Genomic DNA, 110136 nt, shown 5'->3' with positions numbered 1-110136 from the left:
GATGATCTAGTGTTGATTGGAGGACGTATTCGGGGCTTCTTACTCGGGTTAATGACATGACACTCAGAGAAAAGCTTGTCCAGATTACCATCAAAATACCTGAATAGATTGAAATAAAATAAGCTTTTAGATACGCTCTGCTATGAACCTTTTGGTTGACACTTGTCAGGAAGTTAAAAATGGCCAAGAATGTAATTCAGAATTTCTTACCTTTCCATGAGCTTTTCTTTATCCCAGTTGAAGTGACTGAGAAGAATGCGTGTTATTGTTGCAGGATTCTAAAGGAACAAGAAATAGTTTGTGAGAAACATTTTTGATTTTTACTTGCAACTTCTACTACCGGTAGTTTCAATGAGCTAGAGGGTCCAACGGTTGTAAGGGCTTTCAGGCCTTTTCAGCTTTTAAAGCCTGATTAAAGATAAGTATTGAATTAGGAAGGTAAAGGTAATATATTCTATGGCAGGACATTAAACTATTTTGCACATTAGAAATAGGGTTAGAAAACATAAGCAAGTTCTCATATTTGATCTTGCTGTTCACCCATGTACATCAGTGAATGGACATAAAAACAGCTGCCCATTACACTAAATACAACACAAAGCAACTACAGCTTTACAAGTTATCACAAAATTAAATCATCACAATCTAAGGCCATAATAATAGACAATATATTTAGAAAAGTTTGTATTCATTACAGCTATTCAATGAAGCACACTCAGGCATGTATTCCTTTCTTATAACCACAGTAGCTGTTAAAGATGACACAACTGAGACAGTTTTTATTTTTTAAATAAACAAAAAGTTTTAGTCTTTAGAAGTCTGTATGCATATTACACTGGATGAAGCCAAATGTGGCACTTATGTCCCACTGATGTGACAATTGTGATTTCTGATGACTCAAACTAATAAATACCCTACAAAATGGATTTAATCATCATGCTTGATCATATATACCCAGTCCCATTTGTGGCTTAATATAAGGACTTTCCGTCCAAATTGCAGTTAGAGAGCCATAGATGTATAAACACCTATAAAAGTACTGTTTTTGTAGATCTTTTGCCTGGGGGGAAATAAAATAAAAATACAATTTCTAGGTTACTGAAGCCTATACATTGATAGGAAAGTGGTTTAAGTTGGGTAAAGAAAGGATGCAAGGATTCACCCACCAGATGAATCCTTGCAAAATCACCTCCATATCTGATGGAATTATGTTGCTAAATGTGTTCTTACCCACCCAAGAACTATATCATTTTTAGGAGCCGTCCAGAAACACTTTACATTTCTTCCAAATAAAGTAATGCTAACTCACACCCTTGTCGGTAAATGGACCAGTCATGCTTTTGGCCATGTCACTCCCCACAAAGGCCTTTCAGAACCAGGGAAACCACTGGCTTACACCATCATTCTGAAAATACTTTGGAATTATAAAGCGTGTCAGGTTCAGAAACAGGTAGTATACACATAATTTGTTTGTTGTATTCTAAATGTGTAACAGGTATCTCACAAACTATCTGAAAATGTGGATGATGGTGTAACAGTAGCATAAAATGGACTATGTCCAGTGCCAAGGCTGTACAGTTTAGGGAAAGCACTAGGGATGATGAGGAACCTCTCTCCATGTACCTGTTAATACAAATATTTCTTATTATACTCCATTTACTATAGTTCAGGGATTAGAATAACTCTGTATTCTAATGTGAAATTACTGTAAGGTACTAAATTAGTGTTTAACCCAAGTTACAAACTGCTCTTTAAAAATGGGGAAAGCTATACCCTCAAACTACCCATATAACACATAATAATTAGTTGTTTGGAAAATATCTGTGAGATTTAGGAGACCACATGTATATGTTGCACATATGTGGCATCTCACTTGTCAAATATAAAGAAGTGAACAAAAATTAGTGTATTGTCTCCCTAGCCCAATGCCCATTTTACAATTTCAAAGAAAGTGGTCCAGGTTTGTACCAAATCCCACCTAACCCTGTAATGGACTGTTCATTGGCCCAGAAAAACAGCCCTGCTTGTATATCTCTACTTTGGTGCTCACCTTGGCGGAATAATAAAGTCAGGATACACCTTGAGATAACAAAAATCATAACATTGGAAAGGACTGACAACATATTTAGTATGTTCTGACTGTATTATGTACACCTAGCTAACACTAACACACCCTAAAACAGATATGCAAAACATACAACAATGATGATGGTATCGTTTATAAGGGCACTGATTCAATTTTACACTTCCTTTAGCTGTTATTCTTTGTGGTTCCACTGCAAAATGTTCTTCTAATTTATCTAACCACGTTGATATGAATGGGTTGGTCAAAAGATTAGTAGTACTTCTCAGTACCGATGACTAAAGTTGATGTAAACTTGACCACTATGAAGCCAATGCATGTTAATAAAGTACTGGCTTTTTGAAGCATATTCTACAAACGTCATATCAGAAGATCTATGTATGGATTAACTTTAAAGGCATTTGTTGGTGCTGCAAAACCCTGAAAATTTAATAATTAAACATAAACAATATTTAACGGGGATAAAAATCACCGTGTTACTCATTTTTGCTGTAGAAAAGAAACTGCCATGCGGCCGTAGGGTAGAAAAATAATATGTATCATTATTGGCCAATTTTAGTTTTTAGGCTTGTTTATATAGAAATCAACATAAAACTCCAACGCATTTTCTCAGATACCAAACTGGATGCTGAGTTATCAAGATCATTTTCCATTTTATTCTGAGCTCAAGTGAAGCTCTGTGAAAGGAAATGGAGGCCCAGGTTAACGCTAGCTTAAAGCGAAGAACTTCCCCCCGTTTCTTCATAAATTTCATTGAAAGCTATCGCAAAATTTAACTTTTTATGTTATTGGTAAAAAATGAAATTATCATAACCCGTTCTTTTACATAAGCGTAACTAAGCTAGCATCCCACTTGCTAACTTATCGCTGGCCAAGCCTTTGGGTCCAACGTTAAAATAACACTAAACGCAAGGTTTAGCTTTAGAAATGCAAAATTTCTGAAAACCCAAGTTTCAGTTAACATCTCAACGCACACTATCTGTCGTCTAGCAGGAGCTGGCACTCAACACCATCCTGGTCTAGAGCTTTTGCTGTAAGATGCTATGTAGCCAGCGAGCTAACATTAGCTTAGCAAGCGTTGCTGCCAACTTAGGGATGGGACTACTTCCTGGATGAAAAGTCCTAATGGAAATTTTTACCTTCACATATATAAGAAAAATTTTCATGTCTTCATTTTAACTACCAAGTTCCATAGTGCAATTATCTTATATATATGTAAGTTTAGTTTTCTATAAATCTCATCATTGTTCTCAAACTGTCAACTATAACAAGTATACTACTGGATGGCTAATGGTTTAGCTAATATCCACGGCCTGTTTTTACGCTAGGACCCCGATCTTTCCTGATGCTGTCATACCAAAATACCTACCTGGATGACCTCGTTGACCTCCCTAATACACTCGACCATATGCTGGAGGATCTGCTCGGCAGTCAAAACTTCGAAACGGTAGTCTTCCTCCTCTTCCTCGCCCGGGCCGTGGCCTCCTCCGCCAGTCTCACCGCACTCATCTCGCTCCCCGCCGGCCACCACGGGATCGACCAACTCCACCTCCCCGAGCTCCAGGGTGTCGTCGTCGGGTTCCTCTTCATTGCTGTCCTCGCTACATTCCTCCTCGTCTTCGTCGTATTCATAGTTATAACCCTCGTCTGAGTCCATTCCTAGCGCGGTTATCAGCAAGTGACAAGCACACCTAAAGGTCTATAGCGTATGAAACGTTGATCCGAGCCCGTTTTTCAGCTGCGGCGAAAATAACAACAAAACGTCGCCGCTGCTGCTAAGCCAACAAAGAGACACAGCGTCACCAACTGACGACTGCCTTACGTCAGACAAGCAGGGCAAGAACGGATGTAAAAACATTTAATATAACAAACTTTTGCTTTAACCTAAATGTTTATAAAAAAAAAACAACAACAACTAATTCAAATAAGTACGAATTTGGAAAATTTTCATTTATAATTGAAGAGTCACATCAAATGCAAACGGAAAATACTTTCGTTCTCATAAATGAAGGCTAGTAACAGAAAAAAGATATAACGTGAGTTGTTTATAATTTTAAGCAGTGATTGCATGTGTGTGTGTGTGTGTGTGTTTGTGTGTGTTTTATATACCAAAACAGAGTTATAATAGTTCGGTCTTTAAAAAAAAAATCTGTATTTTTTTTAATTATCATCATTTTTAACATTCTGTTGAATTACCTGTTGAATGAGTTTCGTGAGTGAGTTCGGTCATTTCCCTTTACTTTTCATTTAATACATTTCATTTAATAAATTGATTTGGCTATATAAATAAAATTGAATTGAATTGAATAAATGGATCGCTAAAATTAATTCGAGTAGTAGAGTACTTCTTAATTAAAGTTTACAATGACTTAAAATAACTTACGTTTACTTATATTTTAAAGGGATGCTTATATATATCCGGGTCAGATTCTGCGGTTCAGGCAGCACATTGCATGACACATTTGCAAACACTTTGTTAAGTCAGTTGTGTGAGTACGTCCCACTGTACATGCTGCCTTAAACCAGTCTTTTATATATTTATATATATATAAAAGACTATATATATATATACATATCAACTAAAACTGAAAGCATTTCCTGTAAATTTACAATTTATTTAAACTACAGCGACCTTGGTCCAGGTCTTACCAAATGAAATAATGTTTAAATAAAAATAATGTTTACTTATATTTTCCGGAAGACGAACTCGACTTATTAACTCGCTGCCGCAGTCATGTGATTGCATTCATCTAAGCACATGACAGGTATCGTTTTGACGGTGCAGTTCGCGCTAGTGAAGAGCGAGGGAAGTCATGTCTGTAGTAACGTCTGGACGATACACTTTTCCCAGCTATAATTTGGTGTTTTTTATTTTCCTCCAGCTTGGGCTGCACTCAGTTGAGGGAGTATGGCCTTTACCGCAATCTATTACCTCCTCACCGGAGCGATACCCTCTGAATCCCCAGGCTTTCTACTTTACTTACGGAAGTCAATCAGCTGCACAGGAGGGCTGCTCTGTTCTGGATGAAGCATTTAAGAGATACTTTTCTCTTATTTTTCCAGACTACTCATCTGGTAGGTTTTATAGTGAGGTGAAATTCTTAAAATGCAAAAACGAAGTAAGATTTAAAGTCTTGCTGAACTTGAACGTTGTAGTTGTTCAGTCAGACTGTTTAGATATTCGAAAAACATTAAGGATATGAAATAGCCTATAAAAACTAACTTTTTGTGAAAGTCTAATCTGGACACTATTAGTAGATGGTTTGGCATTATAACACGTTTAAAACATGATTGTAAACGCACAATAAACAGAGCAAAGTGCTCACGTGGCTTCAATGTTGTTTGTCATGCTGGCTTTTAAAACAGATCAATGGTCATTGTACAGACAACAGGTCATCAGTCAGCCAGCACGGGCATACCAACTGAAAATAACCTCACAATAACAATGGACGAGAGTAGCACAGCTTCGTTTTTGTCTTTTCAGAAACAAACACAAGAACCACAGCTCCTAGGGAACAAAAATCAGTGTGTAATGTGCTTAAAGTGCAAGTTTACTTCTGCAAATACTGTGGTAATGGTTTAATATTTATCACCACCAGGTTACGGTTTTCTGCGATTCAGTGTGGATAAACCATTTACTGTCCAAGTAAGTGTCGGCCGCGATGATTGCGACAGCTACCCAGATGAAGACTCTTCTGAGCAATGTAAGTACAACCCGCTGATGCCCATTGATTAGAGCAAGTAACACTGTTTTGTAATGAATTTAACCACCATAATACTATATAGAGATTGACAAAATATCATAATTTCTCCTGTTTGTGTTCCAGACACTCTGAGCGTCTCTGCTGGACAAGCATCTCTGAAGGCAGAAACTGTGTGGGGTGCTCTAAGAGGTGATTATAGCATATGTAAAATATATCTGAAGAGCATTGGTAATTAAACAAACATGTTAACCATCCCTAATTTCCTTCGGGATTAATAAAGTATTCTGATTCTGATTCTGATTCTTAAGCTGGCAAAGTATGTCAAAGCTTGATGAGTTGTAGCAGATTTCTTGTTCTACTACATATTCAGTAAGTAGCCTGTCAGGTTGTGCTATGTATTTCCAGTTTTGTTTAACTCATGTGACTCAACTGATACAACACTTCATGTGGCACACACAGACACCTTCTTTATAGTTTTACTCAGTAGAATTTCAAGTAGGCCTACTGCATGTGGATTATAAAGTAGGGAAATTCCAACATTTTGTCAACCTCATCTATCATGTATAACAAATTGCTGATTATGTACTGTACACCCTCTGTTTAAGCACAGGTCTGGAAACCTTCAGTCAGTTGGTTTATCAAGAGGATTTTGGCTCAGTAAGTCGCAGTTTTTCCTAATGCACAAACTAACAACAAGGCCTCTGGAGTAATCACGTTTCAAATATGTGCATAATTAATATTTTTCCCTTTTTTCTGTTTGTTTTTAATTTAGTATTATGTGAACAAGACTGAGATTAAAGACTTCCCCCGCTTTCAGTTCAGAGGGATTTTATTGGACACTTCACGTCATTATTTACCAGTGCAGGCCATTTTAAAAACCCTGGTAATAATCAGATGACACAATCGAAACTTCAGCCTTCTGTTTGAGTCACTGTATTTATTATAAGCTGTATTGACATACATGTTTTCTGTTAGGATGCGATGGCCTTCAGTAAGTTCAATGTGTTTCATTGGCACATTGTCGATGACCCCTCCTTCCCTTATCAGAGCCGCACCTTTCCGGACCTGTCTGCTAAGGTTTGTTGATATTCTTCCTTGAGGCACTTACGTAAGTCCTATCATATGATCCTCACTGTAACTATGCACATTCATTACAATTTGCCTTGCAAAAAATATCCTAATTTTCTAAGGTGTTCTTGGCTATTTTATCCCAGAAATCTAAGTAAGTTTAATGCATATAGACTCATGAGATAGGAAATGGCTGAAAAATAGCATCCACTCTGAACAGCGACTTCTGGCTCTTATTCAGGGGGCTTTCCATCCGATGACTCACATCTACACGCAGTCAGATGTAGGAAGGGTGATCTCATTTGCCAGAATGCGGGGAATAAGAGTCCTTCCTGAGTTTGATTCACCAGGCCACACTCAGTCTTGGGGAAAAGGTAAAAATTCAGTTAAACTCCCAACATCCAGTAAGTGACATTAACAATAAACAGTTTAGTCCAAATGATTTCAGCATTTTGATCTATAGAAGAAAAAGTACTTGGCATGATGTCCAGTTAAGGCTCAGTAGGAATAATTTCTGCCAAATCTGCAAGTCAAGACTATAAATGGCAATATAATATGTAGTGAAGGCTGACTTACTGCTTATGTGGTTACATCAGTGGAACAAATTGTCTGCTCTCGATAGAAAATGCAAAAAAATGTATTTGAAGGATATGACTGAGTCAAATTAATTATTTACAATTATTTCTCAGGCCAGTCTGACCTGTTGACTCCCTGCTACAGTGGGAGCAGCCCTTCTGGTACTTTTGGTCCTGTTAATCCAATATTGCCCTCCACGTACAAGTTCATGGCAACACTATTTAAGGAAGTGTCTTCGGTGTTTCCTGATTCCTATATCCACTTAGGAGGAGATGAGGTTAACTTTTCCTGCTGGTAGGTTAAAATGTAACTATCATTTACACGTCGGCTGATTGTTAACAATTTCGAATAAGTTTTTCTGATTTTTGATAATTAAATAAAAGAGAGTTTATGAAAATTTTACATAAACAATGAACACATTTTTTTTTTTTGTAGGAAATCCAACCCTGATGTCCGAGCATTCATGCTGAAAATGGGATTTGGAGCAGACTTCACCAAACTGGAAGCTTACTACATGGAGAAGTAGGTTGTAAAAGGGAAAATACAATGTAGAAGGTTCTGCAAAATACACCAACTGATGCATTCATGTGCTTATCTTTTTTTAGCATTGTGAACATCACTGTAGCTCTCAACAGAACATCCATTGTGTGGCAGGATGTTTTTGACTATCATGAACGAGTAAGTACGCCCCACCGAAACACTTATATTTCATGATATAAAAAATGTACATTTCCTGCGTTTGTGGTTTTTAGAGGATGTGGTTGGAAGGGCATGATGTTGATTTTAAACGGTAAACGGTAAACGGCCTGCATTTGTATAGCGCTTTTCTAGTCCCTAAGGACCCCAAAGTGCTTCACACTACATTCAGTCATTCACCCATTCACACACACATTCACACAAATTTAACAAGTACAAATTTGAAATTAAAAAAAAAAGTGAATTTCAATGAATTTTATAATATTTTACCAGGGCAGTACTATGCAAAAGCCACCCATAATTTATTTATATTCTGCTAAGAAGATAAGAAATAAGTGCAGTTCTGTATATAAATGTTCCTGCACTTAGGCAAGCTTTCTGGTAATTTCTTTAAGTAGTCTTCAGGAATAGTTCTCCAGATTTGAAGGACATTCAAAGCTCTTCATTTTTGTTGTCTCGCATTGGCAGTGTTTGTGGTCATTGTCAAGCTAAAAAATGAAGCTGTTGCCAATCAGACGCTTTACAGATGGTATTGCATGCTGGATCAAAATTCTTGCTAATCTTGCTGCTAATGACAAAGTGTCTAAAGATACAATGTAAAATTCTTTGCTAGTTCATCCCTTGGGTGTGTTTCTATGCATGAATAATTCATTGGTAAGTGTTAAATGGCCGAAAAGAAATCCTTGGGTACAAGGATTGGACTGAAATCGAGTGCTAAAGCAGCCAATGCCCAAAGAAAACCAGCCTGGAGAACTATTGTACAAGACAACCCCTGAAAAATTACAACAAAGTATTGCTCCTTGGAAGCAAAATATGAAGGAATGAGGAGTGGCTCAACATTTTTGCATAGTCCTGTGTCTTTACAGTTTTGTTCTTGGATTATTAATTATAGATATTTTAGAGTGTGTTCAAGTATCTACAGGATCCATGCATATTCTATAAAAATGCACCAGTTATTTTTGTAGTTGTTGTGACACTGTTGGCTCCGTTGCTATTAGCTCTGCAGATGAGTACAGGATGGAAATTGTCACATTAAAACAGAACTGGCTAATTGTGGAAAAAATAAAATCCTCTATTAAGAAGTTCTTCAGATACATTTGATACAAATGTAATTTTACACTCTGCAGGTTTAGTGGTTTGAGCCAACTAACCAGCAGTTTAAAACAGTTTGTTGACAACATCCATCTGTTCTGTTCTGATCTGATCTTTCACCATGGACTGTATGCAAACAATGGACGTGAGAGGTCTGAAAAAACACAGCCAATGCACAGTGCCTGAAATCGGCATTCTTTCTAGTGTCCTGAAGGGGGCGAGTCACTTGAGTGCAAAAAGAAAGCTTGTGTTTAGTTTCAGTTGCCAGTTTTAAGCCTTACTGATGCCCAACGTGATACTCGTTAAAACAGCAAGAGAGCAACAGTAAAGACACCTAGCTGTGTCCATTATTTATATACAGTCTATGTATATCATGCTTTCTGTTTATCTGTCTGAGAGCCCAAAGCCTTGTGTTACAGCACACTTCTCTATCAGTGGTGGAGGTATGGAGAGAGGGCTGTTACCTGTGTGAAGTACGCAGGGTGGTTAAAGCAGGGCTCAGGGTAATTCTAGCCTCTCCATGGTATCTGGACCAGCCCGGACCTACACACAACTGGGCCCGCTACTACACTGTGTGGCCCCTCGCCTTCAAGGGTCAGAATATGAAAACTGTGTGCTGTGCAGAGTTAAAGATTTTCAAGCTGCTGTGTGTGTGTGTGTGTGTGTGTTTGTTTGTCTGATATTAATCAACAGATAAAACATGGTTTTACGTAAAATATATATCTATGGATAGCTACAATTTGGGGACTATTTACATGGTGTACAAAGTGTTTATACCAGTTTATACATCAGTGTTACTAAGGCTGTTCTGTGTCCCAAGACTGTACCTGAAATCTTTTTTTTTTTCAGGTATGAACAAATAATAATAATAATATAACTTGGTGTGTAAAGAACTTGGACACAGCTACAGAGAGATGTGATTGTTGTGATGCTGCTTACTGCTGAACACACATATAAAAGTCCTGCTACTGCCAGCTGCTTTGCCAAAGCAAAAACCCAGCAATTGACTCTTTGTTTATCTGGGAGATAATCAAAGAGTTAAGCATATGCATAATGGTGTCTTACTAAGTATTCCAGATTTTTTTTATTTTTTAAAAAAAGGTCTTGAAAGCATAACCACATGCTTGCTCCTGACCTAATCTGCTGGTAGCCCATTAGAGATTCCACAGCTGCTTCCATCAGACAAGCTTAGCAGAAGAAAGTTACAGATACTGTTCATGTTTGGTTCTCCAAGCCATTTAAAAACCATTGTTTTTATACACAAAACTGCTGGAAATTCGAATTCAAATCAAATCAATTTTATTTATATAGCACTTTTAAAAACAACAACTGTTGACCAAAGTATTGTACAATAAAATAATCAGATAACATTTAAAAGGAAAGTAAAATAAAAGATAAGACAATAATAAGAATAAAAGAATGACAGACTCATACAGAATTAAAAGCCAAAGAGTAAAAATGGGTCTTTAAATGAGTTTTAAAAGTATCCAGTGTTGGAGAGGTCCTGATATGTAAAGGCAGTTTATTCCACAGTTTCGGAGCAGTCACAGAAAAAGCCCGATCTCCTCTGTGTTTTAATCTAGACCTAGGAACAACTAGAAGCATTTGGTCCGCAGACCTCATAGATCTCACTGGAGTATAGCAATTTAAAAGATCAGAAAGATATATAGGAGCTAGTTCGTGCAATGTTTTAAAAACAAGTGTCAAGATCTTAAAATCAATTCGAAAACTTACTGGCATCCAGTGTAGCGAGGTGAGTATAGGGGATATGTGCTCTCGCTTCTGCTTGCCAGTCAGTAGCCTTGCCGCGGCATTTTGAACCAGCTGTAGTCGGCCAATAAGTTGCTTACTCAAAGTCTCTGAAGCAGAGAAATGGCTTCACCTTTGCAAGTAAGCGGAGGTGAAAGAAGCTGGTCTTGATCACATTATTTATCTGTTTATCGAATGTTAAATTACTGTAAAAAATCACACCTAAATTCCTCACAAACTTTTTTTTTATAATTTTCTAAGGGGCCATGGTCATAATGGTCACTCAATTCAGCACAGTTTTCTTTATTGTCATTATATAAATATATGAAAAAACTCTTTAAGGGACAGAATGAGCAAGTTAACAGACTTTGTCTTAATTTTAGGTTATAAAAGCAAAGATAAATGTATCTTTGCAAGTACTGAGAAAGATGGGAAATTGTAAAAACATTATACAGATGTTGTTGAGGTTTTTCAAATAATGTCAAGGGAGATAACATGTTAAAAAGAATAAATGCAGCAGTTCAGTTTAACAATTCTCCGTGGACAGAGGCTGTATTGAGCACAGTTTGTTGGTAGTAATGTGAGGATAATATGCTGGTGAGATAATTCGTTTAACAGCCTAGACTGTATGCTTTGTCATCAGAGGCAGTTTTGGGATTCTGCAGAAGTTGAGCTTGATGCTTTCCCAGAAAGAAAAGAAAATTCTTGCCAACGTCTTTCACTTTCATCTTGTGCACATGCTTAGGAATAATGGCTCAAGGAAAGTTCAACCCTGGTTGCCAAATGTTGGCTACATGGGGATTGTCCAGACTGGGCATTTTTCCAGACATGAATGTGCACTAGATGAGTAACTTTGTGCTCTGGCTTGTGCTCTGAGGATTAGAAATTCTTTGAACTGTGGCTTTTTTAAAATATGTGACTTTTCTGAATGATAAAGTATTTAATACAAACATACTAATCAACTGGATTCAACATACAAAAAAAAAACTTGGGCAATATAACACACAAGGAGCAAGACAGTTGTTGTTGTTACCCTTCTCAGATTCCTAAGGACACAGTGCTGCACATCTGGAAGGGCCTCCCCGCTTCTTATGCGGCAGAACTCAGCGCTATCACCAAAGCTGGCTACAGGGTCCTGCTCGCTGCACCTTGGTACATCAACCACATTTCCTATGGCCAGGACTGGCGCAACTACTATACCGTGCAGCCTCTGAACTTTTCTGGTGTGTGTTGGCCAAGTAATATAACAAAATAATACAACCTTGCTCACTTATGTGCTGTCCATGGTGCTTCTCTGGTGGTGGGAGCTATCAGTAGAGATTTCTTATTAGTAAGACCCATTAAAACTCTGACTTGACAAGTTTGACTTGAAGTGGTGTGATAACATTGAACTGTAAATAGCCAATTCTAAAGTATAACATGTTATTCAAGAAAAAAAATCCACATCTTTTTCACAGGTACCGAGGAACAGAAGAAGCTGGTGATAGGGGGTGAAGTTTGCATGTGGGGGGAATATGTAGATGCCACTAATCTGACCCCACGTCTTTGGTAAGAGATTGAAAAGATCCCTGAAATGATCAAACTAGAGAACCTAAGTAGAATGTGCAGCCCATGAGATTAATCAAAATAATGACCGGATGAATCCAAAATCACAGGCCAAGGGCAAGTGCTGCCGCAGAGAGACTGTGGAGCGATGAGAAGCAGACCTCTGACGTGGACAAGGCGTTTCCTCGATTGCAGGACTTTCGTTGCGAACTCCTGAGGTACTTTAGCTTTTCTGATAACGCACATGGCATACCTCAACACATCGCCGCACTCTTTTTTTATGAGGTCTGCTTAATATACACCCATGCTTCTGTTTCACTTCGTTTGCAGGCGGGGTATCCAGGCAGAGCCTCTCTTTGTTGGACACTGCAAACACGAGTACCAAGGTGTTTGATTATAATGGACCGTGTGGCATTTTTGAGCATTTGAATCGATTAACTTCTGAGGTGTAACTGGAAGTAATTTAAAAAAAAATGGAATGAAATTTTCTCTGCTTTTAAGTCCAATATACACTTGTGCTTTCTCAGGGATTTTCCTCTTTGTATTGCGACTGCTGTTTTTTAATTTTACATTTGATTTGATACATTTATATCATGTAGTGATCATATGTAATAAATGTGAAAGTTTACCTACATTATATGAGATGATTACAAAATATACAAATCAGTTGTGTTTGAGTTTAAAAGGCACACGCCAGTATGATGTAGCTTGCTCTCTTTTCCATTCAAATGTAATACAATTATGATAAAGTCACATTGCTGTGTAAACTTTTATCAAAATTAAAATCCATCTGGATGTAGCATTTTTAGTGGGAGAAACTTTTTGTCTGAAAAACGCTACGTCCAGGTGAACAGAATCAACTTTGTGGGATTTCTATACCTGGATGATTGAGCATCAAGATGGTTTTTTAATTATTATTAGAATAATACCAGAGACAACAGTTTGTCTCAGGTATAGAACACATGATCGTCTCATCCTAGGCAACTGATTTAAACTTAGAACCCTATTTTATAACTAGATTAATGTTACAAATGAAACTAACTGCACACCACCCTCAGGAAGCAACCCAAAAAAGAAGACAAAATTCTGTGGAAGGAAGAGTTTCCTCCAAAACTTGCTGATATTGGACACAGACCCCTGCACATACTATCACTGTTTATTTAAAAAATAAACAGAAAAACCACCACCGTTTACTAGCCAATGAAAATAATCTCGGGTTTATTTGGAGGAATTATTAAAACAGCAACCCTTTTCCTAGGTTTGCCAACCATCCTGGAATAAACACTTAGCCACCTAACGGTGACTAAGTGCTTATTCCAAATGGGTGGACGTCTTATCCAGATGGGTGACCGTCTGTCTGTAAAGGTTGATTGGAAGTGAAGAGAGCAGAGTGAAAAGAAGTGTGCAGTGATGAATAGACACTTGGGAGGCTGTTGGGCCAGAAACCACAGATATGTAAGCACAAAGGTACAGAGGTGGGAGACACAAAGGGAATAATGTGTCACAGTGGTAAAATGCATAGACAGGTTCCTGTAGCAGCATAACTAGACAAAAGACACATGACTGTGTCTGGCCTAATTATAAAGCTTATAAAACAGATTATAAAACATCCTTTCAAAAGCATAAAGGCTGTCCCTTACCCAAGTCCAACACTATATAACAGACCAATCTGAGCAAAACAGTCCACCTGAGACCAGTTTACAACTTTCAGCTTTACTTTGATGCCATATAAAAAATAAAATTACCCATCATTCCACTTCTCCAATTCAGGCTACCACAGGGCAAGAGATAGTACACCCTGGACAGGTCACAAGTCTGTCGCACAGCTAACAGAGACAGACAGACAGCCTTTCACACGCAAATTCACACTATTATGAGCAATTTAGAATCACAAATTAACCTTAACTTTACATTTTTGGACTGTGGGAGGAAGCCAGAGTAGCTGGAAAGAACCCAGAAATAGAGAGACCATGCAAACTCAACAAAGAAACGCTTTGGTCAGATTTAAACCCAGGACCTTGCTGCGAAGCAACAATCCTAACAACTGTGCCACTGTGTTGCTACAAAAGCAGTGCAAAAATGCTGCAATGCCCTAAGATGCCATAAGAGAGTCTATATAAGGCTCAGAACATTGGTGCAGCACTGCTCTTGCACAAAGAGACACTTTCAATTCTCCCTGGCTGTTTGTGTTTTTACACAGAAATCCAGACTGCTTCTGAAGTAACAGTGGTCATGACCCTTATTATTGTAAGTGAACTGTAATGTGTAAGCCCATAAATGTTCCAGTGGGTCATACAGCAACTCTGATTCATCATTTGGTCTTACTTAGTTGGTTCACTTTTGTAACACAGTCTAGTGGTGTGTGTCTCCCTCTACAGACCACCTAGGGAATGACTATGTTAAAAAATAAAATAAAGGCATTGAACTATGTGAATGGCCCTGTTTTAAATCATTTTAGGATGCTGTTGTGAGTGTCAGTGTATATACATGACTTCTATCGGCTGCTTCCTTTTTATAAGTCTTTACTGTCATTGCAGTTTAACCTATTATTTTTGTGTGCTGGACTTTTACTTGAGCACTGTGGGCTTTGTTAAGTAAATCACTTATCCCTGGCTTATTTTGACATTTCTGGGAAATAGTCAACTGATCCAACCAAATAAGATTAATTTGTCAGCAGAAACACAGATTTCACAGTAGCTGTCAGCGAGCATCTGTTGAATAGAGTTGACTTTACTCTGATGTGGGCCAAGATAGCTGATTTTGTCATTGCGTGGATTAAAGCAGTGGTAGCAGATGGCAAGGAGGGCCAATCCCTATCCTTAGTGCTGACACCTCACTCCTTGTAATTCATCTGATTGGGGTGGAGTTGGGGGAGGGGGGTCCCCAGGAAATGCTGAACCAAACACAACAAAGCTTAAGCAAGCAAGCTCGGTTAACCTATCACTGGGGCCATTTAGAATCACACAGACATGCTGAGTTCTGTGTAATCAAAGCTTGTGCATATGTTAATATATGGGGAACAATATCATTAGCCTGTCAGGGTTAGGGTTAGTGTGCTTTATTTTCTATATATTTGAGGTGGTTAAGTTTAGATATAAGTTGGTACAAAACTGTAACTTATTACTATTTTGAACTTTAATTACTTTAATCTCGAAAAAGTTCAAGTTTAAATGAATAAAAATCCTAATCCAAATAAAGAATGGTCATTTATTTTATGATTTGGCAAATTTGAGGATCCTGTAGAGAACCACTATAACTTTAAAAGTTAATCTCACTCTTTGACAACTGCTGACATTCAAGGAGATTATATCAAAAAGCTGCTTAGATTGATGCAAAGACTTGTGAACTAGCATTCAAGGGCATCCTGCGAAGGACAATAAAATTATGCCTTCCTTGTTTTTTGCAGGGCACATAGTTTTTATGCAATGCACCTCACTACAATAATAAGTCTTTAATATGCACAAAATGTAGATATGCGATATAAGATAATGCCATTCCTGACCCTTAAATGAATGCAAGGCATTTGAAATGACCCATGCATTTGAGGGTTAAAGTAATGAGCAACTGATCTGTTTGATCTGCAAACAACAGAGCCAAGGTTTTACTGGTGACGCGTGTCCAATCACATGACCGGCGCTGTCCTCATAAATGTTTCCACTAAATACATAATCATCTAAACAGCTCATGGCAGCATGCTGCTAAAGATTGTGCCGTGTCTGCACAACAATCACAGGGCTGGGCAGGGAAGAAACGTGACAGTTATTCCTGGCAGATAAAAGACTCAAAGCAGGAGCTTGCTGATGGCTGCAGCATCTTAACTGTGCGGAAGAGAGTCAACCCCTCAAAAAACTGAGCTAAAAAGGACTTAACATGTGTAGTTCCTAGTGTTAAGAACAAAATAATCATCTCACCCTGACATGTGAGGAACACACGTGCTACAAAATCTGATGTGGGAGTCCAGGTTGCCATACTTAAATATGTATTTCTGACTTATGAATCTCCTCAGAGGTCGTTTTCACTGTAACTTTATACTGTCACCAAGTGTGAAGTGTAAATGCTAATGTGCTAAATTAAGGTGTCCAGAATGTATGGACTTTCAAAGCCTTATTTATTACATCAAATGCTACATTTGCCTTCACCAGCACAGAAAGTTGGGTGGATTTAAATAAAAGTGGGAAACAAAGAAAATAGCAGCAATAAAGGAGAACAAAATAAAAATATCAAAGAGAGTAATAGTGATGACAAATGAATAAAAATATCCATTCAGCCATCCATCCGGTCTCCCTGATGCATCCACCAGAGTGTGTGAATGCCAGGTTAAAAGTGCTTAAGTAATAAAAAAAAACCCCACTTGTATGGATGAGGCCTGTAGTAGGAAAACATCTGATATATAACTACCAATATAGTATAAAACAAGCGATTCACATACCACTCAGGAAGTCTCTGGTTTGTCATGAAAACTATTTTTAAAATATATTTTACTTATGCACTTATACTAAGCTCTTTCTAAATATTTCTTGTGTCTTTCAGTCATTGTCCAAACAGAGTCAGAGTTGAAGGTCACTGACACTCAAAAAGTTCCCACTTCATCACCACCAAAGAATCCAAACGAATCACCCCTCCTATCATATGAGCTTGATGCCATTTTTCATCAAGGACATCTGACAGCTCTTTCTGACCCAGGCAGTCACCTCCAACTTAATTTTGTTTGCCGGTACAACTTCCTTACCAGTCTTTCCCTTCTAATGTCCTGTCTCCCTCCCTTCAAACCCTGATGGGCAGCGTGGGCTCTTCTCCTGATTTTATTTTATTCTGGTTAGAATCAGTTTGAAAAAAGATTTTAAGAATTTTTTTTTTTTGCCTTTTGTAGAAAAAAGGTTTATTTAGTTGTTCATTCTCTCGTAAGCTGATGGTAACATAACTGACAAAAGGTTTTGTAATTATCATTTAGTCTTTTCATATAATTTCACAAGCTACCACAGCGTGTCAAACCTGTGAGTGTTATAGGTTCTGGGTTTACGTGGCCCCATGTGCACAACCATAATTTGAAGACGACCCATGCTTAATCCATTTATACACCAGTTTAGGGCAACAAAAAGAGCTCTGTTTTCAATGCTATGTTGGTCTCTTAAATTCAAGAGTGACTGACATTATATAATTCAGTCTATGGAGACTGTAGGAATCATTAGTATTAGTGTCTTTGTTATGGTGTTATATGTGGTCAGCTATATGCAATATTCAATACAGAAAATAGTGTGCAGATTTCTTTAGATTTTTGAGAGATGAGAATTTCCATAAAGCCATTCAAGGCAAGAAAGGATTAATTTGAGTTAATCTAGTTCAAATTTTCTTAAAAATAAGTTGCATCACTCAATTAGGCAGACGGGGGCTTCAGAGAAAAGCCACCATATGGCAGTAAATTGGAATTAAGGTTCAACCCTTTGCTGCTCTTTCAATCTTTGTGCTAATTCTTTTTCTTCTCATTATGCTCTTTCGTGACCCCTCACCCAGAAGGAGATCACATTTCATTGAAGGTTAAGCTCTTTTGCTAATTTGGGGTGGCTATCTTCTCTTGAGGTTGTAATGTCATTGACAGAGCCAATATGGCACAGAAGGAACATCTTAATTCTGGTATAAAACAAAGCAAAACAAGACAGTCTGCTGCTAATGAGCACTAATATAATAGTTTGCCTGTTGGCTGTTGCTAGCACGAAATTTGTCGAGTGCTGTAGAAACACTCAGTGCATCATGGGACACCCCCAGCAGCCTAGGCCTATTGCAGCATAACTAAGAGTGGATTCAGGATCACCTGTTCCAGCCCTGCTTTGTCAAAAAGGAATGTTTTAAGCCTAATCTTGGGTGACTGTCTCCCAAATTCAAACTGGGAGCTGGTTCCATAGAAGAGGGACCTGAAAGCTAAAGACTCTGCCTCCCATCCTACTTTTAAATATTCTAGGAACCACAACTAACAAAATAACCAGAGAGAGACAGAAAGAAGGAGCGAGAGAGGAAAGAGGAATGAATATACTTAGTGCCTGTAAGTGGTGTGACTGATTGATTTACCCTTATAGACGGTAAAGATTAAGAGGATGACAAATCAGCATTTGCTTACACAGCGCCCAGTGCTAATCTCCCTGTTTTCCTCCAGACGACTCAAGCTCTCACACTCATTCTGGAGAGAGAGAAAGAAAGAAGACGGCGAGTTGTATCTCCCTTGACCCCACCTTCATCAGATTTAAGCAGTACAAGAACATCAGCACTGTATCCAGATCACTCAACAAGGCTTATTCTTTAAGGAGCTTCCCTGAAGCTTTCTGTGAGGTAGTGTAAAGAAAAAACTTTTGATGAGCATGTTTTTGGGAAAATTGTGGCCAGTACTTTATCACAGAAAACAGTTCATGCAAAACAGGAAGTCATCTTATGTTTATATGTCTTTCAGTAAGGATGGAGGAGCAGATTTCAAAGATGAACATGTTTTCATCGGACACCTTGAAGGACTTCACGCAACAGAGCACAGACGGAGCTCAATCAGGTGAGCCAATACTTACAAATTACTACAAATGTGCAAGATTTTAGAAAGCTTAGATGATGATTGTTAAAGGCTTCTCAGTACAGCAGACTAGACTCATAATTAATGCTCACAAAGTTTTAAATACATAGATTTACACACAGAATCTGACACAAAGCTCAAAATGCGTAAAAGAGTGAGCTAATTTTACATCAGTCTGTAGTTAAAATAGCGTTGGTGCTCAAAAGAATCTGAAATTATTTTAAGTATTTCTACTATCTATTCTCTACAGAAAAAGGTCTGCGTAAATCGTTTGGCCAAGGCCTGCTTTGTAAAGTTTGCTCTGACTCAAGCAGTGGCAAACACTATGGCATCTTTGCCTGTAACGGCTGCAGCGGCTTCTTCAAGCGCAGTGTGAGGAGAAGACTCGTCTATAGGTGGGCAAGTGGCTCTGTGAAAGGCAGCTGTACATAACAGGAAAACAATCATATGACAATTAAGGAAGTGCATTTGAACTCCATCTGTGTCTTTATTTCATAGGTGTCAGGCTGGAAATGGCAGGTGCCCTGTTGACAAAGCGCATCGAAACCAGTGCCAAGCTTGTCGATTAAAGAAGTGCCTCCAGGCTGGCATGAACAAAGATGGTGAGAAACTCAGAAAAAGCAGACCTTGTAGATATTATCTGTGCGTATTGATATGAAATACCTAAAGCCTCACTGTGAGATGGTGTAGCTTTTCCTGTGCTTTGTTGTGGCAGCTGTGCAGAATGAGCGACAGCCTCGAAGCACAGCTCACGTCAGTCCGGACTCTATAAATGTCGAAACCAAAAAGGAGCACCTGGTCACCACGCAAGCGCTCAGCCCCTCTGACACCTACTCAGCAGTCATCTCCAGGCCTTTGGTCACGTCGTCAGCTCCAATTTCTGCCACAGTAAAACTTTGCAGCAACATAAGTAACAACCACCGCTTTATGGTCAGCCTGCTGACTGCAGAGACCTGTGCAAAACTGGAGCCAGAGGACGGTAAGATCAAATGAAAGAGGTAAAATAACTTGGAAGAAAGAGGTGTAAACCTATTTGTCTTGAAATGAGTAAAAATATTTTGAAAACAGACTTTTTGATTTGACTTTACGGTGTGGGATATTTGGATTGTAATGCCTATGTCTCTTTTTCTGCTACACAGTGGAGGAAAATATTGATGTGACAACAAATTCAGAGAGGGACCTCACTCCCTTCGACAGCCGTTTGTCCCCTTATACCTCCAGCTGTCCAGAGAATGTGTATGAGACATCGGCACGACTCCTCTTCATGTCAGTCAAGTGGGCAAAAAATCTGCCTGTGTTTGCTCACTTGCCATTTCGTGACCAGGTGAGGCCTGTAGACAGATATTTTTTCTTTGTGTATTTGCATCTTAAAATGTTTTTTTTTTTAACATATATGGATAGTGTGTGAGACTAATGAGATGCTCAACATTTCTGTGAAATCCTCAGGTGATTCTTCTTGAAGAAGCTTGGAGTGAGATGTTCCTCCTGTGTGCCATCCAGTGGTCTCTGCCCATGGACAGCTGTCCTCTTTTGTCTCTGCCAGACCTTTCTACCCCACAGCAAGCCAATATCAACCTTCTTACTGCTGACCTGCAGATCTTAGAAGAAGTCTTTAGTCGCTTTAAAGCCCTGACTGTTGACCCGACAGAATTTGCCTGTCTGAAGGCCATTGTGCTGTTTAAGCCAGGTAAGGAATCACTGATGCAGCGATGGTAGTCACTGATTTCTGGATCACCAAACCGATGTCTGCTGTTTGAATCTCCCACGCAGAGGTACGCAACCTTAAAGATCCAGAACAGGTGGAGAATCTGCAGGCCCAGTCACAGGTGCTGCTGGGTCAGCACATCCATTCAGTGTATCCCAACCAGGGTGCCAGGTAACTGCACTTTCTTTTCTAACAAAATACCACAAAATCTTCAAACATAATAACAGCTGGAGAATGTCAAATCTCTCCCCCCCACAGAAACATTTAGCTCGCACTCTTTTTGTTTTTGTCCAACAAGGTTTGGGAGATTAATTCTTCTGCTGCCTTCCCTCCGCTTTGTGAATTCAGAGAAGATCGCTAAGCTGTTCTTTCAGAGGACCATTGGCAGCACACCCATGGAGAAGCTGCTGTGTGACATGTTCAAAAACTAAGCACACGGAGGAAAACTTCCTGCAAGCTGTGTGACTGTGTAATTCATGCATTCTGCTGATGACTTCTTTCATGTTTAATGCAAAAAAGCCTTTATGACAAAAGATATTTTGACATATTACTGTTTGAAAAACACAGTCATGAATGGATCAGAGACATTTATGTGAAACTGTGCTTTTTTTCCTCAAGACAAAGGCAACTTCTGGTTATGGCATTCTATTAAAGCACATTTTTCTGTTAAGTTACAACCACAAAGTCGTCTTGTGAAGCTTACAGCTAGACTTAATCATTCAGCGTACTGAGTAACAAGCGAAATAACAGTACATGCCAGCAAACATGTTTTTAAATGTTTTAAATGTCTATAAATATGAAGTTGTATTGTCAAGTATAATGATTTCTGGGATTTTTTTTTTCTATTTGATTCAAATAGAGTAAATAAATAATGCAATAAACACTATAAAATATAGAATTCAGCATAAAAAGTATTCATCTTTTGAGAAGAACATGTATAACACATGTTTGAAACAGAAACCAAAGAGCTCTGATAGGTTTATCTTCCAACTGTTTTGTGACCATCATTTTCTTTGTTGAATTGTATTAAATGTATCAGGTTGTTCTAGATGGTCTGAAAAATATTAAAAGTATGACACAGAAAGAGAAAACCATATTTATACTGGGTAAAAGATAATTATATCCACAGGTGCAACAGCTCTGTGGTAGGCCACGTTTTGTACGAGAGCAAACAGAGCATCACATTCTCATGCATACATATCATATCATATATATGTATGCATATCATATCATACATTTGTTTAGAACACTACTTCAGATACATAATTTAAAAGTTGATTTGTACAAATGAGTAATATAGGGGTGAGGCAGTGCAGTATATTTGTTCATTTTTCTTATTATTATCATTATGTTAATATTGTGCATAGTACCTTCAAAATAAAAGAGATAACATTTAATTCATAAGGAAAATGTATAGTGCATAAAAATAGGCTTTGGGGTCAAGACAAAAAACTGTGACTCGAACATATAGTGGAGTACTTTTAATATGTCCATGTTACTTTAACAGATGGATTATAAACATGCAGTGTAATGCATCTACCCCCCCACCCCCATTTTTGCACATGTCGAGGAGCGTGTCAGGCTACATTTCAACCTTGAACCTAATGAGAGGAGGGGCTTCACCTACCTTTAGAATGTGAGGGACCCAAATTGCAGAAGACCTGCAAAATTGCAAAATGAATTTATTTAATTAATTATTTAATAATGTTTTTATTGAATATATGTTTTCACTTGTGGGTTTATCGGGATTGTCGCCCACAATCCAGAGGACGGCGCTAATGCGCGAAAAGGCTATTTGACAGCCTCCGTGGCAGAAGAGGAAGAAGCAGAGGCGTAGCAAAACAAAAACACGGAAGCGCATCAGGATAGTGAGCTAAAGTAAAAGTGTATGAAAACAAAGTTTTTGGCGCGCTGGCATTTGCACGGTGCCCGATAAACAGTATGAAGGTGCATTAATTAGGCGATAGCAATTATTTCAAATTACCAATGTTTAAAAACTCGTATCGCCTGCTCCCTCAAAGGGACTTCAGCACTCCGAGGACTCCTGGTCTGTTTGTGGACTCTAACAACTACCACAAAGGCCTTTCGTTTGACTACATCCCCAATGTTACTGAAAACGACTTCACAGGTAGGACACTAGTTAACACGAGCTGGTTTAGGGGGACATAATTTGTGGTTTAGGGTACGATTGTTATTCACTTCAAAGAGAAAGTAAGACAGACACTTAACTTCTTTTTCGTCAACATAAGTTATATCAAAATACACAAAGAATATAATGAAATGTCTCATATATTAGAGGTGGGAATCATCAGACAGCCCACGATATGACATTATCACAATACTTTAGTCATTTGTTCCTATATTTCATATACTTTAGCATACTAGCACACTTTGTACACTGCATAGCTCTGGTGCGAGTGACTTAACTTGACCATCAGTAATGAAAATAACCCCTTCTTGGGGTTTCTTCCCTTTTAGACACCTCCCAGGGATGGTTGTCGTGGATCTGCAACCTAGTTGTCATCTCCCTGGTCTACATCTGCACCTTTTTAACCTTTCCAATAACGGGATGGTTTGTACTGAAAGTAAGTTTGGCTTAAAATTGCACCCATAGCATCTCCACTCACTTGTTGAGAATAAACAATGTATTTTTTTTTTCCAATTCAGACTGTGCCAAACTACCAGAGGATAGTAGTGTTTCGTCTCGGTCGAATATGTCCTCCAAAGGGCCCTGGTATCGTCCTTGTGCTGCCTCTCATTGATCAGTGGCAGAAAGTAGATCTGCGCACCCGTGCTTTCAACATCCCCCCTTGCCAGGTAAACTGCCAGACATGCTATTATTGGTATAGCTGGCCTGTGGCATTTAAAAAGATAAATAAAAAGATGTTTCAGCATGTTTGTTAAACATGGTTTTGATAGTCTTTTGGATGAGACCCACTCTGCCCATATACATGTACAGTACATGATAATTAATAGCTAAAGAAGTGTTACATTATATCTTTTTATCCTTAAGCCACAGGAGAGGTTAGCATAGGATGAAATACATGATCTGTGTGCCGTTGTTTCCTGGTTTCTGATTGCATAAGATCAGCTGATTTTTCTGCTCTTGCCACACTGTAACACAACACTTTTGAATTCTGATACTGGTAAAACACATCTTATACGCATCATTTACCATTTAAAAATGTTTTAAAAGCAGTAACTTCAGTTCCATGAAATTTATTTTGTGTGTGCTGGAGATAATTTTTTCCTTCTCATATGGCTTAGCCTGTCATTCTTACCTTTAATACACTTAAAAAAAAGACAAAAACAATTCAAACTTCAAGTTGATGGCATAATTTATATTCAATTGAGCTTCAGATTTTTGCAAAGCCATTCCTCTTAGGAGCTGTGAATGTTATTTATTTAAGAGGAGATGCTTATGTACTAATTCGTTTGCCAGTTTGGCTTCATGTAAGTTCAGCTGTCAGTACACTGTGCTGTTATAGGTGACTACTCGGGATGGTGGTGTGTTGTCAGTGGGAGCAGACATCCAGTTCAGGATCTGGAACCCAGTCTTGTCAGTGGTGTCAGTCCAGGATCTCAATGCTTCCACCAGAATGACGGCACAGAAGGCTTTGACCCACAGCCTGGCCAAGAAGACCGTCAGGGAGATTCAAACTGAGAGAGTGAAATTAGGGGAATATCTTGGGGTGAGGACACGCTTTAGCTACTCTGTGCTGATTTCTTTTGCTGTATCAGTTCATGTTTACATTCATGCTTCATGTTTACAGATGGACATAAACGAGATGACTCGTCCTTGGGGGCTGGAGGTGGATAGAGTAGAGCTTACCCTTGGTTCTCTACTGAAAGCCCCAGAGGACAGCCCCTCTGCCCCCCTGATTATGCCCTCTGCACCTGGACTTGAAGGCCTCACTGGCCCCATTCAGCAGTTGGCCATGCACTTTCTGAGCCACGGTGCCACATCACGGCCTCAGCAGGGTAAGACAGAACACTTAAAAAATCTTCTTGCATCTTTTCCATAATTAGTGCTGTAATCTTCACCTCTTTCTTCAGAGGACAGCATAGCATTTACGGATGAGCTCAGCAGTGCTGCCGAGTCTGTCACTGCCACACCAGGTTGTGTTGAAGAGCTGCTCAGCAAAGTCAAGCTGCTCCTCTCTGAGTCTTTGGTCCGCCAGGTTGGGGCCTGTTATCAGTTTGACATCAGCTCAGGAGATGGACAACAGCGCCGTTACTATGTGGATCTGAGCCAAGGTGATAAATGTCATGATTATGGAATTTTTACTTGGCGCTAAATGTGTGTACGAAAACATAAAAAAAATGAAATCTGTCTATTTCTCTTTGTACTTTAGGTAGCGGTGCAGCTGGGGAAGGGTCCTTGTGTCGAGAACCAGATGTAACCCTGAATATGAGTGACTGTGACCTTCTGGACATGTTTCAGGGTGAACTGCGACCAATAGCTGCTTTTACAAGTGGCAGACTTAAAGTCCAGGGAGACATTAAAACAGCCATGAAGCTGGAAGAACTCATAAAGCTACTTAAGAAACATCAACTATAGTACATTTTAATTAATTTATTAAATCTTTAATTTTAACTATAAACTGTGTTTTTCATGTATGCTGTGACTGAATTTCTGTAATATTCTTATAATTTCTCACAAATTCCAAGTAAATGCTTGTTTACAAAGATAACGTGCTTTCTGAAGGTTATTTTATGCAACACTGTTTGAAACATGATTATAAAAAGAGCTGTGAAACTAGATAAAAGCTTCAGTAATGCGGCAGAGCTGTCATAATCAGTTCTTTGGTCTATTCTGTGAGGTTCAACTAGAAAGCCTTGATCAGGGCAGAAAGGGGGGCCGATTCTATAGACCAGCCTCTCGCCTCCCTTTTTGCACCAGGTGTCCTTGGCAGAGCCAGAGTAGTTGCTGAAGGTGGAGCAGAGTGAGCATTTTTTGTTGTTCAGATGGCCAAGTGGAGTGTTTGGCGTAGCCCTGTGACGCTGCCGCTGTGCTGGGCAGAGGAGCTTACAGCAACAGGTGTGCGCTGCAGCAGCAGCATGCCGGTGATCAGACAGGCATGCTCGGAAAGCAGCAGCGTCGTCAGGCCTTTCAATGAAGTTCCTGGACTGTGGAAGAATGGCTGGGCTAACTTGTACAATTTCTGGAAGTTGGATGGCTTCAGAAATCTTCACCGCCTCACGTTGCAGAACTTCAACACTTTTGGACCTATTTACAGGTAAAGGAGTCCAGGCTGTTTGATTCGTTCTACATAAAATGAAAAAATTACTGCACATGGCTGACCAAAACGTGATGGGTTTTAAGAAAACAAAAAAACAAACCTGTAACCTACAATTTCCAAGGTCAAATGTTCATCTCACAATTTCTTTTCTTGTTTTCTGTATGGCAGAGAAAAAATAGGTTCTTATGAAAGTGTAAATATCATCAACCCCGAGGATGCTGCCATCCTCTTCAAAGCAGAGGGCCATTATCCTAAAAGGCTGAAGGTTGAACCATGGACATCATACAGAGATTACAGAAATCGCAAATATGGAGTTCTTCTTAAGTACGTCCTGTTACTGTCCTCTTCCAACTCTTCCACTATTCAGACACTTTGACAAAACCAGTCTCTTCAGTAAGCATTACCAGTGTTAGCTAAATACTTTAAAATAATTACAAATCTGATTGTCACACAGGAATGGAGAAGACTGGAGATCAAACCGTGTGATTCTCAACAAGGAGGTGATTTCCTTGAAGATGCTGGAAAACTTTGTGCCTTTGCTGGATGAAGTGGGCCAGGATTTTGTGGCCAGAGTTCACAAGAAGATCAAGCGAACTGGCCAGAACAAGTGGACCACTGACCTCTCTCAAGAACTCTTTAAATATGCATTAGAATGTAAGACTAACATTTATTTAAAATATTCAATTCTAATTATTCCTGCCTTTTTTAAACTCAATCACACATCACTTGTTTCTATCTCATGTTTGTTTTGTCCAATATAGCGGTGAGCTCAGTGCTGTATGGTGAGCGTCTGGGTTTGATGCTGGACTACATTGACCCAGAAGCTCAGCATTTCATTGACTGCATCACCCTTATGTTCAAGACTACCTCGCCCATGCTGTACATACCTCCTGCTCTCTTGAAGCAGACTGGATCAAAGGTGTGGCGCGACCACGTGGAGGCCTGGGATGGCATATTCAACCACGGTGGGACACATAGGTTGAAAATTTAATTCTGAAATTTCAAAATACAGTTTTTGCTTTTACTGTGGTGCAATTTCTTGTTTCATTTCTGTCCTTTCCTTGCATCAGCGGACCGCTGTATCCAGAACATCTACAAGAAGCTACATCAGGATGCAGGCACTCCAAAGAAATACCCAGGAGTCCTGGCAAGCCTGCTCATGCTGGACAAGCTGTCCATTGAAGACATCAAAGCCAGTGTCACTGAACTGATGGCGGGTGGAGTAGATACAGTAAGGAGAAAAAAAAAAATTTAAGTATGAGGAACTGTGTGACTGTTATCCAGATTTTTAAGGCTGCTTCTGGTTGTGTTACAGACTTCTATAACGCTTCTGTGGACGTTGTATGAATTAGCCAGGCACCCCAACCTCCAGGAGGAGCTCAGGGCAGAGGTGGCTGCAGCTCGGGCCGAAAGTCAGGGAGACTTGCTGGAGATGCTGAAGCGGATCCCTTTGGTCAAAGGTGCTCTGAAGGAAACACTCAGGTGACTGAAACACATGTTCAAGACATTTAAGATAAGACCAGAAAAGATACACTTTATCAGAATGAACTTTTGCAATTCTCTTAGTTCATTAGTTTGTGTTTCTTTTATAAAAGTGGTTTTCTTTCTGTGTCTCAGGTTGCATCCGGTGGCAGTGAACTTGCAAAGATACATAGCAGAAGACATAATTATTCAAAACTATCACATCCCAGCTGGGGTAGGAGGCACAAAAACATATAAATGATGTATTTATATTTGAGTATTTGACCATTTTCATACAAACTGTCATGCATGTTGTTGTGTCTGTATATGTCTGTATGTGTATTCAGACTCTGGTCCAATTAGGGCTGTATGCTATGGGAAGACACCCCAAGGTGTTTTTTCGTCCGGAGCAGTATCAGCCCTCTCGCTGGCTGAGGACCGAGACCCACTACTTCAGAAGTCTGGGCTTCGGCTTTGGGCCCCGTCAGTGTTTAGGACGAAGAATAGCTGAAGCAGAGATGCAACTCTTTCTTATCCACGTAAGATATAAAGAAAATAATCAGCAGTATTTCCATATATATGTGGCACACTGACATCATACAAACTGTCTGTGCTACCTTTGCAGATTCTCGAGAACTTCAGAGTGGAGAAACAGCAACATGTGGAAGTAAAGAGCACCTTTGAGCTAATTCTCGTGCCAGACAAGCCCATAATATTGACTCTGAAACCTGTACAAGCAAGTCAGTAACATCGCGTTTGATGAAATTAACTGTAAACGGCTTCACAAAACTCCACAATATGAACAACAAATGAAAATCTTCCAACCTTAGAGTTGTAGGGAGAGCAAGAAAAACACAGGAAGGAAGGAAAGAGATACTGAGGTAAAAACCTCAGTTTTTACCTCAGTATCTCTATAGCTAGACAACAAAGTAATGATACATATTGTAGATTGCTTAGTGAAAAATGTGATTACTAAGGGACATGTACTATGTGTGTGAAATATACTAAAAATCAGGAATGCATTGTGCAAATTTATTCCACTTGTACTTGGCAAAAATTTTCATTTATGTACCAATGATGAATAAAAAAATACAACTGATACAAAGTATCTGTTTTTATATGTAATTGTCTATGGTTTACATTTTAAACACACTTTTTCAGATTAAATCATCACATTTGAATTAGATCTAAATTTTAAATCACAGACTCTGTGTCCCATCAACAGTTCAATTCATTTGCAGGTCTTTTTACAGGTTTTGCTTCTGCTGTCCTCTTTGCTGGTATAAGGAGCTGTAGGAAGTAACATGCAGTATTTGAGAATATTAAATCCCTTCATACCATAATTATATGGAGAAGGGTGAGGCCTGACTGACCGAAGGAACATTTTGAAGGATTGCTGTGGATGTCCGGATGAAGCCGTGCCTGTGCTCGCTCAGTTTGGTCAGCATTTCTTGCTTCTCTCTCCCCCATACTTTAGCGTTCTCCTCCAGCTTTAAAGATGCAAAAGAAGAAAAAAAAATATTTATAAGGAAATAAATAATTAGACCAAGTATATCTTATTTATATTTTCTTAACCTGAGCTTCCAGTGTTTGGATTCGTGCTTCAGCCCTCTCCAATTTATGTCGTAAACTCCATTCCTCCTTGAGTGTAAAAATAGAAAAAAAAATGTCACTTTTAGGAGTTGCGAGGGAAAATTTGGATACTATCATAGTCATTTGCAATATTTAAGGAGTTTAAGAAGTACCTGGTCTGACTGCTGTGTTTTGAGTGGTGCAGGCAGCTGGTGAATCCTTTCCAGCTCTTTTCTGAGACGGCCGTTCTCTGCTGCTAAGGCTGATTTCATTTCCTTCTTTTTAAGGCCATCTTCTCAGCATGAAAGGAGATCAGACACTCCAGTCATTGTCAGTGCTTTTGTGATCATAATTGTTCCCACTGGGTGCACCTACCTCTTTCCATTAGCATCAGCCTTTTGTCACCACGATGAATATTCTTGTCTCTGAGCTTTCCATCTAATGCTTTCTCCATTTTTTCTATGACCTAAAAATAAGGATGGCACAAACATAAATATCCCCACATGCGAATTATAAGCTGCTAGTCACATGAGAAGCATATTCACTGTCATGAAATTAGATTAGTAACAGACTGTTCACCTCTTCCTGCTGTTTCACTGTGGCCTCTAAAGTTGCCATCTTTGCCAAGTGACTCTGGTGATGCTGCAGATCCTTCTGCTCCTGCTGGAGGACTCTGCAGAGCTTTAATAGCTCCTGCTCACTATCATTTTTCTGCACAAAAAAACAATACGAGTTATATAATCAATGGAAAGACACTTTCCTGAGACGTGTTTTTAAAAATATTCATAATGTGTGTGGTGTGTTTTCTAACCCGGATGAGCTCATTCTGCAGATGTTGTATGCGGTCCCTTTGTGTGGCGGCCTTGCTCACCTCACTGGCGAGCTTGAATTTTAGAGTGGCTTAAAAAGAGCAGAACAATCATCAGAACTGCAGAAACTGTCTGTCATCCCTTACTTACAGGGAACGTGTTTTTTGTACATTCACTTAAAAACTCGATCGCTGAGCATATCTAAGTAATGAGTTCGAATTTCACACTAGTTTCAATAACATGTCAGTTTTATGCCATGTGCTTTGGACCAATAATAATCAAAAGATCCATCAATATACTTTTGAATTTGAATGGATCTTTCGGAGGGATGGGAGTTAAATCCTATCCTTTTGCTTTTGATGTTAGCAAAGAGACCTTCTGGAACGTCCTTTCCCCGAGGGCCACAAACTGTCCTTCAGGAGATAAGGGTTGTAGTACACACGGAGCTTATCGTGGTCCATGGCCTGAATAAGCTTCCTTATCACAAAATGACAGTCTGCCTGGGAAAGGACACTCACAAGGATTAACGCATGCTGAGCAGCCTTGGATGTCATGACTTCATCTGCCGAAGAAATGACCTTAAGTCTGTTACGGCACTGAGAGAGAGCTAGCTGGGTGGTAAATTATCTGACTTTAGTGGATCAGCACCTAGTCCTTTATTTGCTCTTAACTTCTTAGGAGTTTAAAATTTTGCTCTGAGACTAAATGATGGTGTGTGGATAATATAAAGCTGAGTAAAACTTAAATGTTAAATTTATTTAAGTGTCAAATCACAACAACAACATCCTGAAAGCTGAAGGTTCTGGCTCCCATTTTACTTTTAAAACATAAACTCTACTTTTAAATGCCCCCGTGAACCACAAGCTACCAGAGAGTGAAGTTAGAGTGATATATTACTTTTGTACCTATTCGGTCAGCAATTTCAGCCTTGGTCATGACATCAATGTCAGTGTCGGCCAGAAGATCTCGTCCAAGGTCCTGCTGCAGAGACAGATCACTGCGGAGCTGACTGTTTTCTGCCTCCAAAGACAGCACCTGTGTCCTAAGTGTTATTATGTCTTCTGCCATCCTAGACATTGCTGAGCGATAGTTTTCAATCTCCTGATGGTGAAAGAGTGCCTCACATTAGAACATTTTCAGTGGCTTAAAAGCAGAGGTGAGAAGTAATGAAGTACAAATACTTTGTTACTGTACTTAAGTAGAGTACTTAAGAAGTAACCAAGTACAAATAGTAGAATTGTCAGGTATCTGTACTTTATTTGATTATTTATTTTTCAGACAACTTTTTACTTTTACTACCTACATTTTTATACAAATATGCGTATTTTCTACTCCTTACATATGCAAAACAGTCTCGTTACTTTCGGTTCAAAGGTTCATTTATAGCTTATAGGTGGGCCGGAAGGAGTGCAGGTGTCCGCAATTTGTGTTCGCGGTACTTCAGAATCAAGCTAGCGCCACAGAAGAGGAGCGAGCATAACGGAAGTAACGTTTTGTTAAGTGGCAGGTAAGTACAAATTAAACGTTTCTATCAGCAAAAACACGCAAACTTTTTGTGTGCAGTTTGACGCACAGTGTGTCGCTAGCTAAAGGTCTGGATTTCCTAGGGAGAGAAAAGCGTGCGTGATAAATTCAATGAGAGATGGAGGAAGACAGACAGGACGTGAGAGGAAGAAGAGAGGTTGTATTTAAAGGTAAGAAGTGCTCAGTGACTCTGATGAACTGCAAATTTAAAGCTTATATGCAATGTCTTGTTTTGATAGATTATGTGTTTTCATTTTTGTGAAACAAACTAAGCTATACTAACTTTGTGCCATTCAAATGTTGCATGAATATTTGGGGTATTTTGCCCAGGATAAACAGGGTAGCTTGCATTAACGCACCTTGTTGGACTGTATCAAAGTGGCTGTGGTTCTTATGGTTAGAATAAGGTTACATCAAATGCATCAGAGATGAATTTGCATTTAAACTGATGATGCTTAGATTAATTCACTGAATCCTAACTGTATACCAGCTTTATGCTGTCTAGTATAAAGAAACAGTATAGTGTCAGGGGATGGACATCACCCATGGTAGCTTGTGAAAATGCTGACATCTTGTTGAATTCAGTTATGTAAATCCACAAAGAGCAGCAGGTCAGCTGATCACAGCGTGTACACTAAGAAAATCTACTGACGCTCACATTAATTGTTATGAGTTGGAATTCTTTTTCCCACTGAGCCACTACAGAGATCTTAGGATTCCCCCCACCTGTTGAGTCCCACTATAACCAATGACTTACTCGTTTTCCTGTTTAGGTGTGGAGGCAAAGTTACCCTCTACAATGTAGGTAACAGAAAATAGATATTTTTAAAAATTCTCTTTCACTGTTTGTGTCCTACTGGTCTACTACTACTTGCATTGAACCTTATTAGTGCCTGTCAGATCAATAAATGCCATTCTTTTTAGTGCTTATAGTGGCATTTTACTGTCATGCACTGACTGGTGTCAACAATAAATTCACTGGCCTGTAAACAATTTGATATTAGTGGTTATGAGCGAGCGCCACCACTAGATGTCTCCTCAAACCCATGTCTTAAGAGAGTAATACAGGATGTATTACCATAGACACACAAACAATTATAGCAGCAAAAGGGATGAACAGGCTTGAACTGGTTTTAAATAGGATAACTGGTAACTTCTGGTTTTCAGATATGCATGTAGCATGAGACACGGGGTATTACTGCAAGCCATAAATGAATGTAATCCATTGACTTGGATGTTCCTCTAATTGATTGGTTAAGGTTTGGTATAATGTATTCATAACTCTGGCTCCTCAAATTCATAAGGGCATACCACTCCATCCTGTAAAGGTGTTTTGTTAGGGGAAATTTAACCGGGGATTTTGCACAAATTTTAGTCGTTTACTCATGCATGCACACACGTTCCTCTCTAAAAGCTGAATTTCTGTAGAAGCGAGCAAAAAATATATATTTCTGGGAAATTCTTTAAAGAAATTTGTTTCTTTAAAGGCTGACAAAATGAGTCTGGGAGGAGAGCTTTTTTATCAAAGCATTTCTTTGTACAAGGCCCCTGGATGTTGTCTAGCAGCGTGCAGGACCCATTGTTCTGTCACATGCTCTTCTATCAAGTTGAATAGCCAGAATTGAATGGAGACAAGAGGCAGGTCCAGCTGTATGTATGAGCAGGGGGGTGACGATTAGGGGATTCCAATCTTGGATGGTGTTGTTGTGTCTCCCATGGGACACAAGGGGTGAAATTGAGCATCTAATTGAAAGGGCAGGGACGAGGTGACAATCATGACTGTAGATGAGATGTCGTCTCTGCTGGGGGCCCAAAGCAGTGTGTGAATGAGAGCTCCCCGTGATGAGTCTGGAAAGTCCTTTTATGTGTTGAAAATAAAAGGGAATCTCTGTCTCTGGCTGGATCCCTTCTATTCTGTATGATATAAAGCCATTAAACAGGTCTGATGTCATGCATAAAGTCACGTCAGGACAGATGTATGACAGCTCGACTGAAACATGAGGATTTCACATTTGGCTGCATTTTATTAACCACATTATTTTACATGTAAAGTATTAATAATCATTGTCTATTAAACTTTAAATATGCACTTTTGCACTGAAAAATACTTGTTGATAAATTAAGCACATATAAAATCTACACCCACAGACAATTTAAGGCAGTGTGCAGACATAATAGTCTGGCTGTAAATAAAACAGGAGAAAATGGCAAGATATTCGAAAAGAAAATGTTATTGGAACACTTTAAGCCTCATCAGCTTAATCCTCCTTCAGTGCAATTACAGTCAAGGAGAAATGTTAATGTATTCATTTTATCTCCAAACTGTGACTGTTTGTTTCATCATCTTCTCATTTCACTGGCCTCTCTGTGTCACTGTTCGCTAACTAAATATGACATAGGATTGCCTCACTGATTGATTGAACAGTTAAGATATTGGTCATGCCTATTCACCTTTGTTTGGAGGTCAGAGATCTCTGCTACGTGGGGATCATCCTCAAAGTCATGCGGAGGGGGCCTAAAGCATGAGAACACAATTGTAGTCTAAATTTAAGTCTTTCATTTACTTTCGAAATAAATCAAATAAATCTGTTTCTCATATATTTTTGCACCGTACCGCATGTGTGGATGAGGAACTTGATACATGCTGTTTATGTTAGGTTTGTTCTCGGTAGAGTCTGCCCTCTCAGCTTTAGTATTCTGGTCTAGCTGGGCAGTGCCTGGAAGCTCAGTCTTTGCTCTGCTGCGAAGCAGCTGATTATCTGGTAGAATCTGTGCCAGGGCATCATGAGATGGGAGATTGTATTTTCCCCTCTGAAACTGTAGAGCACATAGTGTTTGATTGTCACAAATGATTTCCAAACTTGCTCAAAGCTGTTTCAGAAACAAATGTTGTTAAAATCTGTATGAATATCAAACAAGCATCACTTAAAATGCTAATGGTCTCTTTTAACTTCATTTACTCTCCCAGAAACATACAAATTATGCATCATAACTTATTCAGAATAAATGATAAGCCAACCTGAAATGCCCAAAATATGTACTTGTTTGATTGGCCACTCCAGGTTGGCTCTAAAAGCAACTCCTATGATGAAAATGTAGAGCTTTGGACAAAAATGATTTTCTAATTATTCTTTGTCCACTAATCATACCAGTGCTTATAAGTCCAGTCTATATGACACATGCTAACTAGGCAGCTAGTTTACTTGGCTTCACCCCCTGTAAAAGATAAAAGTAGCTGAAGCCAAAGTTTAAGTGCCTCAAACCCGCATTCTTTTTTTTTTTTTATCAAATCCTTTGGTGTCAAAACACATCTTAAAGACTTTAAATCAGTAGTCCATCCATCTTCTTCCGCTTTATCCGGGGCCAGGTCGCGGGGGCAGCAGCCTAAGCAGAGAAGCCCAGACCTTTCTCTCCCCAGCCACCTCCTCTAGCTTATCCGGGGGAACACCAAGGCGTTCCCAGGCCAGCCGAGAGATATAATCTCTCTAGTGTGTCCTGGGTCTGCCCCGGGGCCTCCTCCCGATGGGACATGCCCGGAAAACCTCACCCAGGAGGCGCCCAGGAGGCATCCTTGTCAGATGCCTGAACCACCTCAGCTGGCTCCTTTGATGCGGAGGAGCAGCAGCTCTACTCTGAGCCCCTCCTGGGTGGCTGAACTTCTCACCCTATCTCTAAGGTAGAGGCCAGCCACCCGTCGGAGGAAACTCATTTCCGCTGCTTGTATCCGCGATCTCGTTCTTTCAGTCACTACCCACAGCTCGTGGCCATAGGTGAGGGTAGTGACGTAGATCGACCGGTAAATTGAGAGCTTCGCTTTTACGCTCAGCTCTCTCTTCACCACGGCGGACCGTTGCAGGGTGCGCATCACTGCAGCCGCAACACCAAGCTGTCTGTCGATCTCCGGCTCCCTTCTCCCATAACTCGCGAACAAGACCTGAGATACTTAAACTCCTCCACTTGGGGCAGGAACTCATCCCCGACCCGGAGTGGGCACTCCACCCTTTTCCGGCTGAGAACCTTAGTCTTAGATTTGGAGGTGCTGATCCTCATTCCTGCTGCGTCGCACTCGGCTGTGAACCATTCCAGTGGTTCTGTTGGCTACATTCATGAAGCCAACAGAACCACATCATCCGCAAAAAACAGAGATGAGATTCCGAGGCCGCCTAAGTGAAAGCCCACCGCCACTTGGCTGCGCCTAGAAATCCTGTCCATAAAAATTATGAACAGAATCGGTGACAAAGGGCAGCCCTGGCGGAGCCCATTACCCACCGGGAACGAGTCCGACTTATTGCGTGCACCTCCCACAGGACACCCCGAGGGACACGTTCGAATGCCTTCTCTAAGTCCACAAAACACAGGTAGACTATTTGGGCAAACTCCCATGCGCCCTCAAGTATCCTTGAGAGGATAAAGAGCTGGTCCAGTGTTCTGCGACCAGGACGAAAACCGCATTGCTCCTCCTGTATCTGAGGTTCGACTAGCGGATGAACTCTCATTTCCAGCACCCTGGCATAGACTTTCCCAGGGAGGCTGAGGAGTGTGATCCCCCTGTAGTTGTAACACACCCTCCGGTCCCACTTCTTAAAAATGGGGACCACCCATTTTTCTGACAGTCTTGTCTGCCAGTCCAGGGGTACTGCCCCTGATCTCCACGCAACATTGTAGAGGTTTTTCAACCAGGACAGCCGTACAACATCCAGAGCCTTCAGGAACTCGAGGCGGACCTCATCCACACCAGTGGCTCTGCCACCAAGGAGTTGTTTAAGTGACCTCCCCCCCAGAAATTGGCGGGTCATCCCCCTCATCCCCAGACTCTGCTTCCTCCTCGGAAGACATGTCAGTGGGATCAAGGAGGTCCTTGAAGTATTCCTTCCACCACCAGACAATTTTCTCAGTCAAATTCAGCAGCGCTCCAACAGCACTATACACAGTGCAGGTAGAGCACCGGTTTCCCCTCCTGAGATGCCTGACGGTTTGTCAGAATCTCTTCGAGGCAGTCCGAAAGTCTTTTTCCATGGCCTCTCCGAACTCCTCCCACACCCGAGTTTTTGCTTCAGCCACTGCCCGACCCGCATTCCGCTTGGCCTGTCGGTACCTGTCAGCTGCCAAAGTCCCAGAGGCTAACCAAGCCCGATAGGACTCCTTCTTCAGCTTGGTGGCTCCCTTCACCTCTGGTGTCCACCATTTGGTTTGGGGGTTACCACCACGACAGGCACCAACCACCTTACGGCCGCAGCTTAATGCAGCAGCAGGAGATGCTGAACATGGTCCATTCAGACTTAATATCTTCAGTCTCCCTCGGAATGCTGTTGAAGCTCTGCCGGAGGTGTGCGTTGAAGATCTCACGGACGGGGGCCTCTGCTAGGCGTTCCCAGCACACCCTCGTTTAGGTGCACCGGGTCTGTCCAGCGTCCTCCCCCGCCACCTGATCCAACTCACCACCAGGTGGTGATCAGTTGACAGCTCAGCCCCTCTTTTTACCCGAGTGTCCAGAACATATGGTCACAGGTCTGGTGATATGATTACAAAATCGATCATCGACCTGCGGCCTAGAGCTTCCTGGTGCCATGTGCACTTATGGACACTTATGTTTGAACAAGGTGTTTGTTATGGCCAAACTGTGATTTGCACAGAAGTCCAATAAAAAAACACCGCTTGGGTTCAGATCAGGGAGGTCGTTCCTCCCAATCACACCCCTCCAGGTCTCGCTGTCGTTACCCATGTGAGCATTGAAGTCTCCCAGTAGGACAACAGAGTCTCCAGGTGGAGCACCCTCCAGCACCCCACCCAGGAACTCTAAGAAGGCTGGGTACTCTGAACTGCCACTCGGTGTATAAGCGCAGATGACAGTCAGGACCCGTTCCCCGACCCTAAGGCGCAGGGAACAAACCCTCTCATCCACCAGGAAGAACCCCAACGTACAGGCAGTAAGCCGAGGGGATATTAGAATACCCACCCCAGCCCGTCGCCTCTCACCAGGGACAACTCCAGACTGAGACAGAGTTCAGCCCCTCTCCAGGAGACTGGTTCCAGAGCCCAAGCCATGCGTAGAGGTGAGCCCGACTATATCTAGCCAGTACCTCTCAACCTCATGCACTAACTCAGGCTCCTTCCCCACGAGAGAGGTGACATTCCATGTCCCAATTGCCTGTCTTGGTAGCCGGGGATCAGTCCGCCAGGGCCTCTGCTCCTGGCTGCCACCCGGCACAGAATGCACCCAACCCCTACGGCACCTCCTGCAGGTGGTGGGCCTGCGGGAGGATGGGCCCATGTCCCTTTTTCGGGCTGTGCCCGGCCGGACCCCACGGACTAAGGCCCGACCACCAGATGCTTGCCCTTGGGCACCCTTCACGGGCCTGGCTCCAGGGCGAGGCCCCGGTAACCCTATCCCGGGCAGGGTAAACTGTTCCCTCGATGTTTTCCTCATAAGGGTCTTCTGAATCGCTCTTTGTCTGGTCCCTCACCCAGGACCAATTTGCCATTGGAGATCCTACCAGGGGGAAAAAGCTCCCGGACAACATAGCCCCTGGGATCCCTGGGACACACAAACCCCTCCACCATGATAAGGTAGCGATTCACACATCTTAAAGACTTTAAATCCGTAGTTTCAGGTCTATTTTGTAAATTGTGGGCATTCTGTGAGTCAGAAAAAGGAGGATTATGCTCACTGGCTAATGACCTGTCAGTTAAAGGTTTTTACTCAGTTGTGGTGTCCTTGGTTTCTTTGTCAGATCCACCTCTTGCTAGTCTTGTTCAGTATCAGAACACCAACATGGTGATAGCAAAAACGTTCAACTTGAGACTTTAACCCTTGTATGGTGTTCGGGTCTGTGAGACCCGTGTTCAGTTTTTTTCAAAAGAAAAATTAAACAATTAATTATTTTTTCACGTGTAAATGTGTTGTGTCTTTCCACTCACTCCACTTGATTATAACTGATTTATTTATAACATTTTATATAAAAGAAAAACGAGAAGCACATTAATTCATAAATGTGATCTAACAAAGGTAAAGGGAAAAAATTAACCATGTTTGCTGTTCATATGTCTTGTAATTGGGATGAAGTAAACATCTGTTGAGTAATTTAACATAAAATTGTTTGATAGTGTTAATTTGGAAAGCCAAAACTCTAGCGGGTCCACCAGACCCATGAACACTGGCTGAGTAACAAAAATACGAACACCACACAAGGGTTAAAACATGGCTTCAGTAAACAATGAGTAATGTCACCATAATGTCTATGACTGAACTTTTTCTTATATGAGTGACTGAAGTATTAGTCACAGACTGTTTGTAAGGGTTTTGTGGACTTGGCATTGGGAAACCCTTGATCGTAAGTCAATGATCAACTTTGTCACTGCATCATTTATGGCAGAGTGGACACCCTAATGGAGGGAGGAACTGAGTTGTTGGATCAATTGCCTGGGGAGGACACCGTACAGAGGAATGTGCCTTTAGTGTGTGTGTGTGCGTTGTATTTGCATCTGGTGGAGAGCCATGTTTGGCAGAGCCCCACCTCTCACCACTGGCAGAACTTTGCATTCTAAGGATGGCATGGTCCAAAAGAATGAGATCATGGGTAAAGGCTGTGAGAATGAGCTTTCTCCTAAGAGTATCTGGGCTCTCCCTGAGGATCTCAAAAATCTAGGAAGGGCTTAGAAAAGGAGCCAGATGATTTGGCTCAGTCTTCTGACTAGTAGCCTCCTGGGTGCTTGCTTGAATGTAAAAGTTGTCCCAGGGCAGACTCAGCATGCTGGAGAGATTACATCTGTTGGGTGGCTTGAGAATCCCTTGTCGACTTAGCTGGGGGAGAGAGGTCTTGGCACCTCTGCTTAGACTGCTCCTCCCACAACCCGGAAAAGATAATCCAAAAATTAATGAATTAGTGGATGATTGAAGGAATGGATGGATAGACAAACTGGACCTCTAGGCAGTGATTGTGGTGTTGACCTATTGATAAATTTATAATGTAATATGGCAATTACTATTGTTTATCATCCTGATTGTGCTTATTTGTACTGATGGCACCTTGCGAATAAAGCTAACTAGAGTTACTGATGACTTAATGACGTGGTTCAGGAGTCTACTACTGACAAGCATATAACAAGGTTCATAGGCTCTCCATCTATGATTGGTCTTGACTGTAATTTATTTATTTTTTTTAAATGGAGCAGAATTCCTCCTAAGTGTCAAAATAAGAAATTTGTGATATTGAAAATAATAGTATGCTAATAACTGGTCTAACAGAAGTTCTGCAAAACAAAAACCCATTCTTCACCACATCATCATGGTCACCTTCATCAAATCTAGTCAGTAGTTTGTGTCAGTGAGAAAAGTTTTCCCCCCAAAACACGTTCTCTACTTCCTAGATATTGAATTGGTCAAATAGAAATGTAAACATTTAAAGGTAAAATTTTTAAATGAAGTAAAAACTGTTACTACTATTATTACAAAGACAACAGCGATATCAACTCTAAAGATGTAGAGCTAGTTTTTGAAAAAACACAAAGGGATGCCAAATGGTCATTGTTATCTGTACGATGGAAAATGCTGAACAACTTCCCGTGACAATAAGGGAGGACTAAATCAGCGGTCTCCAACCTTTTTTACGCCACGGACCGGTTTATGCCCGACAATATTTTCATGGACCGGCCTTTAATGTGTCGCGGATAAATACAACAAAATAAAACTACCGGTAGTACCGGTACCGAAAAAAAAGACGATTTATTCATAACACACGTGAAAAGACCCAGGAAAACTGAGTTAACGATCAAAACGATAACAAAATAACGCTGAAAACCGATAAAAACCCTGAAAATCATACATTTCACACCTGAGCCTCAACTCTCGTGGCCCGGTACCAAACGACTGACGGACCGGTACCGGTCCGAGGCTCGGGGGTTGGGGACCGCTGGACTAAATGACTTCCACAATGGTAGATTTAATGTTATCTAACATTTTTACATAAACTGAAAGCTTTTATCAAAATACATTGTATCTATGACCTTTCTCACTGCACTGTGAGCGAGGCCATTCCACCTCTTCATCACTTGAATATAAATGCTGTTACATCAGTAGGCATACACTACCCACTCCATAACTAGAGAGCTCTCTGTCAATAGCCCTGAAGTCCTTTAAGTGTGAGCATTGCATACGCAGTGTACACTTTCAATGATGACAGTTGCCTGGCAGCGCAAATTCAAAAAAATGGCATTAAATAGAGTCATTATCCATTATCTTTCCACTGACTTGCCCACTAACGCAAATACCTCCACAGTGTCAGAACCTACCTGCACAGCTGCAGATGTGCTGAGTGATTTCATCTTTTTTGACGCCTTCATCCAACACAAAATGTCAGAGTCCTTTAACTGGTGGTGAATGGGAAAGCTGGAGCTTTGACATCAATCAGCTTGTAACCACAACACAAACCTTAGCGACTTCACAGGCAGTGAATTCCCACTATGTACAAAATGCTGTAATATCATGTTTCAGCAGAACTCACAGAAATAGAGTGTTGAGGCTTCAGTTCTTCTCATTAATTCACAGAGGCTTCAGAGACTCACACAAACAATGTATTCATGTACCAAGCTTTTGGCAGCAGCAATATAAAACTAGTGCACATGTAAATGTATCAGTACTTTTTATTCAATAATATATTAGGCTGAAAAGGGGTTTCGTGTATCTATACTGTACCTTAAAACTACAAAATGCCCTAATGCTGGAGTTAAATCACCACTGATGAAAATGCGGTGTTGTTATTACCTTGTTATAAATTAACCTAATCCAACAGCATGAACTTATATCCCTCAAGTAACTAAAGGTTTCCTATGTGCATGAAGTGTTTGGAGGAAATTATGAAGAATTATCATTAAGCTAAACACCGTAGAGCGCTCATTCTCATTCTCTGTCATATTGTAGGGATTACGTTGTTTCCATAGGGATATCACACTGCACCTCAGTTGACAACTGGTGCAATACCATATGCTGAAAAAGTCAAACATGTCAGTATGAGGAAAATAACAGCCAACCTAATAACAACATGTAGCTTACCATGAAAAAAGCTACACTCTGTTTAGTTATTAGATAAATATTAGGCTAAATTTGTGTTGAATAATTCACTGGGTGCTTCTGGCTATGTGCTCTGCTAGAAGACGTAATCTCTTCTAATCCAGCAAGGGAAAACCTGCAGAAGTGAAAAGCCTTCCAGCGGAGTTTAATATCACATTATCATGTATGAGATTGCTCGACAAATTTGGAAAATCTCTACAACTAAATCATTTATATTCACATGTTGCACTTTGTAGACACAGCTCGTGTTCAGAATGCTTCTGACCGTGTTACATATAATCTGTGGAGAGCTATGTTTTGGGGGGGGATGTGTGCTGCGCTACGCTGTGCTCTGCTGTGTGGGTGGTGGGGATGGGGGTGGGGGTCTGAGTGACACAGTGTTGGTTTTTCACTCTGGGCTATCTCTAACATCATCAGAATTCAGGACATAGCCTGCAAAATGTAGCCAATGTGCTCTTCATGGGAGTGACAGCTCTGAATCTGCTGCCACACAGAGCTTCAATTAGCCTGCCAGGCAGCCAGTTCCCAGGAGCCTTTTCTACCTCCCCATTCCAAATTTGCCATCCACCACCTTTTATTTTTCTTGTCAACCCTTCATCTAACCTAGCTTTTCCTCTTTTTCCCTCTTTTTCCACAGCGGACTTCAACACCTTCTGTTGTCCCTGTTACCTAAGTTACAATCTTTTTGCAGCTTTTCCCGTGTCACCATGACAGGCCAAGCGGAAATACTTACAATGTGTTAATGGACACAGAGGCAAAAAAAGGTGTTGGAGAACTAAAGTAGAAATGAAAGAAGGAAATTTAAAGGACAGGATGCGTTGGTGTTTCTCAGGCTCTTCAGGTTGAGTAAAAAGAGAAGAAATACTAACATAGAAACAATTCCAATGTTATTAAATGTTCTACAGTTTAAAACACTATAGTTCATGTATCCTTCTCCGTCTCCACCTAAAGGATATCTGAGTACTGATAGACACCCAGCTTCGAACACATATTAGGTATTATAAATCTTTGGCCAATATGTGCAGAGATGACATGTTTAAATGCTTTATCAGTTATAAACCAGAAATGACTTACAAAATGCTACACGAATGCTATAATGGTACATTTTCATGGATTACACTGGAAAAAAAAAAGTTGAAATGTTTTTTTTAAGCAAAAGTTTATGGGTACTTCTCTAAATGGTAAAATTCAATGTGTGATTAAAAAAATATGAAAAGAACATATATAAAAGAAATACAGGAAGTATTTTTACAGACTTTTTACAGTGTGTATCACAAAATTAACACAAAAAACAATAAATGTATTTTAATGTAGCACTGAGCCAAAAGGTAACTCAGAAAGCGCATCCTCATCAACGTTAGGGCCGTTTTAAAATTTAACCAAAAGAAATCTGGAGACAACCACAATTTATTACGTAGCTGTAACAATGATCACATATATACGAGATATTTTATCTGTGAAAAATTACAATGAAACCAACATTGTAACAACTGATCTGCATTTAGCTTCTATTAGCAATAACACAGTAATACTAGATCAGGTAACACTTGATTGTCTTGCAGAAGAAAAAAATTCAATTCAATTTCTAAGAGAATTACATTTGGCCCTGCATGCAATCATATCTGTGCCCTGTCAGCAAAATAAAATCACATCTGCGGCGAGCTGGTTATGTCCTTATAAAGATTTATAAAATATGGCAAAATGGAGAGAGTGGCAAGAGGGATGGAGAGTGGGGTGTGTGTCAAGGACAGTGTGCAGCTCTGATTCAAGGGCATGCGTGGCTGACAGCCACTGCCACTCCCTGTGAGGTTCACAGCGAAAGCAAAGCCAAGGATTATCTGTAAATCAACTCCTGTCAATTAAGGATACACTGCAGTCAAACTGCAGCACTCCATAAATTAAGGAGCTATGAATATAAAGGCAAAATTGACTTTTGGTATAATGAATTGTGGTGGTGATGAGTGTGTCAAAAATAATAAATTAAATAAATAAAAAAGAAATTTAAAAATGAGTAAATATGGCTTCCATATATTAATATATATCCATATATTGAATAAATTGTATTGACTATTGTGGTTTCAACTTCTTTAATTTACACACAAACAATAGGACGAACTGTACTACAGTACTACAGTATAATGTGTAGCTTTATATATGTATGTTATAGTAGATAGTAGGCCGTTCTGTCTAAAATGTATGCGGCAAAGAAAGTAGTATGCTATCAAACAGAAAAGAAGCAAACATGTAAATGTAATTATAATACTTAAGGTGGACTTATTGTTAAGGTCACTTTACTATTTGAAACTTTCCCATGTTTAATATTTAATATAACTGTTGTAGTAATATAAAAAAAATAAGGAAAAGCACAGTAAAAGATTCATGACTTGGATCATTAGAGTAATACACAAAGTGATTTTTAAATGTATTTAATATTTGAAGGCACACAAAACAAATGGGGAACACGGAATTTCATATATTGCTGTACAACCAATTCATTTTTCCTATAAGTTTTATTTAATCCTCACCCAACACGAAATATGATTTACGCTCAGGGGAGAATAAAATGATCCAATCGAGCCCTAAAACCTTACCTGAACAAGTTGGTAGTCAGCTACAGCACAGCAAGTATCCATGACTAGTTTTTTCCCCACTGGTTCCGCATGACCTTTTCAAAAATGCTATACAACTGAAGCTTAATGACTAACACAACGTTTGACATTTACTGAAGGCAGCTTGCTGTTGAATAGTTCAAAGAAACATCAAAATGCTAATGCTAGCTTTTGCACCCAAAAGGGGCCCCTGAGGAGCGAAAGAAGAGGAGATGTGCGTAAACTTGCATAGTGTTTCAGTATTGGGGATTAAATCTATAGATTGTAGACTTGTAGATTTTGCTAAAAATAATAAATAAATGAAATTAAAGTAGAGCAGCTAGTAGGAAAACATGTGGGTAGAAAGACCTAAACAAACAAGATCTTTGTTTAAAATTTAAAGCACGCCGCATCCTGTCTAACGCTGTGAAAAGGGGAATGGAAACTGAAAGGGAACTAGGCGTGCCTGTTTTTGGCAGAACTGTTCCTTGAATTGATTTAATGAGAAGGCAAATCATGCAATTATGTCAACACCGAGTCACACACCTCTTCCCAAAAGTCATGAGATTGAGGTCAGCCAGTCAACTGATGTAATTACCAGCTAAGAAGGAAACATCAAGCTCCGGCCCAGATCCTGTCAGGAGATGAATATCTGGAGGAAAGTCGCTGACCTGCATCCCCATGAGAGAACAAGGTGGTAGAGTAAGTGCAATGAAAGACAAGGTCAATGGACCCAAATGATAACCACATAAGTTGTTCCCATTCAAGTCTGTACATTACTGCCGAGAAGAAAGACATTTAGAGTGCTGTTTGGTATCCAGTCATCAGTCACTGTATCTACGCAACCACAGAAAAGACCATTTATCATGTGTAAAGGACTTAATGGCATTAGCTAGGGGTCCATCAGCAGGTTAAGACCTACATTAGCTTCATACTAACCAAGGAGAGCAAAGGCATGGGGGACTCATGAGATATTCTGTGCTCTGTGTGCACCGTTTATGGTTCTAAAATCAGATAACAACACAGAATAGAGACATTAACCCCTCAACCCTTTTCTGTGCAGGACAGATCCGATCTTTAATGAGCAGGCCAGGCTATTCAGAAAGAACTCCTGATGGACAGCACAGCATAGATGGGATGATGATAGTCCATTAGTTGGAGCTGAGCTGATACAAGACAAGGTAGACAATAGCTGACACTGCCAGAAACAACTTCATTGTGAAGCCTGTAGCAGTAACAAGTCTGTATTCAGAGGCGATTGTGAGGTTACACATTTAGCTGCGGTGGGAATATGAGAATAACTGTAAATCTACTCAACACACTCTACTCCAGCTGTGGCATATAGATACGGGCACTTCAAACAGAACAGTCCAGCCCAACCTGCATGCCAGACAGAAGCCGCCGAGCTCCCTGCATCCCCACTCCGCCCTTATCAGAGAATAACAGGAGACTGAGGTAAACAGCTGGGGAATTAGCAATAAATAAGACTGGCAAGCGTTGTCTTAACGACTCTGCTGTCTGCAAAAACTACAATCACTGAGAGTTAGGTCAGAGCACTAAATTATGTGAGGTACGTTAAACTGGAAATCATTACGTCAAATAATTGTTTTTAAAAATTGGAAGCACAGCACAGATTAAAGGGCTTTCAGTATAGTCTTGTTCACTCCAAGCAGTAAGAAAATGCTTGCGGCATCCCGGTAGCTATCATTAGAAACTCGGCCTGCAGTGGCCTTCGGTGTTCAAGGTCTTTAAAGCACTCGGCTCTTATATAGAGTCAGACTGAACCACCCACATTCATGAGCAGCCCTCCCACACATGCCTCCTTTGCTCCACAGCTTCAGCTTTTGTCTGTCAAGGCCAGCTTGTATCACATCTGTTTTGACCTGCACATAAAAGCCGGTCTCATCGATTACATCACACCTTCATTTTGTCTGTTAAAAGGAAGGAATCTCTGTGCTTGCATACCAATGCAGACAAAGCACAGAAACAGAGTATCACAAAAGCATTTGAGTGGGCCCCCCCACCCCCACCCACAAAAACATACCAGACAGTAAAGGTTGTGCAGATAATCATAATAAATGTGCTCTCTGTACAAACAAAAAACACAGGTTGATTTGAAGTGACTGAAAAATATTTTCATCAAAAAAAATTAAGCTGGAAATGCAGCACAAAATTGTCACACGACAGAAAAACAAGCAAAATTAGCACAGCACAAAGGCATCTTTCTGGCCTCATCAAAAAGCCACTAGATGTCACTGTGACCCCACTTCAGCCCCTGTCAGCTGACCAACTACAGCAACCTCTGTGAGAGAGTAGTGAGAGCCTGCCTCTTCAATAGGACGCTTACACTGCTGTGTCTAAACTGCAATGTCTGAGAATTGTCTGTAAAGCCATTACTATTCAGGACTCGTTCCACACTTCCCGTCAATTCTGCCTGCGATGCTCTCAAACCACAAGAGTGCCCGGCGGCAGGGCGCTCAGAAATTACTGTACACTGCAGCTCTGCAGGAGGAGGACTGCATGCATTATGCTACATGTATGAACCCAGGGTCCAGCCTGTGGGGACTATCACAGCCCAATAAAAAAAATACATAAAACATGTCACCCATGCTTACTGTCATTATCAAAATAATTGCAGTGATGATAGTGAATAGAAAAGTGTGCAAATGAATGGGAAAGTCAGCAATAGGGGAGAATTACTGCCAAATAATAATAATTTAAAAAGAAAAAAAAAAACATGTCTCCATCTTGCCTGTGTTTGCTCATTTACCTCAAATGGCACAAAGATTAAAAGCAGAGGTACAAAAGCACAGCAGCTCTACCTGACTGCATATCAGGCTTCTGTTTGTTCTGACTGATGGGGGGGAAAGTAATCCGATTCTTTTCAGAGGAGCCATTGCACAAAAATCAATACCATATAAGGAGGCCTGATGAATTTGAAATTTGTACTCAGAGTGGATATTGATCAGTTGCAGTCAAAAGACTTTTGAAAACCCATGTAGATTTGCAATCAATGTGGAGTTTAAAACACCACGATTAGAAGTGTACCAGCAATAAAGAATGCATGTGATGGACGTTAAATTAGTAACTTGACCACAGTGTTGTATGTAGAACCTTAATGTTAATCAGATACATCCAACACAAAATGCTGATACCCTAGCTGCAGGACTCGCAGACAGCTGGGCTGGGCGTGGTGCTCCTGCCTGAGAAAATGTGACAGTTCAGTATATTCAACCCAGCACACAGTCAATGTATGTGTTACTCCTGGAAATAAAGTTATTATACATATAATTTAAAGAATCCAAACATGATTAGGAAAGAACAATTTCATAACAGTGTGCAGAGATTGTGTAACCTTGATATGCTTGAAATGAAAAACGTGGTAGCCTAACAGCCAGCGCCAGCCTCATCTGAGATTGAAAATATCTCAGTTCAGTCTTCCTGTGGCTCATCAAAATGAGAGCTGTGTGCTGGAAGGTATTCTCCAGACTACTAATATCATTAGGAGCGGATATACATGGCCAGGACTAATCCAGCTGTTCCCCTCAATTACATTTTAGCCTCTTAGAACATAGCTGACCCAAGTTCATTTGAGTAGTGCTTTCCAGGCAGGACTTAATCAGTGAGTTACTGGCTGGACAGGGAGCCTAGTAAAATATCTGTGTGTCTTATTTTTACTCAGTACGAGTATTTATTTTTTATTTTTCCTTTCAAGATGAACTGCAGTATTTCCAAAAGGAGGCTCAAAATTTATGACGGTGATAATTTTTTTTGCACCAGCAAACCAGGAAATATACTAAATGCTTTTATTAGGTGACCACTCAAAGATCTACACTTTATACCATTATTACCATTGCCAAATGGAGATGCTAAAATATGACAAACTCATGCAGCAGTATTATGGAAGAGTTTATAACTAAATGTGTTTAGTCCTGTATTAAACACCTTTTAAAAACATTACAGAATCAAAGTTTAACATTTCAGCCAGAGTATAAGAGACATGTTTATGTAAATAAATATATCACATGACATTGATGGAATTTCACTCGGCCAGCAGGAGGAGGCTTCGTGCTTCACAGAGACAGGACCGTGGACATACTCTGTTCTGAGTCTTGCAATTTAAATGCCGGCTCACAAATGGATCCTTCATTAACCTGGCATCTGGAGGCTATCTAATGAGCAGACGTCTTCTGGAAGCACAGCTCCAATCTGTCTTTCTGAATTGAGGGTGCTGAACTGTGATGAACACTGAGGATATGTAGTCCATGCCTGGGCATGTTTGAAGAACAGAAACAGTCGCTGTTGAAATACAAGGGAAGGCAGGAAGTTATGCACAGTCACACAGCGCTGTCTTTGTCTTATCAGCAGTTGTTTATTTTGCCTGTCTAAGCCACCTGCCCACTGGCACATGAGTGATAATGTGGTTGCATCACATACAGATTAAATAGGCTGTTGAATATTTGGATCTCTCTGATTGGGTCAGCTCTTTCTGTCCAAAGCTAGACTAGAAATTTATAGTGTTGTACAGTCTAAAACACCAATTTTCAGCTTCAGGATTTTTGGGAGAATGAATTCATGATTCTGTAGTGATGGTGTGCCTCTCCATCCACCAGTCAACTAGTTGCAGTGAAGCCCCCCAGAGCCGTCCATGATGTTGAGAAGAACAAAAGCATCAAAGCTGAAGCTCTCCTCCTCGCTCATCTCATTCAGGGAGGGGCCGAGCTGCAAAGGGGGAGGCACCATATGTACTTGATTCAATTAGGCAGTCTGCAAGGCCTCCCCTGGGAACTGCCTGCAAAAAAAAAAAAAGGAAAAGAAATGGGGCTGCAGGCCTGTCTAACAAAGACATTCAACCGAGACCTTTGCCCATGCTGAATCCACCTCATTAGTCAGCTGAGTGAGTGTTGATCATCTCAAACAGTGTCTTTACAAATATGAGGAGGGACAGATTTTTTTCTGACTTGGGCTGGAGTGAGGAAAAAAAAGATTTTAAGCAAAGCGAAGCAAAGTGTACCCTTCTTTTGCTGTTCATTGTGCTGGTGAGTATTTGGAGAGCAGACTGATCAGGAACAACCAAGTGCTAACCTTCAGGGCTGAAAAACGAAGCCAACAGAACATGCCAAAAATTGCCATTCCCTGAATGACCACTTGAGGCAGGCTCCCAAAGCTAATTAAGGCTTAAAACAACGCATTATTAGGGATACAACTGAACTAGACCTCTTGACTGTGTTGGTTGGTGCCTTTGGAGTAGTGAGGAGCTGTACAACAGTACTGTGAAAAAGTGTATATTTCCCCACTCCTGAGTTCTTTTTTTTGTTTGTTTTGTGTATTTGAAACAATTGAATAAGTTAAATATTAGACAAAATTTACCTGAATAAATACAAAATGTAGTTTTTAAATGATGATTTAATTTAGGGGAAAAAAGGCTATCCAAACCCGCCTGGCTCTGTGTGAAAAAGTGATGTTCAATCATGAATCAACTGTGTCTAACCAAATTTTCTGGAAAGCTGATCTCAGTTTTAATAGACACACCCAGGCCTGATAACTGAGAGACCTGTTGAATCAAAGAATTACTTAAATACAACCTGTCTGACAAAAAGTGAAGTACGGTAAAAGAGTTAAAACAAAGTTAACTTAGAACAAAATCTAAAGAACTGCAGGCCTCACTTCTCTCAGTTAAGGTTAGAGGTGATGATTTAAGAATAAGAAACAGACTGGGCAAAAATGGCATCCATGGGAGAGTTCAAAGGAAAAAACGACTACAAAAAGAACGCAAAAGCTTGTCTCAACTTTGCCAAAAAGCACCTTCATTATCCCCAAGACAAAATTCATTTACATCTTGCTAACATCTTTGTCTAATATTAAAATTTGTGTGATATTTGAAACATGCAATTGTGACAAATATGCATATCCAGTTTTTGTGAGTGACAATGATAGAAAAATGTTTGTATGTTACTTAGCACTTATTAGCCATTGTGTATGTATTAGAAGTCCATCCTCTGGCCCAAGCTGCTGCCGTTAACTTGCCGTTATCCATAAAGCTAGAGCGAGGGGTTCAAAATGTGGAGTCCAGTGGGCAGTGCATGCACTCTGGCTTGGTCCACCATTTCTAAAAGCTAAAGTCTATAGGTCCAACCTCCATTTCCTATATTTTACATTTAGAGTGTATTACCAGTCAACATCACTCATGTTACTGACTGTCCATAGTAGCTGAACCAACTCCAGGCAGTCAGAATAGGAAACTGGTCTCAATATCTCTGACAGTCCAAGCTGTGTGAGACCATCAATAACATCCATATCTCTTGGCAAACATCTGTCTGACCCACACCACTGAAAGTATGGCACGTTTCAAAGTTTCTTCTGTGCTACAGAGAACAAACAGAGCATTTAGCGCTTTTGAATGTCAGGCAGATAAATGCAGCCCAGCAACATCAGCATTCATTTTACGTTCCCCTGTTCCTTTGAAACGCAGCAGATGTCTGTGTTTCTGTATTTGCACGTTGTCAGACTTGCTTAGTAGTAATGGCAGAATTTTAAAGGAGGAAAATAAATTGAAACATCTGCACCATATCTGTCAACATTAATCTGCTCGAAACTATGTTTTAAGATCATTATACAGAGGCATGAAAGATGGCAAGCTTAAAATATGGTTTTGCTGGGGGTATAGGAGTAATTATATGGGATCCACTTTGTGATATATGTCTGGTCTCTTAGGAGACTTTGTTTTCGTGACTTTTTGAACACTAAGTAATAAATCAGATTTTATTTGAATCTGTCCCTTTTTTTTTTTTTTTACAAATAATTATGAGTGTACCATTGCCATCAAAGACAAATGTAGACAGTAGTCTTCTCTGTCTTCAAATAAGGTGCTCATGTGCACTCACATCTGCCGACCGTCTCACCAACCTTCAGTCTGACAGTCACACCTGCTGTGCTCTGGGACCACTTGGCTGTTTTAGCAATGATTGCCATCATAGGAACCAAAGATAATTACACAGCTTCCACCCACCAGGCTGGCCTGCTTTGCTAAAACCGTATTGCTCCAGTGCAGCAATAACACTTGTCTAAATGAATGCGCAGCACTTTACTGCACGACTGACAGCGCCCATTTATACTGCCGTCCAACTGGAAAGAAAAAACAAATTAATTTGGCACTTAAGGCCCCCCGCACGCCCGCCCATGTGAATAATGTATCACCACTCCCTTAAATCAGTCCCCAACCCCCCATATCCCACCATCATTCAACTCTTTTATAATGATTCCTCGTTTTAGGCAAAACAAGTGAAAGATTCTTATGTCACAACCTTTTACATGTATACGCAAAGATATGGCAATTGATCAGAGTTCATTTTCATTAGCATTACACTTATTGTGGAAGTGTACCTGTTTTAAAACAAATACTTATTTCCACTCTCCCCAATAAATGCAGCAGAGACAGCCCATTTGAATATCTGAATATAAATAAGTGCACATATGAAAGAAATCTAGATAACTAGCCAGAGATATTACCCAGTCTTTGTTCACATTGCGTAGTTTATGGTCTGAGCGTCAGAATAACAGCTCTAACAATTATCACTTGTGCACCCAGATCATACTAACACCTCTCCTCCTCCCCTTGGGGAGGACAGACGTCGGGTTTTACACTCTCTTGTGCCCCATTATATTTATGCAAATGAGACCAAAATCAGGGGAAATCTGGGGGCATCCTTTCCTGTTAGTGCTAATTAACAGTATATTGTATATATTATGTATAAGCCCCTCCTCTATGCAGTTGTACATTCTGACCTTGAGCACAAGGTTTTGAAATTTATTTTGAAATGTAAAAACAAGCACTTCTGATTGTAATAAATCCTGCGCACATCTACAGTTATTTGCAGTCAGGAGAATATTTTTTTTTACAGGTTATTGTCCAGGAACATAAAACTTATGAGTGTAGCACACAAGAGAGCCATTCTGGTTCAACAGAGATCTATTAATATAATACTGCTGCAGCTTACCAATGAATCAGGTCTCATAAAGGAGCCAAACAGCAGGCTAAAGGCAGACCAAGCACATAGGTGGTGAGACACATCACATCCAAGATTGCCACTCTGCTCCTGAGAGCTAGTAAATGTTTTTTTCCCCTTAGATCTTGTAAAAGTGGGTGCATTAAGATAACAATGTTGAAAAGGCAATTATTAAAGAGCAATAAAATATGTTTAGTACCCTCTCAAGGCAAGTGGCATGCATCTGTTTTTTATTTTTTTAGTAATTGAGCTAAGAAGGAAGGCCTGTGACTGCAAGTGTGTGGACGTGACTTATGACAGTGTATGCTGGCTGTGTACAAGATTCTGATTCATGCAAGAGTTACAATGCTTACTGCTGTTCCCTACATATATATATGTAATTAAAAAAGAAAGAAAGAAAGAAAGAAAGAAAACAATGTTTTGGCTAGTTGTGGCTAAACATAATGCTTTTGATATTTGATATATGCAGTTTTTGCAGTTTATTAAAAATAATGGTTGTGCCTTTTAAATAATGCCTTTATAGCCTGGCTAAACAACAACTGCACCATCAAATGAAGGGTAGTAAGGCTTTGGGTTTTAAAAATCCAGTTTACCTCCTCACTCGCTCTTAGGCTGAACTTCTCCACCTTCCACTGTTCAACCTTGTTTCTAATGTGGCAATAAGCAGCTGCGCTTGGTGCTTTTAGTCACCGTGTTAACAGTGATTAATTTAGCAGTACAGCATCAGAGCAGACGCACAGCTAAATATGGCATCGTAGTCTTGTTCCAGAAAATGAAAGCTGTGCTTCCACGCTGCCTCTCGAGGGGAACAACCTGGGAGACCAGCAGTAAACACAGGGGAGGAGTGCAGCAACATACAACAAAGATTGAAGCATGGCTTCTGGAAATTGTCTGCTTTCATCAAAAATTAAAAAACACATTTTTTTGGTCTACTGTGGACGTAGTATACTAAGCACAGCTTTTCCTTGTATTAATAGGGAATCTCTGGACGAGAATGAGAGGGCATGATGATCAACAGTTGGCACAGGCAGGCTTATCCCAGCAGGCAGTGCTGTTGTGGCATAGCTGGGGTGAGAGCATGCCCAGCACCTGGCTGGAGCCCTGAGGGGAGCTGGCAGATGGTATTGACGCTAGGGTGTACTTCCTCATATACTGAGCATGTTTAAGCCTCAGTCTCGGCGAGAGAGAGTACTGAAACAAGGAGGGTGCCTCGCAGGTGAGGAAAGGCGGCAGTGCCAAAAAGGTTGGGCAAAGGGACTCCGTTGGATTGGTGGGAGAAAGGCTACCAAGGTCACAATGTGCCCCAGGCAGACAGATGTTTGAGCTCATCTGGGTTTATAAATCTCGTCTGTGTTGCTGAATAAAGGAATTATTGATGTCCACGATCTCTGTACCTTTCTCCAGCCGGTCCCTATGTTATTATTTTCCAGCAGAAAATGAAGGATGCACTCATAATTATAATTTATTTAACAGTTTTCTCTGAAAATAGTTTAATTAGTTTAACATTTTTGGTGTTAATGTTTCAGCACTCTATGAATGACTGAAAAGAGGTGTTTATATGTTCTGCCAGGTGGCTATACCACCAAAATCAAGTGCTTTCTGTGCGGCTGAGATATAGACTGTCCTGTGATAATCAAGTCTTTCAAGGGAATTTAATTTTTGCTGTGTGATAAAACTAACCTCATAGCACTGATATGTCTTTCCAAAAAGCTCCAAAAAGCGTTTGCTTCATCTGTCCCAAGGACATTCTGTCAGAGGTACCAATTAGCATGCAACTCAGGTCTAGGTGAAATCATCCTATTTATATATCACAACTTTTAAAATAGGTATAAATAATTTTGCCTGGGCCATTTTCAAAAACACACAGATATGCGTGACAGAAAAAAAAAACCTTTCAACATTTTATTAGGGAGGATGTAGACTTAACATTTAAAGTGATATTTTGGGTGCAGCTCACATGAACACACACGTCTGCCTCTCTGCATTCAAATGCTCTGTCAGGCGGCTGAGCACTGTTTAGCAACACACAGAGGTTGCCAAGAGTGTCATTTACACACCGCCCGATGAGCACTTATCCATGGGGACCTATGGGCTTAAAATGTCATTGGATGAGGCTCCTGTCAGCACACACAAAGGTCACAAGTGACACTGGCTCCAGCACTTATTGATTCCCAATCCACCATCATTATGCCTGGCAATTACAGATGCACCTGAAATTTTAATCATGAATATACATTCACTGTGAGGACATATCTGGAATTGTAATTTAGGATCAGTACATGTATAATTAAACATAAGGTCGAGGGATCCCTTTGAGAACCAGTGCACTGTATTTTTCTAGTGGTGCATTTAGCTGTGTAGAGATTTTATGAAATGCTCTGCTCAAGGCTTGGAAATTTCAGAAAAACCAACAGGTTATGTCACAGTCGTCATAGCTTGACAGGCAAATTCTGATAATGTGCTGTATGTGCAAACAGGGGCAAAATAGGACCAGTAATTGCTCCAATACCAAGCTGCAACCACAACCAACCAACAAATAAAATCAAGCAAAAATTATATTTATTTATTTTTGATGCTAGAAACATTAAACAAATAAAAGCAGATCTGTGTGGCTATATGGAAATAGTATGTGTCTGTAAGAAGTGGCCTGATCCCTGCCTGAGCACAGATGGTGGCAGAGCAGGATGTACCAACCTGTACCTTTGCCCACAAGGCTTGTCCACACACACACACACACACACACACACACACACACACACACACACACACACACACACACACACACACACACACACACACACACACACACACACACACACACACACACACACACACAGAATATATATATATTATAATAATGTATGCATGGATGCATGTGAAAACAGTGCCTTCACCCACACAGTGGTGTTGACAAGCCAAGTCAAGACCTCATTGTATGGCACAGGAAGTGACTGCAGAGACATTTAGGAAGGAAACACTTTTATAAAATATAAGAACCAAAATATGCTCTTAATTCTGTAATCAGACAGTTTTTTTTCATCCAGACATGACAATAAAAGTATTGACTGTAGTTCACACAGACATCCAAGGCCAAGAAGGATAATTAGTGCACTGGAACAATCAATATACCTCATGTGGGGGTTGAATGTAGACAGGAAAAAAGCAATCTAAGGAAGAGAACTGCAATAAAAGGCAAAATTCAAACATACATACAGCCTACATTGCAAGCAGGTCTGCTGGAGGGAGTCCACTCATTGTGAGCAATGAGTCCACACTGGGCACAGGATGTCCAGCATCTATATTAAATGCATTAATATTCATAATTTATATTCTAAACAGAGAAGAACACACCATATTGATTATTAACAAAAGCTATTGAGAGATCCTCTGCGAGCAAATAAAGACTGGAGACAAATGGCAAGGCATAAAGACAGGAAGACGGATTGATAGGTAGATGAATGAAGGCGAGGGTTCAGCAGATCGATCAGCAGAGGAAGAGCAGAGTTCCCGCAGGGGACACTGGGGCCTTTTAGCACTATGTGTGGAGAGGAGGATGACATGTTTCCTCTTTGAGGTGTCGAGTATGTGAGAGTGAAATATGCCGTGATGGGCAGGATGGAAAAAAATGGTAGCCATGGCGCTCTGCGGCGTGACAGACGGTGAAAGCAAGCAACAAACAGAGCTCTCTGAGAGAAGAGAGGAAGACATGCCGGTTCTCCAGACTCCAGTTCCCTGCCATGACGCTGGGACGGCAGCCATGCCCTGCCCATCATCGCTCAGTTACAGCCATCAAGAGAAATGCAGAGCTCTTCATTTGCTCTTGAAGCTTTTGCACCGCACACATCATCTTGCTATCTTTCTGGATGTATTTCAGAGGGAAACCAAAATAAAATGGACTTAAAACAGAACATGCATACCTGACGTCAAAGTCAACCCTGTGTAGCGAGGCGTGAAGGGTGGAAACAAGGCAGTGGAAAATATACTGCAGTCACAGCCAGCCTTGCTGCTTGCTGAGGTGAAAACCATCATAACATATATAAAACTGAATATATATATATATATATATATATATATATATATATATATATCTCATCTCCTCTCTCATTAATTTGGCTTTGTTCCTTACTGATTCATACATATTTTAATACAAAAAAATTTTTGAGTCACCATCACCAATATGCCATATTTGGGAAATTGAGTGACAGAAACATAGTTTCTGTGGAAATGGGGAATTGCTCTCTCTGTCGTCCAGAATAAAATGAATGCGTAATGCTGACCCCTCCCTTGCAAGGCATAAATGAAAACATGATGTGGGTGTCGACCAGCATCGCTGCTACAGATTAGGTTCTGACACTCAGCTAGCAAATCAATTTGTGAAAGCAAAATAAATAAAACATCGAATTGCACCATTTGCACCTGGGCAGCAGCTCTACTGTTATTAAAGGATTGGTAGATGAAGCAGAGACTGAAACAGAAAGGCTCTAGTTTGTTCAGACAAGCCAGACCTATGTGTGTTAACCAGTTTGAAAAAAGCTCAAAACAGGACTCTAAAAATCATACTTATAATATAATTTTAACTTAACTTAAAGAAGTCGCATTTTCAGTTTGCAATGACTTGTGAAAAAAAGTCTGTCTAAAGCTCACTAACTGCCACGTTTTTTTTTTTTTGATTCTATACAAGATAGAATCAAAAAAACAATTTGTGTTAAAAAAATATTAAAAATGTACTCTAATTGTACTCTACTTCGCGTCATTATCTTGTTGGATGACCCGATGTGAGCCAAACTTTAGTAGTGAGATTTAACTGTAGAAATGTTTGGTCTACAGAGGAGTTCATAGTCAATTCAATGACTGTAAGGTATCCAGGTCCTGTGGCCACCCATATCATTTCCACTTTGGTCTCATAGATCCAAAATTTTATCTGTTCATCCAAAATGTTATTGTTTGTTCAACTACAAATACAACTTTGCAAACCCCAATTTTTCCCCTGGCAATGCTTCTAAACAAGTGGTAGTTGTTTGGTCTTTTTGTAATTGTACTTTGCAAAAGTTTAAGACTTAACAAACTAAAGCCTCTAGCCGGTGAGAATCTTTTTGCAGTTTCTCTAAGCTTTGCATGGTCTGACCTTGACATGAATTTGCTAGGACATCCATCCTCTGGGAAGATAGTGACATTGTATTAACACACACCTGAATGCTCTAGGCAAGCACACTGCCAAAACATTTGCTTTTATACACGCGCTCATGTTTGCTGATGATCAATTAATCAAGTGTAATTAATGAAGACCTGACTGTTCTTAATTTTTCACACGACTGTAATCATCTCCCCCATTCCCTCAGTTTTTATTCTATGTTAACTGGGAGTCTAAATGACATATTAGTATTCTCATATGAGTCTCTGCAAGGAAACAGATACAGCCTGCTTCCCAAAATCTCTAAAAAACATTAGGACAACTGTCTCAGCAGATGGGCATTGGTGACACAATATCATCTCAGCAGAGACCTCATTGATGACGGCCTTTCCTTTCACTAGGTATTCATGCCCATTTGCCTCACAAATGCACCGGATGCACAGGAGGCTTGTCTTTCTTAATTGATGTCATGGCCCTGAGGTTAGTGCTTTGCAAGATGTGCCATGCTGGTGTGCATTTGCCCTCACTCCAAGAAGCAACTAGCCTTGCCCACCAGCTGCACAATGCAGCCAGAGCATATTGATTATGCTGCTCATGGAGGCAGAATAAAAGGAGTGGGATATTTTTCCCGCCTGACCTGTTTGAGTGGCCGTCAAAGACAATATGTGCAGGTGGTGTGCAGATGACCTACTGCAGAGAGGTCTTCATTGGGCTTTTCTTTCGCCAGCAGAACTGCCTAAAAGCAAGGCTGATTTATTGAGATGGCTAGAAAAGAGACGGAGGTAGAGAGGACACACACCACAAATCCTTATCTATAAACATAGCCCATCCCTACTGGCACGTTTAAGTTATGCAGTATCACATGCCGATATTTAAGCCCATGCAATGCAATACCACCAGGTGGGCTGAAGATCAACTGAATTATTCACTTAAAATCAAATTCTCAGTTTGCTTGATAGCATTTCTATCTTTTTCATCTCGCTTGCACAGAACTGTGACAAAGTAAAACTGGCATGAGGTATCTTATCAGATATTCTAAGATCTAATTAAAGCAAAATGATTTGCCGACAATATAATTGCTCAGGTCCAGAGCCCATAAACTCTTCCTCACATCTCACTGGATATTCATCACCGCCAGGGGATTTATCCATTTATCTACTAATAGATACCTCATTTTGGATGGAGAAAGGTGTGCTCACCTCAAAAACAGAGAAGGAGGGACGAGGCAGCTGCAAAGATCAGTGACTTTACTGAACACTAAAGACCTTAAGTGGAAAATGGTAAAAAGGAAGGAAACAAGCACAGTATGGCACTTGAGCACAGCAGTGTTACTGCCACAGTTACTGCCACAGTGAGGCAGTAGTCTGTTAAATTATAATCCAAGAATGAGATCTCCTTACAGGAAGCATTCACTGCATAACTCATCTAGGAAGAAATAGCATTGAGAAATAGTACAGTGCTAACATTTGCCGTTGAAGGATTAAAAAACCCTGAAAAAACAGTAATTATGGTTCAGAGGTCTCAAGAGTGCCCTCCGTTAATAATGCTGCACAAATCAATGTTTATGACCATTGTAAAAATCTGAAAACTAGAGAGCCCCCAAAGCCTGTTCTTTGCACAGCGTGTTCATCAGCTTTAGCTTTTCTATTTTAACCTGAAACCTGGTGAGTCTGTTAACTCATCATGTTTATTCCACAGGGGAGGAAAACTTAAACATCAGTATTGCTATCTTGGTTTGTTTATATTACCACAATATAGAATTGCAAATAAAAAAAAGAAGAAGAAGAAAGAAGCTATGGGATAATTTCTGTAACTTATTCTAAATTGTGTGGATTTCCATGTTACCACTATAAAAGGAAGTGCACCTATACAATAAAAAATAATATATATAAATAAAATAATACAGTATTTTTATGTTAATACTTTTATAGTAAATATGTTCCAAGATCAAAACAACAAAAGTCCTGATCACACAAAACATATTCAAACTCATATTCAACTTCATTCAAACCTTAATAGCACCATAATAACACTTAAATAACACTTTATTGGCATGTAAATGGTGGAAATGTGCTTAGAAAAACAAAAAATTGAAAGTTGTTATTTAAAGCTGAAATTATTGATACTTTTAGTGACACTTGCTTCAGTTTTTAGATGTTTTATATATTCCCAAATCATTTCTTTTTGTTAAGCCTGATGACTTCTTGATATCAGTATGATAAAACTGTTTTTTCTTTCCTTTTTCCCCCCTGTCATATACTTAAGTCAGCTGCCCCCAAAAAATATGTGGATAAATTCTTCATACTTAAAAAATATCACTATTCACTAAAAACGCTAATACAAACACAATGTTAGGCTATTTGAAGAAAAGGCAACTGAGAATGTAATGGGATACACACAGTTACTGAGGAAATGGTAAAGAAAGCATGGATTATTCATGTCTATTCCCACAGTGCAAACAGCTCCTTTTTGATGGATTTTGCCCGGGGCGCTCCTCCCTGCTCAATACCAACAGTCCCGCGCAGCTCTGCCTGATGCTGCACCGTGAAGCCGGCATGATGAGCTCCCCCAGAATCACAGACAGGGCCAGCGGCTCTCATCTCCTCTCTGCAGTCAGACATAATGATGGTGTGTGGTCTGAGGTGAGCCTAAATTTAAACTAGAGTTTCAGAAGGGGGGTAGTAGAGCAGACAGGTAGGGAGTGTAGCGGGAGAAAAGTGCTGATGGCGTTCGAGTGTAAGGGCCTGTCATACAAATCAGTTGGCAGTTGGAGGGGCAACGGGGTGACAAAAGGGATGCAAAAACATTGTCACCTTCTGAGCCGTGCAGTAATGCACTGAACTCTCGTTTTTTTCTTTTTGCCGTTTTGGTATGTTAACACTGACTTTGAATGGGTGAACTCACCTGGATCAGCTCCAAGCAGTAGGTGGAAAAGCTGTAGGGGTGTTAATGATGGAAGGAATGAAACTGCCATCTTCCATCATCACTGCAGAAATATAGATATATTTAAAATTAGATGCATGCTTCTATAATTCTATAGTTGTTTAACTCTCATTTGTGACATAACTGAACACTTTTTTATGGTAAGATTTATTTTCAACAAAAAATGATATTCTCACAGAGGCGTTTTTGAATTGTGGAAAAAACAAAACATTAATTTAACTACAGTTTACATAGACATGGACAGGAATATGTAACAAATTCAAATTATATAAGAAAATTTATAATTTGACTTTAATAAATACAATATTTTAGTTACTGCATGAAGACATAACTGTGTTTAAAGGGAGCTCCTCTGACTCCTGCCTTGAGTGATCTGCTCAGTCTGCAGTACTGAAATAGATTTTCCTCTACATGAGCTCTGAACTGAGGGTGAACCTGCGTTTTTATAAAGCTCCATTTCTAAAGAGGCCTATCTGCAGACAGCATGAATCTTTGCCAAATTTCTCTTGGCAGAGGATTTAACAGGCATTCAATATAAAGCAATCCAACACAATGCGGGTCAAGCCTCAGCAACAAATGTTGCCTGAAACCATCAACACCCCAGACAGTGACAGCGAAGACTGTCTGGTTCACTGATGAGAAACTGAGTAATGCTGAGATTTCACACTTTTAACACATCCCATGCCGTCATCGAGCATTCAGCAGGTGAAGATGGAGAGCAAATGGACTAGTAGAATGGTCAACTAACCATTCAAAACACCTTAGCAACAGTTAGAATCTATCACACGGTGGTAATGATCGCCAACCCGTGACTTTGCTGTCCTCCAATGAGCTTGCTTCGCCGCAAAGGGGAGGGGGCAGCCATAGGCAAATAAAGGAGGGACTTGAACAAAGGAAAAGGGGTGTCAGGAACTGCTGGAACATCAGTATTCTCTCCACATTCACTGCTATCACTTCACACTCAATAAGAGCACTATTTAGTCTCATGTGTAATTATAACTGTCACTTGACAGTCAGAAACTATGCTCCATAAAAGAGAAGACCCATGCTTGACAATTGCAGTTATGTCTTTTTCTAAGCAGGTTGATTTAAAAATAATTTAAAAAAAATTTAATTATGGGAAATTTTGGTAGAAAATTGTATAAAGAACCTAATGTTTCAAATTTTTATGGCTTTTACATGAATAAGTGCAATTTTACAACCCTAAAATGAATAATTTTCCTCAGTGGCAGAGAGACTTCAGGACACATGAGTCTGATTGCAGTCAGTGCATTTCCTAAAGACAAATTTAAACACCTTAGATCTCTGTTTTTCAATGAGAGTCAGTGTTTGTGGGTAAAAGTGAAAAATAGCTCTACGCAACACATCATATATAAATACCTGAGCATGAAGTAGTATGGGCATTAGCTGGCCAGTGCTCTGCAAACAGGTGGGAGCTTTAGCACCTGTACATTTGCTATAATCTCAGTAAACCACTCAGTTAAAGATTGTGTCCATCACGATGTATCAGTCCTGTACCTACCGTATTTTTCGGACTTTAAGGCACACTTCAAATGCTTTAATTTTCTCAAAAATCAACAGTGCGCCTTATGTATTGATTCTGGTTGTGCTTACTGACCTTGAACCGATTTTATGTGCTACACGGCGCTCAACAATCTGTCAAAATGTGTTAGTATGACTTTGGTAAGCTACGGAGCCGCACCACTTGATGGATTGTCGGAGCATTACGGTTACCGTAGTCACGAGCCTTGCGGAGTGATATGTACTGTGCTTCAACATAATATTATTCTGTGTGTATAAGGGCCCCAAAATGGCACCTGTTAAGAGACATGCTTACGAAGTGGATTTCAAACTCAAAGCTATCAGTCAGGTTTTGTTTCACTTAATCTCGCCTTGTAATGCGGTGTGCCTTATAGTCCAAGACTATGTACTTTGCAACAGGTAGGTTTCCCAAAATTGCAACACACAGCATTTACAGCCACCAGATAAATGTTTAATTGGTCACTAATCCAAATATGAATTCAGCCAGTCACATGGCAGCAATTACACACAGTTAGGAATGTAGACATGGTCAAGACGACACATCAGAATGGGAAAGAAATGGGATTTAAGTGACTTTGAGCATGGAATGGTCTGAATATCTCAGAAACTGCTGATCTGCTGGAGTTTTTCTACACAACCATCTTCAGAGTTTAAAGAGAATAGGCTGTAAAAACTGCTGTAATCAAACCTATACTGAAAAAGGACAATCTTGACAAGACACAAATGAACAACTACAGGCCGATCTCAAATCTCCTGTTTTTAAGTAAGATCATTGAAAAAGCAGTTTCTCAACAGCTCAGTTACTTCTTAAAACAGAATAATTGCTACGATGCCTTCCAGTCAGGTTTTAGACAGAATCACAGCACTGAAACCGCTCTGACCAAAGTGTTCAATGACATATGTCTGAATACAGACAGTGGAAAAATGTCAGTCTTAGTTTTACTGGATCTCAGTGCAGCATTTGATACAGTTGACCACAACATATTACTCAAACGACTGGAGAACTGGACAGGTCTTTCAGGAACTGTACTAAACTGGTTCAAAACATACGTAGAAAACAGGAAATACTTTGTATCAATAGGTAACTTCACATCTGAGCAGACAAGTATCACATGTGGAGTTCCCCAAGGTTCCATCTTGGGACCCCTTCTGTTTAACATCTACATGCTCCCACTGGCACAGATTATAAACAACAACAAAATAAACTATCACAGCTATGCAGATGACACACAAATATATATCACAATGTCACCAGGAGACCGAGGCCCTGTACAGGCTCTTGGTAAATGCATTGAGGAAATCAATGACTGGTTGTGCCACAATTTTCTCCAGCTAAACAAAAACAAAACTGAGGTAATAGTCTTTGGTAATAGTGGTAATAGTAGGTAATAGTGCGCATGCGCCAACCAGCGTGCAGCCTGTTACAGTCGCTCCTGCTTTTCTCTTAGTTTAGCTCTTTTTTCTTACGTATTCTTTTTTTTTCTGACTTGTATTTTCCTCCGTTTTCTATCTCTTACTCAATCATGTGGATTGAGAGAGTTTTTGTTCTTCTGGTGGCCGTGGAACTGTTACTTTTATCATGGAACGGGACCGCGGCACATCTCCTACACGCACGGACTGTTTACTCCAGAGATCAGCTGATCGCCCTGATGCCGGCCGGCTCGCTGGCCAGGCCCGCAGAAGTGCCCGCAGAAGTACCAGCTGAAATTTGGAGGAAAACACATCGGGGATGCAGAGGTCAAGGACAGAAGAGAAGAAAAAAGGTGATGGTGAGACAGCGGAGGCTCGAAGCGAGGAGGAGGTTTAAACCATGTCTGCCGTCTATCGTGATGGGAAATGTGCGATCGTTGGCAAGTAAAATCGACGAGCTCTCAGCACTGGTACGGAGTCAGAGGGAATACCGAGAGTGTAGCCTGATGTGTTTCACCGAATCATGGCTGCACCAGGTCATTCCCGATGAGAATGCTTCCGTGGAAGGCTTCCACACTGTTCGGGCGGACAGGGACAGCATCGCTAGCGGTAAGCGTAAAGGAGGTGGGCTTGCTGTTTTAGTTAACAACCGGTGGTGTAACCCTGCCAACATAACAATCAAAGAAAAGATTTGTTGCCGGGACACTGAACTGTGTGCTGTTGGACTCAGGCCGTATTATTTACCCAGGGAATTCTCTCACGTCATCTTGGTGGCTGTTTATGTTCCCCCCTCTGCTAACCCCACAGCTGCATGTGACACTATCCACTCTGCCATAGCTCGGCTACAGACTCAGCACCCGAGTGCCTTTATTGTGATCTCGGGTGACTTCAACCATGTATCACTGGACAATACACTACCAACATTCAAACAATATGTGGACTGTCCCACCAGGGGAGAGAAAACTTTAGACTTACTGTATGCTAACGTCAAGGATGCATACAGCTCCTCCTCCCTCCCCCCACTTGGTAGGTCAGATCATAACCTGATTCACCTCACCCCCCGCTATGTGCCAATTGTGAGGAGGGAACCTGTGACCACCAGGACTGTTAGGAGGTGGTCAGAGGAGGCAATAGCGGAACTACAGGGCTGTTTCGAGGTGACCGACTGGGAAACACTCTGTGAGCCTCACGCCGAGGACATCAATGGGCTTACTGAGTGTATCACAGACTACATAACTTTCTGCACCGACTCCATTGTTCCAGCTCAGACTGTTCATTGTTACCCAAATAACAAGCCGTGGGTGACTAAGGACATCAAAGCCCTCCTCAACAACAAGAAGAGGGCTTTCAGAGGGGGCAACAAAGAGGAGGTGAGGAAGGTCCAGGTGTTACTAAAGGACAAGATCAGAGAGGCTAAGGACAATTACAGGAGGAAGCTGGAGTGGAAACTCCAGCAGAACAGCATGAGAGAGGTGTGGAGGGGCATGAAGACCATCACTGGATTCAGGCCAACCAACAGCAGGGGAGCTGAGGGAGGTGAGAATAGAGCCGACGAGTTGAATCTGTTTTTCAATAGATTCGACACCACAGTGTCTGCTCCCACCCCCACAACCTCACCTGCAGTCAGCCTGGAATCCAGAGCCACACCACTGTGCCAGCCTCTCTCTTCACATGTTGCCTCCTGTGAGATTCCTGACACCCCTCCCCCACCCATCACCTTCACTCAATACCAGGTTGAGATGCAAATGAGGAGACTTCACTCAGGCAAGTCTGCTGGACCAGACGGAGTGAGTCCCCTTGTCCTCAAGGCCTGTGCCCCCCAGCTGTGTGGAGTCTTTCATAAACTGTTTATGCTGAGTCTGAGTCTGCAGAGGGTCCCGGTGATGTGGAAGACATCATGCCTCGTCCCTGTACCAAAGACGCCTCGTCCCAGTGGCCCCCAGGATTACAGGCCCGTGGCACTGACCTCCCACATCATGAAGACCCTGGAAAGGCTCATCCTGGACCAGCTGCGACCCATAGTAAGACCACATCTGGATCCCCTTCAGTTCGCTTATCAGCCTCGTCTCGGAACAGAGGACGCCATCATCTACCTGCTCAATCGTGTCTACACCCATCTGGACCAGCTGGCGAGCACTGTGAGGGTCATGTTTTTTGACTTTTCCAGTGCTTTCAACACCATCAGGCCGACCAGGCGAGAAATTTGGGTGTAGTGATGGATGCAGACCTAAACTTAGAAAAACACATTAAGACAATAACAAAGTCAGCTTACTATCACCTCAAGAATATATCAAGGATAAAAGATCTGATGTCTCAACAGGACCTGGAAAAACTAGTCCATGCATTCATCTTTAGTAGGCTTGATTACTGTAACAGCATCTTTACAGGTCTACCTAAAAAATCAGTCAGACAACTACAGCTCATTCAGAACTCTGCTGCTCGAGTCCTCACTAAGACCAAAAAAGTGGACCACATCAGTCCAGCTCTGAGGTCCTTACACTGGCTGCCTGTCCGTCAGAGGATAGACTTTAAAGTTCTGATGCTGGCCTATAAAGCTCTGAATGGTTTAGGACCAAAATACATCAATGACCTCCTGACCCAGTATGAACCATCCAGATCCCTCAGGTCATCTGGATCCGGTCTTTTATCAGTTCCCAGAGTCAGAACCAGACACGGAGAAGCTGCATTCAGCTTTTATGCTCCTTATATCCGGAACAAACTCCCAGAAAGCCTCAGATCAGCTGAAACACTCAGTTTATTTAAATCCAGGTTGAAGACTCACCTGTTCTCAGCTGCATTTGAATAAAGCACCAAATCCACACTTTAAGCTTAAATTTCAAAACTTACATTTAACTACTGATTTTATCTGTTTTGATTTTATATACTGTTGTTTGTTTGTTTGTTTGTTAATTAGTTAGTTAGTTTATTTGCTTGTTTTAATCAATTTTAAATCATGCTTTTTATTTGTTCTTGTTTCTAATGTCTCTGTAAAGCACTTTGAATCACCTTGTTGTTGAATTGTGCTATACAAATAAACTTGCCTTGCCTTGCCTTGCCAAAAAAAGAAAAATATCCAGTGAGAAGCAGTTCTATGGGGCACAATACCTTGCTGATGTCAGACATCAAAGGGGAATGGCCAGAAGGCTTCGAGCTGATAGGAAGGCAACAGTTACTCAAATAATAAGTATGTACCGGTTGCCACTCCTTTTAGCTAAGAACAGGACACAGTTCACACAGACTCACTAAAGTTGAGCAGAAGATGATGTCTGGTCTGTTGAGTCTTGGTTTCTTGTGTAACACACAAAATTTGGTGTAAACGATATAAAAGCACTAAACCATTCTGCCGGGTATCAAGGTGGTGTTGTATGGTGTAACTGTTTCTTGCCACACTTTGGGTTTCTTAGTACTAACTATGATCTTAAATGCCACAGCCTACCTGAGTAAGAATGCCAGAGAATGTATAAATGCCACACATTTAAATTTAAATGGTGTTTACTAACAAGTCAGTTTAGTCTGACCCAGACAGATTGCAATCTGTGTTCTTAGCTCTTTGTACTCTAGTGTACAATCTAAAGCCAAGCCCACACGACATTACCCAATAGCTTTATCCCATTTGGTGGAGTTGTGCTCTTTGGCTTCTCATGCTCCCTGTAGGCCTGCAGCTCCATAGTGGGCCTCTCTCAGGATGGTGTGCGGGATGGGAGGGTGGAACAGGTCACATCCTGAGTCCTCCACCTACAGGATTCATTCACTTCACTTTTTCCATAAATGAACAGAAGCTAACATATTCCGTATGCTAAGGAGACAGAATTTACTGCCACTGTTCTGTTATACATTTTTTTAAAGAAGTGATTTTTTCCCCCCAGACAGAAAATTATGCAACTGACCTTTGTGACCTTGAAATGACCCTGTTATCTTTCATAAGACGTTGTTAAACACGTCCACAGAAACTAGAAATGCAGCTCAAAATGCCTTGCTAATTGCACAAACAGCTCTCCATTCTCACAAACAGGCTTGCTCCTTCTCTCTTCAGAGGCCTAATCCCTCTTAGCACGGATATAAGAAACGTGCCACCTGCCTCCAGTCATACCAGCTCGTGGCCTGACTGCCCTTGTGACACCACGCTGGCCATAATCTCATGAACAAATGCATAGCCTAGGATGCCACTGCTGGATCTAGACTTGGTGCTGCATACATATTTCCGTCCTCCCTTAGCAAATTCAAGCCTTTCATTGTCTACAGAAAAAATGGTCACCTAAGTGTTTGTTTAACTGTCATAGCTAGTATTAAACCTTTTCCTCAAATAATTTATTTCCAGCACAAGTGCCAATCAAGAAGAGGTTACTGCATATGATTTGGCCTTTGCCTGTGATTTAGAGGTGATATAACACTACCAGTTTGAAGTCATACATCTAAACCTTTAAGCAGAATATATGTAAATGCATCTACCGCCTTGGCTCTCAACTGTGAGAATAATATACTGCTATACTGTATATGTAGCACGTAGCCTAAGGAGCTTCAAACTGGGCTAAATTGTCTCGGCAGTCCAAAAGATGTATACTCTGAATGTAGAGCTGGGCGATATGAGATTTTTTCATATCACGATATGTTTTTTTCATTTCAGGCGATAACGATATCTATCACGATATAAGCCAAATAACTATATTTGTAAGATTTAAATGTGCCGTTGCTCACAAGTAAAATGTGAAATAATCAGCAGCTTGTTTTTAAATATTTATTTCCCATAATAAGTTCAACAGGGTAGATGTACTTAAGGAACATGAGACTTTTTCAGATAAATAAAGGCAAATATTGCAAACTACACAAAAGGCAGCCGCTAAAGCGTTTAAGTTTCAAAATAGAACAAATGAAACAGACTAAATTGTCAATTCCACTTAGAAACAAAATATTAATTCTAAAAATAAATCTTAGTTTGTTTTACAGAAGAACAGACAAAACTGACTAACTTTTGTCAATATCAAATAAACTGAGAACTAAAAGGAAATTCTCAATCTCTCCTTGTTGTATAGCTTAGCTTTTCAAACAGTTTTAACAGTTACTTTAGTCTGACAAAAGCAGAATGAGGAATTAGCGCTTCCAGTCAGAGACTGAGGCTACGTCCACACGTACACGGGTATTTTTGAAAACGGAGATTTTCCGTTTTTGTTTTAAAAAATAATCCCGTTCACACGTAAAGGCAGAAATGAAGGAAAACGCTGCTATGAACATGCCAAAGCAGCAGGTGGCGCTAGATTCCTAACCGTGCAGAAATGTTGGCCAATCAGAAGTCTAGAAGCCTCGGTGGGAAAAAGTAAACAAAGCTGCGGCATAGAAGCAGAACCGAGTCGTATGTGTGGAGGGACAGTAACTGTGTGTATATGTAAGCATTTAAACACTGCAGAGAGTAGAATTAACAGTATTGTAGAAATTCATTTCACCGAAACAATAACGCGGCGCACAGTGTGACGCATGCACCAGTTTATTGTATTTCCAGACTTGCTTTCGGCACAATTTACAGTGCACGCTACTCTGTTTTTTGTCAGACTTGAAATAGCCGAAATACCTTCACACTACGGAACTTCTATGGCTCTTCCGTTCGACAATCTCTCCGGCATTGGAACCATCATCGGTTTTCTCTTCGGTCACGCTCGGTTGATTTTTCTAGTCGGCACACTCATTTCCTCCATTATGCGCTGGCTCCATTACCCGCTGGCTGCTTCCCAAACAAACACACGTGCGGCTTGGCACTTGTGCTGTACTTAGCAAGTCACGCGACGTGACTGCGGCTGTGGTTGGTTCAGCTCTGCGCTACTGAATTTGGATCGGCTGACCTTTTTTTTTTTTTTTTTTTTTTTTTTAAGAGGACAAGAGCGGCGAGGTCTATCGCGATAGCTTAATTTCTCTATCGAGTAAAAGTTATATCGCGATACATATCGTTATCGTTCTATCGCCCAGCTCTATCTGAATGCTATTCAAAAGTGAAAGAGTTAAAATGAGCTTTGTGTTGTGCTTAAAAGAGCACAGTGAAGTCGTCGTCTGCAAACTGCCTATATAATATTTTCAGGATCAAATCAGACCAGACCGGGACTGAAGTATACTGAAAGAGCCGTGTAGTATAATGTCTAGATGATTTTTTGCATTAAAGTTGACTTTAATCTGTTGTTTTAGTATCCCATTCAGTATACGATGGTCTGTTTAAACAAGGATGGAGATGTCAGGCTGCATTAGCATCCAGACAGCCGCTGCACCCAGAGGACTCTGCAGTGCTGAGAAACTCAGTCATTAAATTTGCAGTCGTTCTGCAGAGCTTCACTGTCTGCTTATTGGATGGGGGGCGGTCATGGATGATCCACCTCGCAGATAAAAACTAGACTGTTTCTTTTTTTAAATTTCTGAATTAAAAACAGAACTTGCCATATTTTAACTACAACATGTTGTAATTGAGATTCATTATTTACAATTTTAACTAAAAACAACTGTGCTAAAAATAGATAAGTGGCTTTAGTCCCTGTGCATTTATTTTTGCCATGCCTGAGATAAAGTATGACATAATATTGATGCGTTCAACATTTAAAAACAGGTTTCAAAGACAATTACTCTAAGAGTATAAAACAAACTATGTTCTGCTCCTCCATTTGTTATACAAAAGCATATAACGGCTAATGTACTGTAGGTACTGAAGGTTTTATGGATTCGTTTGCACTGTAAGGCACAAAATGATGAACACATGAAGGAAGTAAAGCAATAAATCATAAGATAAATAAATGAATGATGAAACGAATGAAAAATAAATTGCACTTTAGTAACCCCTTCAAGTTCGCCGCTGTGCCAGCCATAATTGTGACTAACAGTTATCACAAATGCAGCTCTGCCTTCATCTGTTTGATTGCTGTCGTGATTTCTGCCACGCTTGCTTGGCAGATTTTCTCGGTTATGGCAGCTAAACATTGACTTTTATTATTTACCGCTCTTTGTTCATCTGTTGTAAACAAAGGATTGTTGTTGTTTCTCATTTCAAGTGCCCTTCCCCCAGCTACCTTTTGTTTCTGAAAGCCTTGGTTTGTTGTTAGAAGCCTTGAATTGGAGCCTGCCAGGCCTGCCCCCTCTCCTGCCTCAAAGCTGGTTGTAGATGAAAAATTTATGACTGCTATGCCTATTTCATTTGAAGTGCTGCTGCTGTTCTTCTGATGCTGCCCCCACTGATGGTGACTGCATCTGCAGTTTTCATTCGACCGTCCCCCCCACTCCCAGTGGGAGTGCAAATCAGGAAGAGAGGCTGGGACGGTGTCCATGGCTTTACTTCACTGGTATTCACTAATCAAGGATTTTTTTTTCTCCTTGCTGCTCGCGAGTAATTACAGGACATTGATTAGCTGCTTTTAGAAGCCACCCACACAACTCTCTTAGAACTATATCTGCATTATATTGTAGCTCTTACATTAAAACGTTTCACTCTTTCTATTGTTAATCTCAAGAAACACCTGTATAATTGCATCTGATATTGACACTGTGGGACTGCAAAGTAAACTATTTTTGACTGGCTACCCTTTTATGAAACACGCTCAGCTGATAAGTGCATTGAATGTACTTCAATTTTAACCTTAAATTCTTTGAAAAGTCAGAAAAATATGATGTTTATTTGCAATAATGTAATAGCAATATACATAATATGTAATAGCAGAAATTTATTACTGTAAATAATAACATTTTAAATGAAGCTCTTTTGTATCAATTTGTTTCCCCTGGATATTAATAATATTATTATTACTACTATTACTAAAATGATAATAATGATGTTCATGATCTGCTTCAGTGCCTTTAACTAAAGAAATTAAACAAATAAAAAAAAAAACTGGAATATTCATAAAATTAAAAAAAAAAAATCATTATTCACTCCCAGATGTTGCACACGCTGTTCAAATATGTTTATCATGTAAGGTTTCAGATGTGACGCTCACACCATTTGAAATAGCCGGGATGCAAATGATTAGCGTGGGAAGATTTAATCACTATGCATTGTGTTAATGACAACCTCTATGCCCGGGATGAACACGTGGGCGTCTTTTACCAAAACCTCTGCATCCAAAAAAATATGTTTTTACACATCCCTTTGAACCGTCGAAATGTAAATGTAAAACAGTATGCTAAGGAGTGAATGAGTAACACCTAGAACACTGAATAGGAAATTATCTTTCACAATTCTGTTCATGTTAGTAAAACAACAGATATAATGTGTTAGAGGCAGTTAGGAAAGGGTATGTCCTCAGTAGGATGAGAAGATAGTTTGTTTTTAAAGTTGAACAGAAAATTCTGCAGAAAAATTCTGTCGTTCAGAGACCTTGGTAAAGTCTTGATCATGAATGAAGTCACACTGGTTCCTAAGCAACAGGTAATTTCACAACACACGTGCAGCAGCAGCTTTTCATAGCAGGGCTTCGAGCCCATTTAAAGTCACATCAGATGGTAACCTTGAGCCGAACAATACTGCTCAAAGCTGTGGTCAAAGCTTGGGGGGAAATGTCACACTTGTTATGGGAATAATTACTCCAGCACAATGAAGCAGCATTCATCTTCAGCAGCAATGTCTTCTTCATTGCCATATGAATCAACATTCCCCTGCATAACCTGTGGTTTCCAGGCACAGTCTCAGGTTACTGAGTTTAAACAGATAAGACGAAAACCAACCCGTCACAAAAGCTCCTTCCGAGAAGACCCCATTAGCTTTTAGAGTTAAGAGAATATCAGCCAAAACAGCAGATCAGATCAGAATTCAGAAAGACGATGTCATCATATGTAAAGCTTATTCTGCTTGTCTAGTCAGAGTTTCCCAAATACATACAGAAGGGTGTGGCTCTCATACATGCATTTATATTTTTTGTTCCATCCAATGTGTCCTACACTGTTCTAATGTTATACAGACTACTGCATGAAATCCACACGTGTCCTCTTGTTTGAACATGTGCTAAAAACTGCAGTACCGACATGCATAAATAAGTGAACACACACACCAACACAATTCTCAGTATTGATTCTCTACAGCTGTAATCCAGTAGTCTCAGGCTTGATAATACCTGCTATAAAAGAAGTAATGATGACTCAGATCATTCTTTTAAATTTCATTCATGCTGCAAGAAAGTAAAAGAATCATTTGATGCTAGGGAGACATCTCACTTTTATTTTGTTGGTCGACTCAGAAATACATTAAATACCGCAAATTAGAAGAATTCAGCTAGATCAAATGTTTCTGGAAAAAGGCTGGATAGTTCCTATTTCCATTTGCACTTATCTCAGAGACAAGCCAACAGCCTATTTTATGCGCTAGAAATTTTAACAATAAATCAAAATAGAGTATACGTCTGTAAACTGAAACACCACACACACACTCGTTTTCATATCTTAGTGAAGACTTCTAATTGACATAATGCTTTGCCTAGCCGCTTACCCTAACTATCGAAAAAGAATGACTAATTCTAACCATGACCGAACTGTAACCCTGATACTAAAACTGCATTTTGAGCCTCAAAAATGCCTTCAAACTCATGGGGGTGGGCATTTTGTCCCCATAAGTAACTATTGGTCCCCACAAGTATGGTGACATGCCAATTTTCTGTCCTCACAAAGAGGTCTAAACATGTACGCATACACACTTTCTAGAAATGTGTCACAACAAGGACAAATACTCTGGTTTTGGCTTTTGTGCATTTCTCAGGTTTTAGGTGTCCTCCAAGGTAGCATGACTATCTCAGCTGTTTACCTAACTGCACATATGCAAGAAATATTTCACAACACTTTATCTGAACTGATAATTGTAAAAATCTGCAATCCATGCAAAAGTAGACTTTTTAAAACACAAACAAGCCAATCGATCAGGTACCAAGGATCAGAACAGAAAAGACCTCATTCAGACTTTGCTCCCAAGAAACACCTGATATCTCATAGTTACAAAAAGTAAAAAGGTGAGGTTACGTAAGACTGAAGGTATCTTTATGGTAATATCTGTTAAATGACTGCATGAAAATGCTGCATGCATTGTGCATGAACTGTAGCCTTACCATCTCCTCGGATTTACTTTTTTGAGCTTTAACAGAAATAAAGGCTCTCCTGCTGTCAGACAACAACACACCACCAGCTTAGTCTCACAGGACTGGAGACAAGTCAATAATTCAGCACAGGGACTAAAATTTTATAAGGAGGCAGAAAGATAGTGGACTGAAATAAGGGCGGAAAGGCAGAAAAGAGTAGATACAGGGGAATCTGGGGGCTAAATCCTGTTTGCTTGCTCCTGACCCAGAGCAATAACATGTCAGAAGAAGCTTTCAGGGATTCTACCTGTCAATCAACGTGGCCCCTCAGTGCAGGCGAACGGTCATTACGGAGAACTGGAACGGAGCTATTTTCCTTTTATTTTCCATGGCTAGGGTTTCACCAGAGAAATCTGTCTAATGTGAGATAAGGCATCTGATTGCTACAGCTACACCCAGCCAACACTTGTGTGAACAATAGAGCCATGGTGCATTGATCAGTGTCTGGAGCCCAGATGCAAATCACTGCGGAGAATATTTGAATGGGCGTAGTTAGCAGCCACTGACAGCATGAGCAATGATGTGTGATATTAAACTGGCCAGTAGCGTGTGTATAAATGACAACCACCATAACAAATTATAAAAGAGAATTTTGAATGTTTTTGCCACATCTAAAGGAGATTGGAACAAGATAAAGCATCATTCTCACAAAAAGAGGACATAATCTGATGAATTAAAGACACTAATGGTAAATGGTAAATGGCCTGCATTTGTATAGCGCTTTTCTAGTCCTTAAGGACCCCAAAGCGCTTCACACTACATTCAGTCATTCACCCATTCACACACACATTCACACACTGGCGATGGCAAGCTACTATAATACTATAAGATGCTTACTTAAAAACACGAGTAAAGGCAAAGCTATAAAGTATGACTTGTCTTACATTTTATGAGTCACTCCCAGAATTAAAAAAAAAAAAAAATTACAACCTAGGACCACTGAATTGCTGTTGTATCAAAGTAAGAACAAAGCTGTGTCTCTGCAGCACATGAGGCACTTTTACATTAAAGCAAACAGCCAAAGGCATACAATGTATAAATCCTGCTGCCTGCTAAATGAAAGGAGTCTTGCAGCGCTGTGCAGCTCTGTTCTCCAGAGTTGGAAATTCCCAGCAGGTTTGAAGTACATCTTTTGTCAGGAGTACAGGGCCCAGTTTGAAAAATAATGACGCTTTGTGGCGTTCCCTTTCCTGTTGTTCATGTGAAACGCGGCTAAATGGCAAAGTAAATGTTAATGGAGTGAAAAGAAAACCTCTCGAATTCTAAAATATAAATAACAGTACTTTAATTGCACCTAACTACACAAAAATGCTCCAGTCTTTCAGGATAATTTCATGTAGTGTTATAAGTTACAAAAACAAATTGAGAAATGAGTGTACCTTCAGGGTCTGTTAAGCAAACTGGCCCTGAAGTGCCGCTATCCTTCCCCCACATGTACCTCGCCTCCCATCTACTCACCGGGGCACGTACATGCAAATGACAATCTGTTGCCATGCTAATTAAGGTCTAGGTCACGTGAAAGAGAGCTGCGTGACTCCGCGAGCTCAAGAAGGGGTCTTACTATCGTCCAATCACACTTCAAGCATCCCACTGAGGAAGGTAAGGACTGTGATGTTATTAAAAGTGGTTTATAAAACCTGTTCGAAGAGGGATTTTAGAAGCTAGTATTGAAAATGGTGACAAACCAGAAGAGGTGTGATGTATTCTACCCTGCTCGTATGGGACCCACTGGGGTTTCCTTAATGGCCTATAGCCAAAACTCTCCGGGAAACATGATTCAGTTCCCCGTGACAGTCATGCAGGGAATCAATACCATGATGTCACCATGAGAGGAGGTGAATAGCAAAACCAATGGTGATAATACATCAGGGAAATCAGAATCACAAATGGAGTAACATAATACCACAACCCCACCAAGAACAAAAACCCCACCCCACACACTGCTGAAAAAAGATGGCAGAATTCTTCTTTCTTCAAATATAGCAAATACTGAACAGCACATTTAGCATACGAACACTGTAGCAGAATGTTGCAAAACTGCTGCTTTAACAATAAACTGTCTTTAAGAAGCGCCACCTTTTCCCGCCTCATCCATTTAGTCACAGATGGTTTTCAGATCTCAAAGAACTGCAGCAGTGCTCAAGCATTCACATCAAACAGCATTGTGAATAATGAATTACACAAGCTCTTTTCTTGTGTCAGACTGTGTTTACCAAACCCTTATTTATGAATGTTAGGATTCCTCCTTCTGTGACATGTGGAGAGGAATCTTTCTCAAAAGGAGTCCGGCCTGTCTGATCTTTGCAGGGGACACATGCTGTGTGATGGCGCTGCAGTCTGAAGTGGATTTACCGGCAGCTTCTGACAACAGCCAGATTCTCGGTCGTCTAACCATTTGTTCTAAAGTAACATTAACAAATCATCACCCTGACCTCTCCTAAGCCTTGAAAAACAACCACAGCTGCCAGCTGACAGCACAGAGGTCACAATTGTACTGTTTGAAATATTATCTGCTATTAAATCAAACTGCAGTGCAGCGATTTAAGTGCAGCATCCTGCTTTTCTCTTTTTGACCTTTATATATTTTTCCTCAAATAACAATCACTCCACATCAGAATCTTTCCACTGACAGAAGGCTGGATGGAAAGCAAAACTGATAAGAACTAACTTACATCAGTGAAAGGAAACTAGACGTTATTACTTTTATAACCCAGTGAAAGCAACGTGATCCTCAGTATTGATTCTCTGAAGCTGTAATCCAGTAGTCTCAGGCTCAATAATAATTGCTATTGAAGGAATGATGATGACTCCCTGATTAAATTTCATTCATGCTGCAAGAAAAAAATAAATAAATCATATGATGCTGCGGAGATAAGATATTAACATCTCACAATTATTTTGCTGCTTGACTTGACAGTTGTATCCACGTTTTTTTTAAATTAGAATGTATCTCCTGTATAATATCAGTGAATTAACAAATAAAGGAATCATATACAAAAAGGCAAAATATGTCCTAAAAATTGTTATAGCATTTCTGTGACCCAGTAAAACTCATGAAACTAAAACGTATTCCATTATGCTATTTTGTTGCATCATACTTTGCATGTTTTAGTAATCCCGTGCATCCTTTATAATTTCAGTATACTGGTCCCATTAATGCAAATTCACAAAATCCATTCTCAGGATGGTTTTTGTGATGGAAACGAGCAGCACGTTAACCTGTGTGGCCAAAATGGATCGGTGTTCATGCAGTCACCTTCTAAAGCGCAAAAGCCAATATATGACCTGAGAAATACCCAAACATTGCATCAAATTCTTTGTCCTCTTTGTGCATGGGAGGATATTCCCCACATCTGCCGATAGCCGAGACAAGCTCTGGATTCAGCCTCATTCCAGCAGAGACATGTGAAAGTCAAGCCTCTCTGAACACACCGAGATGCGTCTGCAGACTATGAATACATTATTCATCAGAAAAATCTAACGCTTTTCAGGCCAGGAGGCTTCCTCTCTTATGAAAAGTGGTCAGAGGCAGTCCCTGTGGGACAAATGATGTTGTGCTGAAAGGCATTGCAACACATCCAGACATTAGATCCACAAGCTCAATTTTAGTTGTGAAAACACATGAAATACTGTGAATTAAAAAATCCAGCTGGTTCAAATGTTTCTAAAAGAAACGAAAAAGGCCAGATGGTTCCCATTTCCATTTGTATTTAAGTCAGAGGCAAGCCAACAGCCCAGTTTATGCGCTACAAAATTCATCTAAACAACAAATCAAAACAGAGTATACATCTGTAAACTGAAACACGCACACACTCACCCACACTGTGTGTGGAGAGACTCGATCCTTCTCTGCCTCGATTAATTCTTTTGGGTGAATTTGGCAAACGTCTCATTTTGATAGCAATTATGCTGGGCAGGCTGGGGTGATTTTTCTATTTTTCATTTCACTAACAAACCGCTGAGATGTGAGAAATGCAAATACTCTATCAGCTCGAGACTGTGCTGCCTTTGTAGATAATCCATATTTGTTGTATGTCTCCTGTAGCTAAAAATTGTGACACGGTCGCCAGTTTTGTTTTTGTTGTATGGGACATTCTGTTTTCTCAAGAAAGCTTGATTGACCTTTCGCCGAAATAAAATGAAAATTTAAAAAAAGAGCGTCTGATTCCAGGAAAAAAGGTTATGAAAATATGATAAGACTGAACTCTTCCACCCAGCAGTTTTAATGGTCATAAGTTAAGATTGCAACATCTGAAATACAATAAGACGCCAATAATCCACTGCTCACAGGACCCACAGAAGCACATCAGCAAAGCCTGTAAATTAATGCTTACAGAGACCACCCAACAACAACCCACACACACACACAGAATGACAAAACAGAGGCCAGGGCAAGGACATCATCTATCACACTGACATGCATAACACCCCAACTAAAACAGACATCAACCCCCACCCCCCCACCCCTCCCACCCCCCCACCCCTCTCTCTCTCTCTCACTCACACACACACCCACACACACACACACACACACACACACACACACACACACACAATCCCAGCCATACAGTACATACACACATAGTAATGGTGTACTTAATATACTGGTAAGTCAATTTAAGTGGATACATGCACAACTGTGATCTCATAATGGTATTTAAACATCTACTGTAAGCTGTCATTTAAGATAAACAGATTGTAAAACTGAAATCAAATTCTTGAGCGTTTGCCAAGGTGTTCTCCAAATGGTTATATAAAGAAGATTATTACGCGGTCGCTCAGACACGACCCTGCGTCCCTCCCATAAATTCATGGTGCTTGTCAGGCAATCGCAGCAGGAGCGTGACAGACCGAGCGCTGCAAACCGGCATCTGTGGCAAAGTGATCATGACCACTTTAATAACAATCAAGAAGATTTGTACTTGTCACGGGCTGCTTAGCTAAAGCGTCACATTCGCAGCGCTCATAAAAGTGGAAATAAATCTTTCACCTTCCAGACTACCATAATCACAGCGATATATCATAACAAAAAAAAACCTCTATGATTAAAGTTGCCTTTTTTTTTCTTTCCTAATGATGGTTGAAGGTACATTACCTGGCAATAAGCTCATCTACAGTAAAACGGGACTATTAAAATCTATTACGTGGCTAAAAAGTGTTGTGGATCTTTTTCGAAAAACTAAAAAAGAAAACCGAATCTCACTGATCGCCACTGTCAAAGCTTAACTCAAAGTACAACTATATTTTATTAAATTATTAATGCAACATGGATATTCTTGATTGTTGTTTTGCTTTGTTTGGTCATAATTATAGCATTATCAAAGCAGAATTTTCTGACAATGTGACAATTTGTTTTCTTTGTTTTTAACCACCAATGCTCACCTCAATTGCTCTTAGTCCCCGAGTCTCTTTAGCTCATAATAATAAAATAACTGTGGGCTAAGGCTCGGCTTCTACCCGGGCCTGGCTGCAGGGTATGAGCTCAGTAACCAAGGAAGGGTTCACTGGATCCTTAATTTATTATTCTGCATAGGGGTATCTGAATCGCTATACGTCTGACCCCTCACACAGGAACCAATTTTCCATTATAGCAGGGGCGGCTCTACTGTGGTGGCATGGGGTGGCATGTGCCACCCTAAAATAATCTCTTGCCATCCTGTAGTGCCACCCTAGTTTTGCATATGAAAATGTTCTTTATTAAAGTAAGTTAGCATTAACCCTTTAAAACCGGTCAGATCGAGCACGCTCCATTTTGCGTAACTATTTTTAAATCCTGGTAGCACTGCAACCACGTGAGCTAGCGCAATAATTTTCTTTGCATATGAAACCGGAGGAGTTGTACTTACATCTTATGCCATCAGCTTGTCCTAGGTCACAGTTTCCTTCCACATATAGTTTTGCAAAAACTGCATAAAAAGCACTTGCAGCAACAAAAACATAATATTCCAGAAACACGCTTTGCCGATCCGATCAGCTGTTCATAACACTTCCTACGTTGAAATAGACATCAGTGCGAACTACGCCTGTCCACCATCACCTGGCCGAAACCGAAAGTGACATCATTTTCGCAGAAAATGTAGTTTTTTTTAACCTTAGGGGGCCTTATAAGCCTGTACTGGTGTTTTTAAAAGTCATGTTTGACTTGATGCTTTTCTGAATAGTTTCTGGGATGCTTAGAACTCAAATTGCACTGCTGAAAATAGTTTATTTTGATGCACATGCTGTTTTTTTTTTGCAAATTTGCATTATATTTATTTTTGTTTTTCCACCAGTAGATAAAAATTGGTGTATCTCAAAAATAAAACTATGAAGGCACTCAAAATAAATTTCCTGTTGTTAGAAACTATTTTATGCAACTTTTTTGTATTTACAGTTTTGAGGGACAAACCTCTTAAATTTCTCTAACTAGAAATATATGTAAAAAATCAAAAACAATTTTAAATTTTTTGTAGTTTATTGCTCTTTTTTGCAATTTATGTAGTTATTATAGACTTAATGCATACATATTATCAAAATTTGGGCTATAATGGTTATACTGATGTATAGCAACTTGAAATGCTCCAAAAATGGCACTACAGCATGTAAAAATATAAAGATAACTCTGGCGGACTTGGTTCAATGGTACACAGCAAATCCAGCATGTCCAAATTAACACTGTCTGATTTGATTTCAACACTATTAAAGTGTCTATATGGGTCCACACCAGAGAGTGTTAATTTAACTCTTTTTGGAGAGTTGGTACGTTAACTCTGATTTAGTGTTAAACACCAAATCTGTCTGGAGTTGATAATTTAACACTTGGTGTTAAGAGTTTATATATTAACTCTCAAAGAGTATTTTAGTTTAACTACGTAAGAGTTATCTTCTAATTCATTCTAAAAAGCGGGAATTTTACTGTTCTGAACTTCTAGAAATTTCTTTTGGAAATAAACATTTACTAAAAAGATGCAATGGTTTTTGAAAAACATTTATTCTGACTTGTGCACCACAATTTCAAAACATTTTCTGAAAGATGTAACAGTATACATGTTCTCACTTTCATTAGAATTTTGTTTATCAAAAGGTCTGACATAAATAACAGCATTCTCAACACTTATTTCTTCAATACAATATGCATGTCCTTCATTCATCCCTTTATGGAACTTCAACGCACTTCTGCTCTCCCCCATATTCCATCTTCACAAGCATATCCTGTGCAGAGATTGAATAAAAATTAGTTGACACTAATTAATGGCACAAATAATCCAGTAAACAATTGCAGCACAGTAAAAAAAAAAAAAAAGGAATCCTCTTTGAGCCATTACTTGTGTAAAGTATTTTCCCAAAAGACAAAGACACAGGCAACAGGTAATACTGAACTAAATGTAAAACCTCAACCTTTTTCATTTTTACCTAAACCGTGTGCACAAAACTCTGGAGGGATCTATGCTAACGTAGAATCCAGTCAGGACGTCAGCTACTGCTGTTTGCTCGCTTTTTTTTTTTTATGGGCGATCGTTTTCAGGCTTCAAGTAGCACCATTATACCAACATTTCACATTCTAGACATTGTTTTAGGTGTATTTGACCAAAAGTTTGACTGAAAATTCACATGCAAGCTTTTTTCAAGGCTGTGGTACAATACCTTTCAGCTAGCTAAAACAGAATATTATGCTATCACCGAGCAACATGGCTAATGCCTTTCACACAGCTTTGTCTCAACTCCAAAGAGCCACAGAAGTAAAAGCTCATAATAATAATTGAAACAATCTTTGAAAAAATGACTTACCAAGCATGGCAAACAACTCAAATATGTAGAGCAAAATGTTCTGAAACGGCTTCACTTCAGCTTCGATTGGAGCCGTGCTGGGGGCGGAGTCTGTGAATTTACTCTATTGGTGTCATAGCCCCTCTAGGAGTTCAGAGTTAAGAGGTCAAGAGTTAATGTTTCCATTGTAACACCTCCAGATATGACAGAGAAACACTCATTTTTAACACTCGATTTTAACTACTATCATTTTACACCTCAGAGTTACATTAAAAGAATGTGACTCTGCTTAGAGTAAAATTAACTCTACTTTTGCAAGAAGACTATTAACACCAAAACATTTAACACTTTTGAATTTGCTGTGTAGGCCTTAAAGGGTTAATAATCCAGATTTCCATGCTACCCTAAGAAAATTTCTCTAGATCCACCCCTGCATGAGAGACCCTACCAAGGACAAGTTGCCACCAACAACATAGCTCTTGGGAATGCACAAACCCCTCCACCATAAGAAGGTGGCAATTTGAGAAATGGGAAATATTCCCTGTTTAACCAAAGGCCAAGTCTTCAGGTGATGACCAGTGGGTTTCCAGATTACTCCCAGATTAATAAGGACTTTCTATTATATTATTATATAATATTATATAATATGCTGTATTATCATTATAGCAGAATCCTCAAAAAAATTACCATTGGGGTTTATAATTAAAATTCTTATCCTAAAAAGAAGGTGAAGTTGGTATGGCAACATACATGCGTGGCTATGTACATTAGGTGAATGGGTGATGCTTTGAAGTCCAGTTGTTAGTATAATACATCCTAGGAATTATTCTAAAGTTAGCAAGCTAGGCTAACTATTGTCCAATGCCATACAAAAGCTAGGCAGCCTAGATTAACAGCTTGAGGAGTGGAATATGAATTTCACAATGACTCCTCCAAACTATAAATCCTCTCAAACATTAAATATACAATATTTGAGGAATTACTTAAGATAAAAAGACGTGTATCTTCATTTGTATGCATCGGTGAAAACAGATGTGAGAAGAATTCAAAAATCAGAGTCACCCTAAATAATGCATTTTACTAATTCTAAACTGAGTAAATGACTTCAGTCTTTTGATCATCATATTAAACTTCATTGTGTATACATCAGTGTGAACATGAGTCTGACTAACTGAATCTGTATGTAGCCTATGTGGCTAAATTCAAGTATTTTGATGTAAATCCAAGTTGTTTGAACCAAGCCAAATAAAAGGGATGTGAGGACAGAGTGGGAGGGGACGTGTTGAAATATGCTTACGCCGACTTAATTTTTCAGAAATTTACAATTGGCCAACCCAATTCAGCTACATTGCAGCTGTCAACAGAGATAAGCAGTTCTTTCATGTCTCCTCAAATGTACATTTCTTTTCCCGCCTTGAACATGCACAAATCCAATTATGTCCTAATTGACTGTTACAAGGCTCATTGATTATGACAGAGGCAGTGAGGCAGACTGAGCGGAAGAAAAATATCCCCAGTAATTAGCCTCATGTACCCGCGAGGTTTCACTAGCCATGATTTAACACAGAGGCAATATTACTCAGTTTACTCAATATGAATTGATTTTGCCAACAATAACATTTTCATATTTATGGCACACATACAGTATTGCGGAGTAACCCTGAGCCAACATGTATTTTTTCATATGTTGCTAGGACAACAGGAAGTAGGTGCAGTGATTTGGTGAAACTGATTTTGTACAATTCTAACAAGCATCCATATTTGTTATGACCACCTTTATTTTTCAACACAGCCTGAACTCTCGGCAAGGCAAGCTTTCTTGCCATTTCTTTGAGTAGTCTTTAGGAATAGTCTGATGGTACTTTTTCTGCATCTGTAATTCCAAGTTTGACAAGATCTCAACACAACTGACTGAAATGTGGCCCCAAATCTTGACAAAGCCTCCACCATGTTTTACAGATGGCTGTTGACACTCATTGTTGTCTCTCCTGACATCCTCTGTACATACTGACAATGAAATGAACAGAAAATTTCAAATGTGGATTTTTTTTCATGCAGTAAGATTTTCAGTCCAGTTCTTGTGTAGTTTGGCATACTGGCTCCTTGGCAGCTATCTTTCAGGGACTAGTACATGGATCAACTGAAGGGCTCAGGTCTTTGCTGGGGTTTTTTTTAACCTTTTTTTTTTTTTTTTACAAACACAACTTTTATATCATATTTATTTGCTCTAGATAGTTTTTTAGGCTTGCCTCTTCACCAGTTGTCCTCCACTTGTCCAGTTTCCTCAAATGTTTTAAGAACACACTGGATAGCATGCTGAGATACGCCAACTAATAGCTATCTGGGAGGTCACATTGTTGGTGCAAAAATCATATTTTATGCCTGTCAAACTGTGTTTTTATTTACTGCATTTGTCATAGATTAGATTAACTAAAGAAATTAGAACATTGTGTTCTTGTGACATGCTGCAAGTAACAAAGTGGCCAAATGTTTATTATGTATAGACACAATACCAGTTCATCCCTTGAACCAATATGCCGTTTTATACTTGAACAGTCAGTGTTAAGTGTCTTAACAAACAAAGAAAAACAAATTACTCTGAAAATGATCAGGTACAAATACTGGACTAAAAATGAGTGAAAAAGCTGTTGATGTACAAAGAAAAGAGGCCTTAGAAAGCCTGGACAACTTTTACTTTGAAACTTAAATTGTGAAAAACTCCAGCTCCTTGGAAGCAAAATATGAAGAAATGTAGGGTGGCTCAAGACTTTTGCACATCACTGTAATAAAGAAGAGAACCCCCCCCCCCCCCCCCCCCCCCCAGATATTTTTAAGGAAGATTAAGTTGTATTGAGTTACTTTCAACTGAGCTATTTCAAATTGAAACTAAACTGTTTTGGAAGGCCTCAAACAACCTCCAGCGCACAGCACTTACTTCAATGGAGTAAAACATACCAGCCGAATTCAGATTGACTTCTTATTATTTACTGTTTTTGAATGAGAACAGGATGACTGCTTACTCATTACTTCAGCTACAGGTTTTTTTCAGAAGAAACCTGAAGTCAGCAAGTTAATAATTATGATACCAAGCTCATCCTCATGATGTGATTACTGTGCTTCCTCAAGAGCTTGCTCAACAGTATTAGGAGGATGTATTCACTTGTATGGAAAGGCCAGAGGAAGGTCATCTGTGACGTGTATGTAGAAGAGCAACTCTGGGCTCTTAAAGTTGCACTTGAGATTTCTACTCCAGTATCACAAAACTAGACAAGGGAAGAATAGCATTTGTTTTACCCTAAGAGACTGCAGACATGAATTTTACTGCTCCCTGGTGTGAAAAAATAGCAAGTGAGGTATGTTGTGAGTGTTATCAAAATCCCGAGGTTAGTGTAGGCATAACTCCTCTTCTCCAGGAATAACAATGAACTCTCCTCCATGAAAAGGAGTTAATAATGACCTTCACAAAGCACCTAACTTAATAAACTCACTATACACCAGCTGCTCTTAGTAGATCACTCTGTCTCCAGGGAAAGAACTAAGTTGATAATTTTGCCCAGGAGTTCATCCCCATCTATGATGCTTTTACCTGGGTGAAAAACAAACAGAGCCTTAATTAGTAGAGAAAAAACATCAATAAAAAAAATTGAATCGTACACTGTCGGCTGACTCGTCTTGAATCTGAAGGACGTCTCTTCCCAGGTTGCACAGCTTGGGCAAAAACTAAATAAATCAGGTGAAATTCACAGTCATGGGATGACACAGTGGATGGGAATGGACCTCCCGTGCATTGTGACAGATGTTTCCCCAGTCTGACACATCTATGACAGGAACAATTCCCTCTTTGACCTGATATGTCAACAGTGCAAAAATCCCCAGCAGGATGTCAACAAAGGTCAGTAAGTAGGCTAAAAGCACCAATAAGGCTAAATAATGGCAGTTAACTAATAATGTATCACTTTAAATATCTCAATATATATCTATAGGCACGCCCATGTGACAAACGTTTTAGCACCAATTGCCTGTAACTGTAGTAATGGAAATATGCATCTATACCTACACACTAAAACTTGAACTTGGCCACATTAATCATTTCTTTATATTTCACAACAGTTTTTTTCTCTCTTTGCATGGAGCAGCACTTTTATGATGCTTTCATCACAACAAGATAGAGAGTACAAAGTCCCCACTTTACACTGCAAGAGCTGTTCAGAAAAAAACTAGTTGCACTTGAGAGTTATGTTTCTGTAATTAGTGAACTTCTCCAAGGGGTGTATGAAGCCTCAGTCCCTTCTCTAAAGACAGCACCAGGTCAGCAAAAGGTAAGGTACTAATTACAGGCTCCATAGTTTCGGTGAACTTTGTGAGCTAGTCCAGAGTGGTGTTTTACTGAAGCTGCCTATAGGTCAAGGTGATGCACAAAACCAACCTTGTTTAAATGTGCCTGATTTCGTGCTCTTGGCAATATTGGAAATGGGTAGATTTTAAGCAATTGATGATTTTCCATGCTTATCTGGTGCTGCAGCACACCCACATGTGGTTCTTTAAGTAGCTAGCTATTTAAAGATAATGAAATTAAGTTGCCACTGCAGATGGTGTAAAATACACTCACGTTATTGCTCTTCTAATCACCCTAGAAGGTGCAGGTTTAACTGCACAAAACACAAGCAAGGTTAGATTAGTCCATTGCACATGCGGGACAGTGGCACAGGTGGTTGAGTTACCTGCTGTCGCTCTCAAGCTGAAAGTGCCTTTGTTTGCAAGATCAAACTCCACTTCAAAGGCATGAAATTTCTCAGTGATGTTTGCAGGAAACCGAATCTAACCCGATCCCTGCAGCTGTCTTTCACATAAAACACGACAGTCATGTTCATCTGTGGGGATCTGATTTGCAACTACATTTTGGTTTGAACTGCGAAAAATGAAAAACATAAAAGGTGTGTGGAGTGTTTGATTATAAAGAGTTATGAAAATCACCTTCTCCACATGTAGCAGGTAATTTAAGATGCAATAAAGGTGGCGTCACCACAAAAATATATATGTATATAAAATTTTGGTGCAGTGAGTGATTGTGCTAACATCTTTTCAATGTCTGCTTTCCCAGATCTAACTAGTTTGTGAATGCCTGCCTTGTCTGTCTTTATGATGTCGGTGTTTACATTGTTAAGAAGGGATTAGTTAATCAGTATTTCAATTGTGTTTATTTTAAACACTCATGCTTAACATAGTTTCTTCCAAAAGGCTTTAGAGCTGACTTCCTAAACCTGATACAAGTGAACTGTCTGCCTCAATCAAACTGCCTCTCTGTGATGTAACTGTTCAAAGCATTCTTTGTTCACTGACCCCTTTATTTGTCGGGCTAGTTTTTCTTTGGGAGCACATTTGATTTGGTGGCTTACTAAGCTTGAGAAACCATGTTTTCTTAAGGGTGTTAGGGGGGAAAATTTTGTTGAGTTTTAAGGTTGTGTGCCTTTAATCTTGGAATAATGAGACATGGAAGCAATGTTGCAGAACTGACTTAGTCTCAGCCAGCTGGAGCTGAATGCTGGAAGAGATTTCTGCAGACATGCTGCACAGAATACATACAGTAGGATCTTTTGTGTATGTGGGGCAACATAGATATACAATTTCAAGTGTTTCTGTTTTTTTGTTTTTTTTTATTCAACTTGTTGCACAAAAGGAAATTAACAGGAGTTATAACGCTGACCTCTGACCTCTGTCACACATTCCTATGCTTTTGTCATACTTAAGGTAGCCATGTAGCCAACATCTAGTTAATAAGGTTAATTAGATGGGAGCAAGGATGAGCCTAACTTCAGAGAGATTAAGCTTCTGTTGATATTCTACATTCCTTATTGAAAGTAATGACAAATAAGAGAGACTGCTGTGATTATTGTTGATTATACTGCTTCTACTGAAGTACAGCAACACCACCTGAACCTGTGTTGTTGTGGTCACCTGTCATAGTATAGCCACATTTTGATATTTTGAGTAAACCTGCTTTGTACCTGGATTTAATGTTTACAGAAGAATTGTCTTGATTAGGGAGTCATGGCAACCTGCTTCCATGGGTTGAACTAGGTCATGTGAAACAGACAAAAACACAGGTATAAAACAATAAATATTATTATTTTAGGCCTTCAACCATAGACTATATTCATTCTTGATTTATTTGTTCTCATTTTTTAAAAGGCCGATCAGCCACATGGTCCAAACTTGAAGGAAATGTGCAAAAGCAACCAATGCAATAACTTCTACTTATTTTTGTATCACTTGACCCATCCAAGAGTTTCAGTTTATAATGGAAAACCAAAAAGAAAAGAAGGAACTCATCACATATGAAAAGACTGAAACAGCAAATTGTCCGACATCCCTGCTCGACAAATAACTTACAGCTATTGGATAATAAATTATTAAAAATCAGTGATGGTTTCTGTTTGCCCAACAAATCAGGTATTCAGTTCTTTAGGAATAAGGGGAAGAAGGAGAAATGAAAGTCAGTCAGAAAGAAATTAATTTTTCTCGAACCTCTATCAAATAATTTAAAAAACAATATTAATAATGTGATAATTTAACTATGTGCAGTGGTAACTGAATTTAAAGATATGTGAAAGGCAATTAGTATTTATAATCTGAACTTTACTGTCCATTGTACATCCATACAAGAAACCCTTTTTTGTATATCATTCATCTGTCAAAGACACCATTGGTATGTTAAAAAAATAAAAAAGCTCAGATGAAATTTCTTTCCTCTGGGCACATTGACAGTAACTCATTCACCATCACATATACACATTTCCTCCTTTCTCATTATGTTTTGTGATCTTTATCAGGACGACTTGCAGCATTGTTTGGACATAACTTTCAAATATTTTAAAATAACTTGATATCAGCATGGAGGCTAAAGATGCACATATCTGGTTAAGAAACTTGTCGTCACATAAATATGTACTAGGACATGCTATCTTAAATTATGTGCAGAAGACAAAGTACTGAGGTAAATCAACCCCTCCTTGATCCTTATCATGCTGAAGGTGCAGAGTTATGCGAGGTGATGTGAGGATACACCTTAGTGACTGTATTGAAACCCTTCCATTCTGCTTTTCTTGTTCCATGTTGCAATGGTGGGTTTCCTGGATTTAGTTTGGGTAACCTTTAGCAAATGCACCTGAACCATGACTGAAAGGAACAACACCTGAATTTCCATGTTATCAACGTGGAACTCTGATTGCTCCGATAGAAAAGCCTCATAGCTCCCAGCTACCCACATAGTCCCAGCTGGAGTTTTATAACTCTGCACACCTGACCACTGCAGCCACCGGCCACAGGTCCAATAACACAACTCCAAAAGTAGATGTAATCCCTGTAAGCCACAGGTGGCCTTACAGATTGGCTACCCAGATCTCCACATTTTTCCCTTCTTTCACACCCTGCCCCCCTCTCGCTCTCTTCCCCAGGCTCTTGGTGCGGTGGTAACCCTGAGCTGAAATAGGGCCTTTGGAAGGTAGAGACAACGCGCTGCAGCCAGGACCTGTCACATTACTCTCAGCTACACAGTGGGACCAGGTCACCTGAATGCAGTGAAGGAGGGTAGCTGAGTCTGAGTGCAAGTAGACCAAACACAGGGAAACAAGGACACTTGCAGCAGCAACTGAGTCCAGCGTGGGATTTGGAAGACACTTTTGCCTTGGAGACAAGGTGATCACAGCTGTGTGCCACTTTGTGGTTAAAAGAACTCCAGATCTTTTGTAAGACGTGGGACTCTTTTGATAAAGAGAAGTCGCAATGGACTATGACTACCCAGAATTGGATCCACTGCCATCCAAAATTGAACCAGAGTAAGTAAAGTCTTAACATTTAAGTTGAATTCTTTCAAGTTAATGCTATTTTACTTTAATGCTTTTAAATCTTTGCTTAAAATTAGTCTGCACTTTGTTTGATGTTTATTAGTAGTTCTTAAAACTTTCTCTGAGGGTGAACAATGTCTCTGTGAGATTCTCCTCTCATTGAGATATTAGGTGACACTTGGCACACTTCTGCAGTGCCAGCGCCAGCGTCAGTGTGTGGTCTTCTTTCAGTTCTTATTATTTATCATGTCGAGGCTGTATCCTTTTCATCTTTTGAGGTTGTAGGTTGTCCTGGAAATGCCTGTGGAACTTATTGGAAAAACGTTAGACTTTTTAAACATTTGTCTGTACGTATATTTCACACCCAAAATGTTACCAAGTTGCACTTTATATGATACCGCTTAAAGATCCATGACGTATCCCACAGTGAAGCTTTTTCCTCTTAGCTCCTTTTGTCCAAATTGCTTTTCTATGTTGTTAAAATCCATTATGTTTTCATTGGTATGGGGTAGTTAATAAAAGAAATGATGCCTCCAGATGAACAACACAAATGAAGTATGGTGGAAGAAACTGCCATGTTTAGCTAAAAAGCCATTTTGCTGTTGTAAAAAAATAATACTGTATTGAGTTGTAGCTAGTCTTGGGCCTCTAATATAGCTCCCTGTCAGTTTATGAAGCATAAATGGCTGCACCACTGAGAGCTGGCTATAATAAATTTTTTTCACATTGTTGTAAAATAGCAAGTTAGGAATTCACAGATTGTTTAGAAAGGTAGGAAATATTGAAACATCTATTCTGGAAGCTGCCATCTTTATGCTCACAGATGATAAAGTAAGTGGTTGATGTGTGAGGCCTTCTCTGAATTGTAATTACAACCCCATGACCAGGCATTCCTGCTCTTCTAGAGCACAGGAACATGAACATAGGCATTTGTTGTTTCCCTGTCACGCTGATACCAATCCGTTTAACATGCAAATCTGTGCTGCGGGATTTCAGCTGCAGAGTTTCCAACCACAAATGGCGCTGATAGGGAAAGTGTGAAAAGGTTAATGAGCTATACTGAAGGTCAGCGCAGTGACTCAAAAGCCTTCAGTTATATTTTACTCACGTGAATGTTTTGCTCCATTTGTTTTAGAGTAATCCCTCCCTGTGACCCTACTGCTGACGACAGGCTCTATCATATATGCATCACTGTGATATCTGTAAGTCCGCAGTCTTCTTGGATTAATATGACACCACATTAAACTGTCCTGTATATTACATCCTGTTGTCAGGCGTGTACTGATGTGCCACACTGAGACATCAAGGTTTGCGTTTCTGTCGTTTCTAATTGCATTCAAGTTTTAAAAATGTACAAAAATGTTGGTTTGAAGGAAGTTTTGCGAGCCCTTTGGCAATGATCCCAGGAACAAATAATCCTGTTATGTGATCATATTAGATCATATTAGATCCATATTAGAAAATTGTTTTTGCCTAATGTTTTGCTGCTTATTAAACGCTGCACTTACAGGAATAATAAAAAGAAAGCTATTTGTAGCCCATATTCTGACTAAACTGAGATATACTTTTTCAAATTTAGAAGTTGTTAAGCACTACATTACAAAACATTTGTATAATCACTGAACACAGATTTGCCATTTTAGGTTTAATGATAAGTACATTTGTGTTTTCATGATGAAGCTCCTTCATTAACTGATTATGGATGGTCTTTGTAGTCGGTCCAGACTTATAGTCTAGCTTTTTTCCCCCCATTTCTGCTTTCTAAATGTGTCTCAGGTCATGACAGGTCATTGAACTTCATTCAAGCAACATTCTTGGGGAGCATTAGTCAGACGCTGGTGTTTGGCCTTTTGTATCACAGACACCCCATCATTTTTCCCTTTTTTTTTTTTGCCTGATGCAGAGTGAAGCATGAGCTGCATAGTGGGCTGTAGTGAGCTATGGTGGGCTAACTGAGGTCTATTCTCCTTTTAGCTTGTTGTCATGCTGATTCTGGCAGTGTTGGCAAGGCGCATGAAGGTCGGCGACAGACAGAAAGGACTCCCAGGTTTACTCAGGTGAGCCTCACTTTACTTTATCTTACAGTTTCACAGGTGAAATTGAAAATCCAGTTTTTACAGACGCGTCCTGTACCCTACTATTACTCTCACCCAGCTTTTCAGTCTACCTGTCTACTGGCTTCCATCTATTTAACAGTGACATGAAGCTTTATGTGCAGAAGCTATAGCAGAATCTATTGTAGGGATAATTTGGCATTTGGGGCGAGTTTTAAATGTAGCAGGTGCTAATTGTGTTTATTAGCTTTGGGTAAGACCTTAAATCAATTGGAAACATGGTTTAGTTTGTTTGTCACTTTATTTATTAATTAAATCTCAAGTCAAGATGACATTCAATTATCCCCCATTTCTGCTGTTCATTGGTCAGTGACTAAAACTATGGCAAAAACCTGAACTGGATTCAGGTGAGAACATTCAAGTGATCCGTTTGAAACTTTAGATTAAAACTTTAAAAATCAAAGCCTTATTTTCATGCTACATGAATTAGAAAATTCTCTTTCTCTATCTTCTCTAACTGAGCTGGCATTTTTTTAAAGTTTTCTAGTGAAAACTTAAAAATGTTCCTTTTAAGTTTCATCATTTCTCACTTGATCAGTAACTGTTTTATCCAAATGTGAGGAGGATGTCAAGTGAGCTCTAAATACCTGCTGCTTTATTCACAGTCCGGTGAACTTCCTGGACCATACGCAGCACAAGGGCTTGGCAGTGGCTGTGTTTGGAGTGCTCTTGTGCAAACTGTGGGGCCTGCTCATATCGCCAAACCCTCTCCCCTTCACAACAGACACCGCTAACAAACGTGAGGTCGTCTTGATCATTCCAGCAAACAATTTTAACATTTGCTTGTCCCATAACTTTGTGAGTTATCTTAGCAGTTAAAACCAATAGGCTGACGTGTCCCCATACACAAAAATAGTGTTAAATGTCTGCCTTATATAACTGGATTATTTTGCTCCTATGTTATTTTAAACTCTGGAGTTTGATTGTAAGCTTGGCAAGAAGCTTTGTGTCTGAAATTACATAACAAAGGACAGCAGGCAGCTGGGCCCCTGCAACGTTACACAATCCCTAAACAGTAGAGGGTTCAGCAGAGTAAGAAATGCAGCCTAAATCAACCATAGTTTCAGCAAGAGTTTTGGTCTGTGGTATGGTACAATAAGAGTTGTAGCTCCTTCAAACTTGGTCTTCTCACATTTCTGTTGTATTTGCAGAGAACTGGGTGATTCTGGGAGTCTTCTTTTACCCCGCACTATACTACCCTCTCCTGGCATGTGGCACTTTACATAATAAAGTTGGCTATGTCCTCGGTAGCCTCTTGTCTTGGACACACTTTGGTGTTCTGGTCTGGCAGATAATTGACTGCCCAAAAACACCAGTGGTAAGCACAGATCACTTTCATTGTCATAATTAGCTCCAGTTCATTTATAAGTGGTTTATTTTGTTACAATAAATCTGCTCCAGGATTGAATCACTTTCTTTGTTGTCTGTCATCTGTCTCAATATAAAGGGTCATTTCAAAAATAAAGCTGGTTTGTTCTTGTCTGGAAACACACTGACTACCAAACAAAGCTGGTCTGTAGTATCTACAAAAGATGGGATTTCAATAGATGAATATTGGGGATTTGAGATAGATCCATGGATACAAGGTTGGGATTTTTAAAAGCTTACCCAATCCCAAATCTTGTGCCACGTCCAAGTTGTTAAGGTTTTCAGACCTATGAATGCCTGTGACTCAAAACAATTAGTTCCACTGTCTGCTGGTCTTAATCAAGAGGCTTTGTCACACTTAATCACTTTAGTGTGTCTCAGTAATATGTCACATCCAGAGAACACTGTGTGTGATGGCCTTCTTTAAAAAATATATTAGTGAGGTTTTGAGCTAAATCACATAAAAACAATAGAGTAAATTACACAGAATTACATATTCAGTAAGAAAATCTATCCACGTTTAGTTCATAGCCAGCTACTTTTCAAAATACATTTCAGTTGTCAAGTTAGATACGAGATGTGTGGTCAGTGGAGGTTTCAGATGTTTGTGTGGCAGGTGAGAATTGATTTGGCCAGCGTACAGACTTTCACCACAACAAACATAAAAAGCTATTTTTGCAAAATGTATTCCCAGCGCTTAATCCCCAAACTCCCAAATCAAGTCTCTAAGTGATTTAAAATCTTTTTCTTTTTACCTCTTTGCAGATACACAAACACTACTCTCTTTTCTCCAGCCTGCCCCAGATTGCTTGCTTGGCATTCCTTAGCTTTCAGTATCCCCTTCTTCTGTTCAAGGGCTTAAAGGGCACTGAAAAGAACAATGCTACAGAGGTGAGTATTGATCTGAGAGCAGTTTTTCTGACTTCATTGAGTCATTTTTGTTGAACAGCTCTTATGTCACTAATTGTTTGGGCTTCTTGCATAACATACTCGAAACAATTGTATGTATTAATAGTCTACATTTGTGTGAACCTGACCTTTAACAAAAAACTCTTACTGAGACTCGCATTTCCTTTGAATCTGTGGACATGAGAAACCTGTATAAGCTGCCTTGTAATCTACAGGCTGATTATGCTCATAAAGTCTAGGCTGAGGGGAAATGTGAAGTCCGACACGGCACATCTGTGACCTAATCATTTTAAGTAGATTTGACGTAATTGGTTTGCGTTATGTTCTTGATCGGTTTATGAAAAGGTTACCTTGTTTTTGCAATGAGGAGACACAATGCTGTGTTTATTTGATGCTAATCTTGGCATGGTGTGACAAAACTGGATGTCGGGATCGGCTGGTGTATGAGTCACACCCCCAATGTCCAGCACCATGAACCTTATTGCAAGGAGGCTTTTTTTTTTCATACTTTAGCAAATACATTTACATGTAGATAGAACTTAAAGACACAGATGTCCAAAGGTGTTTAGGTACATTAAAGCCTGACTCAATAATTTATGTCTCCTCAAATTTGGTTACTTATATGATTGCTCTTCTTTTAGGATCTGAGCAGCAGCTACTATAGAGACTATGTCAAGAAAATGCTCAATAAGAAAAAGTCGACCAAAATCAGGTGAGAATTGTTGCCTCTTATCAAAAACATTGATTTGCTGTGCTGTTACATAGCCATCTCTGTGTTCCTACAGTTCGAATGTAGTGAAGTAAACAGTTTGATTCAGCATAGCAGAGAGAGGCTCAGCAAAATAACAGCAGTGGTTTTCAAGAACTGACCATTTTAGGGATTTTAGAACAAACATGTTTTTTTTGCACCGTTGTGTCCAAGTTTTAACCATCGAGCTATTGATCTGAAGTGAAGCTGAAGAATTTAGGTAGAGGTGTGATGAAGGCCTTCATTATTCCGTCCACTTTGTACAGTGTACCAGTGCCACTGGCATCAGTGGTACTGCAACAAAGAGCCCAAAGTTGTAACCTAAGTATAAACAGATTTGAAAAAGAATGTGTTTAAAGTTGCTTCATTCATTTATATATATTTTGCCTTACCCCATGAGTTCCCTGAGGTTTAAAATGCTGTTTACATTTTTAATGTAACTTTCATTTTTTTTTTCACCTTTCGCTTCAGCACGTCGAGCACAGACAAGCCCAAACTCCCCCAAAGAATAGCCGATGCTGTGAAATCTTACATTTATACACCAGAGGATGGTAAATATATTTGTCTGGGACCTGCTTAATACCATGTCATGCACATATTAGGTGTTAAAACTGGTCAAACTCTTCTTGGAATAATTATTGAATTGGTCATTTATACAGAAGGTGGTCACGTGAAGCAACTGCATGAATACACAATGTGTGCAGTACAAATATGCTTAGATTTGGAAAAGCAATATGTAATCCTGTTAACTTAATATTTCTACACCTTTACTGTTTTCATGCAGCTTTCCGTTTTCCGCTGAAGCTGGCTATATCTGGTGTTGTGTCTTTCATAACCCTGTATCAGGTAACTACCACAGCTACTATTAAACGCAATAATCCCTGTATATTTCATAAATGTTAACAAAACACACAAGGAGAGACATAATTGCATGGCTTGGTGTAGAAAGAGAGAGCAGAATCTCTCAAACGGTCTTATCCTAACTCAAGAACTTCAGCCAAGCTCCGAATATTATCATGATGTGTTTCATTTTATTTCCACATCCATAAAAGTTATTGCATTAGCATTCAAGAGTAGCTTCACTGGCTATTAATGAATGTCCTTTTTCCCTCTTAGATGGGTCTTCTGCTGATCTCAGCAGTCGTGCCGTCTCTCCAGACTGCTCGTTTGGGAGTCAATGAAGACGTTGCAAACCTTTTAGCTGGTTTCAGAATCATGCTGTCTCCAGACAAACATGAAGTGGTTCGGATAGTGGTTTATTACATGTGGTGTGTAGAGGGTAAGTGACACAAGACAACAAGAGAAGCCATTTAGAAATATGAGAGATGCACACGTACATAACGCTATGCCCTTTATTTTTGATGCATTTATTTTGTACAATTTTACTGTTCAAGCTTGACATCGTTCCACATTAAAAAACCTGAATGTCATGTGCCAATGTTTCTGCAGTGTGTTATATTTCAGCAATGACCCTGTCTGGCTTGGTCAACCTGGCTATGCTCATGCGATCTATGGTTCTGCATCGGTAGGTTGTCTGTGATTGCACTTTTTCCCTTTTTTGTTGTTGTTTTGCATTGAATTTCCTTTGCATTCTGGCTACTTCATTATAATGCCATGGTTATTATAACATAATAGAGTACTAATCATGCAGACAGGGAAGCATTTAGTCTGTGTTAACTGCTGCTGCAATTGAAAATGGCTATTAAGAAGAAAAATGAAATACTGTGCCATTACCAGAAATGGCATCGCATTAAAATAAATGGATTTCCGAGTCAAGTATTGAATTGAGTATTCAGTCTATCTCTTGCTAAATTGCTTCTTCAATTTACTATGTGATTTGTACAGTTGGGGCTGAACTAGTTTATGTATTCCATAGTGTCACATTGTTTTAATTGTGTTTTACCTTCCGTAGGTCAAATCTGAAAGGGCTGTACAGAGGAGATAGCTATAATGTTTACAACTGCCAGAGAAATATCAGAGCTTCCCGGCCTGCACTTGTCTGCTGGATGGGATACACCAGCTTCACAGCAGCTCACATCTGCATTGGTACAGTTACTCTGAAAGATTGTTATTATTTAGATTTTCTATATATTGTTTCTACTTTAAATAAAACAAGTTAGAGACAAAACTTTGATGAATTTTCTGTATGTAAATCCATATTCAGGGAAGAGTTCAGTATGCCCGCTCATAGTTTTCTGTTGACTGTTCTAATTAGGGGTCAGCACAGTAGATCACTGATCATCTGTTCTTCATCTGTTCATCACAGAAATGCCCTGGATGTCCTCTCTCACCACATACATTAACTGCTCCTTTGGCCTTTCCTTTTTCCTCTTCCTTTGCTGCTCATTTTCACAATCCTTCCCTCAGTATACTCAGTATCTCTCCACCACACACTTCCACATCAACTCCCCAAACCTCTTTCACTTTTCTGTGAACTCTCCAACCTTAACTGTCCCTATGATTTATGCTTTCCAAGTCCTGTTCATCCTTTTTCACTCCAAACACAAACCTCAGCAATTTTTAACAACATCTTTACATCCTGTTTTTGACATAACTGTGCTCGCTACCAATTCTTGTATATCCAGTTTCCAAATTCTGTTAGATATTTGTATTATTTCTGTTCATGCTCCTTAAATATTGCCTAAAAGCAATTCTTTCAATCGGCCAGCTCGGGCAGAGACATATCAGAGTATTCGAGCTTTCTACAGTGGGGTGACCACTGTAGATCTGTTGGATGCTGGATAGTGTCTAAGTGCTAAGACTGTAACGCTCTGATCTCTCCCCCGCAGGCATGATCATCCAGACCATAGTGTTCTTCCTCTGCCTTCTGATTGCAGTCTTCCTTGTTATCATACCTGTCCTCCACAGACAGAATCTGATTCTCTTTCAGGTCCTGTGGAGCATGTGGTGAGTGATATAATTCTTGGTGTCTCTCAGCTTTCAGTTTTAGCTTATTTTAAGGTTGTGACCTTGTAAAAAATAAATAAATAAAAAAAGATACAAACACAAGTTGTCGTAAATCCAGACCTGAGAGTATCTGTGCAGTGGTGCTGCTAGGTTTGAAATTTGACACCTGGAGCGTTTTTCAATCAACAACATTCTCTGTGTATGTTGTACAATTTCCTGCCAGCTACCAATGTTTTTTGCGCTTTAATCACTGCTCCTTCTATGTGGGTTTCACCTTTTCAGGCCTTTCTGGCTCATGCTTCTCCTGGTTGTGTTGATTCAACACGTCACCGCCAGGTTTTGCTTCATCAAAAAGACAGGAGGCACACGAGATCTGGACAACAGGTGATTTACTGCATTTTCTACCTTACATTTTCCTGTACTTACATAATTTTACTGCCTGATTTTGATTTGATGCATTCTAATTTATCTCACAGGGGTAATCTGTTCCTGCTGACATACCTGATGTTTCCTGTTAACGTTTTGATCGGGGCAATACTGGGAATCTGGCGCATGATCATCACAGCCCTGTTCAACATTGTCCACATGGGACGTATGGATATCAGTCTTCTTAACCGCAATGTGGAGGCTTTTGACCCAGGTGAGCGAGATAACTGACGTGTATGCAGGTTAGAATCAGTATAGTGTCCATTTCTGTAATAGTGAACATGCTGTAATTATTAGAAGGATTGTAGCTTGGCTAAAAAACACTTTCTTCATCAATTATTGGCACTTTTTTAGCATCCATCTATTGCTTAGAGAGGGCTAATAAATATTTAATAGTTCCCATTTTTTTCTCTTTGGACTCAGAAACAGGACGTTAACATATTAATAGGTAATAGCAACACGCTTTTATGTTTGTGGAAGCATTGTGGAAGCAATTTTCTATGAGAAAAAGCACTTCTTCTGATCCCACTTAGAGGTTAGAAATTTGCATCCTGCCCACTTTATCCTCCTGCCAGCTCACTGCAGCTCATATGATATCTGTATTCTGTGCAGGGCAGGGACTCTAATTGCATGGAAATGTCTGCAGATTTGCTGTCAGAAAAAGCAGGTGGTTAAAAAAAGAGAGAGAAAAAGTGTGATTGTATGGTCATTATGTGTGATTGCCTCAAAGCCAACATGGGGCGCAGTCCTGTGTGTTTATTGCTTTTGCCCAGTCAGAATGATTCACCCCTCCCTACGTCTGCCTGCAGCCTACCGCTGCTATGCTCATTATCTGAAGATCGAGGTGAGCCAGTCTCACCCTGTGATGAAGGCCTTCTGTGGGATGCTGCTGCAGTCTGTGGGCCAGGACACCAAAGCTGGACAGAGGTCACGAGATGCTGAAGAAGGTCTGTAGCACAAAACTCAATCCACACCACAGATTGTTCTCCATGTGTGGACAAAAAAAGCACATTGTGGTGTTTTTTGGGGGTTTTTAATGGCACAGAAGAGTGACCATTGCACACAGGTAGTCTTTGTTAATAGGATCAGCTCATTGTTTCAGTTGTTTCATGACATTAAGACATTTTCTCCAGATTACTCTTAAAGCTCAAAATAATCTTAATACCTGCATTAAAAGTGCTGTAGCATCTTTAATTTCTCTGGGGTGTTTAGAATTTAATAGCAGGTCACTGTAACACATAATCAGATCATCTCACTTTGCTGCACGTACAGTGAAAATGAAGGCAGCTCTGATTTAATAATATGCTAAGAGCAAATTGAGTCTCAGAGCAGAATAGCTTGGAGTCCGGCTGCCTGTCCTAATCATATCAGTCATAAACGAATAAACTGTCGTTATATTGTATCTTTTATATTAACAACTTGTGTTAATCCAAAGTGTAAACGGGTGCTTTAGGGTGGATCGCAGATCTGCAGCAACGCCACTGACACACAAAGGAAGAAACTGATGGTCGCTCACATATCATGACAGCAGGACATGCATTACACTGACAAATTAACAAGAAAATCCGCCAGGATTCAGCGGTTGTTGTGGAATTTAGACACAGCTGAGTCCAATTAGAAACGTGCCATGGAGATGTTGCTTGTTTGCATCTAGAAAACAATGTATTATCGGGAATAATCTATTGTATTACAGTGATTACTTCTCCAGTAGCTGATTACACAGATGAGCTACGCTAATTGCCTGTTACATATTCATTCAGCCCAAGGGGCTTTGGCTTTCAGCGTGTTAATGGAAAGCCCAGTATGCTCCCACCATGCTTAGAGGATTAAAATATGATTGCTTTCTATTATTACTCTATCTGCTGTATATAGGGTGTCTTTTGGGAGGCCCACAAATCACCCTTTTCCAATTTCAGTTTAAAATAGAAAAAGGGTTATCCTTAGATGTCATTACATAGGACTTATAGATGTCATACCTTTTGGTGCAATCATGATGTCTGAATGTCCTCAGGGATCCAGCTCGTCCAGCAGGATAAGAAGCAGAATAAAGTGTCCACTGCCAAGAGAGCCCGCAGGCACTGGCAGCTCCTCTACACCCTGGTCAACAACCCCTCCCTTGTGGGCACCAGGAAGCACTTCCAGCGTCAGACCACAGGCAGCTTTCTGAATGGAAGCCTGAACCGCAGCACCAGAGAGGAGAGCAAAAAGGAGGCTACGACCAAGGAGGCAGAAGCCGCTGCCAGCAACTAATCAAAAATGCGATACTGATTATGTACTGGCTGCAGAGTCTCGTCCGGTTTGGGTCTGCATTTGTACTATTTGTCTGCATTTGGTGAAATACATGCATTATAGCGCAGTGCCTAGTGTAAAGATATTCACCAAGTCTTTCCTAAACGTCTGGAGATTCGGAGTCCCTCCTGTGCTTTTCATGTTCTCATGTCTGTGAGGACCTCAGTCTCCAGTCTGATGGGAATGCTTGTGTGGCACTGATCACCTAGTAAACACACTTAAAAAAATAATTTTCTAAACATGTATGTGCTTATTTTGGGATAGAACTCATTTGCACTAATAGCCTTTAATCATGTATTATTTTCAGCATTCAATGCAGATAATGTAAGATGATGGTCATCCAACTAAAAACATGGATGCACAAGCCAATGAATCATCTCTTTGAATGGGAGTTCATATATAGAGTGACAGAGAAGGGCAGAAAGACAGAACATCTGACTATTTATGAATATAAATAATGAACCATTGTCATACTGTGGCCAATAAATTCTCTTTTCCCCCCATCTTTAGGCTACACGCATTGTGTGACTGATATTAACCTGTGGAATAAACTGTATATTTATTCTGTTTTAATTTGTAGACTTTTAAGTCAAAAACATCTTACTGTTTCCAGTATTTCCAGTTCTTGTCAAATAAACATCTTCTTGTTTCAAATGTTTCGTGATATTTCACCATTTGTCTGCGCATTTAAACTTTTAAATGAAAATATACACATCCGATTGTTTTTTCCCTGATAACTGTGAAAATAAAACGAAAAATACAGTTTTCTCCTGTTTTTGGGGGGTTTTTTTAATCACTGATGGGAAATTTTGTTAAGCTATTGCTCAACTAATATATGCATGAGTGCACTTGCAACGGGAAAAGGGCTTTTGAAAAGGAAACTGACCTTCAAACTAACCGGAAGCCGAACAGCTGCGGTAGCAGAAATAAGACCACCGGTCTCAGCATGTCTTCATGGGAATTTCCATAGATGTAAGTGCTCGTAAAACTCAGGATGAACCCTGTATACTATAAATGAAACCTAGACACTGTAGGCTTTAGTCCTCCTCTGTACATTGCTGTACTCTGTAGGAGTCCTTGCTGCAAGTAAAATTGTTGAAACGTAATTCTAAGACTCTGGTAACTGCTTAAGTGTTTTGATAAACATTCTCCTATTATCATTTCACATTTTTATATAAGATATTAATTTTAATCCACTTGCGTAGTGTGATAATTTTCTGCCGAAAGAAGAGACCTGAACTGAACCATAAGCGAAAAATATAGACAAAGGGAGGCTTTGTGACTGATCGGAGCTCCAAAACGCAGCAGTGTTCAGGCTTCTCTGTTTTTAATCCCCTCTTTTTTAAAGAAAAGAAAAAAAGCCATGCCATAATAATCACTTTCCAAAAAAGGAAGGAGAATATCTTACATTTTTAAAGAAAAAATGATAATTTTTCGTAATCGAAATAATCATTTGGAACATAATTATTCGAAATGATATGGGGATTCTTTGTTTGTTTGTTTGTTTGCTTTTGTTGTTGTTTAATAAATGAATGATAGTTAAATCCAGAAAAATCCACCAATTTGTATAGTTTCACATGTTTTATTAATTCCACTTACATAAAATTATATCAAAAAATCTTAAAAGGTCACGTTTTTTTGTTTTGTTTTACAACATAGTTCACAAAAAATCTCACTTTACATATCAAATTACAAGACAGTGAAGCCGACAGACGCTCACTGCGCCCATTTGTTAGGACTTCATTGGAAAATTGATTTTAAAAAAAAATAAAGAAAATTCACGTGGCTTTACATCACAAGTAGACAGTCACATCTAAAAGTCCTATATAGACTACACTATTAGAAAACCGCACAAGGAGTGACATGCCATGGACACGTTCACCGTAAAAAGCGAGAGTACAGCAAGCACCCGTCGATTAAGAGGTTAAAGTCGCACATTTTTAAAGCCTTACGTTACACGTGGAACAACATGTTGTTGGTAAATAACCTGGAATTTCCCGTCAAGCACATCGTCACCTCTGAAAGCTCAGTTTCCCGTTTTTGGACGCACAGGACAGCGCGCAGGGCGCCGCTGTGCGCGCTGTCAGGTGCAACAGCGCCAAGCGCAAATATCATTTCATCAAACACATTAATCCCAATCTTTCTCTAGTTTCTTGGACAAGTTGAGTGGAGCCAGAGTGCCGACACCTGAGAAGATGTTAAATGGCCGTTATGAGATTTTAACAGCCTTGCACAGACACACGCGGCTCAGTGAGAGAATCTTGTCCCTGATGTCAGTTTATTTACAATGACTTCATAGAAAATCCTGTTTTTTGTTGTTTTTGCTTGTTTAAAACGCAGCGAAACGGTGGGTAAAATTTTGTGCACTTTTTTTCTCCTTTTTTTTTTGCTGCCTCGAATTACGCGCATTTCTCCAAGTCTCGCCTTCGCGAAATTTGCTCCCATATGCCCGTTCGCGTACGTCCCACAGATGGGGTAAACGTTGGTGCTTTCCCGTCGGTTTTGAGGTCCGATAAAAGATATAAATCTGTGCTCGGTTTGTAAACGTGAGTTACTCGTTTTAACCTTACGGAAACTACAAATGTCACATGAATTCAATCACAATCGCGGTGATTGAAGGAGTATTGAGGTAAAAAAGTTAATGATCCCTTTTTTTTAAAGACAAAAATCACACGGCATCGTTTTTTTCACGTGAAGTAATGATGTGTGTGTTACCTGCTTGAATATAGGCTACTTGAAAGCAAAATATTTTACAATATACTCGCAGACGTCAGCGGAGCTCAGCGGCTTGGCTGCTTGTAGTTGCCGTTGATTTCCTCGGAGATGTTGACGGCCTCTGCTCCCAGCGGTAACCTGTCACTGTACTCCGAGCCAACTTCAAACTCCTCCTGGTTGGTCTTGGATGATGATCCGGGGATGGACTCGGTCACCACGCTCCCCTCAGCCTCTTCCTCTCCTTCTCGTTCCTCTCCGTCAACCTCCCCCTCGCCTAACTCGCTGGTTTTCTCTGACTCCACGAAAGATGGCCTGTGATCAAAATCTTTTGTCATTTGCTTCTCCATCTGATCTGGATTCTGAGCTTTCATGATCAGCTTGTAGGTTTTTCCTTGATATTTGTATAGCAAATGACAGCAGGTGGCTCCCAGCAAGGGGACAGTGGCCAGACCCAATAGGAAAATGCTGACAACCACAATTATGAGCAGGGAGGGGATCTTCTTTCTAGTTGTGAAGACTACTTGGACTTGGCAGTCCTTCCCCCCATAGGTGAGACAAAGTGTGTAATTGGTGCCAGGCTGTAAATTATGGAAGCGGTAGGAATTAATTCCCTCCTCTATATTGGACCACTGAACCATGGAGTGTCCGTTTCCAGTATTTACACAGAGGTAGAGCATGTCCAGAGTGGTCTTGCTAGATGAGGACTGGTACAGACCCAAAGGTTCCTTATTCACTGTTTCCTGGTTTTCAGTTTGACTTAGATGAAGATTAGATTTGCTTTTGGCAAGCTGCAGTGGATTCAGCTGCACTTTGGCCTCCGTCTCTGACACTTCTAATGCAATAACACCAAAGTCAAAGGTGTACTGCTTCAGGTCTTCCAGGCTCATGTTGAAGGCATGGTTGGAGATGTATTCACTGCTTTCTCTAACACCGCACTTGCCTGTGAATGTGTGTGTCTTAGGAACAACACCGGTCTGCTCTGTTTCATCGTGTTTGTCTTTTGACGTTTCGGGACTTTCCTTTGTCTTCTCATCAAGCTTTGTCCAGTTGACCACATTATTTTTGGAGGGCTTGTTGGGGTCTGCAGGCTTTTTACCAGACGGACGGCTCTTGTCCACTGTTGAATCGATGACTGTGTTGCTGGCTTCCTTTTGGGTGCCTGCCAGAGCCACTTTAACGCTGCTCTCTGCTTTACCCAACTCGTTCACCGCAAAGCAGCTGTAATTCCCATCTTCCTTTTTACTCACACGGGGGATGATGAGAGTTCCATTTCTAAAAACAAGAAATCGATTGCTGGTTGTTTTATCATTAATTGGCACATCGTTTATTTCTCCAGTGGAGGGCAAGGGGAAAAGATAATTTTGATTTCCTGCAGTCACCTCCCAGGTGATCTGTGGCTTGGGGCTCCCTTTTGTCTCACAATTTAAGATCACCATAATACCTTCATACAGATCTGTGTTTTCTATGTTTGGCTGATATGTTATAGTGACAGCAGGGGGCTCACAGTCCAGTTTAGGAATGCTTGAAATCGTCGTACCCTTCAGATGTTCAGGGGCCTCGCACACAATTGAATTTGGCTCGGGGACAGAAATTTTAGTTGTCGTGATCCAGTCCCTCAGCCACTGCAGACGGCAGGAGCAACTGAAGGGATTGCTAAAGATCTGCAGGTGAGACATAGCAGTGAGGGCGCTGAAAGTCCCCTCGACAATGGTGGTAAACCTGTTGTTGTTAATTCGAAGCGACCTCAGGTCTTTGAGCGTGGAAAAGGCATCCTTTGGGAGGTTCACCATTTCATTGTTGTTCATTTTGAGAAGCTGCAGGGCTGTGAGACCGCGCAGATCTTCCCATGGAAAGTTCACAATTTTGTTGTGGCTGATGTCAAAGTTGCGTAGCTGAACCAAAGGGGCCAAGGTGCCTCTCTCTATGGTGACTATTTCATTGTGGGCGAGCCACAGAGAGGTGGCCTGAGTGATATTAACAAAGCTTTTGCTTTTCAGGATTTGGATTTTATTGGCAGAAAGGCTCACGGTGGTAACATTGGAAGGGAGACCAACAGGGACCTCCAGCAGGTCTTTGTAAGCACAGTCAGCAAACTGATGGGAAAATTTATCCTGGCAGCTGCACTGCTCTGGACACGTCTGCACAATGCCAGTCATAACAGTCCACAAGGCAAGGAGCTGTAAGAACCTTCTTGCCATTTTCTGCACCTGCAAGCATCAATTAGCAGACATTAGCTACGATCAGACATTTATAAGAGCATTATCCATTAGAGCAATCACACCGACGGAAATGTACTGCGGATGCTTTTTTTTTTTTATCTCATATAGATTAAATGTGTTTCTCTGAATGCCTTAAAAACAGTTTCCTTTTATTTTCTTCGCTACACAGAACAACAATGTTTGACGAACAAGCGCACATATGCACATAAGTTGTGGGTCATATTTGATTTCAGATGCCCTCCTCTGAGCGCGTCTGCACAGGCAGGTCCGGGTAAACTGGCGCTGTCCGTGGTGATGAAACGGGCTCTCGTTAATGGGTTTTCTTTGAGTTATTCGAGAAGGTTTCACTCCCAAAAGCACTTAATGCTCAAATCAGATTTTTCCCGATCAATTTGCGGATTATTAAAGCATTCGTGCACAAACGCCTTTGTGACACAGACACAGAATTAATCCGCGGGTTGATTTCTAGACATTTTTGTATTTGTTTTAAAGTTTTGATCCGGATGCTGCTCCGTCTCTCTCTAATTTCATGCAGTAACTCCCGCATTAGCTTATTTTTCCGTCATCTTACCTGTCCAATGTTAACTTCAATTCCCGTGTCTTATAAATCACCCTCGGAGTTTACAGTCCACTTGAAACAAGTTTAATGTTTGAGAAAAGTCGAGTCCTCGGAGGTTTCGGATCCTTTCACATGCTTTGTGCAGACCTGAGCGCAGATGAAGGACGGTGGAGGGATCATTTTTCTCCCGGTGAGTCGCTGTTGCGGTCCGACGGCGCTTTTTTCTTCCTCTCCGGAGAGTGTGGGAGCCTCTGCGCGTCCCCGCCGCTGCGGCGCGAGAAAATGAACGTGAACGCGCAGCCTCTCCCAGCCCCTCTCCGTGTCTATTAAAGATACAGAAGCTGCTCTTGGAGGGGTCCTCCGCCCTCCAAGAAAATCCATAATTTAGGATCCGATGTTTAATTTATTACTCCGACCTAAGCCCATCTTTGACCTCATTCGCTTCACCTTCAACCCTTTGTCTTTAACTAAAGGACACAGGTAAACACAAAAGTAACAGTTTGCACACGAAGTGAAACATTTAAAGTGTTCTTGTGATTAGGAAAAAACTGCAAAGGCACTTATATTATCTAGTATTATCTTTAATAACAATGACAAATAAGGCTGGAGAGAAGGTGAATTCTGAGGAGTCCAGTGTATGGACAGGCTCTGCATAGAGCCACAGGATACCCGGATCATTTGATGGTGTTAGACTGCAGCTGCACCGCATCGTGAAACCTGCTTTAACTTTTTGTTTTTAATAAATATATCTGATTGAACGCAACAAATTTCGGGTAAATCTCAAATGAATTACTTTTAATTTTCGTAAACAAAAAAGCCAAATTCGTGCACATTTTATTTTGTTTGGCAGCTAGTCTCGTGTCTTATTTAAAAGGCTTCTGTGCACCAGTGACTTTCAGCCTATCGCTGTGTAAATAAACATTACATTATATAATCATTATAAGCGTTTGAGTCTTGCAAATTGGTGGTTGCGTTTAAGGAGAAGGGTTTCCTGCTCAGATGCCGCCATCTTCTGGTGGACTTCAGAGGTGTCAGACGTAAATAAAGCAATGCCCCTTTTTATTTTCAGGTTTCAAAGGTTTCAAAGTAATCCAGGCCTTAAACCTCAGGTTTGTTCTCGCTAGTAATAGCAAATCCATAAAAATAAAGCTTTTATGATAAAACTGAATAAAATATCGCTTCCTTGTCCTTAAAGTTACAGTTTAGTAGTGAATTTTACATAAAATAAATTATACATATAGAAAGTGTCTTTGAATAACAGAGATGCAGAAACGTGTGCATAAGCACAGAGCCATGGCTCAGTGTCAGAGTGTCTAATGAGTCTCACAGGCCTGAATGTGCGCTTGAAACCGTTAATAATTCTTAATAAACAGCCACCAAACAGCTTAAACGACAGGTTTCGTCGTTTAAGTGAATTTTAAATTAAAATTCACAATTCACTGTCATGAATTTGTCTTACCTTCGGTGTCTTGCTTCCACTACGATAAAATCGCACTTCCTGCATAGCTCTTACCTTACAGCTGTGTGTGTGCTTACATAAAACTTATCTTTCCCCTACTTCCCCTTTTCTATATACCGGAAAAATTCAACTTTCACAAATTATTATGTTGGCCAAAGTCTTAGCCGTGTCTCTAATAAAACTTGTGTAAATTCTGTTGTTGTTGTTGTTTTACAACGACAGTTTTGGTAAATGAGCTTCCAGAACTTTATCTGCAACTTTATTTCTTACAATTTAAGTTGAAAGTGTCTTTCTGACAGATGTCTTTCTTTATCACAGAGGCTTTTTCGTCATCATATAGAAAAACCGTTAAACATCTAACTTCTTTACACTGACAGAAAGGGGAGTTTTACTCGTCTGTATGTGGCCTGCCATGTAAAATGATTCTGACACCTCTGGTCTAATGCACAGATTGCAAAGACATACTAAACATTTATTTAGCAATAAGAAGATAAGATAAGATAAGATAAGATAGAACTTTATTAATCCCTCGGGTGGGTTCCTCTGGGAAATTCGATTTCCAAAAAAGCACAGCACCGACAGAAGTTACAGAGTTATACACACACACATATATATAAATACAGAGACAATATAAATAAAATATACGAAGGGGATAAATATAATAAATAGGAATAAAAATAAAAATACAAGTGAATTGCACATTTCAAGTATTGAGTCTATTGCACCGTTGACTATTTACAAAAGTATTGCACAAAAGGTATTGCACAGTGAGGTGAAGAGGCACTACAGCTTAGTTGTTCCCTCCTTTGTCCTCCTGTTTCCCCTCCTTCTCCCCTCCAGAGAGGAGTTAAACAGTCTGATGGCATGTGGGACAAAGGAGTTTTTAAGTCTGTTAGTTCTTGTCTTTGGGAGAAGCAACCTGTCACTGAACAGACTCTTCTGGTTGTTAATGGCCGTGTGCAGAGGATGCCCAGCATTGTCCATAATGTCCATCAGTTTCTTTAATGTCCTTTTCTCTGCCACTGTCACCAGAGTGTCCAGCTTCATGCCGACCACAGAGCTAGCCCTCCTGATCAGTTTCTCCAGCCTGGATGAGTCCTTCTTTGCTGTGCTGCTCCCCCAGCACACCACAGCATAGAAAAGTACTCCAGCAACCACCGACTGGTAAAACATCCTCAGGAGCTTCCTGCAGATGTTAAAAGACCTCAGCCTCCTGAGGAAGTACAGTCGGCTTTGGGCTTTTTTATACAGGTACTCTGTGTTGCATGACCAGTCCAGTTTGTTGTCCACCCACAGCCCGAGGTACTTGTACTTGTTGACCACCTCCACCTCCTCCCCCTCTATCTGAACCGGCAGTGGACCTGCTCTAGACCTCCCGAAGTCCACAACCAGTTCCTTAGTCTTTGAGGTGTTGAGTTGCAGGTGGTTTGTGTGACTCCATGCGACAAAGTTCCTCACCAGACTTCTGTACTCCTCTTCCTGATCATCCCAGATACACCCCATGATGGCTGTGTCGTCTGCAAACTTCTGAATGTGGCATAATTCAGAGTTGTAGCAGAAGTCAGAGGTGTACAGGGTGAAGAGAAGAGGGGACAGCACAGTTCCCTGTGGTGCTCCTGTGCTGCTGACCACTGTGTCAGACGTGATGTCCTTCAGCCTGACGTACTGTGGTCTGTCGGTGAGGTAGTCGGAGATCCAAGCCACCAGGCAGGGGTCCACCTCCATCCTGTTCAGTTTTTCTTGAAGCATACAGGGCCGGAAGAAGAATATGAATATGAAATAACAATGGTAAGGAGGTCTGTGTACAGAAATGGTTAGGATTCCTAAACAGCAGAGGTGGGACCAAGTCATTGTTTTGCAAGTCTCAAGTAAGTCTCAAGTCTTTATCCTCAAGTCTCAAGTCAAGTCTCAAGTAATGTCAGGCAAGTCAGAGTCGAGTCTCAAGTCACTGGTGTAAAAGTCCGAGTCAAGTCACAAGTCTGAAACTTTGAATTTCAAGTCCTTTCCAGTCTTTAAAAAAAAAAACGAAAAAATAATGTTGCAGTTATGCTAAATGTAAATATTAGACCATGTAATTTTTTAATCTGTGTTTTTCTCAACACATGACAAAATAGTGAACTTAGAAAATATACACAAATTGTGAAATTGCACCTCTTTAAAATGCAGCTCAATTAAACCTAGCTCCAAGAATAATTTTCACCGACAGTTCTGAGATAAGCTGCATGTTATTCTTGGATGCGGTTGTAGGACCGACTTTGAAATCGCATGACAAAAATATCATACATATTAAAAAAAACTGCATCACCAACGTAGCCTGGACAACATTTGCTAGTTAGATGAAGTCAGCTATCTCATCGTAGCATATTTATATGCATATTTATAATCATACGGTTCTTGGAGTGAGTGCATACTCTCATGAAGTTTAGTAACTTCAGGTCACTGCAACAAGCCCAGGTACAGTTTACCGACGGATGGGTACAGGACCTTGAAATGCACCGTGTAGAAAGTAAAGACCATCGTACGTATCATAAGTTTACCAGTCTCACAAATCGTCGTCATAAATACACATTCGTTAACCGTTTACTAATAGGACCTTTGAGCTCAATGGTAATTAATTAGCAGTGGAAATAATTTCTGGTACCCATCACAGAAATGTAGCAGTGACAATAATACTGTATGCTGTAATCGTACTGGGCAATTAGTGATACAAAAAACCTGTTTTATCCTGTGAATAAAAGTATATGTTTTTGTCAATGTACCATAATAACAGAAGCGAAACGCAATATTGTGTCAGGACAATTCACTATTTATGCACAATAAACAAAGGAGCATAGCGCGACAATTTCTGTTCAGCGCCAGACTTGCTTGTAACCTATATCACCAATTATGTTAACTACAACAGCAGACTGACCTTTGTGTAAATGCTTGGAGCAGACTAACCTGTGAGCTGGAGTGTTCTGGGACGTTATATTTGATCTTTGAATGGCTGCAATCCAGGCCATCCGTCGCGTCTTTGTTACTTCGGAAACATGGCTCGAACAATTTCTCTTCAACGACGTAATCCGATAACAACCGATCTCTTTACCCGTCGGCTTCCCGTGGCTGTCATGCGACCGGCTATTGCAGTTAATAATACAACAGCTTCTTGACATTTTTGTGTTTCTTTTTATCGCTGTGTAACTGATTTTAATTGAAAGCCTGCGTGCGCTAGTACCGCTTGCCACGAGTTCCCAGAATCCTTTGCGGTTCTACCCGTGAATGACGTCACATTTTCAATCTCTATATAATATGCATGTTAAATTTTATATTTGGGGTAAAATATCAAGTCTTTTCAAGTAAACCGGTTCAAGTCCAATTCAAGTCCCAAGTCATTGGTGTAAAAGTCCAAGTCAAGTCACAAGTCTTAGAACATTTTTTCAAGTCAAGTCTAAAGTCATAAAATTAATGACTCGAGTCTGACTCGAGTCCAAGTCATGTGACTCGAGTCCACACCTCTGCTAAACAGTTCATGTAATGAATGTCTGCACTTCAATCACATCTTGCTTGTTTGATTTAAATTCCACTGCCATGGTGGACAAAAGCAAAATTACAGAAACTGTATCACTGTCCAAATATTTGCAAACTGGAGCTTATCTAAGGAGGCAGAGTACCCCCTCAACACATGTACGGGCAATTTAGAATCATCAAT

General features: G+C 40.1%; 8 protein-coding genes and 1 long non-coding RNA gene across 14 annotated transcripts in view; 5 read left to right on the top strand and 4 right to left on the bottom strand.

Annotated features, from left to right (window-relative positions):
• The window catches only part of arih1 (ariadne ubiquitin-conjugating enzyme E2 binding protein homolog 1 (Drosophila)), a 12886-nt gene extending 8940 nt beyond the window's left edge, over window positions 1–3946 (bottom strand). The window contains exons 1-3 of the mRNA XM_086298745.1: window positions 3453–3946; window positions 211–278; window positions 1–99 (exon numbers count right to left, since the gene is read on the bottom strand). The exon at window positions 1–99 is cut by the window's left edge and continues 49 nt beyond it. Of these exons, the coding sequence (XP_086154871.1) occupies window positions 1–99; window positions 211–278; window positions 3453–3740 (455 nt within the window). The 5' untranslated portion in view covers window positions 3741–3946. The remainder of the gene's footprint in view (window positions 100–210; window positions 279–3452) is intronic.
• Window positions 3947–4846: 900 nt separating this feature from the next.
• Window positions 4847–13373, top strand: hexa (hexosaminidase A (alpha polypeptide)). Its single transcript, XM_086298744.1, has 14 exons — window positions 4847–5158; window positions 5683–5787; window positions 5911–5976; window positions 6398–6444; window positions 6560–6670; window positions 6763–6864; window positions 7097–7229; window positions 7545–7725; window positions 7867–7953; window positions 8037–8109; window positions 12011–12191; window positions 12426–12516; window positions 12624–12731; window positions 12844–13373. The coding sequence occupies exons 1-14, from the start codon at window positions 4897–4899 to the stop codon at window positions 12905–12907; spliced, it is 1611 nt and encodes a 536-aa protein (XP_086154870.1). The 5' UTR covers window positions 4847–4896; the 3' UTR covers window positions 12908–13373.
• A 5301-nt stretch (window positions 13374–18674) lies between these two features.
• On the top strand, window positions 18675–21931 carry nr2e3 (nuclear receptor subfamily 2, group E, member 3). 2 transcript variants are annotated; one of them, XM_086302373.1, is made up of 9 exons: window positions 18675–18834; window positions 18953–19045; window positions 19314–19458; window positions 19562–19665; window positions 19779–20042; window positions 20203–20387; window positions 20510–20750; window positions 20834–20939; window positions 21067–21918. In XM_086302373.1, the coding sequence occupies exons 2-9, from the start codon at window positions 18958–18960 to the stop codon at window positions 21197–21199; spliced, it is 1266 nt and encodes a 421-aa protein (XP_086158499.1). In that variant the 5' UTR covers window positions 18675–18834; window positions 18953–18957; the 3' UTR covers window positions 21200–21918. The 2 variants fall into 2 exon arrangements, with proteins under 2 accessions (XP_086158499.1, XP_086158498.1); XM_086302372.1 differs by lacking the exon at window positions 18675–18834 and having other exon boundaries at window positions 18934–19045; window positions 21067–21931.
• Window positions 21932–22570: 639 nt separating this feature from the next.
• On the top strand, window positions 22571–25464 carry stoml1 (stomatin (EPB72)-like 1). The gene is made up of 7 exons (XM_086298740.1): window positions 22571–22896; window positions 23247–23353; window positions 23436–23585; window positions 24257–24460; window positions 24542–24749; window positions 24825–25025; window positions 25124–25464. The coding sequence occupies exons 1-7, from the start codon at window positions 22755–22757 to the stop codon at window positions 25327–25329; spliced, it is 1218 nt and encodes a 405-aa protein (XP_086154866.1). The 5' UTR covers window positions 22571–22754; the 3' UTR covers window positions 25330–25464.
• Window positions 25465–25590: 126 nt separating this feature from the next.
• Window positions 25591–28577, top strand: cyp11a1.2 (cytochrome P450 family 11 subfamily A member 1, tandem duplicate 2). The gene is made up of 9 exons (XM_086298739.1): window positions 25591–26008; window positions 26180–26335; window positions 26466–26665; window positions 26773–26976; window positions 27082–27242; window positions 27327–27493; window positions 27629–27707; window positions 27820–28011; window positions 28098–28577. The coding sequence occupies exons 1-9, from the start codon at window positions 25737–25739 to the stop codon at window positions 28218–28220; spliced, it is 1554 nt and encodes a 517-aa protein (XP_086154865.1). The 5' UTR covers window positions 25591–25736; the 3' UTR covers window positions 28221–28577.
• Window positions 28503–30930, bottom strand: ccdc33 (coiled-coil domain containing 33). The gene is made up of 8 exons (XM_086298741.1): window positions 30759–30930; window positions 29856–29944; window positions 29624–29755; window positions 29420–29510; window positions 29218–29336; window positions 29048–29113; window positions 28846–28962; window positions 28503–28762 (listed from the first exon to the last, which is right to left on the bottom strand). The coding sequence occupies exons 1-8, from the start codon at window positions 30928–30930 to the stop codon at window positions 28691–28693; spliced, it is 858 nt and encodes a 285-aa protein (XP_086154867.1). The 3' UTR covers window positions 28503–28690.
• On the top strand, window positions 30868–100261 carry stra6 (signaling receptor and transporter of retinol STRA6). Of its 5 annotated transcripts, XM_086298736.1 has the most exons (21): window positions 30868–31009; window positions 31228–31360; window positions 31461–31547; window positions 59622–59810; window positions 88346–88726; window positions 89871–89937; window positions 90710–90792; window positions 91455–91588; window positions 92001–92167; window positions 92983–93108; window positions 93768–93838; window positions 94346–94425; window positions 94659–94720; window positions 94991–95153; window positions 95324–95399; window positions 95787–95920; window positions 96664–96781; window positions 97064–97165; window positions 97258–97421; window positions 98017–98154; window positions 99219–100261. In XM_086298736.1, the coding sequence occupies exons 5-21, from the start codon at window positions 88674–88676 to the stop codon at window positions 99455–99457; spliced, it is 1977 nt and encodes a 658-aa protein (XP_086154862.1). In that variant the 5' UTR covers window positions 30868–31009; window positions 31228–31360; window positions 31461–31547; window positions 59622–59810; window positions 88346–88673; the 3' UTR covers window positions 99458–100261. The 5 variants fall into 5 exon arrangements, with proteins under 5 accessions (XP_086154862.1, XP_086154860.1, XP_086154861.1 ...); XM_086298734.1 differs by lacking the exon at window positions 59622–59810; XM_086298735.1 differs by lacking the exon at window positions 59622–59810 and having other exon boundaries at window positions 30876–31009; window positions 31240–31360.
• On the bottom strand, window positions 80100–81077 carry LOC147324730 (uncharacterized). The gene is made up of 2 exons (XR_015130548.1): window positions 80913–81077; window positions 80100–80336 (listed from the first exon to the last, which is right to left on the bottom strand). It is a non-coding gene; the product is annotated as an uncharacterized LOC147324730 (long non-coding RNA).
• A 776-nt stretch (window positions 100262–101037) lies between the features above and the next one.
• On the bottom strand, window positions 101038–105253 carry islr2 (immunoglobulin superfamily containing leucine-rich repeat 2). Its single transcript, XM_086298732.1, has 2 exons — window positions 105002–105253; window positions 101038–104418 (listed from the first exon to the last, which is right to left on the bottom strand). The coding sequence occupies exon 2, from the start codon at window positions 104407–104409 to the stop codon at window positions 102277–102279; it is 2133 nt and encodes a 710-aa protein (XP_086154858.1). The 5' UTR covers window positions 104410–104418; window positions 105002–105253; the 3' UTR covers window positions 101038–102276.
• Window positions 105254–110136: the final 4883 nt, after the last annotated feature.

This window comes from Aulonocara sp. 'chitande type north' Nkhata Bay, linkage group LG7, assembly GCF_057382095.1.
Source record: "Aulonocara sp. 'chitande type north' Nkhata Bay isolate Kocher_YH1m ecotype deep benthic linkage group LG7, A_spYH_male_GT1.1, whole genome shotgun sequence".
NCBI classification, from domain to species: Eukaryota; Metazoa; Chordata; class Actinopteri; order Cichliformes; family Cichlidae; genus Aulonocara; species Aulonocara sp. 'chitande type north' Nkhata Bay.
The sequence above is the reverse complement of the archived record's forward strand: the minus strand, read 5'-3'. Positions and strand labels throughout refer to the sequence as shown.

Coding starts and splice junctions, on each gene's coding strand:
- hexa (XM_086298744.1), top strand. CDS start 4,897: ATGTCTGTAGTAACGTCTGGACGATACACTTTTCCCAGCTATAATTTG. Junction 5,977..6,397: donor TGTGTGGGGTGCTCTAAGAG/GTGATTATAGCA, acceptor GTTTAAGCACAG/GTCTGGAAACCTTCAGTCAG. Junction 6,671..6,762: donor AGGCCATTTTAAAAACCCTG/GTAATAATCAGA, acceptor GTTTTCTGTTAG/GATGCGATGGCCTTCAGTAA.
- nr2e3 (XM_086302372.1), top strand. CDS start 18,934: ATGTTTATATGTCTTTCAGTAAGGATGGAGGAGCAGATTTCAAAGATG. Junction 19,666..19,778: donor GGCTGGCATGAACAAAGATG/GTGAGAAACTCA, acceptor TTGTTGTGGCAG/CTGTGCAGAATGAGCGACAG. Junction 20,940..21,066: donor TATCCCAACCAGGGTGCCAG/GTAACTGCACTT, acceptor TTGTCCAACAAG/GTTTGGGAGATTAATTCTTC.
- stoml1 (XM_086298740.1), top strand. CDS start 22,755: ATGTTTAAAAACTCGTATCGCCTGCTCCCTCAAAGGGACTTCAGCACT. Junction 23,354..23,435: donor CGGGATGGTTTGTACTGAAA/GTAAGTTTGGCT, acceptor TTTCCAATTCAG/ACTGTGCCAAACTACCAGAG. Junction 24,750..24,824: donor CACATCACGGCCTCAGCAGG/GTAAGACAGAAC, acceptor CTCTTTCTTCAG/AGGACAGCATAGCATTTACG.
- cyp11a1.2 (XM_086298739.1), top strand. CDS start 25,737: ATGGCCAAGTGGAGTGTTTGGCGTAGCCCTGTGACGCTGCCGCTGTGC. Junction 27,494..27,628: donor GCTCTGAAGGAAACACTCAG/GTGACTGAAACA, acceptor TCTGTGTCTCAG/GTTGCATCCGGTGGCAGTGA. Junction 28,012..28,097: donor TGCAACTCTTTCTTATCCAC/GTAAGATATAAA, acceptor CTACCTTTGCAG/ATTCTCGAGAACTTCAGAGT.
- ccdc33 (XM_086298741.1), bottom strand. CDS start 30,930: ATGTCTAGGATGGCAGAAGACATAATAACACTTAGGACACAGGTGCTG. Junction 29,756..29,855: donor TGCAGAATGAGCTCATCCGG/GTTAGAAAACAC, acceptor TTTTTTGTGCAG/AAAAATGATAGTGAGCAGGA. Junction 29,337..29,419: donor GCTGATGCTAATGGAAAGAG/GTAGGTGCACCC, acceptor CATGCTGAGAAG/ATGGCCTTAAAAAGAAGGAA.
- stra6 (XM_086298734.1), top strand. CDS start 88,674: ATGGACTATGACTACCCAGAATTGGATCCACTGCCATCCAAAATTGAA. Junction 88,727..89,870: donor CCATCCAAAATTGAACCAGA/GTAAGTAAAGTC, acceptor CATTTGTTTTAG/AGTAATCCCTCCCTGTGACC. Junction 95,921..96,663: donor AGCAGCTCACATCTGCATTG/GTACAGTTACTC, acceptor TCTCCCCCGCAG/GCATGATCATCCAGACCATA.
- islr2 (XM_086298732.1), bottom strand. CDS start 104,409: ATGGCAAGAAGGTTCTTACAGCTCCTTGCCTTGTGGACTGTTATGACT.